At 44.1% G+C, this 127,500-nt stretch overlaps 4 protein-coding genes across 9 annotated transcripts in view; 3 read left to right on the forward strand and 1 right to left on the reverse strand.

Annotated features, from left to right (window-relative positions):
* The first annotated feature begins 13,272 nt into the window (after nt 1-13,272).
* On the forward strand, nt 13,273-16,929 carry LOC143326888 (uncharacterized). Its single transcript, XM_076740918.1, has 2 exons — nt 13,273-13,967; nt 14,593-16,929. Exons 1-2 carry the CDS (start codon nt 13,796-13,798, stop codon nt 15,648-15,650), a joined length of 1,230 nt encoding a protein of 409 aa, XP_076597033.1. The 5' UTR covers nt 13,273-13,795; the 3' UTR covers nt 15,651-16,929.
* A 402-nt stretch (nt 16,930-17,331) lies between these two features.
* On the reverse strand, nt 17,332-25,200 carry LOC143326887 (protein NLRC3-like). 4 transcript variants are annotated; one of them, XM_076740914.1, is made up of 10 exons: nt 25,140-25,200; nt 24,670-24,800; nt 24,409-24,570; nt 22,265-22,343; nt 21,880-22,102; nt 19,377-21,168; nt 19,112-19,285; nt 18,457-18,630; nt 18,128-18,174; nt 17,332-17,989 (listed from the first exon to the last, which is right to left on the reverse strand). In XM_076740914.1, exons 2-10 carry the CDS (start codon nt 24,756-24,758, stop codon nt 17,448-17,450), a joined length of 3,282 nt encoding a protein of 1,093 aa, XP_076597029.1. In that variant the 5' UTR covers nt 24,759-24,800; nt 25,140-25,200; the 3' UTR covers nt 17,332-17,447. The 4 variants fall into 4 exon arrangements, with proteins under 4 accessions (XP_076597029.1, XP_076597030.1, XP_076597031.1 ...); XM_076740917.1 differs by having other exon boundaries at nt 17,914-17,989; nt 18,457-18,637; XM_076740915.1 differs by lacking the exon at nt 25,140-25,200 and having other exon boundaries at nt 24,409-24,565; nt 24,670-24,771.
* A 30,185-nt stretch (nt 25,201-55,385) lies between these two features.
* Nucleotides 55,386-118,826, forward strand: LOC143326662 (XK-related protein 7-like). Its single transcript, XM_076740435.1, has 4 exons — nt 55,386-56,008; nt 106,467-106,666; nt 111,613-111,832; nt 113,364-118,826. Exons 1-4 carry the CDS (start codon nt 55,386-55,388, stop codon nt 114,181-114,183), a joined length of 1,863 nt encoding a protein of 620 aa, XP_076596550.1. The 3' UTR covers nt 114,184-118,826.
* Nucleotides 118,827-123,727: 4,901 nt separating this feature from the next.
* The window catches only part of ccm2l (CCM2 like scaffold protein), a 12,121-nt gene continuing 8,348 nt past the window's right edge, over nt 123,728-127,500 (forward strand). For all 3 annotated transcript variants that reach the window (XR_013077683.1, XM_076740102.1, XM_076740103.1), the window contains exons 1-5: nt 123,728-123,976; nt 125,883-126,050; nt 126,144-126,227; nt 126,505-126,688; nt 127,392-127,500. The exon at nt 127,392-127,500 is cut by the window's right edge and continues 520 nt beyond it. Coding sequence is in view for 2 of the 3 variants with exons in the window: in XM_076740102.1 (XP_076596217.1) it covers nt 123,947-123,976; nt 125,883-126,050; nt 126,144-126,227; nt 126,505-126,688; nt 127,392-127,500 (575 nt within the window). In the remaining variant the exon portion in view is untranslated. The remainder of the gene's footprint in view (nt 123,977-125,882; nt 126,051-126,143; nt 126,228-126,504; nt 126,689-127,391) is intronic.

A 127,500-nucleotide genomic window follows, 5' to 3' on the forward strand; every position in this document is an offset into this window, starting at 1 on the left:
ATGTCATGGCCACAGCTTCTCTCTTTCCCTCTCCGCCGCAGGATGTCGGGCTCTCCTCCATACCCCCACTGCTTCCTGTTTCCTGTCTCTGCAGGAAGTAGCTCTGCGTTCACTTCCTGTCAGAGAGGCTGCTGGAGGCAGGAATGTAGAGGTTTACTGTAGCTGCTGCTTGTTATGATGTGGCTGGATGAGGTGACTAAGATCTGAAGAGAAAAAACACTTAAAACACTACAAGAGGAACACAGAACATGAAAGAGAACCATCAAAAATGAGGTCAAGGACAAAAACCTAAAGATCATTCCTGCCTCTGTGTTGGATTAAGACCGTGGGATCCAAATTTTCCCATTTGGGAGGAAGCTGAATTGTGTTTTTGTCCACTGTAACCTGGTGACAGCGACATCAGGAAGTGACATCAGGAAGGGCAGAATGACCCCTGACCCCGAGTAAAGCTGTCTTTACTTTTAATAGACGCCATGTCCTGAGACACAGACCTGACCACAGAGCGAACATGTCTTTGTCTTTTCCCCTCTCCTCCCTCTTTCTCCCTTCTCTCCTCCCACTGCCCTCCTTCTTACTTTCCACCTCCTCATTTCCTCTTTTCCTTTAATTCCTCTGTCTTTTCTCTCTCTGTCACTTATCCTTTCTGTCCTTACCCTTCCTCCTCACTCCTCCTCCTCTTCTCCCTCACTCCATCTTTCTTCTCCTCCCTGTCTGCTCCCAGCTTCTTCTTCTCTCCTTCCTCTGTCATTCCACTTAAAACTCACTCTCTTTACTCCCCTTGTCTCCCCGTCTTCTCCTTCTTTCTTCCATTCTTCCTCTCTGTCTTAAGGCTGGAGGACTTTTCAAACGAACTTGTTTGTGCGACACGACGTCTGATCATATCAGAAGGAGATCTTATGTTCAAGACCCGTGAACGCAGCATGAAGCACCTCTCAAAGAACTGTGGGATAGCAGGTGATGCCAGACTCCATTCAAATAAGGGCAAAATTTGGATCTGCTGGAGAACTGAGGGAGAATAGGCAGTCTTTCCAGGTTTGGAGGAGATGATCATCACTGCAGCTTCTGTCTCCCTCTTTGTTTTATTTCTCGCCTTCAAGATGAGAAAACAAAGCACTGCTTGGCATGTAAAATGTGTGGAAATCTATGGACACCTCACAATTTGATTCAAAACCCAGCTGAGATAAATAGATGAATTTACTTCCATTATCTTCGCCATGCTCGGCCACCCTCACCAAACCTCGAGCGTTATCAGAGCTCAGAGCGTAAACAAGATGCTTTACAGGAGGAGGTCAGGTGGATGGATCAGTCAACAAACGCCAGAAACCGCCATTCGTTTCCCGTTTTCTACTGGCATCAACGTGATTTCAGGTTCCCTCAACTTTACCATGACACAGAAGATGGACATGTGAGTTCACACCGAAGGCGCAGCATCAGGGCCGGGTTGGGGGTTCAGTATCTTGCTCAAGGATGCATCGACATGTGGACTGCCGAGGTCAGGGATCGAACCACCAACCTCCTGATTGGCAGACGTCCACTCTACCTCCTGAGCTACAGCTGCCCAGTAGTAGCCACGCCTCCACACACCCGACCAATCGCTGTGTTTGGTGGGCGTGACCATTCGATTGACAGTTTTGGGAAGTAATAAAAAATGTTTTTTCCTTCTCTCCTTTCTTCTCCTCCCCCTCCACCCTCCCCCTCTCCTGTCTCATTTCTCTCCTCTCTCTGTCCTCTCACCTCCCTCCCTCCCTCCCTCCCTCCCCTCTCCTCTCTCCCTCCCTTCTCCTCCCTCTCTCGTCAGTGGGAGCCAAGGTGTGGGTGTTAAACCTCTGAGGTCTGCTGGTTTGGTGGCCTTGGCTTTGAAGGGCTTGTGGGTTGCGGGTTCAGATCCCGGGCAGGCCCGACCGCTAACCTTGACTTGTGGAACCCATCTATCACCGTGGAAACAGTCAAACCAGCCAATCAGTGAGGCAGAATCTGAGTCAGCAGGAATCCAGAGAAAGAGTTCAGCTTTCTTGATTCCAGTCATTTGTCTCTGTGACAGTCCTCTCTCTCATTGTTTAATCTCTTCATCTGAAATTAGTTTTGGTGCTTTGAAAGGTGGCAGAATGCGATGAATTATAAAAGCATGAAAATAGCAAACAGATGGAAAGTTAAAACATATGAGAAAACAGTAGGAAAACATTAAATGTGGCAGGAAAACAAAAAGTGAAAAGTGAAGAAAAGTGAAAATAAACAGAAAAGACGGAGGTGAGAAAATGTGAGAGGGACAAAACGTTTAAAGATTAAAAGTCCTAAACGTGGGCTGACAGCAGGGTTTAAACATTTTGTTTCACGTTAGCTTGAGGTTTTGTTTTATTTGTTCTACTGAAACACACAGCGGCCCAAACAGTCCTCTCGTGATGACGTAGATTTATTGTGTAATGATGAATTTCAGTTAGGATCAGCCGTGATGGGGGATGAAAAGACAATCCCACTTTCTCATCTTTGCATCTTTTCTCACTTTTTCCACTTGATCAAACGCTCTTTTTACTTTTCGCCGTTCAGTCATTTCTTCCTCCTCCGCTCATGGCATCTTTTTCAGATACCCTTAAGCTTTTTCACTGTAATGAATGTCTTGCCTGTCTGTCCTCTCTCCCTCTAATCATACGTCTAAATGTCATGTCCCATACATTTCCAAACAGCTCAAATCATTTAAGATGAGAAACAGTTTAAAATATCAAAAAAAAAAAAAAAAAACTAAACGTGGGAAAAGCAGAACAAACAAGAGGAAAGTGAGACCCAAATGAGAGACGACAGCCTGTGTGAGAAGAGATGAGGACATTTTTAGGGACTTCAGGCTCTCTGTGGTCTCAAACGTCTATTTTTAAACCCGTGACAAAAGTACCCGTGCTATTTGGAGATGAGTGGCTCCAAAGCTTTCTGTTATAATTCAGTCTATTTATCTTTCTGGCTCCCCTGGTTTTCCTAAACCTACATGCATGTCTAAACACCGGGTTTATGAGAGCAGCACTGATGTGGAAATCTCCTAAAATTAAATGGAATTTCAGCCCATTTTTATATATTTGTCTGTTGTTGGTTTTGTCCGCGGCGTTGTCACTATAACAGGCACTGACGCCGCGTGGGAGTGTGTGTGTGGCGTGGTGACCCAGCATGACGCCGTAGTAAGCATCGCACATGGCTGCCAGCAGACAGCGAGAAGAGGAGTGTGGGAAATCGAAAGAAAAGACAAGAGGAGGGAAGGAGGGAGGGAAAGTGATAGAGACGAAGATGTAGAGAAGAAGGTGACTGAAAGAGTGAAAAAGATGAAAAGAACCAGAATAAAAATAGTTTATTTTGAAGGATCATTTGATTGTTTCTCCGCAGTGAAGCACAGGAGTCTCATGGATTATTGAATTACACCACAGGAAGATGTTGTGGCCGTAAATATTTTATTTTCTCCTCTCATTATTCTGCCTGCATCCGAAAACATGAAATCATACAATATTCAGAACTGCAGCTGCAGTCACTGACAAACCACACCTGATCTGAAGCAAACGGGTGAAAACCTGCCTGAAACCAACACACATGAATTCATTAAAGAAAAAATAAATAATTCAATGGATCCCAGGATTTTAGACCCCATCCAAAATATAAATCCAAAACTGAACAAACAGGAAGAGGACAGCAGCGGTCACCTTCAACAAGCCCACCAAATTAAAGGACACGTGAAGCTTCGTTAGGCCTGAGGGGCCTTCGCTGGCGTGTTCACGATAATCAACACATGATTGAAGTCAGGGATTCATTCAGAATGAAAACAGTCGTTAATTGCAGTCATATACTAAATAAGACTAAATGAGCTCAACCAGCAGCATTAAAGCATGAGTAATAATGATCTCATGATGTTTAACAGTGTAACAGTCACATGTCTAAAGTATCACATGTCTCTACATACTTTTACTTTCAACATTAAGTATACTTTCATTATTATACTTCCATACGTGTACTCTGTGCAGGGGTTTTTTACAGTGCTGTATCAGTACTTTTACTGAAACCATTTACTCCAGTATGAGTACTTCCAGCGCTGACTCCAGTATACTGTGACGTTCTGTGAGCGAGACGGAGAGACAGTGACACAGAGACAGGGCGTCCATATTTTTTGGTCTTTCTTGTTATTGTTTTTCTTCTTCCTTCAGTTTTCCCCTTCTCAGGTTTCCCCCTCACTATGTTTCCCAACATATCATTGGCCTCGGAGTGTGTGTGAGTGTGTGTGTGAGTCTGGAGCCATGGGATGAAGAGTGTGGTTACCCACTGGTGTGACCAGGGACACAGGGGCACCGCTCTCTCTCTCTCTGTCTGTCTATGGCTCTCTCGCTCTGCCATTTTCTGCCGAGTCCAAAATCTGCACGGGGAAATTTCCAGCAAACACTGACCTGACGTTTTCGACCAGTTACCTTCTGCATCTGTTTTTGTAATGATCAGTCTGAGGTCTGGTCAGATGATGAACAGGATTTGAATCAGGAGAAAAGGTTTCTGCTGCACACGCGTCATGTCTCTTAACTGAATTTATGCTTTCTAGAGAATCACTGGACACTTTTACCTCCTCAGGCCTCTAAACAGAAATGAAAGCTTCTCCTTGAGTTGAACTGGTCTCAGTCTGGCGATGAGGGGCTGCCAGGAGACGCTGCTTCCTTTTATTTTGAAGACCAACAGAGGAAGCTGGTTTAAAGACCCACAATACATTCAATAATGAATTTGTTAAGGCTCAATGCAAAGAGGACATCTGAGAGTCTGGAGAGTCTGGAGAGGTCCAGTTCACCTGTGGGACGCCCAGTAAACTTTCTATGAGTGTGTGGGACTCTGCCTTTTCACTGCTTTTCACTCTTTCGGTTTGGTTGCATTTAATTCATCTTTTGTTTAATGTCTCTTTCAGTCCAGATTGAACTGAACTTTTATTTCTCAGCTTTTGTGTATGAGAATAAAATTACAATTTGCATATTTTTCAGTTTCTCAAAAGTAGATTAAAAACTATTTTTGTGGCTAAGCCTTGAGCTGACAAGCCAGACCAGTAGGTGGCGATAAAGTCTACATCAGCAATGCGTGAAATACCACAGAAGAAGAAGGAGAAGAGCTTTGATAGTGACACCTTTCACTGCAACAAACAGACAAAACACAAGCAAACAAACAAAGATGCTGCACATGAACTTAAGCACTGAAGCGAAACTTAGCATTTTAGCATTTTTTGGAAACATTTTAGCTCATTTTCTGATTTCAATAACTTCAAAGGTCACAAACCAGCGTCTCAGCCGGGTTCTTCACTTTTCTGTGTCCCCTGGAAACAGATGTGTTGTCCTCTGTCCTACCTGCTCGTGTGTCTGTCTGTTTGTGTTGTGTGTAATTGCAGCGTGTGTGTTGTGGTGATGTTTTCTGAGTTTGCTCGTGTTTCGTCCGTTTGTTCGAGTTTCCTTCAGCTGCAGTGTGTTGCGCTCTCTTGGTTACTGTGCGATATTCATGTTCATGTCCTTTCACAAAATTCAGCGTTTGACAGATCCATCATGCAGTAAAGTTTTTAATTCACAGTGGAAACTCGTTTGCTAAAATCAGCAGCGACTCACCAGAAATGACTCTCTGATCACGTTATTGGAACACCTGCTGAGTCATCGGAGCTCCTGCACACACTTTTCCAGATGTTCCCAGCTGCTGTAGGGATTCAAACCAGCAACCATCCAAGTGCAAGCATCCCTCCCCGAGCTTCCAAACCCTCAAACCTCGACTGAACCTCCTAATCGTCATGTCTGCAGCCAGAAGAACCACCAGCCCGAACTGCTGGAACTGATTAGACTCCCATGAGGCCTCGAACTCTCAGCAGCTCCGAGGAGCTTCCAGGTTTCTGGACAGTGAGGATTTCACCGCAGGTCGGATTTCTGGTGCGGCAGCCAAAACCGGTATACAGGAGAAACCAGATCTCCAGGTCAAACCGGAAAGGACAGAAAATGGTGGAGAGGAGGTCCGTGTCGCCCAGACCCTCACAGTTTTGGGTGCATATTTCTTTTTCTATTCTGTCCTTTCTGTCTCTTTACCTGCGACATATCTGCTGTCACATAAACAAAGCTGAGGTTTAAACCTTTAACATCTTTAACATATTGCATGGAACAAGTTAATAATAAATTACTGTATATTCACTGAAAAGAGGAAAAATTTGTCCCACATTCTAATTGTAAAGGTCTTGAATTTATATTGAAAACACCATCTTCTCAAAACTCATCTTTACTCACTGTACATCCTGTGCAGCATTTTCTACCTTTGCTTTAAAAGGTGCTGCATAAATATAATTTTACTTGCGGAGGCTCGCAGTGCTGAGAGTTACAATGAATTCCACTGAACCAGAGTCATGAAAAACGAGGAGTATCAAAATGTAAAAAAAAAAAAAAACGCTTAAAGCGCCTCTGCAGCAAATTCCCCTCTCTGACATTAAGCTCAGCCTGTTCCAAACTCGTGTTTTTGCCAGAACACGTCAAATTATCTACAAATACACTGATTTGGTTTGTTGCACATCTGTGAGCTGTTCAGATCTGTCAGTCACACTCATGGCAGCAGACGCAGTCAGAGAGCCTCGACAAGACGGCAAGAAACCAAGATATGACTGGTGTGCGTGTGTGTGTGTGCGTGCGTGTACTGTACATGATGTATTTCCTGTTTTCCTCTGAGCTATGATGTTACAAACACACACACACACACACACACACACACACACACACACACACACAGACACACACAGGCTGCAGCAGGAGGAAGCAGTAGTAAGCAGCAGTGACGTCAGGCTGGTCAACAGCCGGATGAGGAGACGAGTCATGGATAAGGTCAAGGTGTCCCACAAACACACACACACACACACACACACACACACACACACACACACACACACACCTTTCTACAACTGTACTTGTGAGGATTGTCATGCATGCGCTCTTCCTAAGCCTGACCTTAATCTTAAAACCAAGTCTTTACCTTCAAACAGTCCTTTGAAGTAGTGAACAACCACACACACACACACACACACACACACACTGACTGTCTGATAGTGTTTATTAAGCCTGGGTGACTGTTATGGTGAAATAACATCGCTGCTCAGTTTTCAGCCATTTGTGTCAGTGAAGGTTGGACCATCGTCATCGTCAGACTCAGGATTCAGGATTCGAGGCCTCAGCTGTGACAAATCAAGAGATCCTCGTGTTTGTCTTTGCATTGCTAATCTGTTGTTTCCGCAGTGTTTCCCTGCTCAGCTAAGAGGCGGAGGACCATGAACTGGAGGCCACTGACATTCCACAAAAAGACTGAAGGACGTCGAAGGAGTTCCTCCACCAGGACGAAGGAGAGCTGCCCTCTGAGCACCAACCAGCTTCTCTTAGTGTACTACATCTCTCCACATCACTGAAACTACAATACATCTGTGTAGATGTACTGTATTGGTGAAGTACATAGTAAGTAGCTCTGTGGCAGCCTGAAAGTATCTTCTCATACTCGTCGTGATGCGGTTAAATGTTTGGTTTAACGGTTTGAGGCCAGTGAATTTAAAGTTCGGCACACCTGCACAGGTGTTACTGCAGCTGCTCAAGACGTCTGCTCAGAGTCTGTGTCTCAAAGACCAAAGACATCTTCGGGCTTGAGCCTTTGTGTCTTTTATGATGTTGAACTGTCTTTGAAAGGGCTGCTAAAGTAATTCCAGACTTAATTACTGCATACTTGTACCTTACCTGAGTATTTTCTTTTCATGCTACTTTCTGCTTCTATGCTACTACATTTCTACATTTCAGAGGAAATATTGCACTTTTTACCTCATCCCACTACTACTACTACAACTACAAGTACTACTAGTGCACACATACACACAATGGATGGACAGTCATGCTGCAACTTTCCCTCCTGACGACTGACAGGTAAAGTCTGGAAGAAAGGGCAAAATTACTGAAATGCCAGCACAGTTTACACAATCTGTATTACAATTAGTGATTATACGACATGCTCTTCAGGGTTTTCAATGATCGTCGTCTACATTGGTGAGGAAATCCTCCTATAAGCTGCTTTTTATTCTTAAATTGCAGACGGTTACGACAGCAGAGGCCTCTTGACCTCTGCTGTCGTAGCTGTTTGACTTCTGTTATCTGCTTTGATGCCGCTGTGTCGGCTAAACAGAAAGAGACAGCACGTAACAGACAACCAGAGCAGACGCAAAAGACCCAGAGGAAAAATATGAGTTGACAGGAAGGAATGCTTGTTGGCAATATTATTTTGGTGTCTGGACGAATGTTTTTTTGCTCTCATCGTGTATGTTTTGTTTCGGTGTGTGTTGGAAACAGTGCGTACAGTTAGTTTTGGTTCTTGGTTTTAACAAACCTGAAACCGAGAAACCTGGAAGCCTCTGAGAGCCTCTTGGAGCTCTTCTGATTGTTGTGATTGCTGGGACGGCTCGTGGTTCCGAATGTGTGGTCTGCAGCTTCTTTTGGCTTCAACGAGCAGCAATAAAAACTTGGATCTTTCTAGAAGCTGTTATGGCTAACAGTGATTCAGCGGAGACCAAACCAGAACCAAACAGCAGCTGCACACAAATACTGATCAGGTGTTTGGTACTGAAGCTCTGCCCACGTCTGAACGGCAGCAGTTGTCTTGAGTCGTGCGTTCTGGGCTTTACGGGACCACAGCTGACTTTACGTCTGCAGATAATAACCAAGTCTGTCCAGTTTGATTCCATCCAGCTGGGTGACAGGACACGAACACAGGTGACGGACATGAGATTTATTCTGGGAAGTGAATTTTCTAATTAATGAAGAATCACTGGAGGGGTGTCAGGTTTGTCAGTCCAGTTTGTCAGTTTGTCAGTTTGGAGTTTGGACGTTTTGGACATTTCTTCACTCAGATGTGATGAAACAAGCTGCATAATAAACAGTGAACGGAGGCGTCAGGCGCTGGTTTGTGGGTTCCCGTTTTGAAGCCTTGAGTTTGGCATCATGGTCGTCGCCATCTTGAGTTTTTGGAGCCAGAAGCAATGAGAGGGTGAAGTTGGGGAGGATACCCAGCATGCCCTGCTTCATCCTCTGTTTCAGTCTAAATGGGACCATGATTAATAAAATGATCATCACTCCATTGAAGAAGACTTGAAACTAGTGAATGAAACCATAAAGCATTAGAAATCTGTTGAAGTAGAATCATTTTCTCATAACCTGACAATCAGACCTCTTTTTGCAGTGGAGTCGCCCCCTGCTGACCACTAGAGAGACTGCAGGTTTAAGGCTTCACTTGTCAGACCTGGAGGGTCCGTTTATTTTGCTGCCTATGGGATAAAATGATGGGTTTTCTTTCATTATAAGGTCCATTTCCAAATATTTTAAAGTTAGCTTTTAAACCACATGAACATTAACATTAAACATGGCGAGAAGGTGCTTTGGTGTGTTATTCCTGTGACACAGTCTAACATCTGAGCCTCATGTTCTGCACGTTGCTGTCTGTTATTTGTCGTCACATCCGAAAGCGATAGCCTGAGATTTCATCTGGTGTGTGTCTGCTGCCAAACACAGCGCAGGCCAGCAGACTGGCTACTGCTGGAGCGACTCAAAGCAGACACAGCACTCTGTTTTCTACAATGTCCTCCAATGTCTGGGCTTGAGGACAACGTCCAGCCATCCATGAGCGTAGTCGTGAATTATCGGTGTAAAAGTCGAGCTGCAGGTTTTTAAATTGTTTTGAGTTTAAACTCACCAGGTTAATTTTTTTTTTTTTTTTTTTTGGATATTTGTTTTCGTATCAGTGGCAATGAGCAAGCTGCCAAATGAGAAAGTTGCACATTTAATCTTTTCACTTCCTGTAAAGCACAACACCAAGGCACATTCGTTTAAACACATTTTATTTAAAAACATCAGGGAGGTTAAATGTGCATCGTGCAGTTTATAAAAACAGAAAATGAAATAAAATAAAGTAAATTCGGGGCTAAAGAACAGAAGCAGGTGAAGAAGGAAGAAACAGCAGCAGAGAAAGAAAAGCAGCAGAGTGAAGAAGCAGTCTGCGTTTGGTTGGGAGATCATCTCCATGGGTCACATGTTTTCAGTCCCAACTTCAGCACATTTCACTCCTCCACACCAGATGACTTAAACACTTTGGTTTGGACGGCAGGCAGTAAGAAATAAAGTCTAAGTATTTAAAGTTAGTTCAACTAGTATTTTGCTCAGGTTTGGTCCCATCAGAAGGCCTGGGTTAGAGGCCATAAGAGCTTCTAGAAAGATCCAGGTTTTTATTGCTACTTAGCTAAAGCCAAGAGATCCACCAGACCACAGAGTGTGACCTACAGACTTGGCAGCAGTTTCTTTGAGAAGTGTACAGTTTGGGAGACGGTACATGGACCCGCTCAGGTCACTTCTGGTTGGACAGTCAGAAAATACAACTGATCAGACTTTTTTAGAGCTTTGTCAGCAGTGTTTTCACACACAGTCATATTCAAGGAATCGTCCAAATTTGCCCTGATTTTCTTATCCTTCCTGGTAGATATGTGGAAAAGGGGAAAAAACTCAATCACAAACAGCAGTGATACTGTTTCTAATAAATATGGTGGATGGACAGATGTTGATTTCATCACGTGGAGGGGGGATCGGGGGCGACAGCATGGAGAGAGGCAGGAAAATCAGAAGAGCTGGCCAGCATGGGAGGCATATTTCACTATTTATGAGAACCAGATCATTTCTATCATATATATCACAGATTATCAGTGTGCTTTCTTGCCAGATTTGCTCGTGCGATGCAGAGGAAATTCAACAGAGGGCAGAACTGTCGCTGCTCGCAGCTGAATGGACGCGTTAGCTGACGCAGATCGAAGCTTTGACACTGCTGCATCTTCATCAGAGCAAAGATTACTTTTGACCTTTTCTTAACTCTAAAACATCCCTAAACAACTGAGAAAGGAGTCTCTCTCACACACACACATATTCCAATGTGACAACCCAATAATGACAGTGAGCAGTTCTTTAGTTTTCATCCAAACCAAACAGAGCGTGATGACTGTGTTTGAGTCGTCTGCAGCTGGACGGACAGAGTGGACTCTGACAACACCGAGGCTGAAGTTTATTTATGCATCAAACCTTCAGCGACGGTCACCAACTCAAAAGGCTTCAGACAAAAATCCCATCGAGAGACAAAAGTGGAGAGAAGCTCAGGTGAAGACGCACACTGACGTCCTGCATGTGAAAACAATGCTGGGATTGTTCTGGCAGAGGTCAGATATTGTTGACAGGGTGGATGTGATGGGGGTGTGAGAGGGTGAGCACAATAAAGAGAGAGAAGGAAAGGAAATGGAGAAAATGGTGGCGAGAGGAAAGATGGAGAGAGAGATTTCAGACCTCCTGTTCTCAGCTCTAAACATCCTGCTGGAGGGAAAACCCCTGACCTCCGGAGCAGGTGTTTACGTCGCTTCACACACAAAGAAGAATAATATTAAGTGAACACATGTTAATGTCCAGCACAGTTTCCTCTTTTACTGCATCACATCTTCCTTTAGTGAAGGGTCACTCCGAACTGACAGACAGTCTGAAACAAGAAAGGTCAAGGGACAAAGTCTCACTTTCTACATGCAAAAACACCTGCAGTGTCTCCATGCTGACACGTCATGACACGCCACCGTCCTGCTTCTCGAGGCTGATGCACATCAACGCAATATGAACACACTCATTCCTCTGATTGGATTCCGATTGCTGTATTTTGACTTCTGCTTCCTGTTTGCGGAGTCAGTTGATGCCAAACGATGCGACGCTGCCCGACACAGCGAGTGTGTGTTGCACTTGAAGCAGTCTGTGCCAAGTTAAAAGACACAGAAAGGGGAAAGAAGTCCACCCGTGGACATATGGACAAATTCAAAGTCTTCTCATTCAGTAATTTGAAACATTCGGATCAAACTTTATTTATGTTGTGTTTACAAGGTCTTTGTAAACAGGCCCAGAACATATATTTTATCATCAAATGGACAGATATGAGAGCTGCCTTCAACAAAAAGAAGCTTAAAGACAGAAGAAAGGAAGGAGATGCTCGTTACTCGTTCTGTCAGCAGAAAAACTCAAGTAAAAGCCTCCCTTGATTTCCATTAATCAAACAACATAAGACACACATCATTTGTTTTATATTAATCATAATATATAACATGCTTTTTACAAGGCTCTAGCCTCCATTACTCCTTGATCCAACGCAGCTGGAGTCTCAAAACAAACAAAACAAGCTGAAACACAATCAAACAGTGAATGCTGGACTTGATATTTGTGTAATAATTAACAGAGATGCTTGTGACAACAAGCTTAAACCTCTCTGCAGCCCCTTTGTTGAGCTTGGCCTTATGGGACAGCTCAGCGACAGTGAACACACCACGAGTCACACACAGCACAGCAAATAATGACAGCTGAAGTATGTGGTTCACATACACTGAGTGAGTGAGTGCAGTATGAAAAGGTCATGACAAAACTGAATGTTCTGAACCCCAAAATGACAATTTACTGAGATTTTTATCTGTGTGTCTCCTGCTGATAGCTCGGTTGGGGTATAATTATAGACTCTAACCAGTGGGTGGCAGCAGATGAGAGTCTATCTAAAGAATAAACAAGAGACAAGACATAACCTGCAGGGCAGCAGTAGTATGATACTGTGTCCTAACTGGCATATGTCCAAATGTGTCTCCTTTTACACAAAACCCCCTCTGTTTTGTCTTTCTACACTCACTTGTAACAAGGGCAGGGAGCTGTGTGATTACATGGCACTGTGAGAGAGCAGTTTACATACAAAACAGTCATTTGTTTTGGAAAGTGAGGCTGATTAACAAATCTGAATGGTGGCCAGTAAATGATCAAAGTCCGAGGGGAAAGGCATAGAGAAAGGTAAACCAATAGGACTGGGATGTTGCACTAAAAGGGAGGCGTTTATACTCAGCCCAAAACAGAGTAGGTTTATCAAGTAGGGGAACTATACAGAAGAGAAAGGCTGAGAAGAAGCACAGCAGCCTGAACAGTACACGTTTCATCAGAGGAAAACCTGCATGGACAGCTGAGCATATCTTCAGCCTTTATCATGAAGGAATGATGACAAAGTTGTGGAGAATGGGGCGGGTACAGGACAACGTTGAAAGCGGATTAAAAAGGGTGGAAATTGTTATTTAAGGACGACTGGACTGGAAATGTGGTTTAAAAAAGAAAAGACACTAAGAATAGGAAACCTGGAGGTGGCAGTAATGCAACATCGTGGACGCAAACTGCTGTACAAACCTCAACGAAGAAGAAGAAAAGGAGCCGACGAGAGAAGAAGAAGTAATACCGGAAGCAAGTGTTCTCACGGTGGCTAACATGCAAAGTTTTCCCGTTATGTTTTATGTGCGGTGCTATAAGATACAATCAGAGTCCACCGCCAGAGCCTGTGTGTGAGGATACACTTGTCTAAGTTGGGCTTGTGTAAATATTGGAGACGTTTCACCCCAGACTCATCACCTGTTAGCCGAGGAAGCTAATGGAAGTGAGCGTAGCCTGCTAGCCGGAAATACACCGAGACGGAGCTCGCAGGTGAAGCTCCCAAACCGGGACCCTAACCCTCCGGGACCTCTGGTCACTGGAAGAGGTCGGCCTCGGAGCAGCTGTGATAGAGACCAAACTGTGTTTTTCAGGGAGCCGAAATGTCCAGAGAGAATTCTCTTCAACGCTAATAAAGTTAACAGCTTGCTAGTTTGAAACAGACAAAAGCAGAAATAATCCAGTTTAACAGTTTAACGGAGTGTGTTTGGAGGAAAGGTTCCCGTGAATTTGTCAAGATGTCCAAAATCCAAACGCTGAGAGCTTTTGTCAACCAGAGACTAACTGCGGCAGCTGAGGAGATATTTGAGCGCTTTGAAAGAACGATAGCAGAATACGAGGAGCAACTCTGTCGACAACGCAAACTACTGGAGACCAATCTGAGCCCTGACGTCCGGTTACACAGAGCAGGTTTGTGCACTTTCATTGTCACGTTTTCTTCAGACTGCTGGGAAACCAGCGGCCATCCTCTCTCAAAACCAGTGACTGTGAATACAGGTGGACCACCTCCTCCCACCGAACAGAAATGAAGCCAAAACACAGGCGCTGTCGTGGTGTGCTGGTGACGTCATTTGAGACTGCGCAGTAGTGGTTGGGGGTGGAGTCACGTTATCGATGCCCCGCCCAACCGAATCGCGATTTAGGGTTAGCTGTCAGTCATGTTGATTTATAGTAAAAAGTCTTGGCGATGTTCAGTCAGTTATTGCTAAATGTTATGCACGGACTGAGTCGTGAGCCTCCATAGTACAAACTGAACTTTGTAGAAATCCATGCATCCAGTTACGAGAATAAAACTTTTTGCATTTTGTTGTGTGCGCCCCCTAGAGGTGGAGGACAATTTTTAAGATGAGTGAAATCTCCTGAACACGTGTCAAATTTTAGGTTGATTGAAAACATGAAAATATTCATGTCTTCTGGGTTTTATACACAATGATGTGCAGCGTTTCTCCACATATTTAACAAAGCAGTGGTCTCAGTGGTTTACATGATAGCAGGAAATCTAAGAAATGTTTATGTATTTGATTATTTTCCACAGACATCGAGCTGCTGCTGCTGGCAAGTAACAAAGAGGTTCCCCCTGAGCAGCAGGAGGGGAGACCCAGTCCGGACCAGGAGGAGCCACCAGAGCTGCCACACATTAAAGAGGAACAGGAGGAGCTCTGGACCAGTCAGGAGGGACAGCAGCATCAAGGACTGGAGGAGGCTGACATCGGCAAGTTCACGTTCACTGCTGTCCCTGTGAAGAGTGAAGAAGACGACGAGGAGAATCCTCAGTCCTCACTGCTTCATCGAAGTCAAGCTGCAGAGAACAGAGATGCAGAGAATCTGAGGAGAGAAGCTGGTGGAGAGGACTGTGGCGGATCAGAACCAGCCAGGAACTTTAACCCAGATGGTCATTTACAACCAGCTACTCATGACAAGACGTCACACTCTGAACCTGACACTGATGACAGCTGTGACTGGGAGGAGAGCGGCGAGTATAATACTGTAGAGACATCAGTTAGCTCCTCTGAATGTACTACGAGCTCTGGCCACAAGGGGCATCTGCAGAAACACACTGGAATCCAGACAGGAGTGAAACCATTCGGTTGCTCAGTTTGTGGTAAAAGATACCCCAGGAAGAGCGCCTTAAGGACTCACATGAGGCTTCACGTTGAGGGGAAGCGTTTCAGCTGCTCGCTTTGTGAAAAGACTTTCCAAAGTAAGGGAAACGTGGTGAGGCACATGAGAATCCACACGGGGGAGAAACCCTTCATTTGTCCTGTGTGTGACAGACGATTCTCACACAGCTCTGCTTTCAGCTCACACCTACGAGTTCACACCGGAGAAAAACCTTTCACCTGCTTAGTTTGTAAGACAAGTTTCGGCGACAGAAGCTCTTTGGCCAGACACAGGAGGATCCACACAGGGGAGAAATCGTACAGCTGTTTAGTTTGTGGCAGAAAATTCGCGCGACACGGAACTCTGACACAACACCTGGTCGTCCACACGGGGGAGAAACCGTTTAGCTGCAGCGTTTGCGAGAAGAATTTCACTCGGCACGCTCTCGTCAAAAAACACAAGTGTGTGGGTCAGAGCAGAGTGAGCACATGAAGCTGCAGAGAAGCTTCCAGAGTCCGTTTCTTCTTCTGTGACACAGACGCCACAATCCGCTGTGCGTCGTCTTATCGGCTCTGCTAAGATGAAGCTACATGACCATTTTAATTCTGCCTTTATTTGTTGACTTTGATACTGGTTTCTTAAAATCCATTTTAACAGAATGACATTGCACACAGCTGTGCAGTCACTCTCTTCAGAGGAGGAGGCTGTTCCAAGACCCGGGACTCTGCATACTTTAACGAACCTGGAGCTAAACTGGACTGAAATGTAGAAACTGGTGGAATGTCTGTACATTGTTGCACTATTTCAAATACAAATGACAGTCAAAAGGAGCATTAGTAACAAACAGAGGAAATAGTAGCAGAGTGAGACCTCTTACTTCCTCTGTGCTAAAGGGCAGCTAGCCCGGGTCTGACAGTCACCCACTGTGTCACCTTCAGGTGTATTTCCTTTTACCTGTCAGTCAGTGAGCAACACCACATTTGCCTTCAGAAACGCTCTCCGCCTCGGCTCCAGGTTATCCATCAACGCGGTGGCGAGGAGAGGACGGCGATGTTGGGAACAGACTCACTGATGAGCACATACAGGTTAGCCGCACTGACTAGCCAACAAGCAGCGCAGAGATGACTTCGTTATCCGTGCAGATAAGCAGCTGGTGGTTAAAAAAACTCTGGGTGTAGCCGTGTTTTTCCTACATGCCTCTACGACGTGTAACAGACAGCCAATCACCAGCATCTTGGTACAAGCATGCTGCATGCTGATTGACTCACTGACACTGAGATTTTCTTGTTAGCTATTGAATGTCGAGACATTTTCAGTCCAGATGTTGATACAGAGTGAAGGTTTTAAGTCAAATCAGCTGTTGTTTTTCTCCCTGCTTCTGTCCTGGTTCATTCATTTCGAGCAGATATATGAAAGTTCATTTCTACTGGAAACTGGTTATAATATTCTCACTGCTTTAAACATACGTCTTCATTTGTTTGTAGTCTTCTGTTGATTTATGATATTAATCCATTTTAAACTTTTGTAAATACTAGAACTTACTATGAAATACTTGTGATGTGAAGACCCTTGTGTCAAGTGTTTCTGATGATGAAAAAAGGGTTTTAGTCATAAATTATAAACTCTTCTGACTGTATCTATAGTAAAAATAAAAAATGTCACGTAGGAAATGTTTGTGCGGTTCTTGCTAACATGCAGATGTTCAGTCACTCAGGCTGGTTGTGGACTGTTTGGAGTTTTTGTGGATCTTCTGTGGATTTGATTTGAAAGAAGAAATAAAGAAAAAGACAAAACTGGTTCTGCTGCATTGATTTCACCTGTCCTGTTAGTCTGACTGTTAAAATTGTACTCTTTGACCCTTTAATCTTTGGGGTCAGACTGACCCCATTCAGTGTTTAACATATCTAAATAACGATTGACCTTTCTTTTACCTTCATATTTGATGGCCTTTTCCTAATTTAATGGGGAAAACTGGATAAAATAAACAGTATTTATTTATGAGCAACAGTGTCCACAAACTTTCAGCTGTTTACTGAGTCACCAGCTGACTGATGTCTGTACTCCTGACCTGAGAAAGAAGACAAACACGCTGTTGTAACGGCAGAATTCAAGAAAACACACGACAGACAGTAGAAGTAAACTTCAGGATTTAATGATTACAGTTTCCGTCTTCAAAGGACTGGAAGTGGAAGAAGGTCACAGTGTACTTGAAGAATCACTTTGAATCATTTTGCACAAGTGATTGATGAATTTATTACAATAATCTGAAGGATTTCTGTAACTGTGATCCTACACAGAACACAAAGACACTGAGGAGCCATATGAACTGGACAAGGCTCCAAACCCAAAGCCAGCATACAGAGGTTCAGTGAATGTGGTGCTGAAGGTGTGGAGGTGGATCAGCGTGTCAGAGGAGACTCTGTAGAAGGACAGAGTGCCGGAAGGCCAGTCCACATAGACCGCCACTCTGTTAGAGACGGAGGAGGAGCAGATGGATGTCCTTCTGTTATTGTGCCACACAAAGTAACCACTGCCCGAGCAGATCATACTCCAGGACTGATCGTTCAGTCCAAAGTCACAGTCTTCACTGTTTCCTCTCCTTCTGATTCCTCTGTAAGTCACTGACACGTCGACTCCTCCTCTCCACTCGACCTCCCAGTAACAGCGACCAGTCAGACCATTTCTGCACAGCAGCTGAGGCTTGTAGTCAAACCTGTCTGGATGATCAGGATAAGACTGATCCTCCTCCACAAACGTCACCTTCCTGTCGTTGTCGGACAGCCTGAGGTTTCTGTTCACCGTGTTCGAGTCGAGTGTGAGTTCACAGGAATCTGATGGAGAGGAGGGCAGGATGCAGCTGCGGTTATTGATCTATCATCTGTTCATGCATCGGCAGATTTGAGTGAGTGATGTCACAGTTTGAAGATAATTGAATGTGTTTTCATGAATCAGATTAATAACACACTTACACTTCCTCAGACCTGGTCTCAACCATCGGACCCCAGAAGGCTCCACCCTGAAAGAGGCGGGGGGGGGGGGGTACATTACTCTCATACACATAATGGACAATATGAGCGTCCAGCCTGCTTCTCCCTGACTGTGAGATCTCCTACATAAATATCTCCTTTCCACGTTCATCCAGTGTTTCTGCTCTGTGCAAAGGGAAAATGCTTCCTACATGTGTGATTGTTCATAACAAAAACTCATCCACCATTACCCAAAAAGACAGAGCACCTGTCTCCAACTCTTCCTCCTCTATCAGACTGATTGTTTGTGCCTGCAGCAGGACTCTTCATACCTGAGAGTGTCCAGTCTCCAGTGTGGAGCCTCCAGTCCAGCAGACAGCAGCTTCACACCTGCGTCTCCTGGATGATTGTATCTCAGGTCCAGTTTTCTCAGGTGGGAGGGGTTGGAGCTCAGGGCTGAGGCCAGAGAAGCACAGCCGTCCTCTGTGATTAGACAGCCTGACAGCCTGCAAACTCACAAAAGAACACACCGTCGGTCTGCATCAGTCAAGTACAAGCCAAAAAAGGTGGGACACTGTGTAAAGCGCAAACAAAACAGAGATGATTTATTACTTAAATTTGGTAATTTGCTAATTCTTTTTGACATATACTCAATTGAAAACAGTATAAAGACAATAGTCATGTTTTACCTCCTCAGCTTCATTGATTTTTGTAAATACAGTATATGATTATTCCGAATTTGATGCAGCAGCATGTTGCAGACAAGTTGGGACATGAGCAACAAGACTGGGAAAATGGTGGAATGCTGAAAAACACCTGGAACACTGGAACATTCCACAGGTAAACAGGTTCATTGGTAAGTGAGAATATCATGACGGGTATGAAAGGGGCATCCTGGAAAGGCTCAGCCGTTCACGAGCGAGGATAGAGCGGGTTCACCTCTTTATTTTAAATGGCCAGCAGTTGAATAGGTTAATGAATCCTGACCTGAGAGTTTCCAGTGTACAGTGTGGACTCCCCAGTCCAGCAGACAGCAGCTTGACCCCTGAGTCCTGCAGGTTGTTGTTACTCAGGTCCATCTTTCTCAGACTAGAGGACGGGGAGCTGAAAACAGAAGACAGAGCTTCACAGCTCCTCTGTGAGAGGTTACAGCCGCTCAGCCTGGAGAGACAACAGAAGGAAACAAGTAATGTGTGTTTTTTCTCTACTCTAAAAACAGCAGCGTGTTTATTAATGAATAAATCCCACACACAGAGCTTTTTTGGAGGCTTTGACCACTGGCAGCAGCCTCAGAACAGCCTCCTCTGAAGCAGAGTATTTCTTCAGGTCAAACACATCCAGATCTTTTTCTGATGACAGTAAGATGAAGACCAGAGCTGACCACTGAGCAGGAGACAGTTTATCTGTGGAGAGTCTTTTTGAACTCAGGGACTGTTGAATCTGTTCCACTAGAGAACTATCATTCAGTTCATTCAGACAGTGGAACATATTGATGCTTTCCTCTGCAGAGGGAGTCTCTTCGATCTTCTTCTTGATGTACTCAACCGTTACCTCTCTGGTTTTGGTGACACTTCCTGTCTGTGTCAGCAGGCCTTGTAGCAGAGTCTGATTGGTCTGCAGTGAAAGACCCAGGAGGAATCGAAGGAACAAGTCCAGGTGTCCATTTGGACTTAGCAAAGCCTTGTCCACAGCGCCCTGGTAGAAGTGCATCTCTGCAGATTGATCTTTTTCAGACTTCTGGGAGGTTGACTGTTCTTCTGACAGCAAATTGACACCAGAGTTGATGAATGCCAGATGGGCATGAAGAGCAGCAAGAAACTCCTGAACACTCAGATGGACGAAGCAGAAGACCTTGTCCTGGTACATTCCTCTCTCCTCCTTAAAGATCTGTGTGAACACTCCTGAGTACACTGAGGCTGCTCTGATATCGATGCCACTCTCTGTCAGATCTGATTCATAGAAGATCAGGTTGCCTTTCTGCAGCTGCTCAAAAGCCAGTTTTCCCAGAGACACAATCATTTTCCTGCTCTCTAGGTTCCAGTGTGGATCTGTCTCAGCTCCTCCATCATACTTGACATTCTTAAGTTTCAACTGAACCACCAGGAAGTGGATGTACATCTCAGTCAGGGTCTTGGGCAGCTGTCTTCCCCCTCTGGTCTTTAACACATCTTCAAGAACTGTTGCAGTGATCCAGCAGAAGACCGGGATGTGGCACATGATGTGGAGGCTTCGTGATGTCTTGATGTGGGAAATGATTCTTCTGGCCTGCTCTTCATCTCTGAATCTCTTCCTGAAGTAATCCTCCTTCCGGAGGTCAGTGAAACCCCTGATCTCTGTCACTAAGTCAACACACTCTGGAGGGATCTGATTGGCTGCTGCAGGTCGTGTGGTTATCCAGAGGCGAGCGGAGGGAAGCAGTTTCCCCCTGATGAGGTTTGTCAGCAGCACATCCACTGATGTGGACTTTGTAGCATCAGTTAAAATCTCATTGTTATGGAAATCCAAAGGAAGTCGACACTCATCCAGACCATCAAAGATGAACACAACCTGCAACTTGTCAAAACAGCAAATTCCTGCTTCTTTGGTTCCACTAAAGAAGTGATGAACAAGTTCCACCAGGCTGTACTTTTTCTCTTTCAACACATTCAGTTCTCTGAAAGCGAACGGAAATGTGAACTGTATGTCCTGGTTGGTTTTGTCTTCAGCCCAGTCCAGAGTGAACTTCTGTGTTAAGACGGTCTTCCCAATGCCAGCCACTCCCTTTGACATCACTGTTCTGATGGGTTCATCTCTTCCCGGTGACAGTTTAAAGATGTCTTCTGGTCTGATTGTGGTTTCTACACTTTTCCTGGATGCTGTTTCAATCTGTCTAACCTCATGTTCACTATTGATCTTTCCAGTATCCCCCTCTGTGACATAGAGCTCTGTGTAGATCTGATTCAGAAGGGTTGGGTTTCCGGCTTTAGCAATCCCCTCAAACAGACACTGGAATTTGGTCTTCAGGTTAGATTTATGTTTACGCTGACAAATCCTGCCAGGACTTCCTGAAAGAATACACAGAATTGAAGATCATTAAGTGATTTATAAAGCAAATATGACAATTTCTTGGAATAGATATATAGACATATTTCAAAACTGTAAAATGTTAGTTGTTGCGAGTCTACAGCTGTCCACTACATCTACGACCATCTAACATTGCTGGAAATTAGGAATTGGTTTCCACCCTCTATTCTTAGTCTTCTTATCTGGCAGGACTTGCAGGGCATCACTGACTACAAGTCCTGTCCACACGTCTGTGATGCCAGTGCCTCACTCCCAGAAGCACTGAGTGGTTTTTGTGCATGGTTTGAAGCTGTGAATGACACAGCCACCAGGAATCCTGCACCTTCCCCAGATGACCAGGTATCCTTTTTGTCATCAGCTGCCATCAAGCAAACCTGAGCTAGAGTGAACCCATGCAAGGCTGTTGGACCTGACAATGTGCCTGGAAGTGTGCTCAGGGAGTGTGCAGACCAGCTGGCAAATGTGCTAACCAACATCTTCAACATCTCCCTGAGCCAGGCGGTAGTGCCAATGCCAGAAAAGTCAATGGTGTCCTGCTTCATTGCCTATCATGGTTTGTGGAGCTGCCACAAGTGATGCCATTTCCTCAGCTCTCCTCCTACAACTCCTATTTCTTATTCTCCTCCATCTCTTGAGACATTATTAATGTCCCATTTATCCAGGATGGTAAATCTTTAGAGAAATCCTCTTACTGCTTTGCAGACAGTCAGCCAGCTCCTCGTGCTTCATTCGCCTCAGGAAGTGCAGTGTGATGTTCAGAAATGCCTCTCTGCTGCTCCTCCTCTGCTCCTCATCCTCACCATCCAACACCTCCTCATCCTCCCTCTGACTGTCTTGGGGGTTAACTGGACTCAGAACCCTCTGGATCCTCTTCAGCTCATACTTCACAAAAGTGACAATGTTCTCCTCCAGCAGCTGGAACAGAATATTACATGAATGACACAATCAAGCTAAAATACTGGAACCAAACATAAGATCCATGTTGAACAGACTGACGATCCAGTGGTCGAAAAAGTGCAACATGGAGATTTTTGTGAACAGAATAGATGTAAAAGTCACTGTTGTTCATTTACAGACCATGAATATGGAGTCCAGGTGTGTTTGTGGCTGCTGGGCAGACTGACCACTGGGAACTTCTGAGCTCTCCTGGTCGACTCTGTGGAGGAATCATGAAGAATTAGCTCACGATTTGTCCGTCCACACAGAGACAAACACAAGGTCCTTTGAGTTAAATTGTTGAATACATTGAATCAGATGGTTTCCCCTGACTTTAGATGTTCGTTCTGTTGATCCCACTGTGGATCAGTAGTCCAGTTTGCTCTTCTGTGCAGCTTTAAGTTTACTGCGTTGGTACACCACATGACACACAGCACATTTATGGGCTTTGGTAGAGATGTGCATTGTTTCCTCTTTCAGTTTCTGCAGCCTACAGTTACCCACAACACCCTTCTCAGCATTGAGAGGCATCTTTCCACAGGCAGATGTCAGAAGCCTACAGTGATGGGCCGTGATGCAGCCATCACTGTTGCCCCTTAACTGTTATGAAGCCGAGGCTAATACAGATCAGATACTTGCTCAGATGTGCGGTGGTGAAGTTTTTATTCTGGAGGCAGTTATTGTAGTGAAATTCACAGCGCAAATGCAGCTAGATGGAAGCTAAGAACGCCAGCAGAGCTGACAGGAGACAGCAGTATCTGCTTGGGCCTGTGTGAGCTGACCAAACAGAGGAGATTGGGTATTTCAGGAGGGGGGCCTTGAGGAGGACTGGAGCTAAAACGGAGCTTCAGACACAGAGAGCAGGCGTAGTGCAGCATTGAACAGTATGAACAGTAATATTTGAGTATGTAAACCTACACCTAAAATAAAAGAAGGAACCAGAAAATGAACATAATATGGCCTTCTTAATATACAGAGACTGTAATAGGCTGAGCCCAAACAATGAAAACAAATTCTGGACAGGAACACCAGGAGTTGCAACAGATGCAAGGAACTGGGTCATATTTCACGGCAATGTGATAGAGTGGATGAGCTGATGCCCGCAGCAGAAACTTCTGGCAGCCAGCCTGCACACATCTATGCCTCTTTGATGGGGACAGATTATCAAGTTTTCACATGCCCTGCAAGGGTAAAAACCAGAGATCTGACTCAAAGAGTGACTACACACTATTTCAAAAATCTTTAATAAAGGGAACAGACTTCCTGGACTGACTTCAGGAAGAGACACAACCAGTTTCCTCTGTCCATGGTGACACTAAATTGAAGCTAGTCACAACAAAACACATGTGTGAAGTCAGTGCAGGGGTTTTGGAAACCCTGTCAGTCTCACTCTTAATAGGACAAGATTGTCCCCTCTTCCACAGACTATGGAGGGAAACACAAGAGAAATGGGTCCAAGGAGACATTGTAGCCCAGACGTAAAATGAAGCCTTAGAGAGGCGAACCAAAGTATGTGTCCAGGACTAGTTTAACACATACCTCTCCAGTGAAGGATCTTGCAGAATCATCCAGTGATGCTGAGCCTGCCTCTAAAGTGGAAGTGAGGAGCCCCAATTAAGCAAACAGCCATCATCAAGTGAGTAGTCAGGCAACAGACAGACCACCACTACCCCCACTATCACACCAGTATGGTACTGCTCAACTCAATGGTCCTACATTAGTAAGATGTGAGAGCAGTAGAGGCTGGTGACCCAAGAACAGGGAAGTGGTTTAATTTACCCTCATTTGGCTGTCAAGAATGGATGACAAGATGAAGTAACAGAGAAGTTGTTAGCACCCCCGGGTTCTGGTACCCACTGCTGAGTATAAGTTTTTAGCCACTTGGCAAGGGCCATATGAAATCACTGAACGAGGAGAAGTGAATTACAAGTTCAAGTAACCGGGAAGGAGAAAACCAGTCCAAACTGCCCATGTGAGTCTGTTGAAGAAAAAGCATTCTGCAGAGGTTCCACTGAGTAGTTTACCCTTGAAAGACTCAAGAGCACCACCAGGAGAAGACTTCAGGCACCAGGAGTGCCTGGATCTTATTGACTGTAAGCAAGATAGGTTGTCGGCCAATGCAGGCACAATACGACTATCGCTACATGAAATATGCAGCAAGACTCGTTAAGATAGTGAATCAGCAGCCCATAAAGAAACAATTAGGAAATAAATGAAAAAGATGCATCAGCCTGGAATCATTGATCATACAGTCCGACACTATCTTAATACTGAGAACAACTTACTTTCTGTCAGATGTATGTTGTTTAAAATCAATGAAAAAATCCTTTGAGTTGTCACTCTTTAAGGACAAACAGCTGGGTCCAGGTCCAGGTCCAGGTTCAGGTCCAGGTCCAGGCTCAGGTCCAGGTTCAGGAGAGTCTGCTTTGTGCTGTTGCTGTTCTGAGCTTCAACACAACACACACACAGCTTTGAGTGTGAATAATGATGGTGGAATGATTTTAGTGCTGAGCTCTGACATGGACCGTTAGAGATCCTCATCTCACCTCTGAGCTTTGGTCTGGCCCTCATGTTCCCCACACTGAGCGGCCTTAGAGGGAGGGACTCCCTGATCTTCGTCCTCACACTGATTCATGCTGCAGAACTCACATCCACATCAGCTCACCCACATTTTAATCTGCAGAGGAAACACAAATCAGTCATCAGCACATCAACTGACATTATCCTTCACAACATTTGGCCTGTAAAAATATCAGTTGTTCCTCCAGTGATTGGCTGCTACTCTCTGGGTCAGCACCGTCTGACTGCAGGGGCTGATGTGGGCGCACGTCTCTGCCTCCTCCACAGCCTCGTTACGACAGTACGACAGTAACAGAAGCAGAAACATCCAAAGCTTTATTCATGTCTCCTGAAACAAGAACTAAACAACTGCTACAAACATTATACAGCGAGAAACAAACTCTAATGTGAATAAAGAGAAATTTGCTGTTAAACTGTCCAAAAAAAGCCAACTTACAGTTTATTCAGAGAGTCCAAAGTGTTGAGGAGTCTCACTCAGTGCCTGCAGAGAAAGGCTTCGGTACAGGTGATCTGTTTCCTGAAATGAGTCGAGGCTCCACCTGTGATGGAGGCTGGCCATGTAGGACGGGCTGGAACAGGAGCGTATTTTCACAGGATGACATTTCACAGGATGTTTCTATTGGTAGGCAATAAGTTAAACTGAAGGTTTTTTATTTGTTATTATTATGATAGTCTAGTTTTACACAGGCAATTTAGCACCGTATGACTGTGGATGATGTTACCTGAGTGCTGGCTCTCCGTGTTTAACCCAGACTGTAAATAGACCTAAATCTCCTGGGCTATAATAGTAATAATAAGAAGAAGAAGAAGAAGAAGAAGAATAACAATAATAAAAGGAAAAGAGAGCCCATTATTACCAGTTCACCCAGTGTCCTCCTGCACTGATTGAACACCTTTCTTTTATCCCATTCTCAGTTTTATTAGGACTTTTTCATGTTCCTTTAACAGATGTGACATGAAATGTAGCTCAGTACAATACTTGTTCAGTACACACAAACCTAGCTTTGATTTAGTCAGTTGAAGTATTAAAGCTTGCAGATGAGAAAGCGCAGCAGGACCACAGCACGAAGCCTTATCCTACTCCAAGATCAAGAAAAACCAAATACTTTCATGTTTTCTCAAATGGTATATCAGGACATCCTTCAAAAAAGGCAATTTACCATATATTTATGGACATAAATATTTATCATTTTTTGAAATATTATTATGTTTTGGCTGTATATATGTCTGTTGAGGACATTCTTCAGACTGTAAGGAATGCCCCTTTTAGCCATGAAATCCTTGATTGTAGAATTCATGCAGAATTTCATTGGCTATTCAAAGCATCAGTCATCTGCAAACTCTGCTGTGATTGGTTGTCTCATCACCCACAAAGAGAAGGCGGCCCTTCTGTTAAACTCTGACTGTTATTGGCTTCTCTGGTAGCTAGGCTTCATTTGTGATTGGTCGAGGCAGAATTTGAAACTGGAGACAAGATGGCGCCGGTCTGCAAACATTTCTGGAAGTTGAAACAGAGAAAACAGAAGAGAAGTGGAAGAAACATCTTTCTGTGGATTATTATTATTATTATTATTTTTGGGCCTTTATATCTTTACTGCAGTGGATCTTCTGGACCTTTGTGGATGTTTCCAGACCGTTTCTGTCGGAGTTTATTGATCTGTGGATCACAGAGAGACGTCATTGGTGAGTGGCCTCAATGTTGTGTTAATTTCAGTTGTTGGAGTACATTTGTCGTTTATTGTGCCTCTTCTTGTGATTGTTACTTGAATGGTTTCCATCAATTGATTCATGGTGAATCTTATCTTTCTAACGGCGTATGAGTGTTAACGTGAATGTAGTGTTTGTGTCAATTGACGGGAGGAATAATGAACAATAACCTCTCCTAAAGCCCTGCAGTGGGCTGCTGGAACGGTAAAAAGTTGTAGATTTAAAGTTTGTTGAAGCAGGCAGACTGATTTAAACAGGTTTATCAGTGTGTGTTTCATTGAATATTCATATAATAGGACTATATTACTAAAACTGAGTGGGAGAAGTGTTCAGCATTGCTACTCTGCGTTGCTTTGAGCTATTGGCTAACAGGAAATAATTTGTCAACTGTTTACATTTGTTGTGCGATTTGTTGTGGCTACACAGACTTTCCAAATGAGAACACAGTCGTTGCGTAGTGTGTGCAGGTGTGTGTTTTTGCCTTTGTTACTGTCGCATAACTCAAAGCCTCTATTCTGCTCTAAAAATACATGTCTTGTATATTCAGCTGGCAGCTCCTGTTCACTTAAAACGTCTTCCATTGATTATTAGAAAAACGTGAAGCGTCACTTTCCTTCAGACAGACTCATGGTTTGACAGCAGCAAATCTTATATTCCATCTCTGAGACAAAAGTTTATCTTCCAAAGGGAATTAAATCAAACATCAAAACTCTACAGAGACATCAGCGTGAGCAGAGAATGACTTACAACCATAACAATGGTAATATAACAAATCCTGCTTTGTTTACTTATTTGTTTTTGCAAACCTCTTAAAATATTGTTTATTTTTTTTGCCATTTTAAGCTAAATAATATTGTGTTTGCATCTTTATCACTAAAAAGCTCTGTGCCAAAGATGTGATTTCATGTGGAATAATTCAGAGCTGTCAGCTGATTTCGACCCTCAGTCATGTCTGCAGTGTTCCTCTGCTCGTCTCCAGCCGTCAGACAGGGCAGACTCTCTGCAGCCTGAGAGGCCGTACACAGGGCATAAAACACTATCACCCTTCATCTGTATCCATAAAGCATCTTGTGTCCCCAGGGTGCTCCTCTGAAGATGATCTCCTTTTAAAAAAGGAGCATTTCTCCTCATTGATGATGATGTGGCGTCCTCTGGTGGTGAAAAGATAAACCGTACTGCACAGCCACAGTGACGTCTCCAATACAATGCCTCAGTTTAATATGGATGAAACTGGGCTCTTAAAGTGACTCACAGAGAAACTTTCAGGAATAAACACATTAATACTGACTCTCTCACTGATATACATCTATCACCAGCTCATCTTACTGTTGGCACCTTTCATCATGATTCATCAGTACTGATTACTGCATATTGATCCTAATGATAAGTGTGAATCTGGCTAGACACACATTGGTGGAATGTAGTGTTGCAGGGAGTCAGTGTGACCACTGTGGGGCAGTAAAGACTGAATCTGGCTGTGTCTGACAGTGACGTAGTACAGGAGAGAGGAGAGCGGGACCAGCTCTTCTCTGGGAAGTGTTTGATCTAAGTTATGTCAGATTCTGGTGAGAGAGGATCTTATTTTGATGTGTGTTCATAGTAAAAGTAAAACAGCATTTTATCTTTTGACTGGAGTGCTTGTTTGTGTTTGTTTTTCGCAGTTACTGTTCTTTTTGAGTATTTTTCTTTACTGCATTTCATTTTTGAAATGAACACTACATGATTTGTCGGTTACAAAAACTTTCTATAGATTGTAATGTTGCAGGAGCTCAGGAGGCCACCGACAGGGAGTGGCACTGAACCAGGGGAGCCCACTGCTGGAACATGGACGTGGCTTTCTCTCACGGATGAAGCAATGGGTGGCAGGCCATCTATTCAGCCTCCATGCCTCATTGCCTCAGCCTGGGGAGAGAACCCTTCCATTTTTGAATCAGCATCCCCTGATTCAGAGCCATCTGAGCCAGAGAGTCAGACTCCAGAGCCAGGAGTGTGTCAGGGTCAGAGGAGCCAGGGCCACCAAAAAGGTAAAGGCGTGACGCCATCCTGGAAGGGCAGAGGAGAAGGCCGGCTGAGGCGAGGCAAGGGAGGAGAGGCTGTTAGCTTTACTGGAGAAGAGTAGAAACACAAAGCAAATACTAACTAACTCCTGATGTGTAATGGAGAAGTTACAGATCAAACTATATTTCATTAATCACTATTAACACCTCTAGTAATAGCAAGTGAGCCTACTTGGAACAAAACTTGATTCAAAAAACGTCTGACTTTGATGAGTTCCTGAAGAACAGTCAGGTCATGATGAGCTGGAGAAGTGCTGTTTGATGCTGAAGGAGCTGCAGTGATGCAGCCACACAGCTGTTCCCCACACTGCAGGTCTGACTGCAGCTGACAACCTCCGTCATCTGCCGGTTTATCTGGCCCCAGTGCCTCGTCCACAGGCTCAAGCGTGCCTCCATCTCTGAGGCAGAAGTCGTGCAAAATGGCACAAGAGGAAATCAGCTTTACTGCAAAAGCAGAGTGCACTTTCAGAGCCTTGAAAAGCGTTTGTCACTGCCTGGTCATGATGCCAAACGCCCTCTCGATCATTGGACCGGTCTCTATTCGGTGCCTGTTAAATGCAGCTGAAACTGCACTGCGTGGTGTTATGAGTGTGATGGCTCATGACATACAGGGATATCCACCATCCCCCTTCAGGTGGGAACAGTCTTTGAACATACAAAAGACTATTTTTCCAAACTCCTGGAGTGAGACTGGGTTACCAACAAATATGTCCAGAAACTGGTGGTCACTCTGCGAGCACCTGAACAGAATAAAACAATTTTCTGTTGAGCATCTGCACTTGGGGGCTTCGATTCTTACCTGACAGCCATCAATGATGCCCACAGCGCTGACGGGTGATGCAGATCCAGCTAGACATGCAAAGCCAGCGCCAGTTCTTTGAAGCTCATCAGGTGGTGGAAGACAGATGAGCCCTTGTTTGAGCCTGATTATTTTGTGTGCAGTCCTTTGAATTATATAATTCACTGTGGAATGTGGGAGGCCAAACACTCTGGAGATGACATGCAAGTCAAAACAGCAACACCAGAACCTTTATGCCATGAGCTCATCCATGATCAAACGCACAGCAGCATGTGGACGAGAGGTGGAGGTGGAGGTGGAGGTGTGTGTGGAGTCAGCAGGTCACTTTGGCCATCAAAGTATAAGAGCAAGACAGGAACTTGGCAGTTCACTGCACAATACTGAGAATGAAATATGTGACTAAAAGCTTTGTGACAATCCAGTCACACTCTGTTTTAGGAGTTTACTGTATGTGACGTCAAACTAAATTGTGCCATGGCTAGGTTTCCCCTGCAGGGGGCGCAGTCTGACACTGCATGAGAGTTGAGTGTTCAATGAGAAATCAAGATGATGCGTGTTTACGTCCTCTGTAGATACAAATGTAATTTCTTTTCATCGTCTTCATCTTTTCACTTACAAATTGGCATCTTGGTCTTTTCAGGAGCAGCACGTCTCAGTCGTCTCTGTCCAGTAATTCTGTTTCATCTCTTAATCAAAAAATATTAGAACAGTCCTGAGAACAAAGAAAGAAAGATTGATATTGAGTGGCATTTCTACGCAGCTCTAAAAACTGGTTTATAAAGAATATTAGTTTTTCCATAACACCAACTCCAGCTTGCCTCAGAACCTGCTTGCATGAACGTTTTTTGGTTGTTCACATGGAGAAACTGCGATCTAATAACTTAAAATGTCAACAATCGCTGCTTTGTTCTTGTTTACTGTGATTATTGATGGACTGTATTTAGCACATGTAGATAACATATTGCTGTGAGCTTTAAGGTGAACCCTCCTGCTATGTGTGTGTGAGCACGAGCGCCGGTGTGTGTATGTTTAAGTTTGGTTTTGGGTGTTGATTTTTGTGTGTTTTGATGATTATGCTCACAGCTGGTTTTCCAGGTTTGGGTCAGTCAGTGTGGAACAAGTCTTTGCAGTGGGTTTTGAAAGGAGCTGCTCTCAGTGCATGTTTCCTCAGAACAGGAAGTCCTCAGGACGTGCATGCAGTCATATTTCAGTTCCTTTTGTTTGTCTGAAGGAGTTTCACGCTCAGCAGCAGACTCCAATGTCATAGCAGCTTTTGTTCTTGCAGAGCAGGAACATGCTCAGTGTTTCCTCTCTCCAGCTGCCACACCTCGAATTTTGCTTCAGATGATTTCGCATTTGAAAGCACAGAGCCGAGAAGCTGCTGGAGCTTGAGGTTCAGCTCTGAGAGGTAGATAAGATAAGATAATCCTTTATTAATCCTGAGGCGGGGAAATTTGCAGTATTACAGCAGCGAATTTGATTGGGTGAGAAGCATCAGTTAAAAAGGCAAGATATGATAAATAAGTAAACAATGTAATGAGTAAAGTTGAGTTGTTGCACATTTTGACATTATTGCACGTAGGAAACATGATGTTGTACAGTGTAGTGCACACTGATGAAGCACAGTTAAGGCGTGTGTGTGGTCTTCTGGGAGCAGCGTTGATTATAAAGTCTGACAGCAGCAGAAGGAAAGACCTGCAGTTTCTGTCCTTGATAACCATGAACAAGTCACAGATACATCACAGGCTGAGTCTTGTGATTGGCTTCACTCACTCCAGGCAACAGCGTCTTTCCTCCGATAGCAACCTTGACGTGCTTGTCTCTGCAATGTTGCTGCCTTAATTCATAGCTCAGCCGTACCGGCATTTTCCCTGAAATGTTACGAGGTTTTAAGTAAGGAAACAAATTTCCCTGAATATTGATCCCTGCCCCATTCACGTGTCCTCTTGCAGGAAATGTTCCTGAACATTTCAATGATTGGCTGTGTGTGTGGAAGGGGATTTGGCTGTCAAAGGCGCTCCAGATCAGCCACAAGCTTGATAGCAAGCCTGTTAGCGATAGCACTAACATAGCTTTGTTGGCAGATGATGCAGAGTTTCCCTGTTAGTGTAATGGGAAGGCTTGCAGGAGCAAGAAACCCACTGTGTGGCCCACCGTTACTGACCGCCAACCAGCTTACGACCCTCGCCAGCCCTGTTGGTGGTCTTATTGACCTGCATGTCTCTTCTAACTTCGCTGACACAGTTACACAAATGCAGGCTAGTAATAGGGGACTCCATTACCTGCAATGTTAGATTAGCATCACCAGCCTCTGTTTGCTATCTAGCCTGGGCAAGAGCTTCCAACATAGCTACTCTGAAGGAAGCCAGGCACGGAGCACCACTAGCTTTAGCAACATCATAGTCCAGGTCATGATGGTTGAGTTTGCCCTAAAGATAAACTGGCATCGATGAATTGCTTCTGGTCCTTTACCTGTGACAGGTGATGAGGACATGTACAGTGGGCTTACCGGCTGACTCATTGCAGTGAGCAGCAGTCTGTGCTCACAGTTTGTATTTTCCTGTAGTATAATTGTATTTTGAGCTGCTCTGAGCCGCAGTAGCTGCAGCTCTAATCGATCTGGAATGTGACAGTTCTAGCTGGTCAACTTCTGTGTCACAGACGTTACCTCACCGATCTGCAGTGATGTCAGCCCATCTCTCTCCCTCCCCGACGCCTTTTCCCTCCCTCAGTCCATCCGACTGCCGTCTTCCTCCCTCTCTATTCGGCTCGGTCTCTCGTCTCACCTCTGTCCTTTCCTCTGTCGTCTTTATGTCTGTCTCTCTCCCCCAACGGTTACTGGTGCAGCAACAGCACACACATTTTAAGATGCGTGTTTGGCAGCCTGTATACAGTGTATTCATACATGTATGCAATGCATGCCATTGGAAATTCACATTGAAATGCACATGCACAAACAGGCAAGAGCACATGGGAAATATGTACATAGAGTCAGAGAGTGTTACTTACAGAGCAGCTTCCTTAACTGTGCATTCAGAGCGAGTGTGACATGTGAGTATGAGGCAGCGGGAAGGTGTACGAAGTCGTTAAAATGTAAAGTGACTCAAACGGCAAAGACATCATTTTCATTCCAATTTTGAGAGACATCTCCCGGGAGCTAGAGATGTTCTAACAGTCTTCTCCAATGAATGTGAGGTGTTCTTAATGGAATACAATTATCGTATAACGTCTGCTGCTGATACAGTAGGTAAACCCTGTAAACTTAACATGACGTGCTGAGCTGAGTGTGTGTTGAGAAACAAGCCTGATGCAGTGACTGTGACTCTGATTGGCATACAGTGCGTTTGGTACTCCTTAAAACATCTGCCGCTGATAACAGATTGTAGGTCGCAGGACCTTCATACCGGAGACCAGGGCTTGATCCCCATGTGAAACCAATGGTCACAGTAGATTTTATAAAGAAGACATTATTTTAAGCCAAACTATGACCTTTTCTTCACCTAACCAAGCAGTTTTGGTGCCTAAACTTAACTGACTCAGCAAGTTTTATTTTGAAAGCCCAACTGGACATTGAATGCTTATTTTTGCTAAAGTGACTGATTCATTCACACCTCAGTGAGGCAGAACATGACACTGACACGGTGGGTCGGCAGGTCTATTACACACTGTGGTCTGACACTGGGCTGTGCAGCTGCACCGTGGCTTCATTACATCTCTCCTTATTTAGCTATTTTTCACATTTTGCTCTCCAGTAGTAGACAGGATATGTCATTTTGTGGTTGCACCATGGCTTCATCACGTCTCTGCGGCGTTACCAAAGTCCACTGGATGAGTTCGTGCTTCAGTAGCTGCATTTCCAGCATTGCTTGAGCTGTTTTGACATTTTTTGTGAACTAAGAATACATGTTTGCAGTTCTACTTCAGTGGTCACTGCACGTAGCATGGCGTCTCATCTTTGTGACTATAGCATTTAAACAAGCATTGCCAATTGCACTGTTCAACACTAATTTCATGCTGACTGTTAGTAAATATAATAAATATTCACATCTGAAGTTTTCAGAGTTGAGAGGTGGTCTAGCTAAAATAGACCTGGCACATAAAGACAGTGAAGCAGAGAAAAGAGACGCTCCACTCATGCGTCCTTTGGAAATTGCCACGCTGACAAGAAATCAATGGCAGAGTCAATGGATCCACTCCAGCAGCTGTGACAGACCCAGAACATGAGACTGTGTCTTCCTGCGGACGCTGACACAGAAAGCACAGGGACATTTCTGAACTCAAACTCCGGCAGTGTTTCTGGTGACCATCAGAGGAATCTTCATCTTCAAACACGCGGCACAATCAGCTCGTTGCTGCTCTTACTGATGTTTTCTCTTCTGTCTAATCAGTCAGAAAAGAGAAACCTGCCGCTGGGAGCTGCAGATGCGTCTTTCAGCATCATCTCACGCTCACTGTCTGCTGTCTGTGCGACTGTTTGTGTGGCTCAATATGTCTTTTCTGTCTGAGAGGGACGTGCTCACTTCAGCTGCGTATCGCTCTCTTTCAGACAGCTGGAAACAGTGTTTTACCTGGTGGTGCATTCAAATGCCGTCCCACCTGCGAGCTGTGTCTCTCTGCTTCATTATGTTTTATCAGGCTCTTACATTGTGTGTTACAGCGGATTTTTCTGCGCGGTGATTCATGGGCGTGTTTCATTTGGTGTGGGCTATAAAATAAAATATTGAGCAAAAACCAGAACCTGCCAAGCTGTTTTATTGATCTGATTTGAATTTGTGAGATCATTTGACAGTCAGCTGTGGAGGAAGTGTGCATACCCTTAACTTAGGTAAAAGGAGCAATACCACAATGTAAAAGTACTTCATAATTTTACTGAAAGTAAACTTACTAAAAGTATAATCATCAACATAAAAATCACTTGCAGGAATGCCTCTTGTTAATCTTATGTGATGTGATGTTATCTGCATTATAATTTTAATGATGTTGTTGATGGACGTTGAGCTTATTTGAACTGGTATTCTCTAACGATGTATTTTATCAGCCGATTTTGAGTGTAAAAGCAGTTAAAGTAACTTAACTATACCTTAACTATAGCTGTCAGATAAAATCAAATGAAGTAAAAAGGAAAACCTCCCTCTGACGAGTGAAACTGTTGTGTAAGCAGCATAAAGAACAAACCCCTAAAACTGCAAGTAACTGAACAAATGTTCAATCAGTTTCACAATTTAGATTTTTCATGAAAAGACCCAAACCAGCAATGAACGTATCCTACGAACAAATATTGTGTGCTGCTGCATCTTATTCCTTCCTGCTGCATCATACATATGTCTGTCAACTCACGCTGCATGTACTCATCACATTCATCCTAGCATCATATTTTAATTTCTGCTTCACGTTTTATGTCTTGAGTTTCAGATTCTGATGTATTATTTTGATCCTGTGAAACTACGACTTCTGAGTCCTTTGAGACACTCCAGCAAAGAGCTGTGAAACCAGGAACTGCATCGATGTAAAGTCCAAAAGAAAACAAACACACGAGGAGTCGCTACAGCGTTTGACTGACAAATGGTCCCCGGGGAGTTCAGTGCAGAAACAGCAATGACCCATCGCAGCAGAGACGGAGACAAAATAAAAAATAAGGCACAGAAGCAGATATTACCACTTTAAATGCAAATAAAAGATGGTGCAGAGTTATGAAAGCAGGTGCACTTCTTGCCAATCGTTTCTCCCCGGGCCCAAAGTTTAGAGTCCCTGACTGTAAATACTTAAGTCAGGAGAAAAGCGCCTCTCCTCTTTATTGATTGTGGACTGGGCTTATGCTTTCCCTGAATCGCCCATTTCATTATGCTTTGCTCTCAGTTTATTGGTTTTAAGGCATGAGGCTCTGAGGAGAGACGTGTTTAGCTTATTGCTTGGGCGGGATGAAGCGGCGCTGCCTTATTGCTGGAGTCTGGAGGTCCGAGCTGTTTCAGCAGCGGAGGCGCACAGACATCTGAGCTGTTGTAGACACCAGTGAAACCAGTATGAATTACAGCAGGAAGCACTGGCCGCACAGGAAACTCAAAACACCGTCTGCCTTTCCCTGAAAGTTGTCAGGCAGTAGTGTGCACAGACACTCTCAGGGTCTGCAAAGACAACGTGAAGCTCAGTGACAGTGACTCCGGCCGTCTGCATCTCGGCAGTGCCCAACAACATGGTCAAAGAGGTGGAGCCTGGGTGGAGCTGAGGCAGGCCGAGTGAAGCCTGGTCCCTGAAACCAAGCAGAATGGAAGATTCATAATTATGTTTTCATCAGTGTCTAATCAAAAAGAACTGTTGTGTCATGTCGTTACCTGAAGGCCACCGTAGTCTCTCCTGCAGTCTTTGTAGGGGTGGGAAGAGGCGAGGGGCGTGCACTTGGTTGCAGCCTGTAACCTCAAAACTAGATGTCTCTAAATCCTGCACACTGGTCCTTTAAAGCTGCACTACCCAGTGTTTTTATACGAGCAGTGGTTCGAATGACTGTGTAATGTCACAGGGGGCTGTAGTCAAAACCCACAACGAATCATAGCCCAACTCTGCACTTCCCCTCAGCTCCGCGGAGCATTTTAGCACCTTTTTTTTTTTTCAGTTGTACGGCACATTTACTGTGTGGTTCACTCTCGGTGCTCTCATTAACCTCATTTCCAGCAGCAGCAGGCAGCAGCTTTCAGCTTCCCGCCCAGGATAAAACTGCAGACTGACAAAGTTAGCGACTAGCTTGTGAAGAAAGTGGAACATCCAGAGCCAGATTTTCTTCCTCAGGATCAACTGAAATAAAAGCAAGCAGTGCTACTTTAACCAAAGTGTTGCTTTGGATGACACTTTGTGATTGTACACTTCTAATTTCTTGCATGGTGTAAACGCAGCAGAGTGGACATGCTGTCGACTCTCCATTTCAAAGAGCTCTCAGCATCTCGAGTGTATCAAGATGAATCATTACATGCAGATAAGAGGGCCGTCTGAAAGAGATAAACATGTGGCACGATATAAAAATCACAAAAAAATTACAATCACACGAGGACATGACATGTAATTTAGCGTCATGTTATTCCAGCAGCTGTAGCATCTCGAACCAACAGTGTTTTTGAGTTGATGCTGATTATGATGATCATCATCCACTCACCAGGCGATTACACTACACTTAAGGAGCCTTATAATTCCTCTTCATTTTCCTCTCCCGTTCTGTTTATTTCTTCTTGTAGTAGAAATCTAATTATCTTTCCGCCCCCGCGTCCCTTATATGTCTCTTCCCATCGTTTCCTCCTCATTCACCCAGATTTCACCTCTCACTTTCATTCCATCTCATTTTATCTGTCTCACATCTTCTTTTCTCACCTTCATCTGCTCTCACTTCATCTCTCTCCTCTTGTCTCCAGGCCCTCCATCAGTGATTACGCATAACCCTGAAGTAATTAAGCTAAGAACACAGACGGGGATGCGGGTCATAAATAAACAACTGTAAGTGATATTAAACTATCAGGGAGAGCGCTGGCAGGGGGAAACACCTCGTCAGGAGTTTTTAAATGAACTCCGGCTGGGCAACACTTCTGACTTCTCACAAATCGTCTCTGAGGCACATGACTGAGTTAGAGAAGCTTTTTCACATTTAGGTGGGGATTATGAAGCCTTGTAGATGATACAGAGCTTCTTCATTTACATCACAAATATTCTTACTGGTTTTATGTTTAATACCTTCACGAAGAAAAGAAATAAATGAACACACCCGCCTTAGATATGGCAACTTCAGTGGGAGGGAAAAAAAAGTTTTAAATGGACCTTTTGTACGATCAGCGAAATGACAGCATCGACGTTTACGGCCAGATATAAAACGTCTCGTGGCAATGAAAGTAAAACCCGTCTAAGTCGCAAAGGTGGAAGTACCGTGATGTGAGGGGAGGTGGGAGTGAATCGTTAGCTTGTCACTGAGCAGTCAGCAGTGTGGAAGAACAATCCGGATAATTTACTGAAGAAAAGGTGGCAATACCACAGTTTTAGAATACTTCTGCACTCAGAATCTTACTTTAAAGTGCTGTTTTTTAACTAATTTAAAAGAAATGTGCTTTACTATGCAACCAAGACGAGCTCTGTTGTTGTTATGTTACGTACTTTATTATTATTTTTATTATTTTTGATACAGTAAAAAGTAAGATTTTAATATTGTAGCTAGTTGCTTTAGAGCTAATGTTATTCATTTTGTATACTTCCTGTATAAAAATACATTGATTCTTATGTACTCGTTATTGATATTTTAAATGTCATCTGCAATGGTGCTACTAACTACAGCTAAAGCACAGTATTTCCCTCTGAAATGTAGTGTAGAAGTTTGAAGGTGCGTCACATTAAATCACTCATGAAAAGTACGAGTAGTTATATGGCACCTTTAAAGAACAGACGTTACAAAGTGCTTCGCAAAGAAAAGAGACGAAAAGCAAATAAGAGACGTTTGTCCATTCAGTCTGACTATGAATCTTTAAAGTGAACAAAACAATCAGTAAAGCGATTTGACGTGTCCACCTTGACAAATGAGGCAGCTGCTGACGTCCAGTCTCGTACAGTCAACAGTGACGGCCATCTTTCCTCTGCGGCTGGTTGTAAAAGCCTGAACTTAACCGGTCCGACCATCATGGAGACAGATCAGAAAACAGCCATACGGGCCGTTTTAGAAGACACTGATAACCAACGAACTTTGTCTTCAAGGCACAGAGGCCAGAAAACACCACACGAATTTCTTAAATACACTGCAACAAACATGTTTGAACTATGCTAATTTTATGTTAGCAATCTACATATTTGGATAAGAAATATATTAGTTTTCAGAAAATGGAGAAAACAAAAGGTTTAGCATATTTAGTGTCATACTTGATTTAAAGAAGAAAGAAATCACACAAAAAGATGAATAAAAATGTTCTTTTCCCTGTTTTTCTCGTTCTTCTGTGTTAGGTCAGCGGATGATAACAGAATCAGAAAGACTTCAAGTGAAGCCAAAGCGATCAGCATCGCTACAGATACTGCTGCTGGTAAGTGGGAAATGTAATTTATGTGAACAGACCTCTTTATTTATTTACTGACTGAGTTAAATGTCACGTTTGGTGCACAAATGCTACCAACTGGTGTCCTTTTAAAAGTGCTCTGGTCTAATTGTGTGGAGGTTTCAAACTGTGGATCTGAAACCAAACTGCTCATGAGAAGTTCTCCAAAGGAGTGAAAATATCTACCACCAAAAATAGCAAAGTATATATGACAGTAAAAATAGCCCTCCACCCATCCAGTTCTCCATCATCGTCCTCCTCTCTCTCATCCTTCTTGTAGCGGGACCATTAAAATCCTAATGAGACTGTTTCCGTTTTTGGAGGCTGAGATTGGGAGCCATTCATCCTCATTGCTGGAGCTAAATAATTGAAAGGAAGAGGGAGTTTAGGGAGGGAGGCTGGGGTCGGAACTGGGGCTTCAGAAGGTACGTTCAGTCACCCACGTTTAGACTCTGGATCACAATTTGTTCGAGAGTGTGCCAACACTGTCTCAGAAAGTTCAGACATCTACTAGAAACAACTCAAACCACAATTCCAGACTTCACCAACATCATCCTCATTTTGTTTCGGTTGAAACTGTAAAATGTTCATGTTTCAAATATAGTCAGAAAACCTCAGCAACATGTTTCAGCGTCTCAAAGAGACCAAAAGAAACGGAAAAAAACATTTTGAGAAAACACAAGAGAAAAAAACAGCAGTTTTTAACACAACTGTGAAGTAAATTTTCTGGACAGGACACTAAAGCTTCACCAGAGGGGAGATTTTCCACAGACAGACATTTAATAATGATGTGAAACGTCATTGCTTTAAGACCGCAGCTTCAACGGCAGCATAACCAAGGCCTCGATCAGTCTGTGAAACAAGCAGCGCCAACGAAGGCAAAGTAATGAAGTGTTAGAGGTCGTTAAAGGTGGATCAGCGTGGAACTAATTCACCTCTCTGAGTACTCAGACACCGAAGACGTTCACCTTCAGCTTCTGCTTTGAGTTACTGAAACTATACATGTATTATATTCTGGCTAAGAAATAGTAACCAGCGTCACATCATCTCTGTAATTCCTACCTGAAATTCATCTCTGAGTATCTGTGGGACTTTCTGCTGTGCATCTTAACACACCTGAACCCAACCGCTGCCCAAAACCGCAGCCATCTACAGCTAAAACCACATAACCTTTGGAGCAGAGTTGTCTTTGGAGCAGCACTCTGTGATTTTACATGCACTTAAAGGGTAATTTGGTATTTTTCTTGGTATTTTTCCATGTTTTTGACTAACGTGACAACAATTTTTGACACAGCTGTGGAACAGGCTGCAATGTAATCCATCTGTGAGATTGCCTGAAGGATGCCAAGTCAAACCTTAAGTAATCAGGTAAATCAGAGGAATCGCAGCGATCAGCGATCGTGTTGACGTGCACTCAAGACCTTATTGAGTTTCCTCACATCACAAAAGTTTGAAATGATCAAGTGAAAGCTGACTGGTTCAGACCTCTGGATGCCCCTTCGTGTTAGATTCGGTTTCGGTCAAACTTTGGATGCAATTATTTCACATACAAGGACACATTACTGTGTGTAATCACATCTCAGCCTCCAGAAGCTCTGCAGTCCCTTTCCATGCACATGCATACAGATTGGTTCCCCATATACATGGCAGAGAAATCAGTATTCTCCGGGAGAAATCTACCCGCAACACCAATTAATGAAACCAGGTTCCTCGTTTACATGACAGTTAAGATGTCACATTAGCTGCTGGAGGGAGGAAGTCAACTGTAACCTGGTTAATTACCTGGTTTGCTTCTGGCTGGGGATGTTTGTGGCGCGTCGTTCCCCATCTCTCAAATCTTTCTTTGAGGGTTTGTGCTACTTTAACAAAAATTTTGAGGCAGTATAAGAAGATTGTAAAAACTTGAATTGGGCCACGAGCTGCTTAGCTACCAAACAGTGTTTTAAAAAAGCAGAATGACAACATGTTTACAGCCCTGAAAGCCCACTTATGTTAAGTGGACTCAATGGGCCTGCTGCCTGTTTTTGATGGCTATAAAACACATAAAGCCGTTTTGTGTATATTTCCAGAGGACTACTTTGCTGGTTTCAATACTGCCTGATTGATTCGATGCAACTGTGAAGCTTCTATTGTGTCTGGATGTGACAGTGCTGCATTCAGACTCGTCTCATCGTTCCCTCTCTTCTCACATCTCATTTCATGTTAAGGAGTACATGAAGTGCTGTTGATAAAGGAGCAGGACTTGAATTATTTATAGTGCAGTACAACAAGTCCGCAGAGTTTAATATGGGATCAGTGCTGTGAGCCAGCAGTGGCTCTCAATCACAGAGTCCCCCGGTGGAAACATCAATCAGCCCTCGGACAGTGAGTGATGGATTTACGGAGAGTTTCGACTGTTTAGACAGACAAGCCGAGCCCAGATTTATTGAGCCCTATGACAAAAATTTGAGAGAAGGAATATACTTCACAATCTTCCCGGACTTTGCTTCAGTTGAATTTGTGAGACATCAGCACGAGGAGACTGGCGACAGTGGACAGCTAAATGAGATCTGTAACAAAATGGGTGACAGCGCGCCCTTCGTCGCCATTTTCATCTCTTACAAGTCACATAAATAACCCCGTTTGGTGGGTTTTTTGGTCAGATTTATTCTAGAGCGAGAAGTGTTTTCAATTGCAATTTAGTTGAGTTCAGTCAGACATCCAACTCAGAAAGTTGGAAGAACCTCACCAACCCCAAGCTCAGATTCCAAGATGGCTGCTCCATGCGCCAACAAGCGAAAGCCGTTTATTAGCACTTCTGTCTTATTTCCGTCTCATTAGATCAGTCGTACACACTGTACTGTCCAGCTTCTATCTGTGGACATGTTGCTTCAGTGTTTGTAGGAACAGTTCTTGTGTAATGTGTTGTTATCCTTGTTTTCCTGGAGGCGTCCTTTCGGGTTTTCTGGTTTGTTCCACTAGAACGCAGTCAACTCAGGTGAACTTGTCTTTTATAAATATAAATTAAATCAGCATTAATTTATGGTTTGGGCAGCAGAACTAAATGTAAACACATGCTAACCTAATAAAGTTTAGATGGTAAACATGTTAGCACACAGTTGCTTACGAACACATCCAGTACACTCCTTTTAGAAAAGCATCTGTCTCGTTCGCTGGTGGCTAACTTTGTCTCTCTGCTGGTTGGCGGTGTGCTGTGGGTTAATCAGAGCTTTGATGCTAAAAACACTTTCTGCTGATCAGACGGCCGACATGAAATCTGCTGTAAAACCAAAACTAAGAGCTAAACGATGGAGCTGGTGATACTGACTCGGGCGATAAAGCTTTGAGGGTTTGTTGCTCCCAGAGAGTTTTCAGCTTTCACATGGATCCACTGATGCAGGGCATTAAAAAAGTGCCAATTTCTTTTTAAAACATGGTTTGAAGTCACTGAAGAGAAATTCCAGAAGATATTTACGCCATCATTGACGTATGTGATCCTTCTGCTTTTTGCCCCGGATTGCCTTTTTTAAGGCTTTTCGTGCACTCGAAAATCAATGTGTTCCTTCCTCTTTTATCTAATATTGGTGTATATCTACTCCTACTCACAAAAAGGTACCCAACAGATATTTTGGCAAGACAGGCACGATATCAAACAATCATTCAGTGCTGCTCTGGGAGGCTTCCAGGTATGAATGTGTTAGTGTAGGAATATAAAGCGAGGTGTTGCTGGAAATAAAAGTCTCTCCGCTCCATCAGCTTTTCTTTGAGATTAAAACATTATGAGAAAAGGAAGTCGCTCTTGTCTGTACGACGTACCTCGTGTTACCTTCTCCCTGCTGACTTAAAGCCTTTTACATCTCGACTGCCTCTACCCACTCTCATTTTCTCTCATGCCAAGTGGAAATTCTGCTTCCCTAAGGTCTTCGCTTCTGTATTTTACTTGAAATTTTACTAAAATTGCTGTGTGATTAATCACATTTGCTTCTGTTATTGTCGGGCGAGGCTCAGTCATTATTTTCAGCAGTCATCAGTACATCAGCAAATCATCCTTCAGGCAGACCTGAGTTTCCAAACTATAAAAACATGCTCTAAAAATGTCAAATTTATCCCAAACTAGTCACCAAAATCACTTAATGGATAAATGTAAAGTGACAATTAGTCCATGCAGTTTCATAACAGTGCTTGACTTGATTTGCACAATGTCTTGGGTATTTCGAGAGATATCGAGTCACATTATCATCTTAACTCCTCCAACAGCAACATCCAAAACATAGAGGAAGCGTTCCCAGATGGTCAGAATGCCACAGCCCAACGGCAGGAATAAAAACATGGTGGCTTGTCAATACAACGGCGCCATCGAAAGTGCAGTCATGACACTGGCTGGGAAAAGGTCTTATGTAGTGGTGCATGGACACGACACACCTCTCAGCTGGGGGATTAACTGTACACCTACCTGAAAATAGCCAAAGATGCATCGAGCGGAGCAAATCTGCAGCCAATCATGTCACATCTTTGGAGGAATCTTTGGGGTTAATTGAAGGGGCCTTAAGACACAGTACACCCACTTACCAGGACATCACTATTTCTCTGCTAGACACATCACAGTCAACACTAACATCGCCTTGACAGTCAGAGAGCAGCACATGTTCTCCAGTTTGTGATTGGTCATGTGATTACAGAAACGTTTAAGCATGTTTAAGATTATTGACTTTGAGGGCAAACAGTCTATCAGCCAGCTGTCAACAGCATCTGGTCCAGACTGGAGAGAACTCAGAAGACACCCAACAGGCCCGTGTTAAAACAATGCAAAGAGGCTGCAGCGATGGGTTTTTATCTTTCACTGCAGCGATCGGCAGGTTAAGAGGAGCTGAGAACGTGTGTTTGCACATGTGACCGTCCACTGCGGCGCCATGACGGACGAGTGCTGAGCTGCAGTAAAAGTCTTCACTTCTTCATTCAAAAAACACTTTTGTGATTGCGTCATCGAGCAAGACGTCACGTGGGCCAATCAAATTTAAGCTGCTGTTCAGTGTTCTGGTGCCTAATGAGGCTTCAAACTCTGTCTCCAACCAGCCTCTGTGGATTTCATCATCTCACCGCTACCTGAAGCAACATGCTGCCTGTTTCATTTTTTTAATGGACTTGCTTTGATTGGCCTGAAAGTCCACAGGTCTGAAACCTGATCAAATACGGGCCACATCTGGCTTATGTTTGGTCCGCAAGTGCTGAAAAACACAGCCACATGTGGCAGCTGTCAGCCACTTTTTAGCTCAGCTGGTGTTTTACAGCTCTTCTCTGGGAGAAGAAAAACCTCCATCCTGGCCTGCAGGTCACAGGTTTGACTTCTCTCCTCCTCATCCTCCTCCTCCTCTCTGTGGAAACGCATTTCTTCTTTCTCAGGGTACATTATAGGCATTAATGCCATTGTTCCTCCATGCTGCAAACTGTAAAACCCCAGACTCAGACATCAATAATTCCAAGTGTAAACACAGCCGCTGTTTTGTCTGTGTGGACAGCTGCAGCGTCTCTGTGGCTCTGCTCTTTAGTCCTCTCAGCCCTCCAGCGAGTCTCAGGAAGAGCAAAATCCTAATGAAGGGTTGAGTAATTACTCCTCTTAATATAAACGTTATAATGGGATTAAAATGATCCCACATCCTCCCCCTGCCCTCCCCCATCCTTTCCCCTCTGGACTCTCTCTCTCTCTCTCTGTCTGTGTTGTCCTCGTATGTCTCTCTACCTTGCTGTATTCTCTGAGTTCATTGTTTATTTCAGGCTGTCTTTGTGGATCAGTTGTTGAGACAGTGAACTCTCGAGGGCCAGTCAGCTGGACAGTGTTTGTGCGTGCGTGTGCGTGTGTGCGTGTGCGTGCGCGTGCGTGCGTGCGTGCGTGCGCGTGCGTGCGTGCGTGCGTGCGTGCGTGCGTGCGTGTCCCTGTAGCAGACAGTATGTGTATGGTTTGTACAGTAGGTGATTGTATTTGAATGTTCCTCTTTTTCTCACTGCGTTTGCTGTGATTGTGTTGTGGAGACTTGTTTTTGTGTGTGTGTGTGTGTGTGTGTGTGTGTGTGTGTGTGTGTGTGTGTGTGTGTGTGTGTGTGTGTGTATGTGTGTGTGTGCGCATGCACACTCAGAACAGCATGTGACTAAACAACAGAAAGTGAACATGGCAGCTGCCATGCTGCACAAACTCCCACTCCTTAGATGAACCATACACACAAACACACACACTTGGACTTCTATACTTGTGAGGACTCTCTTTGGCATAATTCAGCTCAGGCCTCTTCAGTCTTAACATTAACCTAAAAGCAATCAGCAACAATTTTGATAACCAATCATCCGCTGAAGAATCTTTGTACCCAAAATGTGAAACGAAAACAATAATTATCTGCTTCCAGCCTCTCACATGTGACCATTTGCTGCTCCTCATTGGTCAAGACGAGCCACTGAAATTAGTTACTTTTGTCTATCTCTAACATTTGATTAACTAATTATTCAACTAATTGAAAACACACCATATTAATCAGTAGTGAAAATTACAGCTGATAAATCATTAACTCTTCTGATTTTTTTCTGTTTTTAATGTCAGACATTACCTGATTCCATCTGATTTGATGCTTTTCTTCATCTGTGAAACTGAACATTTTGGAGTTCTGGACTGGTCTTGGACACCTTGATCTTAGGAAATTATGAAGGGCATTTTTTACTGTTTTCTGACCAGATGATTAGTTGCTTTAAAGAAAATAATCAGGAGATTAATCAAAAATGAAAATAATCATTCCTTGTCGGCCTCATTCGAACTTTAACCCTAAACCAGGTGTGAATCTTCAAAGAGCTCTTTGAGGAAATGAAGCTGCCCTCGCTGTCCACAACGGAACTCTGAAACACTCCGAGGGACTAAAACTAGAACCTGACTGTCCTCACAGAGATAGAAGGACATGAGCACTCACACAAGCATTCAGAGGCTTGTGAGGACACCGCTGCTGTACGTTCAGCTTGCCTAAAACCAAACATTAACATTAACACTGCGTTGCTGGGCTTTCTGTTCTCCTGTCATCTCCAGCAGACCGTAATGAGCAGTGAAAGACTGCAGTTGTCACTTCAAGAGAAAAAAAGCAAAAGAAAAAAGAGCAGAAACTGGAGAGAGCCGCCGCCGCTGCAGACATCTTCCCTGTGATGGCGGTGAATCTCGTTCAGCCACTTTAATGGAAAATAAGTTTCCAGTGAAACATCGGCGTCACAAGTTGCTGCTTTCGCTCATTTCATCTGATGTGTACAGAGACAGAGAACAGCGATTGTTTGTCATCATTAGTTGCTGATTTATCTTAAAAGTGTGGCTGGAAAATGAGATTTTTTCCATTTCTAGGTGCATCAAAGTGAAATAAAAACACAGTTTTTGAAACCTTAAGTCAACTTTCCAGTCAGGATCTGCATGTTTGTCACTAGCTTAGCTTAGCTTTGGTTTAAGACAGGCATAAGTCTCTGCTGTCTGCAACAAAATCATCCATCATCCTTCCATCAATCCATCCCTCCATCCATTGTCAGTGGCTGTGGCAGCAGGTGAAATCAGGTCGTCCAGATGTTGGTGGGATGATCGTTGGAGGAGCCAAAAAAACTAAATGCCATGACTGAATCTGAGGTTCTGTGAGTAACACTTGCTGCAGGTCCGCTTTGACGGTCAGAGAGTTTGGTCAAAGGTCAAATACATGCAGACTTCATCCCGCTGGTCCACCGTGTCAGCATCACGCTGAGCTGTTCATGCTCCCCACAGGATGAACCCGTTACATCTGTACCTCCACTAGAATCTGAAAACAGTTGAACTATTAGCATGTTGGTTATTTTCTTCAACACAACATATTATGGTGTTTAATCAGTAGGACTGTTTTATAGTTCTCACTTAAAACTTGCCTTTTATTCGTGTTTATGTGACTTTCTTGGAAGCATCCTGCTGAAAGTTAATGATCCTGAATCCAGAATCGTCATATCAGAACTGAATATTTCAGTTCAACCGATACCACAGAGGGACTAATCACTGAAAGCTACGTTAGCATCACGACAATGCGAAAGGCTCACCGGAGAGTGAATCAGGTTTCATTTCTCCAAACTATTTACTGTTTGTTTATTTAATGGTGACAGCAGGAGGAGAACATCAATGCCTGTGGAGTGAGCAGATTCCTGAAACCCATCTGTGTTCGCAGAAAACAATCACAGATTTACACAGAGACAACAGGCGAGCAATTATTCCCATCAAAGCTCCTGTTTTCAGACAACATCAGGATCAGCTGGAATCCATCCGTCCATCCATCCATCCGTCCGTCCATCCATCCGTCCATCCATCCATCCATCCATCCATCCATCCTTCCATCATCCATCCATCATCCATCATCCATCCATCCTTCCATCATCCATCCATCCATCATCCATCCATCCATCCATCATCCATCCATCCTTCCATCATCCATCCATCCATCCATTCATCCATCCATCCATCATCCATCCGTCCGTCCATCCATCCATCATCCATCCATCCATCCATCCATCCATCCATCCATCCATCATCCATCATCCATCATCCGTCCATCCGTCCATCCATCATCCATCCATCCATCCATCCATCCGTCCGTCCGTCCGTCCGTCCATCCGTCCATCCATCCATCCGTCCATCCATCCATCCGTCCATCCATCATCCATCATCCATCATCCGTCCATCTGTCCATCCATCATCCATCCATCCATCCATCCGTCCATCCATCATCCATCCATCCATCCATCATCCAACCGTCCATCCATCCATCCGTCCATGCTCAGTGCTGTTGTCCTCTCAGCCATGCAGACAGCCTTCACACTCTGCTGTTTGCTGTGTTTTCCTGTGTTGTTTGATCCACCTACGGCCCTCTGCTGTGAGAAATCATATTTATAACTGTGTTAAATATTAAACATTATTGCCTCTATGACAGTGGAGTCGAGTACTGCGGTGTTTATTACTGAAACCACTTAAAATGATCTGTTGGCCAGCACCAATCTAAGCACATGCAGGTCGGTCCTGAGTCTTTTAGATGCAGGTATGTATACATATATATACACTATTAGTTTGTGTGTGTGTGTGTGTGTTTGTGTGTGTGTGTGTGCGCGCGCCTTCTTGTGCTAATACAAGAGCCAAAACAGTTTTTATGTTTGCTTTCTTTTTGCGAAATTGAATTTTTCCAGCTCACACTTTGCATCCCATAAAAACATCATTTTTTTAGACTGTGTTAGTTTGATTCAGGGATTTGAGAGCCTCCACACAATAATTCTGCTACAATGGAACAAATGACGAGATTTGTAGACATCTGTCAACGTTAGAAAAGACTTGGAAATGTTCTTTTACCAAATGGTAAAAAATAAAAGGAATGGCGACGTGACAAAACATGGAAATACACAAGAAGAGATTCCTCAGATTTGTACTTGACTAAATGTACTTACTTACTTTCTACCTCTGCGCACTCTGTGTGTGCGCGTTGGCAGCCACAGTCGTAGCCTGTGATTGGATAAGAAGTGAGGGGTGTGGTCAGTGAGAGCTGAAGGCTGTGGAGGGAAACACTGAACCTTCTTTTTCTCTTCATCCTCCACCGTCACTGCTTTGGATTCTGTGAGAAACCTCAGAAACACTTTATAATTAACTCGAGTTCAGAGAGACGTTTGGCAAACAGGTTACAGTTTGACTTTATTTACTGGTAGTTTGCAGAGAGAGGAGACCAGACCAAGTCCAGACCCGGTTTTTAATTTGGTTTTGGAGGAAGAAAAAAAAAACCCTTAGCGCTTGTGTTTGTTCGACCCGAGCTAATCATATAAAAGCTGTAAGAGGAGCGAGACGAAGAGCCAGAAGCCTCAGACTGGACGCTCTCTGATGAGGAGGCAGAACCGTCTGCTGGACGGATTTACGAGGGCGGAGGGGCAGTAAAAAGCTAAGCTAGCTGATGGGCCGAGCTAATGGACAGCTCTCCACTCAGCAGTTCATCCTCCATCACATGCAGCTGTCGGCTGGAAACCTCAGGACGCCCAAACTGGTGGCTGCTGGTGTTTGTGCAATGAAAAGCAAAGCCAGTTTCCTCTCCAGTGAAGTATGAAGTATTCTGTCAGCTGATCCAGAGGGTTTGCGCCCTGCGTGTGTTTGAGTTCAGGCGACAGAATTTACTCGTTTACAGTAAGATGAGGCTGCGGTTTGGTCAAAGGCTGAAAACTTAAACTTGTACAACGTACTAAGTACACTTTGTGCTATTTTTGTCGCCTTCAAGTGTACTCAAGTAGTCCTCTTGAGTAATACTTGAGTGTACTTTTTATAAACTTTTTACAAACTTTAAGTGAACTGAAGTGAAAATCAGGATTCATGAGCATCCAAATCATGCTCGCAGTACAATTGTATTATGTACTACAGTACACTGAAGCACAATTCATAATACACTTACAATAAAGTACACTTTTTCTAAATACTTTGAAATACCTCTAAGTACTGCAGAATGAACATATTAATTTTAATACATTTACGTAGAGCTTAATGACATCTACTTAGAGGTACACTTTTTAAAAGTACATGTTAAACATACTTCAAATTAAGCACAAAAAGAGTACTTGAAAGGACTTCTCTATACTGTAATTACATGTCTAATACACTAAAGTACACTACTGCTTGACCTGACATTCAACCGACATCACCGTTTTTCTCTTCGTGTTCATTAAAAACTGTTAATCAGGTTTTAGTTGTGATCTTGTGTTGTCAGGTTTTGCAGCTCTACATTTCTTTGCTGTAGTAATTGAAGTATATGAAAGCAGTTTTCAGGAGGCGGGGCTGTTCAGGTCACCTGTCAATCACAGAGCCAACACACACAGACAATAACCATCAGTGCATGTGAGCATTTTAGGCTTTCCAGCCCAAAAAGGAAGCCCAGTCCCAGCATCCACTGGAAAAACATCCACGCTGGACGATTCCACACCTGATGAACCAGCGTCAACATAACGTGTGAATCCGCCAGACGCCATCAGAAATGTTTTTGTTTGTTTGTTTAGTTGATTGTCAGTCAGAGAGTGTGTGCATTAATTCAGCATTCCTTCACATTCAGTGAAGGTGGGATAATGAGCCGGGCTCCAGCCAACCTCTCTCTGCGCTAAAAGGCCGTCAATGCTAATCTCCCGCCATCACTCACCATGTTTTATTTAGCGAGCCACGGCGCCAAAATGGGCACATGAATAACTGTGTCTATGTTAATGTGGAAGATCTGGAAAAAGCTGCATGTGCCCGCAGACTGTGGAGTCAGATAGTTTTTTTTTCTGTGTGTTGAGACCTGATTTGATCTGATTGGATCAGATTGAAATGGTTCCCACAGAGCCTGCAGGCGTTTAAACACACCAAACTGATGATGGGATTTCAGCCATCCGTGGTTCCAAATACAAAATGAAGCGATTTTGTGAGAAAGCTGACATTTTGGGATTCTGAAGGGTCTCACAGATCAGTGAATGCGCAGCAGCCTCCATGTAATTCTCCGTGTAAGAAATCACTTTAAAGAACTGCGTTTTATGGACTTGCTTCCCTCTAATGACTCTGAGGGGGTTTCTGTTTCCTCCTAATCCTCTGACTGATGTTGAAAGTGGACGCTCTGGGCTCTTCATTCTGCTTATCTGACCACAGAAACGTCACTGTTGGCGAATCAGCATGTGTGCTAAATTAACATGTGCACAGTCAAGTTTTTTTTTTTGTCGGCTTTCTTTCAGGCTTTTCTGTTTTTTCAGTCTTCTTCCTTTCAAGCTCTTTTTTTCATGCTTTTCCATATTGTCTTAAATTTTTCTTCGAGTTACTTTCACTCCGCTTTGATTTCAGTCTTTTAATCTGTTTTCCTTCAGTTTTTTTTAGCGTTTATTTTGAGCTTTTTGTTTTAAGCCTTTCGCCTCTCGAGGATTTATTCAAGCTTTCTTTTGAGATTACTCTTTCGGGGGTCTTGCATCCCTCTTTCTGTCTCTAAAGCTCGTCTCCTTGCGAGCTTTCTGTCAGTCTTTCCTTTCCAGCCTCGTGTAGTTCAGTGTTTTTGTCAACTTTCGACTTTCTGTCTGAACTTTCCAGTTTCTTTCCAGCTTTCTGTCGAGCCGTGTGTGTTGCAGGATTTCTTCATGCTTTCTTTTCCATCAATATTTCTGTCAAGATTTCTTTCTTTTAAGGTTTCTTTCTTCTGAGCTTCATTCTCATCTTTCTAGCATTCTCTGTGTTTGAGGGGTCATTTCCATAACTTACAGGCCAGTATCTGTATTGTAAAGAGGACTTGGTACTGAACGTGGTCTCAGCTGTCCTGTATCATTCCAGGAATTAACTAATTAAATTCACTTATCCTAAGTTGCTTTGGCCAAAAGTGTCCACCGAGTGACTGTAATTTAGTGTTAAATCCATTTATTTTAAGCATGACATCCAAGTATTCCTGCTTTATGTGCATGACCAAGTCAGAGACAACATTAATACATCTTTTATGATCAGAATACATTTTTTTGGCTGCTCCACATCAAGGACGTTGGTCTGCAGCATCCTGGGAGCTTCACAGGCTGCAGCTGCATCACGGATGCACAAAGTTGTTGCTTTGAATCCGGCACGTCGCCATCTTTTCTGTCACTCTCTGCTGAAAGCCACCAAGCAATTCAAAGTCATTCTTTTGCGAACGGTGGTGGACGGGTGCAGATGTTTGAAGTCCCTCTGAAGCTGCGAGTCTGCGTGTATTTACCAAAGTGTATCACAGCAGCGGCAGCACTGATCTGAGACCTCTAATTAGCTCCCTGCGCTCTCCAGCTCATAATGACCCTCATTTGTCAGGGAATGTGCAGCTTGTGAGCGATACGACGACAGACTGTGAGTTCAGGTGAAGCAGAAGAAGAGAGCTGAGATTCCCGGGAGGACATTTTGTCTGCCACACAGCGAATTTACGCTTCCTGGCCTGACGAGGGCGCTATAACAAACATGCCTGAACAGGTCTGACTGGGCAGTGATGATGCATTTTTCCAGAGTTTTGATATTTGAAAACATGAAACAAGTAAGCCAGATGTGGACACTGTTTTGTGTTTAAATCAGAAAGAATTTCTGTGACATAACTTAGAAAACCTCAAAGACATTTATGGTACGTGATGAAGTTTCAAAGATGTTGTTACCCTTCAGTAGTTGCTATCAAAATGCTAACTAAAAAATCATTGTTTTATATCTGTTAAAGTGACGAGGTGTTTAAATTTGCTCTTCAGGAGCAGATTACTCGTTGATCTTGGACTATGGACCAAAAACCCCAGAAAACATGTTTCAGCTGTTCAGAAAAGCTGCAGAATGTGTCGTCAGACATGTTAATGTATTCAGCAGCTCTTGAATTGGGGCAAAACTCACCAGCTGAGAACCTTTATTCAGCATCGCTGCAGTCTAATGACTGTACTCATGGTTTGTGCTGAGTTGACCTGCTTCCTGCCTGAACAGGTCTGACTGGGCCAGGGGTCAAAATGTGCAGCATATATGTGAAGTTCAATCTGTGGTGGAGTGTTTTCAGAAAGCTGCTGGTCAGAGGTCAGATTTGTGCTCACATCTCCTCTGTCCTCTGCCTGGGCAGGCATGGTGGTAATTACTTTTGATGATCTGTGCACAGTACTGTGAGTGTTTTTTATTGCATGACATTAATTTGTACGCTTAAATGAATAATTCAAATGTGCAGTTTGTGCTGCAGCTACTGTTGCAGCTGCTTTAGAGTTTGTCCCCAAGTCATTGTTTTCAGGGATTTTCCCAAAGTACATTTCTATTAGAACAATTTGTTTGGTGTTTGGTGCTCAGAAAATGAATTATGAATCAATTAATTAGACTAAAATAATGGCCTCCCTTCATTAAACAAAGGTAAACTGCATTGATACTTGCAGTACTTACTCTTACAGTCCAGATATGAACATGTTTGGCCTGAGCGCCTCTGTCAATTAGTGATGACAAACTTCTTAAACAGCCACAAACTGGTTTGTTTTATTTCAGGGTTGTTTGGGCTTTGTGGGAAACTTTGGATAAAACTTTTAATTTTCTAACTGTGGTGAAAATGTGACAGAGCTTTCCGTTCGATGCAGAAACTCAGCTTCGTTTCTCCAAAGTGTGTCAGAGTCGGAGCCGTGATGATGTGGGATCTCTAATTAGTTCCCCTTAGCCTCAAACTCGTAATGGGCATCATTTATAGAAAAAAATATTCCGACAAATCTGTGTGTTTTTAATATATGCTGTGAAACAAAAGCCAAAACACTTCCAGCTTTGAATTATACAGCACTGAGCCATTAAAAGCCACCTGGGAGAGTAATTTTACTCTCTGTTGTTCAGACCGTTTAAATGTTTGAAATATCTGGCCGTATAGATTTTATCAGCGGCTGCTGTCCAACGACAAACTTCTTGGTAAAAGAAACTGAGGCTGACCTGCTTTTGAAATATCAGGTTGGTTCCTGATTCCTGAACACGATCTGAACTCATGAGATAAAACTGTAGCCTCTCTGAAATTCTATAATACGGCCTCTTGTTTTCATTTCAGGGTCTATCAGGACTCTTCATGCAGCCTCACTCATGTGCCAAATCATGTTAGTCTCCACATCTGGGCCAAACAGGGCCTGGACCCAAAAACACTACAGATGTGACCACTGCCGAGGTGGTTTGTCAGAGCGGCGATAGCTTCAGATTAGCAAAGCGGGCTTTATATCTTGTTCCACAGACATTTTGGATTGACCCCTGCTCTGATAAGCCCCGCTCAGCCCCGATGTGGAAACACGGTGGCTGATTAGTTTATTGAGGGCAGTGAGGCGCGGAGCTGTAATTCACCAAAGAGTTTTATTGCCTATTCTGCTCCGAGTTTATGGAATCTTTTCAATTAGTACAGTCGCTGCTGTAAACAGACCGGTTGCTCTGTTTCTTGTCAGCTTTATGCACCACTGCCTCGTTACAATCAGACAAATACACTTTAAAGAGCCTGATGCTTAAACAGAGGCAGCCTGTGAGGTTAGAGAGCTGCTGGTCCGGGACCAGCTGAGGAAGAGGAGAACATACTGAGAATTAAACTTCGTCCTTCAACAACTGGTGCTCTAATATAAGTCTGCTGAGAGTCTATTCTTTTCTTGTTGCCAACAAATCCGATGAAAAGACCGAACAACAATGAACTGATCCTGTTAGTGCTGTGTGAGCATGTGCTGCCTGATTTATCCGATTCCTCTGGGCCGCAGAACGCCCCTGCGGTCTGTCCACAAACACATCAATGAGCCACCCTGTTGTACTGGACGACATGTACCCTCATCACCATGAACACACACTCTGTAGTTTGTTTGATTTAATCTCACATTCACTGTCCTGCTGCCACAAATACTCACAAGAGCACCAAATGTGGATTAATCCGCCGCTGAAAATAGTTCCCAACAATTCCACTATTTCCTCCTGTTAGAGTACTACCTGTACATTTGTGGCCTGTTCCTGATGAGCTTCAGTGTGCTCAGAGGCTGAAGGCTTAAACGCCACGACGTCACCAGCTTGAATCGATCTGGGGACCTTTGTTGCGCCTCTCCGTCACTGCCTGTCACGTCTCCACTGTCTGCATAAAGACACAAAAATATTCTCTGCAGTAGGAACGAATGTGTGTGTCCACGCCCGTTCAGACAGACTGAAGTCTATTTGGTTTTCTCATAACAATTCAACAGCTTCAGAATTCTTAGAAGTGCACTTTTGTACCTGAGTTTTATATAATCCATCACAAATCTGAAATGTATTATTCACATAAAACATTTGTCTTCATTTTGAAACAGTCCTGGTTAACCTGCAGAAGAAAACCTTGAAATAAGGTCATATTTGACACTAGTACAAAGAAACATTCAGAGGCAGAAACCAAAATGTTTTGTATCAGGATGATTTAAATCTGTCATTTAACTCAAAAACTTCAACTCTCTGCTGGTACCTGCTTCAAACCGAGGACAAAAAAGACGCCCTGATTTCATGAATATGTGTCTCTTTAAGTACATACTTACAGATATATTTACATTTTTATGTATTGAAAAGAATGTACTGCAATGCTCCTTTCCCACAAACTCCTGGGAAATGCTGTTTGCATGGTGCCATGGAGTTTTGAGGGTTTAGTCTGTTCTTCCTGGGGTATACGAGACATTAATTAGTTTCCTATTTCTACTGTAATAAATGAGCTCTGTGTGTGTGTGTGTGTGTGTGTGTGTGTGTGTGTGTGTGTGTGTTTTCTTCATACTGAACAAGCATCAACATGCAGACAACGGCTGCTTCCTCTGAAGGAAGAAAATGAGCCCTTGATATCTGCGAGTACGCAGAGTGGATGCAGAAAGAGACGATGGGGAAAAAGTGGCATTTCCCTTTAACCTTTCTGTTCCAGTGAGGCAGCAAACTGGTTTGACTGAGGAGCTTTTATGAATTTATACATCTGTCAGCCTCAGCAGAGCCGCTCTCATAGTAAATGAAACCAAAAACTGTCACTGTGAGCTACTTTTACAAAGACTGCTGAACGCTTTGTCTCTCATCGATTAAAGGAGGGCCGCGATTTTGAGTCAATGCACATTTTAACATCACTGTCTGGAGGGAGATTCATTGTGCAAGAGCTGCACAGACCAGCGGAGGAGATGCAAAGCAGACGCCGGTTTATAACGTTCATAGTAAAAAATGTGAGTCTCCTCACTGAGAAACTGATGCTCAGCACGAGCAGCGCATAAAACCGCCTTAATTCGAGTTTTAACACAGTCTTGTCATGTGCAGCAGAGAGCGGCTGCTGCTGCAGGGACGTGTAATGTGGCTGGGATAGATTTAATGATTGGAATAATAACTAAAAACCCCGCAGGTCGTGATTGTTTGCAGAATTGTCTCTCTGCACGCTGAATGTGGTGAAAACATCGCGCTGGTGTCACGGTGTTAAAAGCGCCGTTAGTGATGATGCCTCACCATTAATTGGCTGATGATGAGGCTAGTTATGATGTAATCTCTCTCACTCTCTCTCTCCTGCACACCGCCAGCCCCCTCCCCTCGCTCTCTCGCTCTCTCTCCCGTATCCCCACCTCTTTCTCTGTCTTTCTCTCCTATCCTAACCAACATGGCCGCTAAGTCGGATGGAGCAGCGGTGTCTGTGGAAGATGACAACACGCCCAGGAGCCTCTCGGAGCCGGGGAACCCCGCCGCCCGGCCCCGCTGCAGCGCCGCCGGCGGGAAACCCTACACCCTGCTGGACTGCTGCTGGGTGCTCTGCGCCCTGCTCGTCTTTTTCTCCGACGCCGCGACCGACCTGTGGCTGGCCGCCGACTACTACCTGAGAGGTGACTACTGGTGGTTCGGCTTGACGCTCGTCTTCGTCGTGGTGCCCTCCGCTGTCGTCCAGGTATTGAGTTTCAGGTGGTTCGTGTACGACTACTCGGATCTGAGCGGCGGGGAAGGAACAGCGAGCGGCAGCGGGACCGGCGCGGCGGCGGCGGCGGCAGGCGCGGCAGGCGCGGCAGGCGGAGCGGCCACGGCGGGCGACAGCACTTTAAGCACCAAGGACAGCGACCAGCGCGGTGGGAGCGCGGTGGCGGGGAACGCCGCGAATGCTACCCCGGTTTACACATCCTCTGCCCCGCCTGCGACGGCAGGGAGAGTCGGGGGCCCCCAGAGGTGCTGCACCGTCTGCATGTGGGTCTTTCAAACCGTGCTTCACGTCCTGCAGCTGGGGCAAGTCTGGAGGTAAGACCGCTAGGGCGGTGTGGGGAACAAGGGGGGTGTGCGTGAGCGCGTGTGTGCATACGTGCTGGTGTGTGTGTAATATGTGCGCGGTGCACATGTGAGCATTGCATTCCCATCACCATCCTGCTCCGGAGATGTGTGTGCGCGTGTGTACGTGCTCGCTACGTGTGTGTGTGCGCGTCCATGCCCGTTCATTTGCATGTGCGTGCGCTGATCCCCCGAAATATTACCTTTCCTTCTCACCCGCCGGTGACAGAAATGTGCAGAAAGGGACCAGGAAGAGTGAGATTCTTTGTGCACAAAGCTGAATTTGCAGCCTTCACTTCCACACTCACAGCAGTCAGAGTGAGGAAGCGGAATAACTCTCCCATGAGCCGTTTTGTCCGTCTGCCCTTCTTGTCCTGGTTGTGACAGAATCTGGATGGTTGCATATGGTCGCCTGAGCTCTAACATTCTGTCCCTGGTTGCTCTGTCTGTCATGGTCCTGACATGTTGACAGGAATATAATCAAAGCTCTGTGCTTCAGATCCCGCTGCTCGTCTCCTCTGGCTGCTTGTCATGTTAGTGAATCTTGAAACAGGATCTTTTTTTTTTTTCTCCACACTCCTCTAGTTTTGGATGCAAGCGTCAGTGAGACAGATAAAATGTAAAATGAGAGGATGCACGGGCAGAATCTTTAAAGGCGCATTCCACCCTCAGCACATCCACACCAGTGTCCTTTCCTGTGCTTTGAACTCGGTGTACTCCAGTTAGATGTGTGGTTTGCTTTGATGTGAGACAACATGTTGAATATGAAAGTTTCACAACACCCAAACTCCCTAGAAATTTAGATTTTTAAAACATTGTGCACAGTTAACAGCTTCAGGTTCACATCTCATTGAGTTGTCAGTTCACATTTCGTCACTGACAATCACGAGAAAATGTCTGTAATGAGAAATAAAATGACAGATAAAAATTACAGCTTGATGTACAAAAACATTCACTGAGGTTTGATGTACAAGACTGAAGTTTAAATGCAGCCTCGTGGCTGCAGTCAAGTCCACTAAAATCAAGTGTGAGCGGTTTCCACATCTTACATCTTCTAAAATACAGGTACTGTTACAGATTAAACCAGTGGTTTGCATCGTTTTTGGCTCTTGACCCCTCACAGAAAACAGTGTTCTGTCAAGATGTCTGGGAGTTCCACCAAAGGGACACTTCCCCTCTAAACTTCTCAGATGTCACGACCCCTTCCGCTTGTCTTGTAACACTTTGTAGGGGCCCGACCCGGAGGTTGGGAACCACTGGACCAAAGTGCACCTCAGCCAGGTGCAGCAGGAAAACATGACTGACACAGTGATGCAACAGTCTAATAATGTCAGAAAATCCAGTCACAGGGGTTCTCTCTGCAGAATAAGTACTTTTACAATGATACATGGCCGATAATACCTCTGTACTCCTACTTAAGTAGTATTTTGAAAGTAGGACTTTTACTTAAAGGAGTATTTTTGCATTATGGCCGCCTGTCTCGTCTGCCACTGATGCCAGGCAGGAAAGCTGGAACAGAAAGAAGGAAAGACGTCAGCTGGACTTCAGGACAAAGACTTGAGGGTGAGACTGAGACGCGTCAGCAGTGTAACAGCAGGAGACAGTTTAACATCTATGTTCATCTGTGCAGAAGCCGACAGGAAGTTGTCCAGTAATGAAAAAAACTTTCTCTTGTTGGATCTGCTGTTTTCAGGCCCGTCAGGCTGCCCGTTCAGCAGGAAGCTGGTTTCTGCTCGTTCTTGTCGTGTTAAAGTGGAAAGTTTTGGGGGAGTTCTTGTGTTTCTGTGACTGATAGGATGAAGCTGCTCTGGTGGTGATTGCAGTTATTTCTACCCTTCAGAGAGGGTTTGAGTAAATGAGTCGACCACCCTGCTGAAGTGCCCTTGAGCCCGTCAGCTGACCTCTGACCTCTGAGCCGAGGAAGAGGAAGACAGAAAAACCCATTTTTAAACGACGTTGCTTCTGCTAACTGGGATAGAGCGTTCACACCAGTGTAATTACATGCAGACTCGGTAACGAAGTGCATTAATGAACAACAATACGATGCTGAGAGCTGGAGAATGACAGTGAGCTGGTTTTAATGTGGTAGCTGCTGCCGGGAGCGTTGGACAGTGTTCAGTGGACTCGGATTTGAGTCGGACTCCAGGTTTAAGTCTGATGAGCTGAGATTTATTCAGCTCAGGAGTTTCACCTGCAGCTGAATGTTCCAGCTTCAGATTTCCTTCCACTTCCACACGATTCAGATGGGATCTTCTAAACGGCGTGAACAGCTAAAAAATCCATCTTTTCTCCGTTCACGACTGGACAAACATGATTTCTTCGTCAGAATCGAATCTCGCGGTATGAAACCAACATGTGAAATACGTTTTAATTCTCAGAGCTGGAAGCTCGTATCTCAAATAATTTTGCTTTGAAGCAGCTGAGCAGCGTGAGGAGAAGAAGAGCTGAGAGAAAACTGACTTTGTGCAGAGGCAAATAGCTGTTTTATATCCGAGTTTGTTCTTGCTATTAAATGATAGGCTGTGACTTACTTTTATTTATTAAAGACTACAGGAGATCTCTGGGTTTTGGGTACCTTCTTGTGATTTTTCACCTCGGTTCATTTCGTGATTTTGCCCTCTGTGCTGTCTGCTGGTCCGTCACTGACGAGAATCCATCATATTTCACACTTTCCTCACCACAGAAACAACGGCTTTAGTCATTGGTTCAGATACTTAAAACAACTTCCTGTATGCTTTAAAGAACCTTGTGTGACTTGACTTCCTCCTGGCTGCAGGGATTCGCTCCCATTCAGCCACCTGAGTGCTGATGAGGTCCACGGCTGATGCTGATCAGGTCTGGCTCTCAGTCGGGATCCAGTCCATCCCAAAGGGGCTGCATGGGGATGAGCTCAGGGGTCTGTGCGGGCCGGTCATGTCCTTCCACACCGAGCTGGGAAAAAGTATTTCTTCATGGAGCTGGCTTATAGAAGTTATTTGTTGTCTCGGTGCCAAAGTTTTTTCCTGAGCCTCGGCGCTGTAAATTAGTTTCAGGAAAGCTGATAAACAGAAGAAGCAGATGCATCTTTAATCTCTGTTTAACCTTTATTCATTCAGAGAAGATGAGCAACACCGTCTCTGCCGCATGGCCTCCTGCTTTAACATTCAGCTGTTCAGAGTGAACACTGACCTCACTGACTAAAGTCCTTTATAGAAATCTTCGAGGGTTTTGGTGCATTTTGTGATTTAAAGTCTGATTGGAAAATTAAAGCTACGCTGAAATGAAATTAGCTTTATGAGAAGGCTTCTGCAAACATCCACCGGGCCCTTGTTTTTTTTTAGAATTCAAATCAGTGGATTAAGGAAAAATCCCTGTTTTTGCTGACTTTTATCTTTTTCTTTCTTTGTCCTGCATCTCCCTGTCAGCCATTAAAGGATAATCCGTGTAAACACTGATAGAGAAACAGCATCTCGTGGTGATTACAGTCAGTTTTACATCTTATTTTCAGCAGAGGGGCTTTTTCAGTCATCTAAAACATCAACTTCTGCCGTCAGTCTCATTTTCTCACGATGTTCAGCAGAAATCCACCTCAGAAAAGATGCACAGACAGTATCGCAGCATCCACAGGAGCAGGACAAAGCCCATAATGCACTGCAGTACGAAGAGAGGCCGAGGCTCGAATCAAGGTCGACTCACCTTTTCTTGACTGGAGCCTCTCCACGCTCCGCTGTTGATATCGCTTTCTCTATCTCCGTTTAAAATCCACAGCTGAAAAGCAGCAAGGTCACATCTCTTTATCTGTGGCTCGTTGAGAGGCATTCTGGGAATTGTAGGAAATGTCTAACCGAGGCTGAAGCAGATGAAGCACTTTGAGAGGATGATGGTTCGCCCGAGAAGTGATTTCAGCTCATTATCGTAAAGTAGCCGTCATAAACTGTAAGAGGATTAATTGATGTTTTATTTTAAAGGTTTTCAACTGATTACAAATAAACTTGTCAGTCAGTAAATTACGTCCGCCGAGCTGAAGCTAATGCAGCCGAATACAACAGTCCTGCAGTAAATCCTCCCTTCATGAAGGTCGTGTTGTTCAGAGACGAGTTGATTCAACTTTATGATCATTTTGGAGGCTGTAGTCTGTGCTGCTGCTGAATTGTAATGCGTTATACAGAGAGCTCTTTCTTTTATTCGGCTTATTGATATAAATGGGGTGGACAAAATATCAGAGACACCTGTGAGTATAAGACAGTGCAGTTCAAGAGTACCACAAACTGAGGAGGAGGGGAGGATTTATTGTAATGCATCAGGCTGCGTTCGCTACGTGTAGCTCATAAACTGCTAACTGACTGTAGATTTAAAGTGACCTTTATTAACCTCTATCGTTAATCAATACAGATGAGTAAACTAGCTGTCTGGCTGAAATGAGCTCAATTTTAACTGCTGATGTAAATGAAAGCGTTGGATGTTTTAGCTAATTACTCATTTTTAACTCATCAGCATCACCAGCGTTTAACCACTCTTCCTCATTCCTCCTCCTCGTTTTTCTTTACTTTTCATCGAGCTTCATCATCAGGTTTAAATTTCAACACGTCCAATACTTTCTGACCAGTTTTGGGGGAACATGTGACTGTAATTCCACTTCTTTTTCACGTTAAGTAACACAGTTACTGAAATCTCAAAGGGCTCCTCGCTTGTTACTGTTGTCTTATGTGAAAGAGGTGGACAGCAGCAGAGGACAGCAGACAAATGGCACCCCTTCCCTGGATTTTCCAGGTTATGATTAAATGTCCCCCGAGCCGACGGTTCAGGCATTATGAGTTTGCTTTTCATCGTCGTGATTTTCATGTTTCTAATATAAACTGAAGAAACTTGGATTTCTTTTAAGTCCTCTTCTTCCAAATCCGACTGACCAACCAAGACAGGTTAGCTTACAGGTGGGAACAACAGTCGTTGCTGCCCTCTGGTGGTCGGAGTATCAATAACTTCTATCACCGCAGTGGTAAATTATGACAGCTGTGCCACACTGAGGCACAGCAACACTTAAATCATATAGTAATGTGTGCATTAATAACAATATAAGCAGACATTTAAAAGTAATGCAGAAGTTACTTTCCCCGGTAACTAATTACTTTTGTATGCAGTAATTGATCAAGTGATTTAGCTAATTGCCAATTTTCAGTAACTTGCACAACAATGTTTACGACCCATCGGCATCATCCTCATCTTTGTGCTAAATGCTAATTAGCGAATGTTAGCATGCTAACATCATAACTCTGGTGTTTTTGTTTTTATTTGGCTCTGTGTTTGACGATCTTTGTGTTTTTTATGAGGAGTGAGTAAGTCAGACGCTCCTCTTTTCCTGGTGTAAAAGGCTTTTGAAGAAATCTCAGTCAGAGAGCCTGTGAGGGAGACAGAGCGTGGACAGATGGACAGACAGGTGCAGAGACCAATAAAGCATCATCTTCAGTCCTGCCTGGTCTTCAATGGTCGGCCAGCGTTGCAGTTTTCAGGACAATCCAATTGGTTCCTGTCCGTGCCAGACCAGATCAATCAATCCCAGAGAGAAGTAATTGAATCTGTTCCAAATGGTCACTCAGCTCAGGTGGTCTGACTGTTAGTCGTGTCCGTCCGGCCGTGGCTATTAATCAGCCCGAGTGGCTAACTGGCAGCCTCTGCGTGGCTCAATATGCTGAATCATTCAAATTTGTGTGCGTGTGTGTGTGTGTGTGTGTGTGTGTGTGTGTGTGTTCAAGGGCGTCGCCTCACTGTTCATTCACAAATGAAGTGACTCTCAGTGATTATTGCTCTTACTTTTCATTTTAATTTCGGGGGCTGTCACTCAGTGTCTTTAGGTGGTGGCTCCGCGGGGAAACGAGCAGTTTTGTTGGAAAAATGACAATAAAAGGAAAAATGTCTGCAGGTCCTTCTCTCAGATCTCTTACCTTTATTATATGTTGCCATATATAGACGAGTAAAACATACCTTTGGACTGTTTTCACCCCTGAACTTCCTTTCCCTCCTTTCCATCAAGAGATTTTTGGAGGCCAGAGCCAAACACAGACGTGTCCTCCTCATCGTCTCTTCTTCTTCTTATCTGTCCTGTTTGTCTTAGCATCAGCCCCTTTCTCTGAGCCATGATCTGCTGCAAAGGCTGCCACGATAAACTGAATCAGCTTGATGTTCTGTTGATGCTCCGGTTCGTCTGCACAGCTGAAGTCTCAGATTGACACTCAGCAGACATTTGTGATCATGACCGTGGACCGTGTCCCAGATCCCTTCATGCTAACGCTGAGGACTAATGTACTAATAATAACAGACGAAACTCTTTTGTTTTGGTGAACTGTAGAAATAATCTGCTTAATTTTTGATGGATCCCACAAAGGAAACGCCTCATTTTTCCTTTGTGACAGACGCTTTTCGCTGCTCGCAGCCGCAAAAAAAATGAAACAAACAGCGGTGAGACAGCTAAAGTAAGAAAAGAAGAGAACAGTAAATATGAAATCTTTTGAAAACATTTCACCTGCAGTGTGATTGATGTGCGTCTGTGCACATACGGCATCATTACTACCTTTTGTTATGTAAAGCGCCCACTTCGTGCATGTGAGTCCTTTCTTGTACAGGAGCTGCAGCTCCTGTATGAAGGTGCTGCACAAACAAAGTTTATTGTTAGTATTTATTATCGTACACAATGTGAAAGTACTTGATTTCTTATCTGCAAAAGTGATGAACTGTATAGTGCATCTGTATTCTTTGGAATGGAAATAGGACACTGTCTTAGTCCAGCTTATTTCTGGGAGGTCAGAGATGACATCATAATTAGGGGGAGTTTCCTGACTGGTAATTGGCTGCAGATGCGACACACCTGAGGAGGACAGCAGGGATTGTGACTGGATGTGGAGTTTGTGCAGAGCTGCTTTTGGGGAATTCGTGTTGGACTTTTGGAACTCTTTGGTTTTTCGTCGTGTGTCTGTAACGAAGTAAAGACGGTCAAACACACGTCGGTCCAACATCAGGAGGTAAAACCAGCTGCAGCACACAGGAGCAGGCTGTGGGAGCAGGAAGTGGAAATAGGTGTGCTTTAGTTTGAACGCAGTCTTGTATCACATTCAAGTCACAACGGCACGCTGCTGATATTGCAGAAAATTAATAGAAGTAAAACCTTGACAAACCTGTCGGGTTATCACGTAAATGCAGCGTCAGACGTTCAGATGTGAGCAGGGACGTTTGCTGCATGTCCGAACAAAGGCCGACAAATCATCAGCGCTATCATGAACTGGAAGCGAAAGCTGCCTCTCGGCCTGGTTGAGGACTTTGTTCTGTGTTTAACAGTCAATAACAGCTGATCCTTCATCCTTTTTTTATCCCTCAGGTCTTTAATTACTGGGTGTCTCGGTAAAGTCATGAGCTCTGACAGAGCTGAGGAGGCTTCTTTACGTTTCCATCCTTCTTTTGCCCTCAAGGTGTGATCCTGCAGCATCCAACAGCCTGCAGGGAAATGAATGAGAGATTCAGAAACACAGAGGGACGGTGTGTTAGACCTGTAGAGAGACACGTGGAAGACAACGTCCCTTTTAAAGCACTTTTTTGTCCCTGCAGTCAATATCTTCATGTTGGAGCTTAATTCCAAACATAATCTAATGTAATCTTTAATCTAAAGTGAAAGATAAATGTTGGAACTGAACCAACATCACTAACCTGTGAGTATTTTACAGCAGAAAATCAAAATTCTGGCCACTTAATAATAATAATACCATTATTATAAATAATACCATTTATAAGTGGAATAAAGGAAACACAACAGAATGTAATCCACATCTGTTTGGAAAACTGACCAATGGCTTCAGTCGTTTTAGGAGGTAAGACGGCCATTTGTACATTTAATAAGCTTAATAACTAACTTAATAACTACAAAACAACCACTTCAAATACATCAACTCTGAGGAACTAATGGAGCAGTTTTAGCCGTGTGACGCCGTTTCATGGCCTCAGCGAATAATAGAGAAATTAATCAGCAGGTTAAATGATGATGAGAGTGATTTTTAGTTCTACATGTAGCTCGACCGAGACCTGATTTTCGTGAATTTAGTAAATCTGTTTATAATAAATCAGCCATCGTTAACTTTGCGCCACACGTAACATAAATAAACAATGTTGATAAGCTTCACTTCTTCATTGTCTTTTCTGTACTTCAGTGCTACGAAATTCAAAATACAAATGTGAAAAAACAGAATGAACTCAGCCTTCGCCGAGCGATGAATGTCAGCTCCTTCTGGGCTCCTGTAGTAACGGTGGTCTGTGAGCCCTGAGTTGAGTCTGTCAGGCAGGCTGCTGTATCTGTCCCTGACAGCTGAAGGCTGATTGGCCAGCCTTTGTACCTGGCTCGCGAGCGGCTCCGCTGTTGGTGTCTGCGTGTTTGGGCTGTTTCTCGCTCGTGGTGGCCACCAGCAGGGGGAGGAAACGCGTCTCTTTGAGAATTTAAGATGGCAGCGCTGTGAATACATGCAGGGTGATGTAAAATTCAATAGAGTTATTGATTATGAATAAAAATATGCCTGGAGGGAAGGTTTGACGATCCACAGCCTTCTGCCCACCTGTCTGTCTGTCTGTCTCACTGTCTGTCTGTCTGTCTCACTGTCTGTCTGTCTGTCTGCCTGTCTCACTGTCTGTCTGTCTGTCTGCGTGTCTCACTGTCTGTCTGTCTTCCCCTCAGTCCGTGTCTCTGACAGATGTTCTGTCTCTCTGTATGCTCTCCTGTCTGTCGGTCCGTCAGACTGTGCTGAATAATTCACTACAGCCCTTGAGGGAGCTGTCAATCACATTTCCAGTGTGTGTGTGTGTGTGTGTGTGTGTGTGTGTGTGTGTGTGTGTGTGTGTGTGTGTTTGAAAGCATGTAGCATTTCCTGTATCTGTCTCTGTCACATGCTCGCTCTCTCTCCCTTTCTCTGCTTTTGCTTTTAGTTGCTCACCTAAAATCAACAGAGGCGTGGGGTGGGGGTGGGGGTGGGGGCGGGGCGGGGGCGGGTGGTGTGGTGGGTGGAGAGATGTTACATTTGAAAGTTTGAGAAGTCTGACACATGCCTCTCATCCCGCCGTCAGCATCCTCACAACATGTTTGTGTGTCTGTGTGCTGTATGTAGGGCATGCACTCAGTCAGTGTGTGTGTGTGTGTGTGTGTGTGTGTGTGTGTGTGTTGCAGTGATGCATGTTAGCAGCATGCTCCCTGCAGGTGGGCACGTACAGTAGGTGAAATGTTGTCATCAAAATGCACCCCGCCCTTGTTAAGCAGCCGTCTCCATCCAGAGAGGGTGCAGGGTCAGAGGGCTTGTTCAGATGTGTTTGTTAGACTCTGTGACGGCGACGCTGATCGGACCAATCAGCAGTCTGACTGCTGATTGGTCCGATCAGCAGTCTGACTGCTGTGTATTGATGAATCCATGGAGCTGTCCGTGGTGCTGGAGGAGCAGGCCGAGGAGCTCCATCATAGCCTTTATAGTCTGTAGCAACACGTAGTCGCTGAAGAGTGAGAGGATCATAGAGACACGCTGCTAATCTAATGTTATTTCTATGAACATTCAGTAGCATTTGTGCTGCTGAACACACCCCCAGAGCCAAATAGTAGTTTTTACTGTCGGGTTACACTTAATATTGAGCTGCGTTAGGGTTTGGGCTACCCCCCCACCACCACCACCACACCCCCCCCAAATTTTAACAGCTCATCAACTGTCCGTACACACATATATTAAAGTACGTGACTGTGTGTAGATCATTGATTCACTGATACAAAATGAAAGCATGCACACATAACCAGCATATGTTAATGTGCAGCAAAGCTCATCTTTAATTTTGGTTCTGTCGGATCGGTTCCAAACCCAAACCTGCACCCATCAAAGTGGCAGATTGTGATGTTCTAGATCAGAATTAAATATAGATCTGATTCCAAACAGAAGCCTACGCGCTCATTAATTCATTGTGAAATAAATGCCCATTTTGACTATGTTAATTGTCATTTCATAACGTATCAGCAGCTTTTTGTTTTGGGACCGTGACGTGCAGCATAATTCATGCGACTCCCCTGAAACCGTCAGCACCGGTGAGACTGAGCAGCCTGTTTCTGTGGTTGACTGAGCAAAGCAGCCACTTTCAAATCTAGAAAAGTCGAACACGTCTCAGTGTTTTGTCGTTTGCAGAACTGTGCGAAGCTAAATGAAAAGCATTTAAAACATTCCTGAGAAGTCAGACGTTGCTGACTTTATGCAGTCAAATTTTAGCTGTTCTTGATGGATAGATAGAATCCACATAATCCAGCCTGGACTGGCTGGACCTCAGCGTTCAGTGTATAAACATCCTCGCAGAGTTTTCAGCCTCTTGAACAGTGAACCACCTCGCGGCGTCCTCCCAGTCTCAGAGCTGCAGTAATGACCTAGTTTCTCCTCGGGGATCGGGAAAGTTGATCTTGTTTTACAGCCCTTTGCTCCAAATTAACTGCTCCGTCAGAATATCTCCACTCTGCCATTTGAATTAGATCATTATCAGCTGATGGATTGGGAAAAGCAGCCTGTATTTTAACATTTTTGCCGGTGAATGGAGGGTTTTATGGTTTGAGTCAGTAACAGCCAGGCGGAGGGAAAGTAGCTGCTTCCCTCCTGAGGGCTCCTACGTGCTTTTTTTCCACCCGTCTATTTGCTCGTGCATGTGCAGCTGCAAACCTCAGCAATTACTGTAGATAACTGTGAACGCTGGCTGATGATTGGCGGCCGGTCTGTGTGACTGAACAGTTCAGTTGGTGGTCAGATATCTTAATGTCATTTTATCTCCTTCTCAGTGGGTTCCAATCTGAGCATCCATTTTAGAACATGTCAAGCCTGATTCATTTATATAGCTCAATATCACAGATTCGTCTCCATGGGTTATGCACTCTACACAGCACATGGCTCCCTTTATCATCAGATCCTCAGATTCAATAAGGAAAAACTCCAGAGGAAACGGTTTAACAGGAAGAAACAATGCGGGAAACCTCAGAGAGAGCCGCAGAGGAGACATCCCTCTTCCAGGAAAAACGTGCAGCAGCAACAACGTGCAGGTTTGCCCAGTTTTAGATCAACAGGTCCTCTAATTAAACCATCTTGTGTAGTGCATAAGTGTTTTCTCATCAGACGCCCTGTTGACAGGCCAACAGCATGCTGCTGCCTTCTCAATCCACATCGAAAACCATCTTCTGTTTAGGCACACGAGCCACACGGTTGGTACAGGAAAAGTTCTTGGATTGGGTTAGAACACCTGCTTCGTTAAGGTTCTGGGTTCCTTCTCGTGGTTACAGAACCATGTCTGCTGAGCTGAACAGCCTGGACGTGCAAAAGACCGAACGTGCCACTGAAGTGACGACAGAGTCGCCTCTGAACTTAGCGGCTGTGTGAGCGGTGATGCGTTCACTTACCGTTGTACATAGTTAAATGCATTTAGACTGCGATGGCTGTCTCGTGGGCTTCCGGCTGATTTGTCTGCAGCACATTACCAACTCATACTGATGTGAGTAAGTCAGTTAATCAGTAATGTCTCTTTAGTCTTATTGGTCAATCCAGACTCCACCAGTAGTTTCAGCTAAATGGCAGTGAAATATGGGCTATCGGTGAGTTACTGAGGCATAAAGTTCAGTCGTGGCCGCAGGACCTTTTCCTTTCTTTCCATGTCTGTGTAGTTGGTTTTGGGATTTAGCAGTTTTATGTTTGACCTCCATGTTCTCCTCGTGGTTAGATGAAGAGCAGAAACCTGGTGATGGAGGGATGGATGTGCACAGATGAGAGATATAGATACATTAAAGATATGGTATAATCTGGGACACTACATGGACTCGGGCCTGCACACGGTTTGTTAGTTTATCTCTGTGTGCGCTTCAGTGATGCATGTTATTAGCATGTACCCTGCAGGTGTGCAAACACGCACACGCAGACACACGGATTTTATCTTCTCTTTTGGTCTTTCGTTCATACAAATACATTCAGACACATTCTCCTCCAGTGTGTGAACTTTATGTTCCAAGCCCAGAGGAGCAGTTGTATCGCTGTGGATTCTAGTTTTCTCTCTCTGAGCTCTCTGAACTCACACACTCTCTGATCTGTCTCTCTGGATTTTCCTTTATGTGTGTGTGTGTGTGTGTGTGTGCGTGTGTGTGTGTGTGTGTGTGAGTGAGAGAGAGAGAGAGAGAGAGAGAGAGAGAGTGAGAGAGGAAAATCCTCCACATGTGAGGACCAGGCTAAGGCACATGGACCATTTTCGGGCCTGAGACTTAAATTCACGGTTCCACTTTCAGATTTTGGTCGCGGTTTTTTGACATTTTATCATAATTTCCATTTTCTTCTCATTTGCTTGCTCTAATCAAAGCTGTTGTTCATTATGTGAACACTTACGGTAAACATTTATGTCCAGCAAGTGACACATTTTGTTTTCAGATGGATGTTTTCAGTTTGTTTTTGACATGGGATGTCGAGAACATACGAGTGATTAAACATGTGGGAACACTGCTGATATGTAGCTGAAAACATGTCGTAAGACTCCCCCGAGTTCATTTTTCAAAAGTTCATTCCTGTTTAGAGGAATGCGAGCGGGTGAGGAAGGTAGCTTTCATGCTCCTGCTGTTTTTCTAAATGAAAATTTACTCCCTCCAGCTGCACATCTTTGCCCCTCAGCCGCTCACACACTGAAGTGTTGATGCACTGATGTCAAACACAGATACCATAACCACTCCGGACCCGCAAAGTACGGCTCACTACCACACAACTCCTGATATTTGGTGAAGCTCTCATAAATCTGACTTAGTTATATGCAAGCTAAAATTTAGAGCGGCAGCAGCATTAGCATTCATTTGTCGTCACTCACATTTTAGCTCTGCTTTGGTTGCTACTACTTCTGGAGAAAAACATCCGCCTGTTTAGTTCTTAAATGTTCCACTTTCTTCATCAGCTATTCGCATATTTTTCCATGCACTGTTTGGTGCTGAGCAAGTAGTGCAGACTAGGTTCATTAGACGTGTTCTGATTTAAACCGCTGCTGTTTGTCAGTCATACGACCAAAACAATGAGCTAAAAAAGGCTGAAATAAGCTCCGCAGCTGAAGGACAGAGTGCAGAGTTGATGATATTTCTCTGTGAATTCGTCACTACAAGCAGCATCTTTCACATCACACACACCCATTTGATCCATTGTGTATAGACACATTTTCATTACTGGAGTTTTAATTTCATATTTTCTTGCAGACACAGATATGAAAAAGTAAAATTCAACCCCAAACATTTTAGCCTAGTGGTTTAAAAAGTTTCAGCACTGGTTTAAAGATGCTACCAGTTCACTAAAGTCTAATAATGAGCATGAGCACAGGTGGCCACCGAAGAAGTGTGAAAATAGAAAAGGAAAACACATGCAGGAACTCATCAACACACATGAACAGAAATATCAGGAGGACATTACTGTCCCGCCCACAGTCTTTGATTGATAGGCGCCGTCTGTGAAATCCAGCGAGGAAACATCACAGCATCGTAGATCCAGCAGGCGACGCGGAGACGAAATTGGACCAGCTGTCCTGGGGCACGCGTACGTATAGATTCATATACAACACAAACAGTTGCAGTTCATTTCATGGCTGCTAATTCATCGTCTCACCCAGACAGGTACCATCTGAACATCACAATGAGCCTCACAGCAGCTGCTCCGAATCACAGTTTGAACCATTCTGTTGCATTTTCTGGCTAATTGCATATCGCTCTTGGCCTGCTGTGTCCTTCTTTTTAACAGCGTAGTAGACTGAGAAATAACTGAGTGTTCTGCAGCCTGTTAAACTTAACCTGTGGAACCCTGAACTATCCATTAGGCCGCAGAAGCTCACATTCCTCCAATGAAACATGAGCGCGATCTGATGTAACACCAGCAGCTACATTCAACAGCGTTTTTCTACACGCAGCCTGAAATTCTGACTCTCTGAGCGGATTCTTTAACAGCCCGAACAACCTCAGACAGATGAATAAAATGGTGATCTAATTTTGCATAACGACTGTGTAAGAGTTTAGAGCGAAGGAAACAGAATATATCTGCCCCAAATGACCCCTGAGGATATGAATCGGAGTGAATCTGTTGTGTCTCGCTGTAGATGGAGCGTCCACAGAGACTCTTAAGTTTTTATTTTAAGTAACATGTTTGAAGCTGAATGTAATAGACTGTGACTGTCGAGTAAGGAAAGATTCAGATTCTAGGATCACCGCTTCAGAGAGTGAAGTACGATGATCTTTACCAGAGAGAGTCTCTGTATGACCTTATGTATTAAGCCAATGGCTCTAAACATGGCAGTGGAGGTCAGTCAGGCCACTTTTGTGCAGACATCCATTGATGAACAAATCATAACGATGGCAGTGACTCAGAAAAACACACATATGTAAAACATATCACACTAATACATAGATGAGGTCTGACGGCATGAAGATACTGTAGTTTTAAAAAGGTTTCCCAGGAATGCTACAGGTACCAGTGTGTCCCTGTGATCCTAATTCTGAGGCACGTTTTTGTAATTGCACCAACTATTGGAGATGAGTTTGCACACAAATTTTATGGCATGTCGTGCAACAGGATGATGACTCACCTCAGACTCTTCAGGTCCCAGTGAAGAGAAACCTGAATGTGATAACACACAGTGAGCTTCTAGTGTGTGGCAGGAGTCTGGGAAGAGCCTTCACGTACTGGACTGGACTGGACTGGTCTGGACTGGTTTGGACTGGTCTGGACTGGCCTGCAGAGCTCAAACTCTTGTGGTTATTTTCTTCTGATCACGTTTATCTTGTTGTTTCCAGCACCTCCATCCCTGAAGTACACGCTGCTCACAAAGCGTCTCTTAACAGATGCGTTTGAATCAATGAACAAATCAGAAATGCTGGCAGCGACTCAGAAACATAAAATATCTAACGTATTATACCAATAGTTGGAGAAGGCGCTGAAGGCAGCTCACTGAAGGTAAACAGACTTGTGCTATCTGAGCCTGCAGTCATGTGAACTGCGCGTCATCGTGTTTGTGTTGGTGATTTACGCTCACGTCTGATCAGCCGTCTCCTGTTTGTAGTGAGAAATGAGGCTCTGAAGGAACAGGCCTGATAAATCAATCACCAACCTACCCACAGTTCAAAGCCTGGGCTCTGCTCTGCCTCCTCTCCGGACTCCACTCGCCCGCCTCGTCCTGCTCTCTGTTCTCCTGCAGCACGACTGCAAAGGAAAGTCTGGGCTTTTTCTTCAGGAGGGGGAATAATGAAGAAGCTCGTAGAACAACATGCCAGGTTTTATTCATTACACCTTTGTTGTGTTTGAATCCATCCTGATGTTTTCTCACACAGTGTTTGGAGTAGAGTGAAGCTGTCCTCTTCTTCCTCTCACGTTTCCCGTCTCATCGAATAGAAAACTAACGAAAACGTTTAAAAGTCCATTTAAAGGAAAACTGAGTTAAGTTTGAAGCACTTTGTTTCCATTCTGGGGGAAAACACGCACCGACGCTCATTCATCATCCGCGGCCTCTGAAGTGAATGTGATGCAGAGCGTGAAGTCTGTCAGCTCACAGCTAACACCAGTTTTCTTGTTTTCATTTAAGACGTACCTTCGTTTGACTTGTCAATTAAAAGGAAAGCTTTTCTTTGAGCTTTCATTGAGGAATCCAGCTTTTGAAACCCTCTTCAGAGGAAACGCTCGCCTCAGGTTCGACTCTTGAGCTGTTAGAAGTTTGGGGGATATTTACCATGAACTTTTAAAGACTTCTCACTTCATGGTCTTACGGATTCAGAATTATTTATTTTGTTTCCAGATCAATTGACTCTTACGATATCAATAATAGAATCAAGACTGTCTTGAGTCCATGAGTATGAGCAGGCATTAGTTTGGTCCTCTAGATGTTACACTGGATATAAACAGAGCAGAGCATCAGGCTCACAGCTGCTGTTTGTCTGAAATATTGCTTTTACACCAAGAAGGTCTGCTTTCTGGTCCTGTTTGTCTATTCGAAGGAAATCTCAACTGCTGTCACTGGAAAAGCTTTGCAACAAGTCAAACTGGATCATTTACGGTGCAGATCAGGCTGCCGTGTGCCCAGATATTAAACACTGCTTGTCCTTGCAGATCAGTCTTTAAGTTAGAAGCATGTATATCATAGAAATACTACAGGAATACTACAGGAATACTACAGGAATACTACAGGCAGCAGTGTGTCTCTATGATCCTGATCACTTCGATCATGAGGCAGTCACCACTCTGTAGAGAACATAGGCTAAAAGTCTGTGGAGATAATGAATATTTTGGGGATTTTTTTTATGTTTTTAGGATTTTAAATCTGAACACTATAACACACAATGATCTCTTAGTGTGTGGCAGCAGTTCAGGTTAGAGCCTTCCCAGCTTCATCCTGACAGCGTCACTGTGCACAAGCAGAGCGCCTTGAGTGGGCTGCAGGAGCCCCGACCTGACCCCATCCTTTGGGCCGGGACGGCGAGCGGGACCTTGTTACCCAACATCAGTGCTGAACCTCATTAGTGATCTGTAGGGGAGCAAATCCCTGCAGCCAGGCCCTGAAATATGATGGGAGGCCTGAAACAGAAGAGTTTAGTCCACAGCAGCAGATTAGCACTTGAGGCTTTGGACTGAGACGCTCAGCTGTCACATCTGGGTGTAACGTTCAGGCGTCCACACACTTTGGCGACACACTGTGCGCTGTGTCTGACCTGAATCTGGTTTTCTGTGATACTCCACCACAGGGTTTCAATGTGATTGCAGATTAACAACATTTCTATCACTATAATAATAAGTGTAGAGGATTGTGCAGCCTCGGTGGAGGTTCAGCTCTCATCTTTGCAGTTTCTATTGTTTTTGCTCGTAAAACAACAAGCTCTGCCTTCCCCTCCTGCCAATCAAAGCGGCTGTCGATTGGAAATCCTGACATGCAGACAATAACATCAAATCTGACATTTTCCTTCGCTCTTGTTCTCTCTCTCTTTTCATGTCCATCTGTCTCTCTCTCTCTCCTCACCTCTTCCTCCCTCTCATCTTTCTCTCTTTGTTCCCTGGTGTTTTGTACTTCGCCCGGTGAAAGAGAGAGAGGAGACGTGTCTGCAATTGACAGACAAAATGCTCGTGTCGAGATGTCCTCTCGAGAGAGCGTCCACATGAGTGTGTGTGTGTGTGATTTCGGACATCCCTTCATTTAAAAGAGAGAAGTAAAAGAGCGAGTGTGTGAATGCGTCGCTAATGAAGCCTTGTGCTGAGGCTTCGTGGACGAGAGGGAACAAATAGAGAAAATGCTCATAATCATCAGTTGAAATGACGATGGGGTTGATGTGGAGGAATGAGGAGTACAATAAGGTATGAACAAAGAGAGAAAAGGCAGAGGGAAGAGAGAGAGCAGCGACGTGGACGTTTGATGTTTTTTTAAAGGAAAATCCCACAAAACAATGTTTCATTACCGGAGCGGAGAGAGAGACGGAGGAGGTAAAGAAAGAGAGAGTAACAGAGGGGCTGAGAGAAAAGGCAAAGGAGTAATGAGACGGCAACAAAGAGGAGAATTCCCTTTAAGTGAGAGCTTAACCTCCCTCTGACTCGTCCCAGCGCAAATTCATCTGTGTCTTTCTCCCTCTGGGGGTTTGAGGGAGGAACGATAGGAGGCTGAAAAATAGGAGAGAGTGTCAGGTAGGAGATGAAAAGAAGAGATGAACACACAGACGAGTGGGTTAATGGCGCTGAAGTGAAGTCACTTCACCGAGCGCCCGTGAAGTCGAGTCTCAGATCTCCAGCTTTCATGTGGGTCCAGGTCTCCTCCAGCTGGATGTGAGTATTTACAAGTGCTTTGTTTTGCTTTAACTTTCATGTTCACAGTCAGAAGACACAACTTTCCCGGTTTCATGAATCTGGATGAGCTCTTATCCTGCTTTAACAGGCCCATTCAGACCCTTTGCCCTGTTTCTTGGTGATTAAAGTCTCAAATTACAGGAGCTGGAAGGCGTCCTGGTCGAGACAACACGTCCTCACACCTCCCAAAATGACATATTGGATCGCTGGAGAGCGCCGGTGTGAGACGTCTTGGACGTTCCTTGACACGTTGTCAACTTTAACATGAAACAATTCCAGTTTCCTTCAGTTTAGGCACAAAAACCACTCGGGTTGAGGTAAAAATCCTGGTTTATGTTTTCTCTTTAAATTACATCACCTCACTTCCTCCTTTGCGCCTGCAACAAGGCGTCGCCGCCAACAGACGTAACCGTGCGTCGTAATCTCCTAGCACAGACGACCTATCCACGTTTTGTGATGAGGGCGGGACAAAGCGGCGACCATCGGCGTCCCCGCCTTCAGCTCGAAACCTCAGTTCTCAGCTGGAAATAACATTTACATGCAGGACTACCAAAATCTTTTCCCAGTTATGTTGTGGTTGGAAGCTTGCTGCCTGGATTATGATCACAGACGATGTTGGTGGGCGTGCAAACCAAACACACCACTCTGGGTGGTTTAGGCCGCAAAAGCACGTTAGTTAAGGTCAGGAAATGCTGTTTTTTCCATTAGATGCTAATAATTATGTTGTGTCTTGTTTTTCAAGTCTCTTTTTCTGCATTAAACCACGACTATGATCCTTCCCGAACCATGACCAGGCGCCGTGAGTGCCAGAACAGTTGCAGGTTGTTTTATGTATCATGGCTCTCGGGCTGCTGTCACGGCTTGTTTGTGCGCCTTCGTGTAGTTATTGTGTGTGGATTTCATGTCAGATCGGCGATTCTCAACGACTGAAGTGCATCTGCTGCCAGCTCATTCAGCTCAGCGGCTTCTCTCCCATCATTTCAGTAAAGCTGAGAATCCATCCTCTGTCCATCAGCACGCAGGGACACTTCACCGCCCCTCCGATCACACACCTTGATGAACCAGGTTCCTCGTTCATGTCCGACTCGAAAACAAGATTTCAGAGTAAAAGTCCAATTCCAAAAAAGCTGGGACGATGTGTAAAACACGAATAAAACAGGATGTGATAACGTGCTAACACTTTTTGATATCTACTCAACTGAAAACAGCTCAAAGTCAATATATTTCATGTTTTTCTTTATTCTGAGTCTGATGTTTTCTCGCTCTTGTCTCCTCTGCTCTTGTCTCCTCTGCTCTTGTCTCCTCTCCTCTTGTCTCCTCTCCTCTTGTATCCTTCAGACAGTTTGGATTTTTCTTGCCCTTTTCCCTTCGTTTCTCTTTTCTTTTTGTCATTTCTCTCCTTCCCCCTCCTCTCTCTTCGGGGACAAGAAACAATGAGAAATGGGCTCGGGCTTCCTCGCTCTTCTCACCTCTCCTCCTCCCTCCTGTTACATCAATATTTCATATCTACTCTTTTTTTTGTGCTTGATTTGTTTTGGTCTTGTTGTTGTCGTGTCTCCTCTTGTTTTTTTAACTTGTGTCTGCAGGGACGCTCGCACAGAAGCGAGGAGACATGTTTGAGTGGGGGGGGGGCTTGTCCTGATTGTGTGTGTTTGGGATTGGACGGTACATGCAGTGGTCAGTCCATTATTTACACACATACACACAAAAAAGCCAATTATATTAAAGTACACCTGAATGCGTATATGCCCACTGATCCGTGCAGTAATAGGGATCCAGACTGACACACACACATGCACACACACACACATACACACTCAGGTTAATGTAAACCTGCTGACCTGTAACATTGAGAGTCTCATAAATACAGACCACAAGCACACAATCCAGTAATCCCCCGAATCCAATTATAAGCCAAACAGAGACAGGTGCTTAATGAATTAAAGGCTCACTCCTTCATTCAAACTGCAAACAAACAAACAAACAAACAAAACGGTCTCTGTCAGACAAACACCTCAGAGTACAACGGCGAGAAATGAGACGAAATACAGTGAATACGAAGAAAAACAATGAATTAAATGTTCGATCTGGAAGAAAAAACTGAGAAAGATGATTAAATTAGACTGAAAACTGAATTTTATATCGACACATTTCTTCTGGAAACACCTCTGCAAGCAATTACATCTAAAAACTGCGTCTCCTCGTAGTATCTCAGAAGCCGCCGACGTCAGAGGCGTCGTTTCTAAAAATCTCCTTTGATTTATACTTGAACTTGGTCTCAGGATCACTGCCAACAATTCACAACAGATGCGGAGCATAAAAAATCCTGCTCAGCCTGGTTTTAAGAATCCCATTTGTAGCTTTCACACCTGTGATCTATAAATCTGAAATCATCTTAAACTGCCTTGCGATTTTATGACGGCAGCACAAATGAGGGTTTAGGGTTCGAAGAGAGGAAAGCAAACGTTTTGGAAGACGAGATCACGGCGATGGGAGAGGAGAGTCAAGCCAGGCGACAGGCTGCAGGGAAGGAGGTGGAGCGTAAAGACAGAAGTGTCGCTGATGCTGAAAAGAAATCATCTGACCTTAAACTACAAGGAAGATGAGGGGTGTCCAGAAATAATGACGGCAGGTCTGCTGCTTCCTCTCACCTTTAAAGAGAAGTCCTCTCACTGCTCAGGCTCATGCACAGTTCACCACAGACGGCTACATGACCAGCAGGAAGTTCACTTACAGCGAGTCGAGACTTTAGTTACAGATGAGTGAGGTTTCATGAATAACTTCTTAAGTCAAGCTAAAGATCAAAATTTGATCATTAAGGCTGTTTTCTAAATGAGGCTCCAGGGTGTCAGCTACAGCGAAGCTGCACGAGCTGCTTGTGTAGAATCCATAGCTGCACTTCAACCCCTTTATGCACAGTCTGAGACCATCTTAGCACACACATAAACACACAAGCGATTCCACTCTGCGCACACGATGCACAGCACACCATCATTTGACAAGAGAACAGGTCAAGCTGTAGCCTCATGTGCACCGTTGATGCTAATGTTGCTGCTTTGCGACGTGTTCAGGAAATAAGACAGAGGCGAGTCGTGACCCGGGAACGTGTTCGTCTGTTGGAAGGTGCATGTATTGGCTGCAGAAATGCATCAAAGGTTGCACTGATCAATCCCCCATTTTGGGAAAAAAGTCATTTTGTTGCACCAAATCTTGAGAGAGAGAGAGCAGATTTGCATTTTCCTGCAAGACTTTTTTTGATCATTTTCTTAAAAACACGCACATTTACATTTTCTGACATTCTTCGTCATGAAATTTCCTAATACGTTCTGCCTCATAATGAGAGTATGACTAAATGTCCGCCACCATGTGACACCTGCTGCTTTCATGAGTTGAATGTGTCAGATCTTTTAAACGGGAGCATCCAGAACGGGAGGCATTATGCAAAGTTTCTTTTATTTCCTCTCTGCAGTAGCTGTTGGTATAACCGAACCCCACTGGGAGGGCACGCTGAAAGGGAAACAAAGGCCTCCACATTTTCTTCATTTTTCCTGCTGCTCTCTTCTCTCTTCTTATATACGCTCCTTACAATAAAACTGGTGCTGACAATACAGCCGGCGGTTAGTCCGGCCTCACTGTGTCCTCCTGTGGGCAGAGCAATTAAGATAGGAAGCGAGGGATGACGGCGAGGATGAGGAGGTGAGAGAGACGGATGAAGGGACGAGAGGGAAACACAGAGAGAAGAGGAAATGCAAAATAATTAAGATAGGGAGTGAAGGATGGACGTGAGACCAGGAGGAACAGCAAGAGGATGAGAGAGTTAAAAGGAAGGAGAGATGGGAGATGAGAGGGATACGAGACAAAGAGGGGAGTGAGGACAGGAGGGTGAGAAAGGCAGACAGATAAAGAGATGATTGGAGCAGAAACAATAAAATGTCCCAATTTCCCATAATCCCTTGCAGTTGTGAGTAAGTGCCCGCAGAATGATACGAGCCAATAAGTCTGTGCGCTGCGGGTCACGATGTTCCCATTTCTCCTTTTTCTGTGTTCAGTCAGAGCAGAGATAACAGAGCAGCAGGCAGCCTGAGCCTGCAGCCTGCGACTCAGGGCGACAGCGGCCCAAAGGTCAAGGTCACAGGGTCAAACCCTCCCAGCGACGCTGGGAAGAAGAATGAGTAACGCTGGGTCACGGCCCCGGAGAGAGACAATTAAAGTGATGTTGAACTTTGGGTTGTACGGCTTTGTGGACGTGAGATCAGTCCAAATGTTGTCAGCTGTCTTTGGTCGCTCGTGTGCAGCGTCGGTGAGAAATCTGCTCGGCGTTCAGGGAAATGAGTCTCACAGGCAGTGACAGCATGCTACATGCTAAGCTACATGCTCATCGGTAACAGTCTAGCTGCAGTCTCTCAGACTGCGCGACACGCCCCCTGAGATCTTGTCCTGAATCGAACCAAACTGCAGCTGTTTCAAGGGTGTGTCATGTATCATGCCTGTGCTATAGTCTGAGATAAAAATGGCCGCCCACGGAGGATAAAACCTCTTGACGGCGTTTCCTCCAGCGCCACCTTCAGGACAAACTTTACACTCTTTAGCTCACGACTGATGAGGAGGAGCAGAAGAGGTTTCTTTATTTTTCATCCATCCAGACATGCTGCTGCCTGCCGTGTCATCAACATTACAGCCTCATGGGGGCGCTAGTGTGGACGTCCTCATTGGACACACAGAGGGATGGTTGCCGTTAGCAGCATCGCAGTATTCCCATTGGAGCTCTCTCCACGGTGGGCTGTTTGCTGTTTAAGCACTTTTACATCTCTCTCACACACACACACACACACACACACACACACTCAGTCATATTTCCATAACTTTTGGGGACATTACATGACTTACATTCATGTCACTATAACCTAACCTTCCCCCAAGTCCTCACCCTAAAATATGAGCTCCCCACAATGAGACCAACACATAGATCTCACCACACACACACACACACACACACACACACACACACACACACAGGGGGCATCTGTATCACTCAGTTATAAGATGTCAGAGGTTTCCTTCACACACTCTTCTCTTTCTTCTTCATCTCTCAGCCTTAAAACCTTGAAGTTCTCTCTCTCTCTCTCTGTGTTTTGTCTTTGTGAGTGTCTTTCTGTGCGTTCGCCTCTTTTCCTCTCTCCCTCCTCTGTAATTACTGCCCTCCTGAGCTCACACAGTGCCTCAGTATCAATCAGTGAACGGATCAATGCACCGACACTGCTGGAGGTCGTGCATTGAATTTGGCTTTTCACTTAAAATAGCAGAACCAGGCTCACATTTAAAAAGTTAGCTCCTTAGCGTTACCGCCTACGACGCTGAGCAGAGCTCCTCAAGTGTCTCTGCTTCCTGTAGGACCTTAAAAATCTGAATTATGCTAAAAATTAATTTTGTCAAGCCTCATTGAGTTTTTATCGAGTGTTGAGTCTGTTCTTTCCCTCTGGGATCTCACACACCATCCACCTCAAACACGAAGCCATTTGTTTTAATTTAAATCACCTCGACTGTCAGTTTAAAGCTGATCAATGATCAGAGTTTAATAGTTTCAAGATGTGAGTCTGTCATTAATCTGGATTTAAAGAGACTAAACTGAGATTTTCAGAATGGTTTAGATGCTTCAAACAGGTTTAAACATGGTCCAATACAATCATAAAATAAAGGTTAGTCCAAGTTTACCATTAATCCTCGTTGGTGCGGCCCATCCTGGAGAGGCACTGACAATGAATGTGAGGCTCTAAATCACTTTTATAAGTTGGCTTTTATGGAAATTCCTCCTTTATTCTTTTCAGTCTTTGGTGCAGATTTATGAAACTCCAGTGAAACTCATAACATTAAATTTGAAATCACCACAGAGAAAATGTGCCACTAAAACTCTCCACAGAAACCATTAATAATAAAACACAGACCGGATGGTTTTTGGCTGAGGCGCCGCGAGTTTCTGTGTAACACAGTGACTCCAAAACAACATCGCACAAAACAGAAATGAACCGTTTTATCCTTGAAAACTCAAGTTTGATTTGAATGGTCTAAATAATGTCAAACTATCAGGGAACAAACTAAAAACCATTTTAAACCATTGATCCATCAAGGGGACGTCCTGTCCCGCCTATCAGACCCCTGACCAATGAGGAATTATTGGTTTCATTCCTTAGTTTTTTTTATACTAACTAAATATATAGATATTAAGAAATAACACTTGTGGTTGAAATAATCTCTCCTAATCATATACAAGGCAATACAATACAAGTGATTATTATGTTGCTGTTTTCACATAAAAGTCTCACGTAGTTGTTTATTTTTCAGGTGTTGCATGCAAAGTTGTGGCAAGACGCATTCCCAAGAAATGTGAAATGTCTGACAGCAACACAAAAACACTTGTTCCCAGCAAAATTCAGACGAAGGTTTCTTCAAGCTACACAGCTAACACCTAAGTCAAAGACAGTAGCACAAAAGCTAGTTAGCCAAACTGTTGTGCTGTTGTCGTCTACCCGTTAGCTGACTGAGGCTGAGGACGGGGACAGATTCCTGCTAACAGCTGCACAAAAAGCCAGCTGGTTCGACTCGAGACGACAGCGCTCCAACATTTTATTTTAGTGTTCACTAACGTTCATGTCATTTCACGCACCCGGCTAAGCAGAACACAAAGACGCTGACTGGCTAGCAAGCTTATGTAGCCAGCAATAGCTGCAGTAACGCTATGTGGTCACATGCATTTGAATCGAAACTCATGTGATTGGCTGAAACTGAAGGAGATGTCTGATGGGCTGCAGGTTTTGCAAAGGTTTTTATTTTTAAATTTTGATCTGGCTGTGCTTTAAATGTGAATGCAAACAGGCCGTGATCAGTGCTCGAGCTAACGTTCGCAGCTACTTTCCACCGCTGCCAACAGCAATCCAAAAACAGGGACTTTTACTTCCTGATTTGTTTCTTGACACTTCCAAGTCATTATTTAGTCAGAAAAGGTTCAAAGGATGGTTTTCTCTGTGGGTGGAAGCCCTGAGAGCAGCCCAGGGAAACCCCTTTAATTCTGACCTGAGGCTTTATTAAAGCCAGTATTGTCATGTTCGCTCTGAAGCCCATCTTCGCCTGCAGAAACTCGACCTGACATTTACATCTCCCTCATCAAACCCAGCCGTCTGCTCGCTGATGAGAGGAAGAGAGTGTGGGAGAGGACCAGATGACAAAGATGAAGAAAAATAACCATGAAAAAGAGAGAAGAAGAAGAAGAAGAAGAAGAAGAAGAAGAAGAAGAGGCTGAGAGAATATAGAGAAGGAGTGACAGACGGAGGGGAAGAAAGAGAGACCGATGTAAAGCGATACATCCAGAATACAAAGCAGAAGATCAAACAGGAAGATGAATAAAAAGACGGCGAGGAGCGAGACGGGAAACGAGTGTGTGTGATTCACAGAATGACATAAAAAGAGGAAGCGAAGAGATAGACGAGAGAAAGGAGAGACGGAGTGAAGAAAAGGAAATAGAGCAGGAAGACGGGCTATAAAAAGTGTGTGAGGGATGGATGGAAGAGAGAATATAAAAGAGAAAGAGGTAAATAAAAGACATGGTCGATAGAAGGCTGATTGAGGGAGTGTGTGTATATATGCTGTATATGAGCATGTGCCTATATACTATAATACGATCTCTGTGTGTGTGTGTGTGTGTGTGGGTGTGTGTGTGCGTGCGCGTGCGCGTGTGTGTGTGTGTGTGTGTGTGTGTGTGTGTGTGTGTGTGTGTGCACGGGTCAAACAGTGACATTTTCAGTGAGGATGTGACTCCTGGCTACAGATACTGGGCTGTCAGCAGTATCACACTCTGTGACAAACAGGATCCTCCCTAAAGAAACAGCAGCTACATCTGTTGTGTTGGGCTGCGTTACTCTGTGAAGTGTCTCCACTATTTTTCTCCAAGTCTGCAAAATATTTTACCACAAATACCTGAATGCAAGGAGGAAACACAATCCCGTAAAATACGTTTCGAGGCGGCGTTTTTGATGAAAGCCTGAAGGTGAGCGAGCGTTGACTGTGATGGATGAACTCTCTGCAGCAGGTTTGACGTCTGCGAGCTGATTTTCATAGAAATTAACTCAAAGGAAACTAAAAGAAGAGAAACGGATCTAAAAACTGATGCTCTGATTCGGAAAATTGCCGACAGCGACGTAAAGCGCGGGTGATTTATACTGAATGACGTCATTTATAACAACCGATCAAATGATTGTGTGTCATGTGAAAAGCATCACTTGTAATGACAAACAGAATTATCACCTGACCTGACAGTTCACCTCAGCTCCACGCAGACTTTCAATCTTCATTTTTGGATCATTGCTTCAGTTTTCAGTTCCAGCTACAGCTTCATGCAGCTAAGAAGCTCCAAAATCTGCAGGACTCCACCTGTGAAAGCGGAGCGTTGAGCAGCTACAGAGCCCGGGAGGTGTCATGGGAATCGTCTAATCTCCATTGATTTGACATTTCCTCAGATTTGGAGTCGTGTTTGCAAACATCATATGAGCGTAATGGTGATAATTCTCTCTGAGTCTTTGCTACAAGAGACCTCGATGTTAACTATTATTGATTCTTTGCTAAAATAAGTGTTGGAGCCAGGAAACGTTGCGTTCTTCTCTGTGAGATCAACGTTATTCCATGTGGCCACATTATGAACGCCTTTATTCAGATTCAGCCGTGGCTTCAGAGAAGAGACGCAGCTCCTCACCACAACACAGCAACCCGCCCATCAAACTGTCAGTCATCACAAAGAAATTCAACCCACTTCACTGTGTTAGAGGCGTCTGCAGAGAGCTCTGAACAAACAGGACGCCTCAGATATACAAATGTACACGCACACGCACACACACGTGCACACACACATCAGGGAGTTGATTCATAGGAGGGGAGGAGTGACTGTCAGAAAGATGGATGGATGAAACAATGAAAATCAATGAAGTGTGTGTGCGTGTGTGTGCGTGCACAAAAGAGAGACATGTTGCATCCATACAAGTGTGTATGACAGAGGAAGAATTGCGTGTGTGTGTGTGTGTGTGTGACAGAGAGAGAGGCTGAAATGCAGTGGGCGTGTCCCACGCTTAACGAGTTTTTCTTTTTAATTACCTCCGTTTGACCACAGTTTGTTTCCCGGGAACACAGCCAGAAAAACCCTCCCCACCCACCCACACACCCACACACACACACACACACACACACACACACACACACACACACTCGTAGAGGAGTTACAGTTGGATGTAGTGATGTTGGTGGACGGTGCGTTTCCTCTCATTTAAGCTGATGAAAGCTGTTTTCATGCTCTGATTTATGGCAGAGTTCTTCCACTCGATCCATCCAGGTCATCGTGTGTGAAACTTCTGCTTTCTATCATCAGCTGTTCTCCGTCTTCTTTCTCTCTGTTTGCATCATCCTATCGTAGCTCAGGCGTCAGCTCTCCCCCCGCGGTCTTGTGGGATGTTGTCAGCCAGGTGAAAGTCAAACCCACATTAACACTGAGGGCAGCCTGATATCCGAGGCGGTTTCCTAAAGAGTGGAGCTGCCGACGAGGGGATGAAGGCTCCGAGATTCACAGCAGAACTGTTCGTGGTCATCAGCTGTCTGAAGCTCATTTGCGATTTCTGCAAGCCTTCAGCCGTGTTGGCTTTGCACTGTGCTGCCAAAGCAGTTTAGAGGCAAGAAACCCTGAACAAAGAGATCCTTGTGCATGTAAAGAACTCGAGTTAAGGAGGAACTCAACCCAAAATCTTTGAGTATCAAACACTCAAAGTTCCATGAAGGTACAAGAAACAAGCCTTTAAAAACATGTTGACAGATCAAAAGTGGAAATCTGGATTTTGTTGCAGGAAGTTTCAACTAACGCCATTTTGCCGTGACTTTGGGTTGCCGTTGAAGTCGCATACAGCTGATCTGCAGTCAGCCTTGAGCCAGCTCAGAGGCATCTTTCAGGTCTGAAGGTGCAGAGCAGGTGTGGTCAGACTGGATTCAGGTGGTAACAGTCTGCATGTTAGGCCATAAAAACTGAAGTGTTCAGTGTCATCGCCTGGACGTTCTCACTGTCAACAAGGAACGGCCCCCATGGGGAACAGACGCTGCTCCAGACTGAGACTGGACGGCTATCTGCCAACCACTGACCTCGACTAAACGTCCAGAGCTTGACAGACTGAAGCCACCTGAGTGACTGCAGAAGTTACAGCTGACAGATGACATTAGGAGCCAGAATGGTTGGATATCACAGATACGGGAGAAACTGACAGTTCTGATGATCTTCTGCAGCGCTGGAACATCTTCATGAAGGCTGCTAACAAACTAGATCAAGCATTGAAGCACAAGAGTGACAGTGGATGGTGGCTGATCTCAGTACGGTCAGGAGGTTTTATTCTTCCAGACGGACGAGATGAAAGAAATGTACAGCAGCTCATGTCAGGACTTCAGCTCTCTGTCTTGAGTTTGGCATTATGACCATCACCATATTGTTTTTTTTTTTGGAGCCAGAAATGACCATATTTGGATGAGAGGGTGGAGCTGGGGAGGACAGGCACGGCTACGTCTGCGTGCTGATTGGTTCTGACTGACAACCTGCCGACACCTTGAAGCATACCCGGCTTTATCGTGTGTTTTAGTCTAATTGGGACCATAATTTACAACATGAACGTCTTGCTGTGTTGAAGAGGATTTGAAACTAGTCATTGATGGTGTAAACTCTTTAGGAAACTGTTCACTGAGTTAATGAATCAAGTGGGTCCTTTTTACAACCACTGTGTGAAGCTCCGTCCAGTATTTATCCAGTCTGCTTTGTGCTGATGTCAGTCTGAACGAGCCCCAACTTAATGACTGTCAATGAGTTCATGAACTGCGCTCACCGGGTTTTTCTTTGAAGAGAAATCTGTCAGATCAGAGGTGGATTCACCGCCTGCTTCACGGTATTTCATTAAAGTTTCGATAGAGAACGTGTTGAAGGAACTGACTTCATCAAAAGAAAGAGTCTCCTTAATGAATCTTCTTTAATGAAATCAGCCCCGCTTGTTCTCTGGATCTGTTTTTGTTTGTGTTTTGATCATTAGTCTTTGCATTCAGAGCTTTAAATTGGTCTCTTACATAACAGGTCAATGAATTCTTTTTCAATCAATAAGTGCTTTTGGGCTTTTTGTTCAGATGTAAAATGGGTTTCCTGTAAAGTTAAATGCAGCATCTCTAACTCCCCCCTCTGATTACTTATTATGTTTATTTGTACAGGAAAGCACACACACACACACACACACACACACACACACACACACACACACACACACACAAACCCACACACACACACTCTTACACATCATGACACACTTGCATGCACATGTGAACACATTTACAGCGCTCCATCCTGGCCTATTTTTCACTGCACTACTTTTTATACACACACACACACACACACACACACACACACACACACACACACACACAGGGTCTCATCCTGGTCTATTCATGGTGTGTATTCCTCATTAGCGTCATTCAGAGTTATTATAATGATATGAATGGACTGGCAGCTGCTGCAGCGATAAGGACTCTTTTCGGCTCATTCACTCACCCGCGAGTGTGCATTTTTGTGCATGTGTGCAATTTTGTGTGTGTGTGTGTGTGCGTGCTTGTGTGTGATGGAGGGAGGACGGATGAGTTTGGGTGCATTTTTTTGTGCACAAGTGGGTGGAGGGAGAGAAAAAGCAGAGCGAAGAAAGGTGAGGAGAATGTGTGTGAACATGCAAAGGAAGCTACAGGGTGTGTGTGAGCGTCTGTGAGGAGAGGCGGAGAACAATGCAGGCGCTGTTGGTGCATATGGTTCGTTATCACTCCTCCTCTCACATTCCTCCGCATCTGTCGGCTCTCCTTTTTTCCCACCGAGTCATCTTCTCATTTCGGTTTCTTCACCTGTTTCTCCTCATGATCTTTTCTTCGCGTTCAATTCGCCTCTCAAATCAGAGCGCCCCCTCCTCCCCCTCCTCCCCCTCCTCCTCCTCCTCCTCGCTCAGCTCCTTCCTTCAGACACGTGGCCCATTTCCCATCTTCCCTCCCTCTCCTCCGCGCTGCCTCCATCCATCCTTTTATCTCTCCTTGTAAAAATCTGTATTTTCTCGGGGAGAGAGCGTTTACCTCCAGCTGTGATTTGGCCAGATTTCGTCTGCGGCACAGACAGCCGGGTGCTGGTGAAGAAGCTGCAGCACGAAAACTTTAATCAGAGAGGAGACAGAAAAATGCACGAGTCATTCCAACCGATGTTCTCCTCTGAGCTCCTCTTCTCAAGTCTTCATACCAGTTAAAGAAGAGTCCTACTTTTCTCTTATTTATATAATAATATATCTGTGTTATTGGATTATAATCGTCGATGCATTAAGTGTTAATCCTCACTTACATGCCGCAGATGGTAAAGCTGCGGCTAATTTTATGCATTATATGCTGCTGTGTATCTTAAGCTGTTTCATCATATTGGATTTATTTAGGCTATTTCGTGCAAATACGACCAATCTGCAAAGTAACTAACTAAAGCTGTCAAATAAGTGGAGTAAAAAGTCAAATATTTGGCTCTCAGATGTAGTGACTACTCAAGTAAAGTACCTAAACACAGTACTTAATTAAATGCAAGTCCTTGTTCTCCTCCTCGTCACTCTGTCACACAGATTTGATGTTTTCCCTAAATTTCTTTGCCTTTTCTTTGCAGTTTCAGAGAAAAAATAGCGAGGTAATAACTTTTGATGGATGTCTGTTTGTGTTTTCCTGCAGGTGCATGCAAAGAAATGTGTTCTATCACGGTTTTTAAGGTTGCCTCGTAGCACATCTTTAATCACAGTCCAGCGTCGCCTCAGTTTCTCTTTGAGGTCTGTCAGGACTGAAAATCTGTGTACGCTGGTGGAAATGGCTGTTGTGCACATGCTGGCGAGTCCTTGTCGATAATCTCGAGGTGTGTTCCAACGTAAGGAGCCCCAGGAAATAAACTCAAGGTCTGAACTTAGATTGCTAATTTTCACCACACCTCCAGAAGATGAGGCAGCCAATAACAGGTGAAAGGTGACGGCCGGCTTTGAAACATTTCCTTTGCAGACGACCTTGAGATTTTTAATGGATGAGTTGGAGGTGAGAGGCAGAAAGAGCTCCACATACATGATAAGCTGCTCTGTTAGCCGGGATCAGACTGCAGGAAGACGATTTTGTTGTCGTCAATCAGGTGCAGGTGCTCTCTCCAGAGCATTGTCAGGTAACCAGGTGGGACAATGAAAGAGAGGAAGAGTTCGTTGAGCTGTGGCTATTTGATGTTTCCTCGAGGGAAGATGAGTCAAAAAGACGAATGTTGGCGAGACATGGTGCTGCTGTGCTGTCATAACATTGTCCCGGTCCTAACTGCAGGAATACGCTCATCATTACTAATTCCAGATCAAACGTTAAAGTACCTGTTTGATGCGGCCATCACAGCCGAGCCTGCTGCTTGTAGAATAAACAACTGTGGAAATAAAATGACAACACGTGAAACTCGTATCTGTCTGAACTGCTACCCAGATGCTGCCCAGTAGATGTATAAGTAATGACTGAATGGGCTGAAGTTCGCCTCTTAACGTTTTCTCTTTCTTTTCTTTTGTTTCGGTACACAAGACCGCCAGCATGCCACACAACGTGAGATAAGACGTGCTGTGATTGGTCGGGGTCATTTGTGTCATCTTGCCAGTCACCTGACGAAGACATAACGAGAGTTTCTGGCTCTGTGATCGTTAAATCTGACACGGCGACCATCGTCAGAGACTAAAATATCATGTAATCTCAGCATCACTGTGAATGTTCAACATTCAGTTCACTGGAAAAACACAGCTGACACCTAATTTTCACACAGAGACGCAAACACGAGCAAAACACTGAGGCTGAAGCACAACCGCAGAGAGGAGATGAGCAGAGATAATCAGCAGGCTGCTAATGGTTTAATGGCATCTTACTCCACCGGACTGTGTTTAGTGCTGGAGCTGAGGGAGCTGACGTGTGTGTGTGTGTGTGTGTGTGTGTGTGAGTGTGTGTGTGTGTGTGTGTGAGTGAGAGAGGAGGATTTAGCTTTTGAGATACGTGTTTGTAAAGAAGTGGGTGTCATAAAGATATAAAGCTGTTAGATCCAAAGATGCTTCACATAAATGCAGTTTCTCATCTCGTCTCAGAGCTTCTCCAGTTAGAAACATGAGAATTAATCTCGACGCGTCCGTCGGTGTAGCTGCTGCTTCTTTTTCTTAACAACCAAATCAGTGTGTGAAGCCACCAGAACGCCTCCACGAATCCTGGCTGAACATTTCACGAGTTTGTTTCCAAAATGAAATCGCCACAGTTTGAAAGAAGCAACACCTGCTGAAAAACAAAAACTACAGAAACGGCTCATTGTAGCGCCACATACAGTCACATGTAAAGGTGCAAAGTGTGAAACTGTTCAAATCTCACAGCTCTGATCGTTTTTAACTGTAGATTTATTCATAGATCTGCAGAACTCGCTGAATCCGAGAGGTGACGTGTTAAAACGACGGCGCTGATGCTCCAACATGTGAAAAGAGACAAAACATCCAAATAAAAAGGATGAAAAGCTAAATGACAACAGTACAAACTCATTTAAAATGTAAATGCCAACATCAAACCAGCTAAAAACAACACAAACAAACTGATGCCTCAAGTAAAATGTTTGTATTCTCTCACTTTGCAGCACTCTTGTAATTAAATGACGTTATTTTACATCGCAGGATCTTTTTCTGGGAAAAAAAAGCCACAATAAATCTGCTTTGATTTAATATTGTAACGCAGTAAAAGCTGAAAACTTCTGAGGGTGAATCCTTTTTATAGACGCTGTAAATACGCCCTGACCTGAAGTCAGAGCCGTCTTCATATTTAATGGACTGTTCCACAACACAGCACCAGAATACAAAAGGGACCTCTGGCAACATTATATCCTCATTATTTACTCAAGGCGCTTCAGTTGTTTAATTATCCTGTAAGGTTTGTTAAATGATGGTCACCAACAGATGGAAATGTGCAAACTGGAGTCTCTGCTCGTGACAACTTTTCAGTTTCTGTTTGTTGTTATAGACAGAGGTGCAGCCAAAATGTTCAAGATAATGAATAAATGTAGATACACTCTGCACAGAGAAAAGATTAAATTAAGATTTTATGTGCGTTTCATGGAAGCTGGAGTCTGGATGTAGGTCCAACTATATGAAATGAAGTGAATGAGTCACATGGGCCACATTAGAGGCTCATTGGATGATGATGTTCATTGGTTTGTCAATGAAACATCTCAGAAACGTTCAAAAGGTGCAGATGATGAATCACCATGAGGTTAAAGTCTCAGCCTGTCCAACACTTTGGTTCATGACAAACTAATGGCTTTCCCTCAGCTGTGCTAACGTGCATGCTAACACGCTAAACTGGACGGTAGCGCCTTAGCGTGCTGGTGTTCACATGTAGCTCGAAGAAAAAGAGAAATCACCTGCTCTGAAACGAGGTCGTTTTAACACAAAGCTAAAAAAAAACACACCTCAGACTTCATGAAGCCTTTCCAGGAACTTTTTCCTTTTTCCCACCTGTTTTGTTTCCTCCTCCGAAGCCCAGACGCAGCAGGTTCAGGTTGGGTGATGGAGATTTATTTGAGGTGAATGTAAATGAGGAGCAGATCCTCGTGTCGGCAGCAATGTGGGTCAGTATCCATGGCGACTGTTTGGGAGGGGGGGTGACATTTGGTGATGCCTGTAGCATTATGTGCTGAACTGTGGGTGTGAGTTTGGTCTGCGTGTGCTGTGATGCTGTAGGTGTGCAGATATTCTCTGTAAACGCTGCTTCCTCCTGTGGCCGCTGCTTTATTCAAGCATCTCCAGGGTATCTTCTGTTTTTCTGTTGGTGAACACAATGAGAATGTGCCAAGAAGAATGTTCAGAGGCAGGAAAACCGACTGCCGCTCGAATACTACAGCCTTCCTGAGTGTATACTTAGATATTTAACACATCTGCTTTCAAACCGCCTCCCTCCGGTGCTGCTGAGCTCCTGTTTTCAGAGCCATGAATTCGCCGCTTCCTCTTCTTCGCTCTTGTATCTTTTATAACCTCAGTCAACCAAGTCTTTTTTACTACATGTCATTTAAAAAGCCAGCTCCGGGCTGGTTGTGTGATGGTGGCTGACACCTGTTGTTGTGAACCACCAAATTTTATTTAATGCTTCTCTGAAGGAGCAGCTTCGCATGTGTTTATCTCTGAGGGTTACAGCAGTGACTGATGGTGTCTGGCAGCCGAGTTTTGGAAGTCCAGAGCTTCCTGTTATTAAAGTAAACACAGTCTGTCTCCTGCTTTTCTGTGTTTGTCCAGGATGATGTTTTTCACCCAACCTGAGTGTTTGGAGAGCCGCAACATAATCACATAAAACCTTCTTGAGTGACGACGAACGTCATTGAGCTTTGCGTTACATTTCTCCGGCTTTGTCCTCTCTGCACCTAATTAAGCAGATTCCTGTCTTTGTCCTCAGGTTGGCAAAGGGGACAGTGTCTCTGAAATACGATCTGGATCCTGAAGTGCCTTCGAGTGAAAAAAGAAAGAGGTCACCAGTGCAGAGAGGCTGAAAGTTCAGTGTGAAAAAAAAAACAGTTTAGCAGCAGCTTTCTGTCGCGTTAATGAACTGTGGGAGCTCTGGTTTGCACCTTTTAGAGGATAAATCTGCTGATATTCTATATTTGTCTTATGGAGGACATATCCCTTTAAAAAAAGAACACACTTAACAATGAACCTGCTAACAAGTATTGTGTGTGTGTGTGTGTGTGTGTGTGTGAGTGTGTGTGTGTGTGTGAGTGTGTGAGTGCAAGCTTCATACATCTTCTTCCTCCACTGGTGCGCTGGATGACACGTTCTTTCATTAGCATGAAAACACTGTCGTTTATTTTGACTCCTGCTGCCGTTAATGCTGAAAATAGTCCCTAACAACTGCTCCGTTTCCTTCTTTTTAGGATCGTTTGCTGGAAATAAAGCTGCTGTTTGCTTGTTTTTAAAGATTTCTGTGTGTTTGGGGCTGAGTGCCACAGACAGACAGAAAGCCAGAAGCTCAGAGAGACACAGCGTTGGTGTTTTCTTGGTGACGTATACACTGTAGAATAGTGGAAGCCTTATCATTTCAAAGATTATTGTGGTTAAAGTGGACGTTCGTTCTTTCACATGTTCCAGACGGTGAACCAAGCAGGACTGATTCCAGGAAAACATCTGGGGAACACTGGCGTTTCCTCTTTCTCTTGAATATCTTCAGTGTTTTCTCTTCAGTCCTGGAAAACTGATGGGATCTTTTTTGCGCTGCAGGTTTTCCACGGATTGGCCTGAGGGGGCGCCACAGTCGAGGGTTTAATTGCTGTTATGTCGAGCGGTTTATCTGAAACTTCAGAGCTTTTCCGCCTGGGTCTGACTTCCTCCTGGCTTTCCTAAAGCTGCTGTGATTGGCCTGAGGGGGGCGCTGCGTTTGTTTACTCATTACTGATTGGCCGAAGGGTTGCCTGCATCTCTTGCAGGGGATGAAATGTTTATTCTGACACACACGAAAACATCGCAACCGCAAAACACACGCACACACACACACACACACACACACACACACGCACACACACACACACACTTCCTCTGACGCACACAAACACTCTCTCTTTCTTCTCCCTGGGTTTCTATCCTTCGCTCTGTCGTTCAGACACACGGCTTAAAAATAACACTTTTCCTCACACACACACACACACACACACACACACACACACACGCACACACACACAAACTGACACACACAGTTCAGTTGAGTGGCTATGTGGGACAGCAGCTTGGGGATAGACAACTGATTCACTTTGAGTGGCACATGGATATTTATAGCTGGTGTGTGTGTGTGTGTGTGTGTGTGTGTGTGTGTGTATCAGATAGCAGGTGATGGATGCTGACTTAGTAGCTGCTGCATAGTTAGTGTGCTCTGTATCTGTGTATGTCTGTCTTTACATTATGTACGTATGTGTGTGTGTTTGTGTGTGTGTGTGTGTGTGTGTGCGTGCGCCAGGTGATCAGCAGCGAGCGTGCTGAAACGTCTCACAGTTTGTTTCTGTGGCGCCTCATATCCCTGCGTAACCATGGTAGCAGCGTGTTGGGAAAAGCTATATTGGACTGCAAGTCCTAGACACCACACACACTCGCACACACTCGCACACACGCACACACACACACACACACACACACACACACACACACAGACGACGGATTTTGGTCGGTGAACAACCCACCAGTTTTATTTCTCCTGTCTGAGCTGCTTGTGTGCGTCACCCTCTGCAGACAAACTGCTTCAACCTGAATCATTTTTAACTGGTCGACTGTTTGTTTAGTAACTGCTCCGATAACAACAAACTGCACGATGTGTGAGTGTGAGGACGTGAAGTCAGGGTGTCCTCAGGATGAGCAGTGACCACCACGGATGAACGTCCACGCCAGTGCTGAAGTGTCTTTGCCTGCAGTTCCGCTAATGGCCACTAGGTGCTGCTCCGTGGAAACTAAAGCAAGTGAAATTCATGTTTTTGGGTGCAGTTTGAGTCACAGTGAAAAGGTGTCAGGCTGCGTTTTGTTTGCATCTTGACTGATCTCCCATACGAGTAGACAAGCTATCGAGGCTACAGAAAACTAGCGCACTGCCACCACAGCTGTTTGCATCTGTCATGTGACCTTCACCTTGCAGGTTGCAGCGTCTCCAGACGTAACAATGGAGCATATTTATTCACGTTTCAAAGAAGAAGACACGTTTTTCAGGCTGCTGCTTATTGGCTTCAGCTAAAGGTCAGTTGCTCCTGTGGAACTTGAGCTGTTGGTGCGGTAGACAACAGCGTGTGTGACAGCGATGCAGCTGCACAGATTGCTCTAAGATGACTTACAGAAATAATAAGATTTATTTGAATGCCGTGAAAAATGTAAACTCGACTGAAATGAAGCCAGCGAGACGGACGCGTCGCTCGCAGTGGACAAGATCTCAAACCAAAAGCGCCGACCTTCAGAAGCTGCAGCTTAATGAAAGTCCTGCAGCCGAAAGTACAGCTTCGCTCATAAGTGCCTGACTGTCGACTGTGTCAGCGCAGGACTGACAGTAAAAGGAGTCCATTTATCACTTGTGGACAAACAGAAAATTAGACTCAACAACCTGAAAAGCTTTTTAATCATTTCATCTCCCAGAATGCATCACCACCATGTCCTGACAAGACGCTTGAATTTGGTGTTTTCAGTTTTCTGCCTGTGGAAAAATAAGCAGCTTTCACTCTTTTATTTCGAGGCTGACAAAAGCCTGTTTTAGTTCGCTGAAACATTTTCTGCCGTCACTAATCTCCACTGGAAACGTCTCAATACCGCCAGCATTCGACAAAACGGACGCAGGCGAGCAAGATGCATCGCAAATGGCTGATTCCGCCGCCGAGTTGAGGTGCTTTCTGCTGAATTTTCTTCATGGAAGTTTAGTGATTATCAGTGTGTGTGTGTTTGTTTTGTTTGGGGGAAATTGGGCCGAAGAAGAAGTTGGGATGGAGCCAAGAAAAATAAGTATAAGTAAGATTAGAGCAAGTGCGGATTATACAATCGTACACAACAGTTTCAGCATTAACGCTTTGGGTGTGAAAGCATCAGGATTTAAAATCTTTCATAAAACACTTAAAAAAAAAAAAAAACGGCCTTTTCAGTAATTTGTCTTTCATGCTTTCTTTTTCTCCTCCCTCTTAATGTTTTATCTTTTTAATTCTTTTGGGCCCTTGTGAGATTAATTTAATTTCTTTTGTTCCATTCCTGCTCTTTTCATGTGAGGCAGTTTGTACAATCAGCATTTTGATAAACGCAATTCAATAGAAAAAAAGGTGTTTTTAATCAACCTCGTGGAGCCGCAGCAGGAGTTGAACCGTCAGCCGGAGCGGCGCCGGTGCCTTGCTCTGCCCGGCGAGCTGCAGACGAAGGCCGGGCGAGCGGAACGGGAGCAGCAGTTATTTCATCTCCTGCAAACCCAGAATGACTTGTGAAATTTCTCGGGCTGACCCTCAGCCACAGGAGGCCGAGCACAAACTCAACTTCCTACTGTGATTAAATGTTCTGAAAGTAATGACCTTCAAAATCTGTGGAGATGTAGCAAGGAAGAGGAGGAGGAGGAGGAGGAGGAGGAGGAGAGAGAGGAGTAGAGGAGTGCCTTATTCCACTACAGCTACATCTCAGAATTGCGGTGTTGAACAGAAAGAAACAAACAAACAAAGGAAGAAAAGAAAAATGCCTGATGTTAAGATAAGATAAGACTTTACTGATCCCACGTGGAGGAAATTTACTTTACGACTGCAGGAGGAGAGGAAGAAAAGAACAAATAAACAATAAAAAAGATGCAAAATAAAATTATAATTATCATAATAATCAGCCTCTCATCATGTTCATGTTTGCAAATGTCTGCTTAAAATGTTCAAAGTAACTGGAACAAGTGCTGCACAAGCCAAGAATCATCAAAATCATCATCATCATCATCATCATCATCATCATCATCACCTGAGAAAGAAAAGAAAATAAAAAGTGTAAAATATACTTTTAAATAAAAAAAAAACGATGCGTAAATAAAATCAGATTTATGTTAATGTAACACGTCAAGTCATACGTCAGTGTTGGTGTAACGTGTGGTGTCTGTGGGGGTCTCTGGCGGTCTGTGGGGGTCTCTGGCGGTCTGTGGGGGTCTCGGGTCTTCTGGTCTCGTGACGTTTCGGTCTTTATGGACCGCAAGGTTTGGTTGGTCCAGGTTGGAGGAGTCAGACAGTCTTTACTGCTCACCTCCTGGAGTCCTCGGCGTCCTCGGTGTAGCAGCAGACTGATGGAGGAGGCGAGGATGGACTCAGAGGTGGTGCAGAAGCGAACCATCACTGACTTTGGCTGCAGCAGGAAGCAGCTCCTCTGCTGTGCCTTCCTGGTGAGGCAGCTGGTGGATGATGACGGTGCACAGAGGAAGGGGAAGGACTCCCCTCAGGGTGATGGAGGTGGGCGGCTCTCTCTGAAATCCACAACCGTCTCCTCCTCTCCTCCGTCAGCTCACCGGGCGGTCAATCGCCCACCTGCAGAGGGACTCATCAGGAGGTGAGCCCGATGAGGGTGGTGTCGTCCGGCAGCTGGATGGCTGGAGGTGCAGCGGTTGGTGCACAGGTGCAGAAGGGAAAGCGTGCAGCCTGGAGGGGAGCGGGCGCTGAGGGTCAGACAGGAAGTCAGGTGAGGTGGGATGATACTCAGCCTGTTTGCACCTGCATCAGCGTGTGCGGTGGTGCTTCCACACCGAGATCACTCCGCTCATTAACTCCCGTGAACGGCAGGTGTGAACCAGGTCGGAGTCGAAGGCGGCGACTTCATCTCACCGAGTGGTTTTGGTTCACAGCTGATCCACCTGAAGCCCCTCCAGACAGAACGGGTGTTGAAGCTCCTCAGCGTAAAGTCGTTTAATCTCCATCGCCGCCTTGTTAACCCTCTAATTTGCCTCTTTAATTGCGTCCCCGTCTCCACTCCTCAACGCTTCGTCCTCTTCCAGCCGTAGCTGTGTGGGTGGTGTTGTTGTAACTCACCTGGTGTGTGATGGTGCACGGCAGCCCTCACAGAAGCTGATGTCCTGAAAACAGCATGAAGATCCTCCACAGCCGCAGAGCAGATTAACTTCTGCCTGTACGGAGGAATCCGGGGGACCAGGATGTGTCCCCGTCCATAAACATTTAATAAACTGTCTTTTTTTGGAGTTCGTGGCTTAGATAACCTTTGCTGAGTTCACTGAGGACGATAACTGAAGCGTCCATTGTTGTCCAGGGACATGGTGACGTGTCTTTAAACTGGTCTCCATCAGCCTGCAGATCGGCGCTCGTTTTTCAGGGAAAACAGCCGACATTGAACGCAACACCAGACCGACCTGAATCATGCTTGGCGTTCTGAAGGAAGACGGGATGGCCAATCAAAAGAGAGAGGAATACACGACGAAGAGGAGGGAAAGAGACGAAGAGAACTGTAAAAAAGGAAAGATGAAGAATTTGCCTCCTGGCGTCCGTCTCTCTCTCTCTCTCTCTCTCTCTCTCTCTCTCTCTCTCTCTCTCTCTCTCTCTCTCGCTGCTCCATTGTCATTTATTCCTCCCTCTGTGAAATAAATATCTGCTCCTCTCATCCCTCCTCCCTCCTCTCCCTCCTCTCCCTCTCTCTCTCTCCCTCTCTCTGATTGTTCCATAAACAGTGATTGATCAGCGAAGGCAGCAGCTCACCGATCATCTCCTCCTCCATTCCTCTTTTCTCTCTCCCTCCATTACCTTTTCTTCTCTCCCTTCATTACCTTTTCTTCACGCCATAAATCTCCTCTCCCTCTTTCCTCTCCTTCCCTCCCTTCTGCTCATCGTCACCCCTCTTTATCACCTCCTCACCTCTTTCTTTATCTTTTTTTTTCTTGCCCTATCCTCCTTGCTTTGCCTCTTCATCCTTCTTTCTGACCTCATCTTTTCTTTTTTGGTCTCTCTTGTCCTCTTTCCAGGCGTTTCCTTCCTTAACTCTTCAGTTCTGCCTCTGATTTCCTGGTATCTTTTCTTCCTTTTTGTTTCCATTTCCTTTTCTTTAAACTTTCAACATTCCTTTCCGTTTTCCCATTTCTTTCTTTTCCTATTCTTTTTTCTTTCCCCTTCTTCTTTGCCTTTTCTTGTTTCCTTTTCCTTTCATTTCATTCACTCTGATATTCTTTTCTTTTCCACTTCCCATCCTCTTCCTTTCCTTTCACTGTACTTTCTTTTTCTTTCCTTTGGCTTAGTTTCTTTTGCTTCCTCTCCATTTTTACTTCTTTCAGTTTGTTTTTTTCTTTCTTTCCTCTTTTGTCTTTGTTTCTTCCTCTTGTTCATTCTCTCCTTATTTCCCCCTCTGCTTTGTCCCTTTTTATTTCCGTCCTTCTTTCCTTTCCTTTCTTCCTTCCTTTCACTACCTTCTTTTCTTTTTATCTTTTCTTGCCTTTCCCTTAACTTTTCTCTCTTTTTGTCCATTCTAATGATTCTTTCTCTCTCTCCTTCCTCACTTTGTTTTAGATTTTCCTCCTCTTCTTCTTTCATTTCACCTCCTCTCTCCTCCTCCTCTGTTCTCCTTTTCACGCCTCCACGCTGGCCGGAGGCATCGTGTTTTCAGGATATCGTCCAGCTCATCTCGTGAACGCGATATCTCATGAACTCCTTGAGGGAATTTCTTCAAATTTGGCTCAAACGCTCATTTTGACTCGAGGATGAAGTGATTTGATTTTGATAGTCAGAGGTCAAAGGTCACCTCAAAAACACATTTTTCACCATAACTCGAGACTTCATGTGCTCGTTTTAAGAACATTTCTCACAAATGTCTCACAGGATAAAACTATGAAGTGATGACATTTTATATCCAAAAGGTCAAAGGTCAGCTCCACTGTGACATCATAACACTGAGGACGTGAAGGACAGACTGTGACCATGTTTCACATCCGCTCAGATCTTCAAACTGTCTGATTGTTCAGATCTTCTGTGCTGTCGGGTTGAACTGAACTTGAAGCGTTGTAGTCCGGCAGAAGCTGATTGGTTGAGCTGATATTGATCTTCAGGTGACTGTCGTTGCACCATGTGATGAAGCTCTCTATCAGTCCTCTGAGTCTCTGAGTGAAGACAACGTGTTTCTAACTGGACAATATTCCCTTGAATCACACATGTCGAAACTGTGAGAACTTCCATTTCACCAAAAAATACACTCAGTACACTTAATAAGTGCTTCACTACATGTATTTTATATGAGTCTGGACAGACATGGAAGTAAACTGCATCTTGGCTGGTTTAGCGGTAATTGTAGTTATTTCCTTCTTCCCACATTCTTGTTTCTTTCCTCCCCATTAGCCTCTCGTGATTACTTTTACCCGTCACCTTTATGTGTCTGTCTCCTCCTCTCTGCTCCCGTTTCCTCCTCGTTTTCTCCTTGAGGTCGTTACACAGCAGAACGATGCCTCTGAGTTTTGCAACTCCTGAATGACGGATGTGTGAAAGAGAGAGAGAGAGAGCAGAGAGATAAAAGATCAAACTTGAGCCCTTGAGTTAAGTGATAACATCATCCGCTTCACACACGCACACACACACACACACACACACACACACACACACACACACAATTCCCAATTAAGCACTTCAGCGCTCGGCGTGATCTTATCTGATCAGCAGCTCGGCAGCTTTGGCAGCAACGATCAATGGTCGTTCACCTCTGTTGTGCGCGCACACACACACATACACGCATACACGCATGCACAATACACACACATTCAAATACACACAAACATCATGTCCTTCCTCGCTGTCTCTTTCACTCTTCCTCATCTTCTCCGTCTCCTTTTGCATCTTTCCGTCTTTCACCCCTCGCCTCCTCTCTCGTTCTCTCCTCCCGTCGTACTCACACATCATCTCCCTCTTCCTTTTCTTTTCCGGCTTGGTTCTTATTCTTCTCCTGTCTCTGTTTTTCTTTCCCTCGGCATTCTCTGCTTTTTCCTCTCATTTTCTTTCCCTCCTTCCCTTACGCTCTCCCGTAATCTCCCATCCTCCTCTCTCGGTGCTGGGTTTCTCAGTGTGGCGGTCTAAGTAGGTCGGTGTTGACAGCTGAGCTCTACGCAGACAGAGAGGAGACATTATTTCTGCTCTGTGTGGGCTTCCATACAAACACTCACTCAGTGTTAGTGGCTCAGCCTCACTCACTCCACAGACTCAGTATACAGATCTATGTGCAGATCTAAATCCCTGAAAAACCAGAGGACCCTCTGATCTGGATATCAGTTTTTGTAGCCCTCCTTGGCTCCACATCAGTCTGAACTCTTGATATTGATGCAAAATGTGGCTGAGACCCTCCAGGACCTGTCAGACCCTGTGAGGAGGTGATTTTATTTCTCTGCTCTTCCACAGCTTCCACAGGTCCACATCAGCAGCACTTTCTGACCTCATGTTGCATCTGTAGCCATCTGTTGCACAACAGTGACCTCTGTGGCCACTAGTGGTAATTACAGGATTGCTGAGTTCTCCAAAATGCATTTTTTCAAACAAATAAAAACGATGCAGCAGAATCAGGGATGTCACCGTCTTTTTATTCTGCACAGGTTTCTTCCTTGTCCTGACTTGGTTCCTACATTACCCACAATGACACTGCCAACAAAATCAAAATCAACCGCCGATAAACGTGTCAGAGATTCGGGTGTGGTAAGCTAACAGGAGCTAATGTAGCCCCGATTTGCCTCAAGTTACATCACTTATGTCACACAGCTTCCTCTCTGAGCCACAAAAAAGGCTCAACGCATTTTTGTTCACAGTAGCAGACCTGTAAACAAACGATGATGCAGAAAATTATGTCAAGTGAGTTTTGATATTTCTTACTGAAATTACACAAATATTCTAATATTCCTTCAGTGTAACGAGCAGCAGCGGTAACGCAGCAGGTGAAAAGGCCATTAAATTAATTAACATTAAAATTAAAGATGCATAAAATCCTGATCCTAATTTTGGAAAATAAAGTTTGAATACTAAATGAAAAATATTCATTGATTTGGGGATTCAAAGGAAGAATTAAAACGTTTTTTAATACTGTATGTGTGTGTTTGTTCTCCATGTGTGAATGTGCCTCTATCGGATTATAGTTGGCCGTGTGTGTGTGTGTGTCTGCCTGCATGTAAACAATGTGTGTTTTCTGCTTGTGTGTATGCAGTGTGCAGAGATATCTGCCAGTGTGTGTGTGTGTGTGTGTGTGTGTGTGTGTGTGTGTGTGTGTGTTGCGCTGCAGAGCCCAGGGCTGTCCTGTGTGTATTCAATGTGTTTAATTTTGAGCTTTTTGACAGCTGCATTATTCACAGACTAGCAGGAGGTTGACTGTTCTAACCTCCATCCACCCACTGCAGGGTGCTTTTCATCTCTGCTGGGGGGAAACTGCTCGTGCTCTGCCGCGATGCTGACACAGTAACGTATGCCTGCGCGGCTCCATATCACCACTGCATTTTAAAACGCACGGCGCTGTCTGACAGTTCACCGGTAAAAATAAATAAACGAGAACGGCAACGTGATGCTGCGAGCAAGTTCAAGTAACGCTAATTAACACATTGTGAATTAGCTTGATTTAAGTGAATTAAACTGTTGTTGTCATGCTCACAGCTCTTGGTGTGTTCAGAGCACAGAGGCTCACAGGGGAGACGACGTGCAACTTAAATGAACATAAACTGTCTCTCTAGCTCAAATTTGCTCTTCATTTACACTTCATGCATACGTGTAGATCATCAGCTCTGCTGTTCAGCGTACACGAGTACTCCCTACAGGAGTGTGTCCCAACACCACGTTACACACTTTACACTTACAAGTATATGCAGTACAGGCAGAGATGGGCAGAATTTCAACTAAACGTAGTTTTACATGGAATTACTTTAGAGTATTTTCTAATTTGTATTTTACTGGGTCTAAAAAATAAGACTTTACGGTGTTACACAATATTTTACAGCTTGTATTTGTGTATTTGAAATATTTAAAATACATTATGTAATAAGTCATTTTGTTGTCAATAAGACACATTTTTATCCCCAGGTTCAAACTGTATGAAGAGACCTGAACTCACCTGACGTGGATTGACCTCATGACAGACTGTGGCTTTGGCTCCGTCCTTCTGTTTTGTATCCTGTTTTGTGTCTTTGGCTCTGGTTGCTTGTGAAGTTGGAGATCTTGGAAATTTACCGACTCCACTGCTCTTTTTTGTTTTTTATATTTAGCACTGTGAAAAAGACATCTGCTAAACGCTCGGTCTGTTCCTTTCCACCACTCATCAATGATCCTTTGATTGACAGAAACCACCCAGCATGCACCCCTGAATTCTCAACCTCCCACCTCCAAGCTGCATCCTGATTGGCCACTTAAGATTGATGATTTGGGACATTAGCAGAGCTCATTTAATGTAGGGGGTGAAAGGGATAGTTTGAGTTTAAGCGAGGTTGTGTGAGGGTCTGCCTGTATTACGGACAGGTAGACCCTCATCCCTTCATTCCTCCGTTCTGCCTTCCTTTCACCCCTTGACTCTCATCCTAACGTGTTGTACTTCATCATCTGGGCTCTCCTTCATCCATAATACGCATTAAGCCGTTATATTTTTCCTCAAAGGAGATTTCACCTCGTGCCGCTCGAAGCGGATCATCGTGACTTCAGGTGCAGGAGCCTGAACGTAGCACGATACAACCCAGAGCGAGCTGCCGGTGTGAGGCCACGCTCTGAGGGAAGGAAGTCAAACGGCCGAGAACGTGGCCAAACACACACTGCCTGTGTGTGCCTCAGCCAATCAGGAGTGAGGACGGGCGCTGCGTGTTTCATAAGAGACATTTGATCGTGGAGTGTGTACATGTATGTATGTTCACACACACACAGGGAATAAATGCCACTGATTGCTGGCGTGATAATGGGCAGGTTGAGAGTCTCTCAGACAAGTGATGAAGGTTAAAGAGCTCTCTCTCTCTCTCTCTCTCTCTCTTTCTCTCTCTCTCTCTCTCTCTCTCTCTCTCTCTCTCTCTCTCTCTCTCTCCCTTTGTCTCTATCTCTCTCTCTCTCTCTCTCTCTCTTTGTCTCTCTCTCTCTCTCTCTCTCTCTTTGTCTCTCTCTCTCTCTCTCTCTCTCTCTCTCTCTCCCTTTGTCTCTCTCTCTCTCTCTCTCTCTCTCTCTCTCTCTTTCTCTCTCTCTCTCTCTCTCTCTCTCTCTCTCTCTCCCTTTGTCTCTATCTCTCTCTCTCTCTCTCTCTCTCTCTCTCTTTGTCTCTCTCTCTCGCTCTCTCTCTCTCTCTCTCTCTCTCTCTCGGCTGAAAGACTTGCAGGATATATCGAAGTTTGCAGTGCGAGTGCGTGAGTCAAGCTAATAGATCAGCGGCTCGTTAAAAGCCTGGTGCTGGTACCAATTTATCGCCATGGAGACTGACGAGGGGGCGGGTCAGGACTCCAGCAGAGCCTTTGATCAACTGCAGGGTCGAGTTATTAATAAACGCTTGTTTTGCCCTCCCCCCCCGCTCTGTTTCCCTCCCCTGCTCTCGCTCGTTGATGGAGGATTTACAATAATGGTCTGACTTCACATCAGTGATGTCACTGTGGATGACACGTTGGGTTGAACATCAGAAAACATACATTATCATTAGTCTTAAGAGCAGAGAGAGATATAAAATCAGTCACTGGGAAATGATTGAGTGATTTAACGTTAAAACATCCTCCTCGTGCCAAAAATCCACTTCTATTCTCATCACAGTTATTATTAGTCTCATTTGTTCCTTCAGGTAAACAAATCATTAATTACTGCTGACTCTAAAATCTGTTTCCTGACCTTTGTTTTTTGCCTCTCAGTGTGTCCTGAATGTGCGTCTGCTGATCTATTTCAAGTCAATGAGCCGTAGTGATGTGAAATTTGCGGCCTGTGAATTGATGCCATAGCAGTGACAATAATTATTAGAATAATGATCACAAGTGTAAAAACGGAAACATCATTCTAATGTAAGTCTCAGTCTGTGAACAGTCACAACAACAGAATAACTTTTGAACACGTACAGCTAGAGGACGACTTATCTGTGGTTATATTTAAATATGAAAGGTTGGCCTACAGGTGATGTCTGAAATGTCCTTGAACTCTGGAGCACTCAGATTTCCTTTCCCTTCTTAAACTGGAACCATGAAATGTTGGTACCTAAAAATAATTAATGAATTATCCGTGAATCAGTTAATCGAATAGTCAAACCAGCTGTGCGTCGTGTGAGGTAACTAAAGCTGTCAGGTAGTTGTAGTGGAGTGAACAGCACAGTATTTCCTTCCCTCTGTTTGAAGCTGCATTTGCTCTGAAGTACTTGGGTAAATGTATTTCTTCTTCTTCTCTGAAATAACCCTGTTTCATTTTGGGGACACGATAATCACAACAGCGTCTTAATTGGTCTGCACTCGTGTTAAACGCGCCGCTGCTGCTTCTGGTGACTGTTAAATTAAGACCTCTGCCTCCTCTTTGCTGCCGGTCGCTGCGTCTCCTCCGCTGACCCGTAATATTCGTTTAAAGGAGGTTCAAACGAAGTGTGTGTAACAGTTTAATTTCTCCGTGTGCGAGTCTCTCTCCTTGGGTTCATTGGTGGCTCACCATCACACTTGGCAGCATTTCTCTAAGACTACACACACACACGCACACACACACACACACAAGCTCTTTTCACAAATGCTCAGGGTCTCAGCGGTCCAAGTGTGGCCTTGTAGATAGTCGAGTTTTTGGCCGAGAGGAGAGGAAGGGAGAGGAGGACCAGTGGGAGGAGAGAGGGAAGAGGATGAAGAGGAGCAGAAAGAATACAGGGGAGGAGTGATGGAGGTAGGAGGAGGAGGAGGAGGAGAGGATTCATATAGATTTGATAGATTGGAAGCTCGAGGCAGAGAGAACGCCTGAGGGAAGAACAAAATAAATTGGATGGAGAGAGACAGAGGAAGAAAGAAATGAGAGAGAGAGACAATAGCCGCATGAAATTGGATTGAGAGAGAAACAAAATGAGAGATAACAAGCGAAGCAAGGGAGGCAGAAAAAGAGACAAAAAGAGAGCGATGAAGATAAATGGAGAGAAAAGACTGAGAGAGAGGTCGAGGATGAAAGAGATACGGGACAAGTAAGAAAGAAGAAAAGTGAGAGAAAACAGATAAATAGTGAGAACTGAAAGAAACAAGGATACAGAAAGAAGGGTGAAGGGAGAACACACAGATATGATTGTTAAAAAGGAGGAAGGTCAACCAGGGTCCAGTCTGTCGCTGTGTTCAAGTTTCAGGAAACAGAGAAACAGAAAAGAGAGGATGATGAGGACGATGATGAGGCAAAGAAACGGGAACCAGACGTCAGCCATGCTAGCAGCTCTGCGAGGCTGTACTAAGTGATGCTTTCAGCTAAATGCTAACATTAGCACACTGCGATGCTTATGGTGACGCTGAACGCTAACACGAGGACGTTCTCACCACCTTACTGTCACCTGTTCGCACGTTTGCACACAAAGTACAGCTGAGGCTGATGGGAATGTCATTAGTTCTGCACGTATTTGGTCTTAAACTGAGCGAACTTTGACCAGATGATGGCGCCACATGAAATTACGGGAGTATAATTTATCTTGAAGTTAACGTGACAGTCTGTTCGTCATCCATTAAAGAGTTACTTCAATGTGGTGGAAACACTGACCCAACGTTTCCATTAAAAAAATCAAATAAAGAAAAACAACTACAGAAAAGAGTGAGACTGTGAGAAAGGACGAATAAATGTAGAGATTAGATATAAAAGGCTTATGGACAAAAAACAGAGACGGACAAGCAGAGAGGTGGAGACACAGAGACAGACAGACAGACAGACAGACAGACAGACAGACAGACAGACAGAGGGATTGAATGGAGGAGTGCCGGCAGTGCTTGGACAGCAAATTATTTGCAGAGCTACAGATTTCCAGGCTGCCTCGTTGGCCTTCCTGCCTGTCTGTCACTTTGTGCGTGTGTGTGTGTGTGTGTGTGTGAGAGAGACAGAGAGAGAGAGACAGAGAGACAGAGAGAATGTGCATGCGAGACATTTTGTATGTGTGTTTGGGTATGCAGGATTGTGGTGCGTGGAGTGTGTGTATCAACTATATGCACATGTGTCTGTATTTTGCAGGCTTGAACATCATCATATATGCTGACGTGTGTGTGTGTGTGTGTGTGTGTGTGTGTGTGTGTGTGTGTGTGTGTGTTGTGGGTTATTTTTATTCCTCTATTTAAAATCTGCTTGGGGATGCAGAAGCGCAGGAAGTGAGTGTCATCTCACTTTTCCTCTAGCAAGCCTCATTTCTCCTGCACAACCTGTCTGTCCTGCTGTACAACTACAGCTGTCTGCCGTCCTCTCCTCCCATGATGCATCTGTCCTCCCAGACACACTAACACCAGATGCATTTCAGCCTCATTTTTAAGTCATCCGTCTGAGGAGTGACCCCCTGAAATGAGGCGATGCCTGCTTGGCGACCGCTCGTCACAGATTACCTCTGCGGTTACGAGCGATTCTCCTTCTCAGATTGTTTAATTTGAAGGATTTTTTGTAATCCTGACTTCAGTATTCGACAAGAAAAAAAAACAAATATGAAAAAAGATTGAAAAAAATACTGTGGTTTTCTTGCAGGTCTGTTAAACAGCTCCATCGTTTTCCAGAGAAATCAGCTTGTTTCAAGGACATAATGCAGATAACTGGAAAACACCTGAAACAAACTGGTTTACGCTGAAATAAAGTAGAAAGATTCTCACTGCACTGATTGATTTTTATTTGTTATAAGAACTGAGTTACAAGTACAAATGAGTGGTATTTTGCAGGGATCCTGTGGCCCCTCAGGGACCCATTATGGGGTCCAAACACCCATGTTGGGAACCACTAGTCAAAGGAAGCAGATACACTTCCATTTAACCCAGACCGGCCACCTAAATGCACAAATGCTCTAAGGGTCTTTACTTTGTGGTAACGTTTGTAACACAAGGAAAAACTGATCACAAATCTGCTTCACGCGACTGTTGCTTGTTCACCGTCAGCGTAACACAACTCCTGCCTTGTGACTCTGCTGTTTTCCAGAAACTTACCTCGTGTTTTCAGACCAGCTCCAGCCTCGTTCCTCTCTGACAGCGCTGTCGTCTGAATGCAGACCTCACGCTGCACCGGCAGGTGAAAGAGCAGCCCTGCCCCTCCTCCCCTCGCATCAATATTTGTCATAAAAACTCTCCATCGTGTACCAGTTGACCCGCTGCAGCCTGGCGACCAACACCATCACTGACACACACAAAAAAACAGCAAAATAAAAGCACATCACAACAAAATAAAAGCACATCAGAGTCGAACAGTGACAGGTGAGGGTGACGACGCTTCCCTGGAGAAACTCGACGTGGTGTCTGTGGTGTCTTCTCCTCCCAGGAGAGCAGCGTTTTCTCCTGGAAGATGTCATTTATGTTTTTGTACTTTTGTACCTGTTTGTGTTTACACCAGCTGAGTTCCTGAAATGAAAATGCTGCTTTAAAATACACAAATAAAACTGAGCATTTTTAACACTGTTGATACAGCTGCGCCGCCATCATCATATCCAAACACCTCAGTGTAAACAAAAAGCCTCCTGCTGCGTTTTACTTTTAAATATGTGCAATAAAATACACTATTTTTTATGGAAGTGTTAACATGCAACGTCTCTGGAAAATGAGGAGCCCAAAGAGAAAAATACATTCTTTAACGTCCTAGAAAATGATGTTTTGCTGTCAAATTGTTGCATTTGAAAAACGTCTTTTCTTAATAGTTTAGCTCTAGACTTTGCAGTTCTTTTAAAGGGCCAGTTCAACCAAACGACAAACAGCTTCAGTTTCAGTTTGATTTATCTGCTTATCTGAGATTCTTGCTGTGGATTATCAAACTAATGGGGACATTGTTGGTATACAGACACCAAGCAAGATGTCGTCATACAAAAATCGAAGCGAGCAAACAGACGATTAAGCATCACAACTCTAAACCCATCTCTGTTTCTCGCCCTCAGGTACATCCACGCCCTCTACCTGGGCGCCCAGAGCCGTTGGCACGGCAATGGGCCCCGCCGCCACTTCCACTGGCGGCTGATGTTTGAGAGCGCTGACATCACCATGCTCCGCCTCCTGGAGGCCTTCCTGAAGTCCGCCCCGCAGCTGGTCCTCCAGCTCAGCATCATGATCCACGGAAACACCGTCCTCCCTCTGCAGGGTGAGCGAGATGCAGCTCCTGCCTCACTGTGGAGAGCGTGACACATCGCTTTGATGGTCACGTGGCCTTTGATTGATTTAATAAAACTTTTCTCATCAACGTAATTGTGGAAATACAGAACACAGTATCAATAGAATTAAATCAGATCGATAACCTGGCTTGGATAACTGTGTGTACACAAGTGTAGCAGACTCAGAAGGTCAAAGGTGAAGCAGTGGGATTTCTCTACAGTGATGTCACCATGTTTGCACAATTCAACAGTAAACTTTTCTGAGGACAGCGTTGTTATAAATAATGAAATTAGAAAAATAAGACCAAAGTTGTAAATTGACTGAATTATCCGTTAAGAAAACTGGTGTTTGTCTCTTTTATTGGACTTTGTTTTATGAGATTTTATCATCGTAAATTCTGATTGTTACAAAGGCTTCTACAGAGAGAGAGCGAGAAAGGTTTAATGAAGTGTGTGTGTGTGTGTGTGTGTGTGTGTGTGTGTGTGTGTGTGTGTGTGTGTGTGTGTGTAGGGCAGATATCAGTAGGAGACTCTATGCTTTATTCATGCACCTCTTACAAGAAGCAGATTGGCCTTTGATGAATAAAACAAAACATACTCTCTCTCTCTCTCTCTCTCTCTCTCTCTCTCTCTCTCTCTCGCTCTCGCTCTCTCTCTCTCTCTCTCACACACACACACACACACACACACACACACACACACACACACACACACACACACCCCACAATTGTATTTCCATCACTTCCGAGGACATTGCATTGAATTACATTCACTTCCTGGAGACTTACTGTAACGATAACCACTACTTGCCTGACCCTAACTTTGACCCCCTGACCCTAACTTTGACCCCCTGACCCTAACTTTGACCTCCTAATCTTAGTCTTCAAGTCTTCACACTAAAATTTAATCATCTGCATTTTGGGGACTTTCATTTTTTCTCCCAGAAGGAGGCCGAGTCCCCACAGTGTGACTGTGTAAACAGATTTACGTGCCTGCGAGCCATGTTTTCTGAGGAGATTTAAAGTGGGATGCTTTGTTGGTTCTGCAGGGTTTGCAGGTGGAGGGTATATTAACTGCCACTGAATTAACTACTAACTATCCTTTTAACTACAAGATCATAGATACACGTTAATTTGATTGATTTATTTTAATGTGAAATGTCAGAACGCCCACATGTTGCTCTGCTGTGTTGCAGTGCCTATGAGGTATTTATTGTAATCTTTCAGATCAGATCGTACTCTTCTTTACGCAGTTATAAGTAGTTTAAAACCGTTGGAGGGCCACACTCTGCTGCTGTGGGCATGCTGTTGCAGAAATATCGCGCTACACTCATGCATCATTTCAGCTGGTCCACCGTCAGATTCTATGAAGGGAGACGGTAACAGCTCAGTGTGGCATGGCAGCGGTGCCTTAACCTGAACATAATGCTAACATTAACCCTTCAACCATGTTGTACATCTCAAGCAGCCCGTTGAAGACCTGAAGAGCAGATAAAATGTTCTTACTCCTCTTCTCTCTGTCAAGGCCTAAAAACCTTATGTCCTCGCACAGATACAAGTATCAGAGCATACACACACATTTCTGTCAATTTTGGCAAGCCACCGTCTGTTAATAGGCATTCACGTTTTTAAATCTGGGCACTTATACAATACAGACTCTCCCACACAGCCCACATCGCATTGATTAATCCATCAGCCAATCAATCAAATGAAGCAACTATCAGTGCTGCCAATTAATCGCTCAAGTCATCTGTTAAGTACAAATCCCAAACATTTGCTGGTTCCAGTTCCTCCAAATGCTGGGATTTGCTGGGTTTGCCAAACATAACAAATTGCATCTGTCTCTTTCTACCCATAATCCCCCTTGTTTTGGGTCCATTCCTCGTATCGCTGCTGTGGTTTCCAGAAAGCCTCTGATGTCACTGGTCTGACTTGTAAACTAAATATATCACTTGAAGGATGTTGTAGGTATGAAAACATTCAGAGAAACTGCTCAAAGTTTTCCTCCAGGATAATCTTCTTCACTGTTCATCCATATGTTCATAATGGAGGCAATATTTTGGAGGGGAAATTGTAGTTTTGGCAAAGTGTGGCAATGTAACTGTTTGCTTAAGGGGCTAACACCTGGGGCTTCGCAGGTGTCGATAGCCTGGCACAGCTGTCAATAAGAGTGCAGTGGTCCATCATCTCCAGTAATAGGACAGAGCACAGCTCAGCATCTGAAGGGTCATTGGTTGCCCTCAGGAGGACCATTGGAATCAGTTGCTTTTGCCACTGATTTTCATTTTTGAGACTACTACAAACTACTTGCAACTACCAATAAGAAAAAGTTATTTTCTGTAATGCACCAAATTCCCTTCATGCCGACATTGTAAGTCATGTTAAGCTCTTAAGAAGTCGGTGCAGCTCTTTCTCTGCTCAAATTTTAATGCCTTCTCAGCGTGACTCATGGCTAATTTGAGACAAGACTGCATGATTAACACACACAAATGTTTAATGTGTTAAACTGCGCTCAGGGCAGCTCGTCGCGGGCCTCACAGTGCGAGCTAATGGTCGTTTGACTTCAGTCAAAACTGGTTCTGGTCTTTTTGAATGAGCTACAAGAAAAAACTTGGAAAAGGACATGGTTTGTTTTGCTGGCTGGAACTTACATGCTCTACCTTAACATGTTGTTGGTTTTTCTGCAATGCACATTCTTGTTACTCACTGGCCAACACATACAGCACATTGATGCCAATACATCTGAAATAAGATGGGAAGATACATTCAATTTTTGTTCAATCCTATTAACCAACTCTAAACTTAAACTCAGTTATGATTCATTTGAAAACACCAGTTCTATTTGTTATAGAGTATCGCACTCCTGGTCCAGGTTCTGAATTGTTATCTATCTTATCTGTTTCGTCCTTAAAACAGATAAAGTAATTATTGTATTGTTGATAATGACAACCTTAGTGCTGCATTCATCTCATTATTAGACTTCTGTCAGAGTGTACATGAACCTCCGCTCACTGTTTTAACCACACCCTCGACCTTGTTCTGACATATGCCAATGAAATTGAACATTTAATAGTCTCTTCACAGAATCCTCTTTTATCGGGCCGTCATTTAATAATGTTTCAATTTCTATTACCAGACGTCCCGCCACTGGGTAAAACTTCCTACACTAAGTCTATCTGATAGTGCTGTAGCTGAATTTATGGAGGTGATTCCATTTACATTTAATTTAATGCCATGTCTCAGTTAACAGAGGACTCCTATGCTAACTTTAGTCCCTCTCAGGTGGCTCATCTGGTGCTGCAGGTTCACGGCGTATGACACTCGACTCTATTGCCCCTCTAAAAAAGAAGATAATGAAACAAAGGAAGTTCACTCCCCCAACCCTGCACATTAAAACACTATGAAAACTTAAAGAAGAAATGGTGGAATTTTTTTTGATAGAGATATAAAATCGTACATAATAATAAAACATATAGGAAGGCCCTCTGCAGTGCCAGGGCATGCTATTACTCATCGTTAATAGAGGAAAACAAGAACAACCCCAGGTTTCTTTTCAGCACTGTGGCCAGGCTGACAGAGAGTCAGAGCTGCATTGAACCATGTATTCCTATAGCACTCAGTAGTAATGACTTCACAAGCTTCTTTAATGATAAAATTCTAATTATTAGCGACAAAATTCATCACCTCCTGCCTTCAGCTGGTACCAATTTATCTTCAAACACAGGAACCTTAGAAACAGCTGTTCAACCTGCTGTATATTTAGACTGCTTTTCTCCCATCAACCTTCACCAGCTAATTTCATGGATCTCTTCATCTAAACCATCAACCTGTCTCTTAGACCCCATCCCAGCTTGAAGAAGTTTTATTTTTAATTGGCACTTCTTTACTGGATATGCTTGACCTGCCTTTATCAACAGGCTATGTAACAGAGTCTATAAAGTATTGGTGATTAAACCTCCTCTCAAAAAGTAAGTTATATGCACACATGTCTCAAACAAGGTAGATCTTGTTAGATCTAATCCAGGCTTACTTGTGCTTCCTAAAGCCCTCAGCTATGAAGCTCCTCAGCTGTGAGGAGGCTGGGCTCCAGAACACCTTCCACACTAGGCTTAAAGCTTTCCTTCTTGATAGAGCTTACAGTTCGGGCTGGCTCAGGCTTGCCTTGGACCAGCCCCTAGTTATGCTGCTATAGGCTTGACTGATGGGGGACATCCCATGATACACTGAGCTCCTCTGTCCTCCTCTCCTTCTCCATCGGTGCTCGTTCATATCCCTTTAACACGTGTTACTGACTTGGCTTCATCCCCAGAGTCCTTGTGTCCATATTTATATTATTATTATTATTATTATTATTATTATTATTATTATTATTATTATTATTATTACAACAGCGGATTGTTATCATATGCATACTGTCACATATGAATATATTATAATATAATAAGCAACATTGATATATTATATCAATGTATACTTATTATTATTGTTATTGTTGTTGTTATTATATACTATCATGTAATCTTTTTCTTATTAGTCATATTTCTAATTATATCACCATCATCATCGTCTCTCTTTCTTTATCTCCCTCTCTCTCTAAACCCAACCGGTCGAGGCAGATGGCCGCCCACCCAGAGCCTGGTTCTGTTCAAGGTTTCTGTCTGTTAAAAGGAAGCTTTTCATCACTGTCGTCGCCAAGTGCTTGCTCATAGGGCAGTCGTCGGGTCTCTGTAAATTAAAGAGTGTGGTCTAGAGCTCCTCTATATGAAAAGTGTTATGAGATAACTTTGGTGCTGTGTAAATAAAATTAGCTTGGGCTGAATTATGCCAGTTATCACAGTTTCTTTCTTCCCTTCATTATTCTCTTGCTGTTTTTGTCAGTTCCTTCCCGGCCGCTCATTTTTTTTCTCTCTCTCTCTCTCCTTCATCTGTCTCTCCAGGTCTCTCGGCCTCTGCCTCCCTGGTCTCTCTGGCCTGGATGATTGCCTCCTACCAGAAGGTTCTGCGGGACTCCCGCGACGACAAGCTGCCCATGTCCTACAAGGCCGTGATCACCCAGATGCTGTGGCACTTCTTCACCATCGGGGCGAGGACCGTGGCCTTTGCCCTCTTTGCCTCCGTCTTCCAGCTCTACTTTGGCATATTCATCGTCAGCCACTGGTGCGCCACATGTGACCTGAAGAGTCTGGGTTCAAAGAGAGAAGCTTAGAATGACACTTTAGAAAGTTATGATGTGCTTTTCAGTAATTATCAGGAAAAAGCTCCAGGTCCTTTCAGCCCTAATAACCAGAACATTCTTTGAATGTGTAGTACAAGTGTAGATTTATCATCCAACCATCGCCTGGCTGCATTAACATTAAAACAAATATTGTATCAGTCATCTTGTAGCTCAGCAGCAGGTTCCCCCACAGAAACAGATGATAAATTATTCAGTTGTCTCTGAAATTACAGCCTTAAGAAAGCTACACAATGTATTTTCCTGCATAATACTATAAACAGCAATGTATCTCAGTGAATAGCTTTGTGTAGTAAATAGTAAATGAGCATTGTAAATATACCTCTGTAACCATGAGCCTTTTAATCAGCTCATTCTCGCTCATTAACTGCATTAAATCACAATGCTGGGGTTAAAACGAAACAGCTTTCTCTGCGCTTTGCAGGTTCTTTCCCTCAAGGAGGAACACTTAGTAGTAGCTAATTTATACATTTCCTCCCCATTCATTGTGATTATTTATAGATTTATGAAAATGCTGCTGAAAGAGTGTTGTCTTCTGTGAGCAGAGATTCAATATCAATGTCTTGTGCAAAGTGTTATAAATTTAACTTTGATCCTTTTATATCCAGATTATTGATTTAAAGCACCAGACACGCATTGTATGACGTTACTCACAATATCGTTTCATGCTTATCTCACTTAAATTGTGAAGGTGTTTTAAAAGGTAATACAGTACAAATTGCACTGTACCCTTGCTTCAGTGTCCATATGTGACATCCTGTCAACTTGTAGTCAAAGACAACTTAGTGTGGTGTCATGAACATTTTTCTCCACTCCAAGAGGCCTCATAATTTATAGTGACAGCTAAATATGTCCCCAAGCAAACCTCTGTAGGCGTAATGAACAAGACATACAATGTACATCACCTCCCCTGAAGAGCTTGAGCATGTTCACTGAATTTCATGTCAATCTGCTTAGTAGATTTTGAAAATTTGGCCATCATTCTGAATCAACCTCTGTGAATCATGAATGTCCATCAAGATTTTCATGAAAGTCTGGTCCTCTTCTGTCGGAGTCTGGACCAAAAACCGATGACACCATTGCATCACCAGGACTTCATTCAAGGTTACACATGAAGCCCATTTGACTTTAATTGAAATACCTGTGAGCTGCAGTGACAAAGCCTTCTGGTTGTCTTTTCTTAGCTTCGTCATTGTGGTGGCATCATTGTCCACTGCTGTTTTACTAGTTATATTTACAGTGCAAGAAGTTTTAGCTGTAGTAATAACATGAATGATGGCGGTTGTAATGCTGCAGAAATAATAAAATGCATGTCAGTGTCACTACAAAGAAATCAGTCATCAGTCATTATTGTTAAGTCGTTTGAAAGTTGTCCACCTTACTCCATATTATTACTGGTCATCACAGAATTCAGGTGATGTACTCTTACAAACAGTATTTATTACTGTCTTTCAGGTGTGTCATGACCTTCTGGATCATCCAAGGTGAGACTGACTTCTGCATGTCCAAATGGGAGGAAATCATCTACAACATGGTGGTGGGCATCATCTACATCTTCTGCTGGTTCAATGTCAAGGAGGGCCCCAGCCGCTTCCGTATGACTGTCTACTACTCTGTGACGCTGGCTGAGAATGTGGCACTGACGGCCGCCTGGTACACCTACCGTGGCCCGCACACCTCCGACTCCTACGCCCTGGTGGTGGTGTGCTTGGTAGCCTGCAGCTTTGCCCTGGGAACCTTCTTCATGTTGGTGTACTACTGCTGGCTGCACCCTGACGGGCCTGTTCTTGGCTCGCAGTGGGGAGGGTGTGTGGATGAGGGCGTGGTGGGTGCAGGAGGGGTGGCAGGAGTGATTGATGCTTGTCTCACCCCATCCCAAGGGTCCCAAACAGACATGGTCATTACCAGCCCTCCAAGGACTCTCCCCAGGACTAAAGACACGGGAGAGCCGGTTCCCGGGGAGCGAGACAGAGACAGGGACAGGGACAGGGACAGGGACAGTTGCCTGCCTGTCTTCCAGGTACGTCCCTCCCCTTCTTCCTCTCCTGCACTCCTTCACAGGACCTCCTCCTCGTCCCGTGCGCAAGAGGGCCCCGTGATCCGGATTGACCTCCCAAGGAAGCGATACCCGGCCTGGGATGCACACTTTATCGATCGGCGTCTCCGCAAGACCATTCTGCTTCTGGAGACCACATCGGCCGTCAGCCCCAGGATACAGTACAGGAGTAGCATGATGGGCAGCAAAGAGGTATTAGAATATGAGACGACTGTCTAAGCCAACAGGGGCTCTTAAACTTAAAAGTGCAGTCTGGGACCAAGGCTCAGCCTGAGAGCAGTTCTCATCCCAGGACTACCTACGCCAGGAGAAGCATGGAAAGGAGACACGGAGTGTCAGACAACTCCTTTAAGAAATCAAGGTTGTCAAAACTTGATTGTAAAATGTAAAGCGCAATCTAGGACCAAGGCTCTCCCCTTAGGCTGCTGTCCGGGAGTAAGTAGCATGAATGAGCCATGGGAAGTAAATGGAGTACCACTGAACTGGGATAATCTTCATCTTTTCTAAAAGCTTGGAGGTGAGAAATTTAATCTCTCATCCTGGGACCAAGGAGTGTTAGATCTAGTTTCATCCTGCACGGTTAGAACAAGAAGTAAAAGGATTTGAGAGCAATGAAGTTGCAGAGTTTGAGATAATTGAGAACAGTCTGCTGCATGAGCTTGAGCCTCGGACCCCAGAGACTCAACAGAGACTTACCCGCGAACGTTAACAGACAGGTTGCCAGAGTCTGCACAGGACATGCAATCATTTTGGTTTGGTAGCAAATTAGATGCTGAAAAAAAATAAGGACTCATCATCTAATAACTATTGCTTTAGTGATTTGCAGGTCAAAAGACACCCGCACATCTAGGTTAAAATTAGCTTAAATTTGGTTGAAAAGTGATGTCTCGTTCTGTTTAGAAATCTATGTTACGTATAATAATAGGTTAGATATGTTGTTTAAACAGCACTTAAATGAGTGTATTTCAGCATATATGTAAGTGAGCCAGGATAAAACTACAGGATGAAATATGCTTTAAAAAAAAAAAATGTGAATTTAACAATAATTTTAGTTGTCTCACTTTTCAGCTACATTTAGTCCGGTTTTAACCAAAATGTCTATATTTCCCTTTGCCTCCAAATCACTAATTCATTTACTAACTGAGTATGGTTCACATTGTCAGAAATGCAGTGACTTTGCAGAGTATACCCACCGTAACTGGTTGTGTTTGAGCTGGGAAAGAGATTTGACATGGTCATACCTCCAAAAGGTTGCATGTCCCTCACAAACTTTGCTAACTGTCCTTTAAGCATTCTGTCTGTGGAGTCTAAGGAGAAAGCGGTCTCGTATTTTGGGCTCCAGTCTCATGAGAACACAAGAACCCATGAAATGTAGGCTCACAACTCTCACAGTTGAAGTCCAGATGGTTTATGAAATGTAGGCCTGAGATACAAGTGATGGCAGTCACCCATCCACGTGTGATACAAAAGCAGCCATAACAAAAGTCCTGCTGTTTACATCCCAGCTGCACTGTCACCGCCAACCTGAGAAAGGAAAAACCAATCAGGACTGGATGTAAGGTGGACGACTTCTGCGATGGCTACCACCATGCGGCATGCTGTAACTCACCACAAACAGGCCTGTGATGTACAGTCGAATAAATACAAGAAGTCAGATATAAGCTATTATAATAAGCTGTAGTTAGGTGATGAATGACTTTTGAGTGAAGAAGCCTCATTTACTCGTAAGAGTCTAAACGTTGTCCACTTTTCTTGGAATGCATACCATGCAGGGGTATGAAGGGCATCATGAGCAGCCTCATCATCCTATGAAAACGTTTTCCAGTGTTTGGTGCTTGCTGATGGGAAATGTCTTTTAATCATGTCAGCAGACCTCAAAACATCCCAGAATGAGTTGTTGGAATTTAGAAACACGAGAAAACATCCAGCAAGTGGTTCATACATGTAACAATACATGCAAAGCAAAGGCAAGTTGATAACAAATGCTCAAAGATGCAAAGGACCATGATGTTTTTGCAGACTAGCTATTTAACAATAGCTACATATAGGATGTTGGCGGGTGTTGGAGGGTTTGGACTCTTTGAAAGGCGGCGTTGTTTACAAAATGAAACCATGTACAGGCCTTTGATTCGAAGTAGAAATGTGCCGATTCAGCTTTGGACAGATAAGTGGCATCATCAGTAGAAAATATTAAACGGTCAGAGCTGGTGAGAAATCCGCTTTGCTCCTTCAAACTGCTGTTGTGATGCCCCGAAGCGAGGAGCCACAACAGGAACAAATTCAGAGGAGCTGATCAGTGAGCAGCTTCAGAGGTCGAAGTTTAAACGCAGCAGCTCCCAGGTGTGAAGGAGTGTTACTATCAATTAGCAGCAGCTAGATGCTGACACAGTCCGGCATGATCAGCAACAGTACCTGAAAGAAGAACAGTAAAAAAATGAAAAACACACTAGCATCAAAGCTAACTTCTGTCCTCTCTCATATTACACAACAGATTTCTCTTCAGCAGTCTGTCTTTGAAGCCCTTTTCAAAGACACGTTTTTTCTTTCAAAGCCTTTAGGGTTAGTCTGTGCATTTAAGGTGATCTGATTCGTTATGACGTAGGACTTCTTAAAGTCAATCCCAGGAACATTTAGACCAGTGTTGTGATTGTTTTAGATAAAGGCAGCAGGTGTTAGCGTTTTTAGCGATGCACTCTAAGAAAACATTACATTCCCATGTGATCCTGACTCATCCCGAAACGCATGTTCATCGAAACACGTTTGAAGATGTATTTGAGATACTGTACGGTGATAAAGGCTCCAAGATCGTGATATGCTTAAACTGTTTGTTTTTTGTTGTTTTAGATTATTTTTCAGGATTTTTTTACCTTTATTGGACAGTAACAGCTGAAGAGAGACAGGAAAGGAGGGATGCATGCAGCAAATGGAGTGGGTCGAATCGAACCAAACCCAGGCTGCAGCTGTAAGGATTCAGCCTTAGTACATGGTGCACAAGCTCTGCCACGTGAGCTACCAGGACACCCGTTAAACTGCTTCTTTAACCTTAGCAGCTTTCATCCCAACAAGCATTTAGAAGAGGCCGATGTTCAGGGAGTCACCAGTTCATGGTTGACTTACACGAGCACAAAAAACTAAAGGCTATGGCACAGTAAAACTCACATTAAACTGCTCGATTCGTTTACAAAGCAGGATAAGCAACATCTTTCGGCACTTCCCTTCCAGGTCTTTTAAAGCTGGTACAGACCGTTCCATCCACATCAAAAATCACCATCAAAATGTTTATAGTGTAAAAACTGAGAATATGTGTCTACTTAACAGCCAGCGTTTCATCCAGAGGAAGCCGTTGATCATGTGCGAAGCTGTTCACCGTCTCCACCCTCATGGACGATAGGAGAAAAACATTTACCGTCGACTGGAGCGCTGTGTTGTTTACTGTTTTTGAGTCGTTAAGTCTTCAGAATTCACGCATTTCCCTCCCGCTGCCGTCCAGGGCCGACAGAAATGTGTTTGTTGTCGCAGTATCCAGTTATGAATCTTTACGCTGATGATGCATGTGTATACTCTGCGGAGCTGAAGGGACTCCAGGAGACGCATTTCCGGCCTTGTGCACTTTAGGACGATGAGAAAAGCAAAACACAAAGAGCAGTTTGTACTGTGTACTTGCTCTTTAAGACGTAGATAAGCAGCTGTGACACTTTGTGTCTGCCGGGATTAAATAGTAGACAGTAAGATCGAGGCTGGATAAAGCGCAGAATAGAGTCATGCTTTACTTCCCATACTGTCATGTGTCCGATTACATCTTGCAAATGGGTTGCGTTACTCTCTGATGAACAATCTCTGAAGGATCACCGGATACACGGGGTGGCCATCATGTACACGCATGTACTGTTAAAAGCTCGTGTATAATTACTCTGACCTCACAAGGTTTGTGGTCGTATTTCTAATGAAGACACCAAGGGCAAAAATATCCATATAAGCTCACTTTGGACATACGTGTGTCTCCTCTGCAGGGAAGTCATTTTAACTCCGGTGGTTAGAAATGGAAAAATCATCGATCAGGAAAAGAATTTTCAAATTAATATTGGCCAAAAGAAAAAAAACTTGGCTTTCTTATCCTGACAGTGTTGTGTCCTACCTGAGCGTGTGGGTGTTGGTACAGTGGTGACGGTCACTGCGATGTTAATGGTGCTGAAAAACGACTCTGTGTCAAAAACGATTACGTCACGTCGAACACGGTAGGCTAATGTACAGATAATGCATCGACCACCCAATCGCGGGCCGAGGGCGAGGCTTCGCTTTCTCCGATTGGGTAATGAACCAGTCCTTTGTCGTCGAGGTAAAATAACAGTAAAAAGTGGTGCGCTGAATATATATCGACTTGAACAAATCATGTTAAAAAGTAAACAGTGAGTTTAAAAACTCATATCATCTTTTATTAATTGATGCAAGTATTTATGTTTATTTTTGTATTTGTTTTATATCTATTTATCTATTGTTTACTCACTCGGTGGCCATGTCTTTGGTATGACTCTTATATTAAGATGTAAAAAGTGAAAATAGATTTTTTTTTACTCATTCTATATATCTGTATATACCAGCGTGGCGCTATACTAGGACGTGTGTGTATGAGTATGTGTGCTTTGGTTTGTATGTATGTATCGTATGTACAGTACGTATGTCAGGATGTGCTCTAAGTTTTTTTGATAATGCTGCTTAAACATCCTCTGAGTGAACGAGCAGAAAAATAAACCAGTGGTGAAAATATCTATGACGCTGTTAAAAAAGAACTCAACAAGCTGTGCTGATAACTGTAGATGGGAACAATACTGTAGTAAACATGGCTGAACAGCCGTCAAAAATAAGCTGCTGCGCCTGTGTTTTCTTCTACCCAGCAAAGGTACTTTGTACTCACATGTTGTACTCATGTACAATTTTGAAGGTACTTGTACTTCCAATCTGTGTAGCTTTAGGAAATATTGTACTTTTTGCTTCATTACATGGGTATTTGACAGCTGTAGTTACTTTACTGCACTTTTACACACAAAACTGAACTCAGTAATGTAACATTTGAACTTATTATTTTACACGGCTTTTACACAAACATGAAAACTTCCTGAACCACCGAAAGGTCAAACCTCTCTCCTACAAACTCTGTCATAAATGCCAATAATGTGCCAAATATATTTTCCCAGCAGTGTTTAACGTGCAGGCTGAGATCTGTCAATCAACTTATTTTAAATACGTACAAATAACCTTTTCAACCCAAACCGTGATCTTGTAGCTTTGTTGCCTTAAGCTAGCCACGTTAACAGCGTGAGGACAAAGGTGCTTTACACCTGGTTCCCTCCGGTGGTCTTATATGTTGTTTTGGGATTCATCGGCAGTCGACTTATTCATCGTTTAGGTTTGATGACGTGTTGAGGAAAAGGTGGAAGTACGAGTATTTTGTAACTTGCCAAATTAACCACATGTCCCCATCAAATCAAAAATATGATTGTATGATTTGGGCATTGACAGTCTTTCAAATGTGTCTGCTGCCATGAAATTACAAGTGTGTACAGCATTTATGTCCTTATTATTTTAATATCTCAGCTTTTAATAATGTTTTCACAGCAAAGGAACATTTTCAAATCTAATACATTTACTTTTTATTTCTGAAAAGATTCCACTTCATTAGTGAATGATTACTTTGGAGATTATCGGACTTGAAGCGTGATGTATTCAGGGGGGTCTGTTAGCTTGATTGACAGGTATCTCAGCCAATCACATTCAGCTGTAGCGATGAGTATTCTTCAGAAATGATCCATGAGTCCTCTGATTGGCTGTGGTTGCTCTGCATGTTTGGACTGTACCGTCTCCAGGTGTGAACCTCATCCCCTGAATCTTCACGGCCCGTTTCTCTCGTCTCCTCTCAGCTCTGCTCGCTCTTTCCTCTCGAGGCGGCAACAGAAATCTCTCCCTCCAACCAGCTTCCTTTGATCTCTCCATCTCTCCCTCGCATCAGCATCCCTCCATCCCGAGGATTTGTTGTTTATTTGGTCGGCGTCTCTGGAGATCCAGCGACCGAACAACAATCCCTGCTGCTCCTCTCGTTCTCCTCAGGTCCAAACGGCTCCGTTCTTGTCTTTTTCTTCACCTGTCTTTCTGTCCTTTTCATTCCTTCCTTCCTTCCATTGTCATTGTTTGTCTCGTCTGTCTTTCTCTGTCCTCTTTGCTTGTTCCACCCCTCTTCTCCTTTACTTTCTTCCATACTTCCTGTCCTTGATTTATTTCCTTCCACTTCTTCATTCATTCTATCATTTCTTCTGCCTTTCTCCTCTTTTTCCTCCATGCCACCTTCATGATTTCTTCCCTTGCTCCCTCCTTTCTACCCTTCTCTTCTTTCCTCAAGTCCTCAACTTTTCCTTTGAGCTACATCTTCCTTCTTCTCCTCATCCTCATTTTTGTCCGTGTCTCTTTCCTCCTTTTTCCTTCCCTCCACCCTCTTCCACCGATTTTCTCCTTCATGCTTATTTTCCTCCTTTTTTCCCCTCTCCTCTTGCATCAGACCTCCTTCCTCATGTGCGATTTTGAAGCGTGGGTCTTTTAAGGATGCTGCTTCTTTGATATCGTTGATACACACACACACACACACACACACACACACACACACAGATGTACATGCATAAATTCACACATAATTCACCCAACACACATTCTCTCTCTCACACACACACACACACTTTCAGAGATATAGAGTTGATGCAGCACCAAAACATATCAAGGTTTGACATACTTTGAAGTTCACACAGGCATGATTGATGTGTGTGTGTGTGTGTGTGTGTGTGTGTGTGTGTGTGTGTGTCAAAGAGAAAGAGAAGTTCAAGAGCAGGTGAGTACATGTGAGTAAAGTATATGTGCATTTATTTAGAGTGACTGTGAAGTGTGTGTGTGTGTGTGTGTGTGTGTGTGTGTGTGTGTGTGTGTGTGTGTCAAAGAGAGAGAGAACATCAGGACCAGGTGAGTACATGTTTATGTGTGTTTGTGTGTAACTCCATCCAACAGAAATTAACTTCATGTTCTGTATCATCTTCTCTGGACTCAAAGACCACAGTCCTGAAAAATAAGAGAAAACTTAAAAGCCAGAAAAAAAAAAAAAAAAGTTGTTTCATTACTCAAAAAATGCAGCTGCTGTTCACTTGAACTTATTAAATTATTAAATTATTTGAATTGTTTTCCATCCAGTGACTCATTTTCTTGAGAAAATGACGTTTTGATTTTGTTTGATCTGTCACTGAGAGTTCATCAGAGTTGGTGAAAATGTTGGTTTGGTGCAGAAAGAATTTATCCTCTGTTCATTTTGGCACAGTTAAGCCCCCGGCCAAGTTTGTCAGGGTTTAGAGTGAGAGAGGGAGGGAGAGGAGGGAGAGGAGGGAGAGGAGGGTGAGGAAGAAAGAGAGATGACGACAGACTGAGAGAGAGAGAGAGAGAGAGAGAGAGAGAGAGAGAGAGAGAGAGAGAGAGAGATTGGGACAAGAAAAAAAACACTTAGATAAATGCCCCATCTTTGTCTCCCGTTGCCTAGGTAACTGGGTGATCGTTAAGCCGTTAGCCCTCTGGTCACCATGGAGTGGTTACCCTGACGATAGGTGTGATGTGTGTGTGTGTGTGTGTGTGTGTGTGTGTGTGTGTGTGTGTGTGTGTGTGTGTTCACATCATGCACCCAAGTCCTATATCTGTCTGCATGTAACCATGTAGCATGCTTATGCAGCATGCGTGTGTGTGTGTGTGTGTGTGTGTGTGTGTGTGTGTGTTTGCGTGCGTGTGCGTGTCAGATAGGTCACAGGTTTGATGTCGTCTCCTCTGCCTCCATCAGTGTCCTGCTGAGAAAAAACTGTCTTTCCGTCCGTCCTCTCCTGCTCCTGTTAGTCTTCGTCGCAGCGCTGCCTCTCTGTGGTCGAGTCGTCTCACTGCAGCCGAAGACGTCACGTCCCGCTGTGACTGAGAGTGAATCACTTTCTGTTTTAAAAAAACACCTGCAGTGACGTCAGTTTGATGTGACCGTAAATCAAATATGTCCACCGAAGAATGACGTCTTCAGCCCAGAGAGCAGCACAACTGCTTCCCACCTTTTAATTCAACTCCCTGAAAACTGACGGGTTTAGACTGTTGTAAATTACTGCCTTAATTTTCCTCTTTAATTTTACCCACAAGCGTCTTTATGTTTTTAATCAGCACTGACGTTAGCAGATATGCACACTGCAGTCTGCTTGTTCCTGCTCTTCACTGAAGCTGCTTGATGTCTGCAGGGAAATATTAAGTGTTTCCTAATAATATTTAATGTTACATACTAGATAAGCAACAATATTAAAGCTTGATTAAAAAATACATTCAAACACTTCAAACACTTCAGTGCTCATTGTGCTTCAACTGTGTGGGCGTAGTTTGGTCATATTTGATTGGCGGAGCTGGAAACATCAGCAAACGAGCTCGCAACTGTCACCACATTTTGACTGAAACGTGTCTTCATGGATGATCCCATCACTGATATTAAGAAGCTTAATGAAAAACATGTCTGCAGGACCTTTAGAGGATCTTTTCTCCAGTGTGATCGACGCTAAAGAAAGAAGCATTTAACGTGAGTGCATTGTGTGGAGTCACTGTGGTTAATTAAAGGCTTGCATTAACAGACTCGCAGCTAACTTTAAAAAGTGCTGTGAAAGTTAACGCTGAGTCACACTTGGCAAGAGAACCACGAGGCAGCAGAGGAGCTGCAAATGGCACAGATTCATTGTTCTTATGAAATCTAGACTGTCATGAAGTGGCTTCACCCTCTGTGCTGTCACACTGAGTAAACAATGCTTACAGTTTGATCTTTGACGAGTAAATGAGAGAGATAACCAACACTCCACGGTGCATTAATCATCCCTTTCACAGACGATGAAGCTGTGATTGCAACTTTAACAGGCAAGCAGACTTAATTCATATAACACTTTTCAAATTATCTTAAAAAACACTTCACAAGAAGAAGGCCGAGGAGAGAGAGAGAGAGAAGAAGAAGAAGAGAGTAAGACGGCCATTTAAAACAAGAGACCTCACAAACGGTCACAGAAATCAAGAGAAACCCAAGAAGAACAGCTAAAGCTCCATCACCTTCCACCTTCAACCTGGAGCAGCTGGAGGTCCTGACGACCTGAGGCACCTCCTGGTGGGCAGTGGCTCCTTTTACAGCCTGCTCATTAAATGCTTGAAAGAACCCTGAAGGTGACTGGGATCCACTCGAGAGAGGTTAAAACTGGACTCCTACGTGGTCTAGATGTATTTCTTGACTGCAGTGCTGTGGACCCGCTGGAGCTAAACTAAATAAGATTTGCTGAGGCAGGTGAACTAGATGTTTCAGGTGTTTTTGGGTGACGCAACAAGAGCACGAACGAGTGTGAAGAGGGTTGAAATATATGAATACACAATACGAACGATGGGCGCTGATTATTGACGAGCTGCAGAAGTTTAGTTTTGTTGGTAAACCACAAACCTGAAGTTGTAAAAAGTCATGTTTCATGTGTGCGTGTAAATCACGTAAACTGGTCTAATTAAAGGCTGATTTCGTGCGTGTGTGTGTGTGTGTAATCAGAGAGAATAGGCCTTATCAGTCTCTGGTGGAGTTTCCTCTCGGACAGGAAGTGGGCTTCCTCTGCTTCCTGCTCTCTTCTCGCGTGTGTGTGTGTGTGTGTGTGTGTGTGTGTGTGTGTGTGTGTGTGTCCAGGAGGGCTCTCAACAGAACAATTAGTGTAGAAAGAGAAAGAACAAGAATGAAGCAGCCGAGACAGAAGCTAAAATAACTCGATCAGAGACAGACGAAGGAACGATGGAAAGAACAACTGAGAGACAGACACAAAGACAACAAGAGACAAACTGAAACAAAGAAACATTCAGGAAGAGTGGGACCAGGACCAGGACTCAGCTGACCCACAACAGGACCAGGACAGAGGGAGACTAAACCACAATGGACTACGAACCCAAGAAATCCAAGAAGGTACAGTGGCTTCTGTTTCCATGTTTCATTTTGTTCAAGCAAATCAGATTTTGTCTTTATCTCATCATCCAGAGCCACAGATCTGGTCTCAGTTTCTAAAGACAAACCAAATGAACGTGGTTAATGTCATACAGTGGCTCCTTTCCTGCTCCTTCCAGCTACAAACAGACACGAGCATCATGTCACACCGGCTCTCAAAACAGTTAAAAATACTGAAGCAAAATCAGTTCATTTCAACGCAACCAATCACTCCACTGGAGCTGATGAAGGGGACTCTGTTGACCAATAGCAAACTGTCTCTTGACAGTTCTGACCATCCAGTTGTGCTGATCCTCCTCCTGCAGAGTAGTGCTTCAGAAAGAGGAGTGGTTTGCAGGCAGTCCTGGAGTACTGTACTTTTATACTACTTTCGAATAAACTGTGTGAATCACTAACTGTCCGTTAGTGATGATTCTTACGAGCTAACTAACTAAACAACCAGCAGTTTGTAATCTAGCGAGCTCGTAGACCTCAGAGGGTTTTCCCCTCTTCATTAGTTCTTCGAGATGGTAAACGTCACAGTACAGAGAAAACAAAAATAAGCTCTGAGAGCGATTGTGACCTGCTAGGCTAGTATGTTCCTGGCTTGCTAGCCTGCTAGCCATTAGCTCACAAGATGCATTTTTGATGGACACAGGGATAAACTCCTCCGTGTAGCACTGTGGTGTGACCGGGCCTTCAAACTGTGGCTCCTGTGGAGAACAACCACGAGCACCTGTTGATTTAACATCACAGTAATAAGAAGCATCTTCCACACAGCTGGCCTTCTAACTTCTAGAACTAAAACAGCTCGAGAAAAGAAGAAATATTTCTTAAGACGGGAGAGTTTGAAGAAAAAGACAAAAAGCAAAAAGCAAAAAAAAAAGTATTAATTAGCTCCATAGCACCTTGCTTTGACCTGTGCAGGTTGTTACATTAAGCACATTCATTAAAAAATCCAATTATTTCGCTCTTTGTGTCCCCTCAAAGGAACGCTGGAACAAGAGGAAGAACAAAACTCATTATAACCACCCTGTCTTAGTCCTTAGCATTAAATTCAGCTGACTGCAGAGATGTTCATCAGAAATCGGCCTCATTCTGATACGGAGATCTGTCCTTGTTATTATTCAGAGAGACAAGACGGGCTTCTGATTCTTAAACAAGCTAATTTCATTTTCTGTGTGCGTGTGTGTGTGTGTGTGTGTGTGTGTGTGTGTATTCCTTTTATGCCTCCAAGCCACAGTATATTAATGTGCTGGTGTGTGTGTCTGACGGTGTGTATTGGGCTGTCAGTGAGTCTCAGCAGGGAGCTGTCAGAGATCACTCCTCACCTGTCAATCACGCCAGGAACAGCCAAGGGGATGTACTGCATTAATGCACACTCATACTGAGGCATGTATGTAAACACACATTAACAGCCTTCTGTCAAATTCTGGTTCGGATTCAGACCCCAAACCCCCGACCAGAGAGCAGAGACTGCCAGAATACTGAGGTGGTCAGTGGGAGCTGGCACAAAATAAACGAGCATGCTGATGATTTAGTCATTCTCAGAGACTTTCCAGAGCTGGAGGTTAAAATTTAAAGTTTGCCCGATGGGTAGTGCTGCAGAGAAGGTCATGTGGTCTTTAAAATCAACAGGATTCATCCTTTGGGGAGCAGGAATGTGCTGAGAATATTCACTTACAATGTTAAGAGATGAGGTTTTGTGTGTGTGTAAAGTTTGGCCTCATGGTGGTGCCAGAGGGAAGGTCGCTGCATCACCAGAATCATTAGACTTCATCCTCTCAGGACCATGAATATGCAGAGGAGGCAGTCATGACTCCTTTAGATATGTTGCTGTGGACATCAGACAGTAACAGCATTCTCCTCTTTCTCTTCTTCTCTCCAGGGTTTTGTCTCTCCTATTAAGCGACTGGTCTGGTCAAAATCTGGTCGCCGGATGGTGGATCGAGGCAGCGTTTACCGCCGCCCGCTGCACACCGTCCCTCTCTACCCTCCGGACTACCTCATCCACCCGGAGAGGCTCATTTTCGACTACGTGGAGAAGGAGGTCAAGGTAGAACCTGAAATACAGAACAACAGAACATCTGCTCACCACTGACCTCATGACAACATGACCAGTTGTTTGACCTTTGACCTCTCATCTTAGTTCCTTGGTCACCTGACCTGGGTGTCGGTTTCACTGAACCCCTCCAGCAGAGACGAGCTGCTACAACTACTGGACACAGCCAGGGTTAGTAATCAATAACCAATAATGTATTTACTGCCCCTATAATTATCTATAAATGATCTAATCCAGGGTCAATCAATACCTTATTAAGGTATAGCAACTAATTATCTTGGGAAACAGTAATATATTGATTAAACTCTCTAAGCAAACACTTATCTCTATGTTAATAATTTAGCTTTCATCATTAAATCTCTAATGAGACAGTGTCAGTGTTCATAGTCTTTTCATGTGACTCATTAATCAATAACCTCTGATCACGTGTGTCTGTGCTGGTCAGTAGCAGCTGAAGGTGCTGCCGCTGAAGACCAGCGTGGACCAGGACTGTATTCTGAGTCTGTCTGCTCGCTGTCTGCTGCTGACCTGGAGAGACAACGAGAAGCTGCTGATGAGGATTCCCACACATGAGATCGCCGCTGCCTCCTACCTGAGAGACGACGCACTGCACCTGCTGGTCCTCAAGACAGGTGAGGACTCACCTGTTCGCCCGTATAAAACATGGACATCGTCTCTGTGACGTCACCCACAGGTTTGTGTGTGGAGCTCAGTGACTCCGGCTGTTGAAATCTTGACAGGTCGGACTCCACCAAACTCCTGGTTAACCCAAAAATGGACAGAGGTGGTGATTAGGCGGAGCTGAGGTTGGATGAATAAAGCTGGAACTTAGCAGCTAGCTGTCACTCAAAGAGGCCATGCATATAATTATGCAGAACTTTAAGCCTTAATATAATTTAGACAAGTGAATTATACAAAAATGTGTTTACTTCTGCTGTAAAGTTGAGCATTTTAACATGGAGGTCTATGGGAATTGACTTCCCTTTGGAGTCTGCCTCAAGTGGCCGTTTGAGGAACTGCAGTTTTTGGCCTTGCAGGGCACATGACTTTGAGACAGTAGACTGGAAAATATTAGCAAAATGTCCAAAACATGTCTAAAAATATGGAGAACATGTCTGTAATATATTAGTAAAATGTCCAAGATGTTGGAAAAAATGTCCAAAAATTGTCCCAAGTAACTTAAACAACTTAAATTACCCACTAGCTAAGCCCCACCCTCCTTAGTTATTGTAGCTATGTCTCTCAAGCTTTCCACCCTAGAACTACAGCTGGACAGTCGCTGCCTTGTCAGCACTTCTCAACAGTCCAACATTTCCTTAAAAACTCATCCCACAGGTCTGAACGTGGATACGGTGGTTGCAGGGGACGACAGCCTGGACAGGAAAAAGCCAACAGGCATCGATGGCCGACGTCAAACCATGAGCTGCAATGCTGACCCTCGGGC

This window comes from Chaetodon auriga, chromosome 10 (assembly GCF_051107435.1).
Source record: "Chaetodon auriga isolate fChaAug3 chromosome 10, fChaAug3.hap1, whole genome shotgun sequence".
NCBI lineage: Eukaryota > Metazoa > Chordata > Actinopteri > Chaetodontiformes > Chaetodontidae > Chaetodon > Chaetodon auriga.

Coding starts and splice junctions, on each gene's coding strand:
- LOC143326888 (XM_076740918.1), top strand. CDS start 13,796: ATGTCCAAAATCCAAACGCTGAGAGCTTTTGTCAACCAGAGACTAACT. Junction 13,968..14,592: donor CGTCCGGTTACACAGAGCAG/GTTTGTGCACTT, acceptor TATTTTCCACAG/ACATCGAGCTGCTGCTGCTG.
- LOC143326887 (XM_076740914.1), bottom strand. CDS start 24,758: ATGAATCAGTGTGAGGACGAAGATCAGGGAGTCCCTCCCTCTAAGGCC. Junction 24,571..24,669: donor GGCCAGACCAAAGCTCAGAG/GTGAGATGAGGA, acceptor GTTGTGTTGAAG/CTCAGAACAGCAACAGCACA. Junction 22,103..22,264: donor ACCTGGACTCCATATTCATG/GTCTGTAAATGA, acceptor ATTCTGTTCCAG/CTGCTGGAGGAGAACATTGT.
- LOC143326662 (XM_076740435.1), top strand. CDS start 55,386: ATGGCCGCTAAGTCGGATGGAGCAGCGGTGTCTGTGGAAGATGACAAC. Junction 56,009..106,466: donor CAGCTGGGGCAAGTCTGGAG/GTAAGACCGCTA, acceptor TCTCGCCCTCAG/GTACATCCACGCCCTCTACC. Junction 106,667..111,612: donor CACCGTCCTCCCTCTGCAGG/GTGAGCGAGATG, acceptor CTGTCTCTCCAG/GTCTCTCGGCCTCTGCCTCC.